Below are 144,179 nucleotides of genomic sequence, written 5' to 3' on the forward strand. Positions count from 1 at the left end.
GAACCGGCATTTCGGTTGCAATTCTTCGTCTGGCAGGTGAAGCAGCCTGTCGGATCAGATGCTTGGCTCGCATCTGCAAAAACTGTACTCGCATCCAAGCACGGTTTCTTCTTAATTCAAGAAACTGCAGGCAAGCACCGGTGTGCAATTATATCTCAAAGAACGCAGACCATAATTTGCTGCCTTGCGAGCGATGTATGCTCATGAATAGGTCAGCAGCTTGCATACAGAAATTTTTCAATCCAGCGCACAAACAAAGAAGTCTCTGTAGACGCCGACTTCAGCTGCATATGTTATAAATAGGACTTTGTTACAATGTGACAGTTATCTTGGCTCAGATGCACAGCAGCAATTCATCAAAGACACATCCCAAGTGTCCGTTATTCATCGCAATGATCACAGTTTTATTAGGAAAACTCAGCACAGCTGTGCAGTTTTCGTTCCTTTTTTTAATTTACAATAGAATATGTACCGAAGATTACATGGCACAATCCAGCAACCCAATTACCAGCAGTAAACACACAGAAAACTCCCAACGGTCTACCACACTTATGCGGTCATCTTTGTTAGCTTGCCAGATAACTAAATCTAGCAGACTGCTGGGCACTTTTCTCATTTTGGTCCGATACATTACAGTGAGTTTTACAAAGGGCCAGAAAGTATTCAACATTTTGTAATGGAAAGTGCAATATAATACTCACGTGCACTAAGCAATTTCATACAGTTGACCTAAATTATGAACTTTACAATGCACTACAAGATTACAATGCTTTTCGTTGGCACTAAACACAGTATTTTTTGTGTCAGCAGCCATGACATTTGCAGCTTGTTATCAAGAACACATTATATAAATAAATGCTTTTTCAAGTAACACCACCACAACAAAGAAGCTAGCACAATGTGAAATTGCAACAAACACTGATATTCTAACAACCAAAACAGATCAAAAATGCTGCTGACACAATGATCCACAAATACGTCATTTATATTCTGTGCAGACAGTGCAATAAGAAATGATAAATCAGATGTAGTGAACTCTTTTGTTAGTTCCTGTTCCAAACTACAGACAACTCTTCAAACTGACGCAACACATCTCCATTTGAGGCTGGACACTTACTCATTCCTACCACGAACACTGAAGAATAAACACAAAAATTTACACAAGGTCAAGTTTTCCTCTGTTGTCACACGAACATTTAGAGGTTGTGACATAAATGAGGGAATTTATATTGTTTGTCGCAAAAATTAGCCCCATCAGGCTAAAAGATTAAAAGAAATGTTGAGCACTTTTACTCCACGAAATTTCTTCACCGAGGCAGGCCAACAACTTGCACCAGCAAAAAATATTCGATATAAAGGGTTTGAAAGTCTCTCTCCCACAAGAAGTGATGCCATCCACGTATTACCATGACTTTATTTCCACTCACACAAGTTTACAAGCATAGCAGGCTCACTCTCTGTGTTCAGGAAAGACTGAGTGACTGTCTATGTGTTGCCTAAGGGAACAAATGTTGTTTTCTGAAAACTCCCTCAAAATCAAGAAAACTTAGAAACATAGTCAATGATGCAGGTCAGCTACCTACGCCTTTCATAGGGTTCACAGCTAGTATCTCATTAGCTTGCATACAAAATGGTAGCTAGCAAAACACATTGACTAAGGGCATCACAGACCACTACTATTTTTTGTGAAGAGCCTTCTTGTGGCGGTCCAAACTTTGCTTCTTAGCGAATGTCTTTTGGCATAACTCACATTGGTAGGGCTTTTCACCCTTATGGGATCTAACATGCCTTGCAAGATTTGAATGTACTACAAAGGCCATGGGGCACAGCTGGCACTGAAACGGCTTTTCACCCGTGTGGGTACGGATGTGTGCCACCAGGTGACTCCTCCGTGCAAAGCTGCTGCCACATTGGTCACAAAGGTAAGGACGTTCACCAGTGTGAGTGTGCTGGTGTCTCATTAAGGTGTTCTGTTGTGCAAAGGTGCTACCACAGTGGTCGCAATGGTAAGGACGTTCGCCTGTGTGAGTGCGCTGGTGTGCCTCCAGATGAGCCTTTTTTGCAAAGCTGTTTCCACAGTGGTCACAATGGTAAGGACGTTCACCAGTGTGAATGCGCTGGTGTAGCTCTAGGTTGAACTTTTGTGCAAAGCTCTTTCCGCAGTCATTACAATGGTATGGGCGGTCGCCGGTATGGACTCGGACATGCCGCACAAGCATGAATCTTCTTTTGAATCCTTTGTTGCAGTGGGTACATTCGTGCAGCTTATTTCTTGCAGCTTTACTCCGGTGGTTCCCCCTGCCAGAAGGAGTAGATTCCATGCAGTGGCTCACAAGGTGCCTTTCACTGGTTGAATCTTGCACAGGAGGTGCGCCGCGTCCGGCCTCCGTGAAGACTGAACCTGCATTTTAAGACAAAGTAAAGTAGACTCAACAAAATGCAAGAACCTTAAAGTCAGCAGTTCACTAGGAGTCAGGTATAAAAAAATGAAGACAGAGGATGCACTCATCAACAGGTGTAGAGGTTTATAAAATTTTTTTTTAACAAATTGGCCTTCAGGACAATTCAGGACTGAAACAAGATGTCCCTATAGTGAATTCTGCATGCAGTTGAATAAAACCATTAGACGGCAAGAAATATGATTAATGCCAGTCACCACAATTGACCCTTCCACTGGCTATGGGGCTTTCAATAAGGAGTGATAATACATTACCCCCGCTTAACTGTGGCTGACACAGTTGAAAACCGCTGGATCTCATCCCGTGATCGCGTACGCATACAAAGCATAGGCCGAACACAGCTGACCTTGCTCTAAAGGAACAAAGGAATGACACTGTGGCTCAAATAAAGAGGCATTTATTGCAACAACATTTATTGCCAGCTAGCAAGATACGCTAAGGAATCAAGGACGTCTGTTAAGCTAGCTTCTATCCCCCTCTCGCCGATTACTACCGTGTCCGTCGGAAGTATGGAGGGGTCGAGAATGTATACAGCGCGTCGCACGCTTCGGGCGCTCTCCAAGCCCGGGGAGCAGACCGTGAACAGCCTTGTCAGGGCTGCAGAGGATTGGCAACCGTTTCACATCGAAGAGAGATGAGCTGTCAAGTGGGGGTGGGGGACAATAAGGTCGGCGACTTCTCTAAACCCCCGACTGTCGCGTTAAGTGGTGGAGTCGACTTTGCTGGTGCCTCGGAAAGTGCGAATGTTTCAGGAAAAGTATGCGGTTAACACCTAGAGGGTGTTGGCGCGGTCCACCAGAGCCGGGCTCTGGCGAGCACTGGGCTCCGCCCACTTGTATGTACAGTGCCATCACGGCAGTATTGGTTGAAACTGGGCGAGAGCAGATTTGATAAAGCTCCACCCAATTATCCAAGGTGTTAAAACCCACTGCAAACAAAGAGCAGAGGAGCGCGCCGAGTCTCAGTCTCGGCCGCTTTTTTTCAGCCCTTCTTTTAAAAGCCCTTTTTTAACTCCGCCTTTTTCTCTAAGTTCTTGTATTTGGTCCCATCTTCAATGAATAAGTTTTGCTTCTCAAGAAGTTTGGAGTTGCTGCCCCAACCGGCAACGTGTCGCCGGACAAGCGTACGAAGACGTGAAGTGCTATACGATCATCGGCCAACGTGCTATCGGTATTCATCGCCACCGACGACGTTTACGGAGGAAACTTAACTGGTGCCGTGAGCAGGAGGACCAGAGTTTCAAGTTAACTGGTGCCGTGATCAGGATGACCAGTGTTGCAAGTTAACTACGTCCAACTGAGCAGCACAGTTACAAGCAAATGTTTGCTAATGCCGGGGCAAGGGGGAAACTCCGAAACAAGACGGAATGAGCGGGTGGGAGAATGTTCCCACCACAAGGCCTCCCTGCACTGGTAGAGAGTGGAGCGCCGCGTCGAAACAACCATACGCGACAAATTGCCTAGCCCAAGAGAGAGTGCTCTCCTGCGTGCACACAGCAGTCACACAACCTGTATGTTGCTGCGATGCAGGCACCCTCTTTTGTTAGTTCAGGTACTAACTAGGGAGGGTCACATGACTGACACTGTCTTAAGTCCACCCATGTGGGCTTAATCACTACACGAATGGCAGTGAGCTATGCTTAGCACACAGGACAACGCCATTTTTTTCCCTTTATTTATGTCCAAGAGAGGGCCAAGGCTAAAGGCTAATAGCCTGAGGAGGCATCAAACCCTGTACAAGTTTTTGCATCATAGAACAGAACTCACAAGGGTGATTGTTCGGTCAAAAGTTCGTATTTCAAAGAAAATAACTTTTTAGAATATTGAAGGCAAATATCATCACTCAGCAGAGTTCTGTAAACTGAAGCTACTGTATCCTTCATGCAGAAAAACTGCATATTCTAACCTGATGAGTTTTGTCCAGAAGGTCCCCCATGTTTGCGGTCCCTGGAGCTCAAGCCTGCATGTGAAAACCAGATAACATTCACTAAGACAAAAGATTACATGTGCAACAGCTAATGTGGATGACACAATGAATACACAATACACTCTCATAAAACAGCTTCACCAGGTTGTGCAAATTCAGTAGGACAAGACTGAGAAGAAGCGAGTTCCAAAGCAACATCATTGACTTTTAATTCTGCATGCAGGTTATTATACCTACGCCCATGAAAAACAGACAATTTTAAAGACCTATTAGAACCTAGCCAACAGACATTGCATTGACAAACTTGCATAGTTTCAGGTTTCATGGGAAGGTCAGTTCAAGGTTGGTAAAATGTTTAGGGGAATCCCCCAAGGTGGAGTAGATTTGTAATAAGGCAGTAATTGAAAGCTGTATAGCTTTCCTTTGTAGCCGTATGGCTGCGCTTGGGTGGATGTCAATGAGTAATTACTGCCTTGGTCAAATGTTTAGGGGAATCCCCCAAGGTGGAGTAAATTTGTAATAAGGGAGTAATTACTCATTGGCATCCACCCAAGCGCAGCCATACGGCTACAAAGGAAAGCTATACAGCTTTCTCAAAAACTGCCTTATTACAAATCTACTCCACCTTGTGGGATTCCCCTAAACATTTGACCAACACTGTTCCCACTTCGAGTTATTGATCAATTTGCTCTCGCCCTACCATAAGCTTGCCGTCCAGGTTAGCTCAATTGGTAGAGCGACTGCTCCGGTGTAGCGGTGGTCCCGGGTTCGAACCCCGGACCAGGACGAATTTTTCTTTAACTGCGAAGTTTCTGAGAAAGCTGGATAGCTTTCTTTTGTAGCCGTATGGCTGCGCTTGGGTGGATGTCAATGAGTAATTACTGCCTTATTACAAGGCCAGTTCAAGTATGCCAACACAGGCTTAAAAACTAATGAGTCTCAGTCATGCTTAATGACACAAAACATTGATACAGCCATTATTTTTCTATTAAACCTTTTATAGCCATTGCACCGTGCACAGGAAAAAAGATTCAGAGCATGGCTACTGGTAAAAACGCCCAGTTTACAGCTGCCCACGAATGTTGCTAATATGCCCAAGAGTGCAATTAATCGAGTAGAAGCACATCTGAAACTGCACACTACTCGGTCATAAGTGCAGTTAGAGCATACCACATTTACTTTTGCAACACCCGCATCCCCAATTTTGGGACAAGAAACCAGGGGGAAAAAAGGAAGAAACTATCGTGACCGAAATTCTCAATGCGTTGCATTGAAAGAGGTTTAAGGTGGCCAGCTTTTCTAACACGATGGATGGCACAGAAGTAGTCCATCCCTGGGAACATGGTGATGAGATCATCGAACAGCCACGAGCGTGAGAGCTGATGATGACAACAATGAAATGTATCACAGCAGGCTACACTCATTCAAAAATTAAGGACAATTTTTGATGCAAGGGAACCAGTCGGGAACCAGACGGGCGAAACTAAAAAAAGGACAGTGCGGATCAGTATGGTAAAACTTGTCTTGCACTAAGCACTACTGTATAGCATCACTAGAGCACACAGCTTAAAAAAAAAAGCATAGGCCAATTTTTCTAAATGGCTTCAGATAATCAAAAACAATTTCCAGCTCAAAGACAAATCAAAGCCCACACCACCATCATCAAATGAAATCCATACACAAACTCCAGATGTGTAGATCAACATTCAGTGTTGTTAGAAAACTAAAACAAACACTGTCGCAATATACACCATACAGATAAAAATAACCTGCTCTTAAAAAGGCCTCAAAATGAAATGGAAGATGCCAGAATGCATGCTAAATGAACACAACAATGAATATAGTTTCGACAGAGTCAAAAATGCTTCGTGCAATGACAAAATGAGGTCAGTCACTTATGACAAACCACAAGGAATCATAGTGTACTCTTCAGCAAAGCCAAAAGGACACCAAGAAACCAGTAAACAATGGCAAACACAATAGGGTATAAAATTCACCACACGATACAGGACAGGTTTAGCAGAGCTACAGTCTTCACACAGCGCCAACCAGGAGACAAAGGAAGAGTGTGAAGTGCTGGAGTTACATCGAATTACGTAAGCAAGCATTCGCAGATTCGAGGTCATACAGCACAAGAACCAGGATAAAGATTGATGTGCCCATCACAGATGCACAAAAGGCCAATAATTTCTATGCACGCTATTTTCACCCTTTATGTTTCACCTTTGATTGAAAAATGAGAGAATATTGCATAAATGAAAAAAATTAAGGTGTACACCAGATGCTTACTTTTATAATTTATTTTTTTCAGTTCTCCGTGTCACAAAGTTACTTGACGAAGGGACATGCGATGTCCTCCTGACACCAGCACAGACTTTCCTACAAAAATATGCAACATCTCCTGAATGTTGCAACTGCCCTAAAGCATGCGCCTATCTGACTCACTCTCTTCTAGAATGCCCCAAGGCCATTCAGCTGATGAGTGAACAAATAATGTGATTCTACTATAGTACTACTAATTGCCCACGTTGCTGGCCTCACTTGATTCCTCTATGTGGTCAGGTGTGCTGTTAGTGCCGTGACTGAAATGGGAATCCCACTGAGAGCTTAATTTAAACTGTTCCACCAATGCATGCCAGTGATTTCTGCTACACGATTTTTGAGCTAAGAAGAACTTGGTGCCATTTTTATTCCTGTTATTCCCTCCTTCCCTCTCCATCCTAAGCCTGATGTCATTCCTGTGAAAAGAATATTATTGTTTACAAAACAAGTTCCACACAAAAAAAAAAGTGGGGGCTGTCCACATTTTCCTTATTATTTAGATCCCTGTAATTCAAGCAATATCATTAAAAACGCTTCCATCTAATTTTGTACATAGACAGAGATCACTGCACATGGACTTTTCCAGGTTATGAGCATCAAGCAATGGAGTCATGGAAAGTTGTCAGGCGTGGTTTTCAAGATTTCTTCCTCAGGAACCTTGAACACATCGGCTTATCGATAATGGCCTGCAAAAGAATAAAGAACAAATGAGAGTCACTACAGAACAAACACAAATGCCAGAAGCAACACGGCAGGTGTGCTTTTGAGCAAATGGCAATGAACAAAGAAGCGAGCAGGCTCAGCAGATCTTAGTATGAGCGGGCAGGCTCATGTTATGATCTGTTTTTGCAATGATGGTGCACGCTTAATTTTTTTGCCTCTTTTCATACTACAATGATGATTTGCAAACAGTAAATCTTTCGTGAAATGTACATAATTTGTCTAATTTTGACAATAAAGGCAAAATAACACTCATCTGCATTAGGCTTAAAAATGCGGCCCACGCAACTTGAAAAATGAAATTGAAAACATCAGGGTACAAACCTAACCTAAAGAGCGTCAGAGCGAGAAGGTGCATTCATGAGCCTTAATTTGGATCTCTATAGCTAAACATACGCGTGCCCGAAAAGTCTGACCAGATTGCCAAGAAGGCAGCCGATAATAAACTCACAAACTGGTCATGCTTTCTGGCCACATATGAGACTGCAGGGACATGAGAGGATAATGCATCGTATCCAATATTGAGGTTCTTACCATGGCATCAACAGACTGCCAGCTTACAATGCAACCCTATGCCTTTCCACAGAAAAATTTTGACTTGTGGCGCTGCATGACTACATTTGTGGCTGTGGCCTAATGGCCACTGTTGTTGCATGTGACAATGCAGTACGTAGGTCAGGATGAGATGTCCTCCACTGACCCTTCGAAGGTATGATCAAACATAAAAATATGGCAATATTTAAGTATTACAACCAGCCAATACAAATTCAATAAAGTATTTTCAATTCGGGACATGAGAAATGCATGCACAACCAAGCAAAGATTTGCTCAATCAGGAAAAGAATGATTCAGTTGCGATTTCAAGCCGAACATACAAATGCGATGCAGAAATGACTCCTGCCTTACTTTTATGCAATTTTTTCACCGACACTTCCTAGCAAAAATATTATACCAAACAAAAAAAAAAGCAGATATGAAATAAATAAAATGATGGCTAGAAGAAGTGGCATTATCACAACTAAGAAAGGCAGGACAATTTGTGAGCCTGGAGGAGCTAGTGCGTAACTTGCAAGGAACTCTTACGAAAACACACAATGGCTAATGAGCCATCGACAAAAAGAAAATGCAGAACGAAAAAATTGCACAACACGTCATAGAAATCAAAGGAATATAATGTGGAATACAAAAAATAGCCTTGAATGGAAAAAAATAAATAGAAAAGAACCCAAAGCTTACAAATAACAGGATTAAAAGCTTACAAATAGAAGGGGCAGTAGAAAAATAAAACAATGAACCACTTTAACTCATTAGGCAAGACAGCACTCGCAACAGGCCTGATACAAAGGGGATGCCAACAGTTATCTATTTATCTAAGCGACATCCCTTGGTGCCTGGTATAAAGACACATCTCGCAATACATTGTTTTACAGGACAGGGGCATCATGCTATAGGTCGGCAAAGACTGGCTGCAGTTCTTCCACTGGAATGTTTATCCCCAGGCTACTGCTGCTCCTCCAATGCCTGCAAAATCGAGAACACACAAAAAAGGGACAGCACACACACACACAAAAAATGCACTGGAATTGTTCAATATGGCTATGGATTGTAGTCCTGTTTTTTAAAATAGACCATTTAGTGGAACTGAACGGTATAATGCATTTTTCATTCCTGTGAAGCGGCTATATTAGGATGCGGAAAAAAATTTTTATATTTGCATGCCAACAGGACTACTTCTGTCTACAAAAAACCAAAAAAACAGTGGTGACATGCCTTGAAGCTGTTTGTACCAGTTTTTCGCATAAACTACCGGTCACAGGTACCGCCATCGAGATATGGTTAACCAGCTTGCACAAGTCACCATAACGCACTATGAACGATTTTCACACATAATGGCACAGAATTAAAAAATCATCACCCTTTCTACCGCAAAGCTCTATACTGCAAAAGAACTAATTGTTGCGTTTGCTATGCAATTACAAACACAAAAGAACGTAGATATCCGAGAAGAAATGCGAACGGCGCGATCTCCACGAACGTGCTGTCTTTGCTAAAGCCTGCCACAAGAGAAATAAGGTGTGGAAAGTTCACTGGTGACCGAGTCAGTGAGATGGTCACGGCCAAAAACACACCCCATGTGAATTTTCATAAATTAACGCCAAATACAGCTTTGCAGCCTATTGTATCTACTTGCCCACTGATGTAAGTGTTGAAGTAGCAGGTTTAAAGGAATAATTCCAGCGAATTTCACAGAAGAATATTTGTCTGGTATTGCTGTTATACAGTTCTGCAGCTTTTATGTTACTGGAAAAAGCTTCACTAAGCCCAAATCTCTTTCGTGACTGCGCGATGACATTTGGGCACGAGCGTACAAAGACAGAGCATGTCTTCACAAGCGCACGCTGCAAAAGTGAAGTTCACCGGGTCGAATAACGTTATCCTTGCTTTGCATGCGCATAGATTTCTTCTTCTTTTTCTTCATCCTCTTAAGAATGGCGCATACCCACGTGGGGGGATTGGCCAAAGGTGTAGTGGCATAAACAAGGAAATTTCCATCAGCGATTACGACAAAGTACGACAGCCAAGCGTGAATTTAGAAAAATGTGTCAATGAAAAACTACAGAAGAATATTTAAAGTTAAATAACAAAGAACATTGTAGTGAAGTAAAAAATAAAAACTCCAAGAATTTTACAAGAGTTAGCGAATCAACCTACCAGTAGCAATTATGTAATCACGGAGAATCCCACAAATTGAACCCAATGCAAATCCTCTGGCGCTCGCACCGAAGGATAACAACACTGGCAGAGATAACGGGAGCCCTAACCTGGAGAGAGGGACCTCCAGGCAAATATTTCTCTGACGTGCGAGCTTTTGGACAGTAGAGAAGCAAATGGTCCACAGATGCAAACTCCCCAAATGAGTCACACAGCTTTGTCGGTGACCACCCACATCAGCATAGATATAAATTTAAACTGGGAATCCTGCACCGCAGCCGCCTCATTGATACCTCACACAGCCTGACATCGGTCATCGGGTCCAACGACCTGAATAAAGTTTGCACCGCGAGGACTTGAAAGCGGGAAAATAGATCAGGGATATTGGCTTTGAGATAAAGTAGGGCTTTTGAAACTGATTTTGGGAGACCAAGGCAGAGACGTAGAGCTCGTCTTTCCAGTAAGATTAAGGGTTGAATCTTGTAGTTTGCGCTACCAGAAAACAGAATCCAACCAAGTTCAAGTACAGGTCGTACATAGGCTTTGTATAGTAACAATAATGTGTCGCGGCGCATCCCAAACTTTTTACTGCCAATTCGTCTCAGCCGGCCTAGAGCGTGTTCTCCTTTAAACACGTTGTTCTCTATATAAAGGCTCCAATCTAATGCTGGGTGCTAAGTAATGCCTAGATATTTAACGGATTCCCTTTGTGGAATCTGGTTAGAGCGATGGACTAATGAAATGTGCAAAGGCATGTCTGGAGGAAATACCGGGATGCCACATTTGTTAGCATTCAGGGATGAATTAATACGGTGCAACCAAACTCCAACAGCATCAAAATATCCCCGCAGAATCTGGTAAAAGGAATGGATATCCCTGGCCGAAGCAAAAAAAACTGTTATATAAGGACAGAATGGGGATGTCACTGACCAAAATATTAAAAAGCAGCAGTGATAGCACCGAACCTTGCGGCACTCCTCTTGACTGATAACAATAATAAAAAAAAGTATCTGTCCTTCAAGAATTCAGATATCCACGGATAAATGTAGATTGGAATCTAACTGCGAAAGTCTGTTAAGTAAAATGGTATGTTCTACTCTATCACAGGCCTGTGCTACGTCAAGAGTCACCAAAGCTGAAACTTCCCTTCTGCATATCAGGAGCCAGACTGTACTCCCCAGATCCACATGTGAAAGACGATATAGAGCATCTGCAACGAAAGCCAACCTGTGCTGAGCTAACGCCATTAACATCTTGAACATGTTTTGTGAGATTACTATGCACTACTCTTTCTATTAATTTGGACAGATTTGAAGTTAGTGCAATCGGCCGAATATTATCTAAGACATATGCTTTGAAATGAACGGCGGCGCAACAAGGACGCTAACAAGAAAGGGACACCACATGTGCACACTACCAACTGTTCATTACATGGAAAAGTGGCATATTTAAACATACAGCTCAGGCATGACACTGATCGCATTATCACTCCGAACCTAACACATGGAAAAAAAGCAGCAACATCAGGATAACAAACAAGAAACCTTTAACCCCTGCAGAATTCTACCCGCCTCCGTTTTCTAACGATTCTTTATGCTTCCGTATCCTGTCATTAGAAAAATCGTTAGAAAACGAAGGTGCGTCGAATTTGCCCCTACATTGTAAAGATTGCAAGTGTGAGCCAGTGCTAAACGGAATAAGGATTCTGGGCAGGAGTTGCGATAAGGTGGCACGTGAAATTCTTCAGGCTTTTATGATCAATAAGAAGGGAAGTACTTGTGTTAGCGACTCTTCAGTACCCCTCTGTAGAAACGAGGTGTCCTTTCTTGATAGTTTTTTGCGACGTCATGTACTGTGCGTCTTTTCAGCCCTGCATTCCTAGCGGCCGTCTGTTGCTTGTTTAGGTGGGTTGTTAATTTTGTTATTGCTTTTATCTTTTCCTTTTTGTTGTTTTTTTTGGGTTCTGACTGCTTTTGCTTCATGTGTTTGACTCTGCCTTTGCTACGATTCTCATTTGTTTTTTACTCTTTTAAACTTTTTATTTTTAATTTCGATGTTTGGTTTCTGACCGCTTTTGCTTCTCATGTATGACACTGCTTTTGTTACGACTGTTTGACACTGCTTTTGCTACGAGATGGCCTCTTCCTCTAATTTCTGTTATCAGAATCTCTTTGTTTTTTCTGCGGGGGTTAAAGGTTTCTTGTCTGTTGTCCTGATGTTGCTGCTTTTTTTCCATGTGTTGGGTTCGGAGGGATAATGCGATGAGTGTCATGCCTGAGCTGTATGTTTGAATATGCCACCTTTCCATGTAATAAACGGTTACTTGTTAGTGTCCTTGTTGCGCCGTCATTCATTTCATCGAGCACCAGCTCTCCCCTCACGCCACTTTTCTGACATATCCTTTCCCTGCATCTTTCATCAATAAAACAATGTTCACTATCTTCCAAATGCTTGGAATCCATGCATTTTTCAATCAAGCACTGACAATACCTAAGAGGTTGCTTGTAAAATCCTGGGCTAAAATTTTAATCACACCAACAGTGACATCATCTTCTTTTCCTGGAGCTGCAGGATGCAACATTGCCAGGACTGAGAGGAGCTCTGATGCGTCAGCCTCGGTATAATCCGAAGAGGCTGAGGCTGTGCACAATGGGACGTTTCTCTGCGTCTGGAAATGTAACGCCAGTCCCTGAGCAATACCCTCCCCGGTTTCCTGAGCCTGATAACACTGTTGAAGAAGTGAGGTGAGCGACTGGAAAACTCTTGTTACGTTCCATGAATCTATACAGGGCCTTCAGAATACGGGGATTTGAAAGATAAGTGTTTAAATTTTCCTTATACTCCTCCTAGGCTTTTGCAATTGTTCTTTTGAAAGATGCAGAGAAAAATTTGTAATTTGACGAATTTGCTGGACACTGGTTGCAGGATGGCCTCTCTTCCAGGCCGCTTTTCTGCAAAGATATGCCATCTCACTTTCTGCAGTCCACCAGGGAGACGGCTCTTCATTACAGGCTGCTGCGTGCACAGTGAATATTGAGTGCCCTACTGCACTTTGCCAAAATGAAACCACCTGCTGAGCTCTGTCATCCCGGCTAGTACTGACTATAGAAGCAAGTGAGGCGGAAAACACTTTTATAAATACTGTGGTTGACAGACTTATGGGCTGCATAACTATATTTGAGCAGACATAACCGGATAGTGAAAGTTTTAGGAAAGTGGTCACTAGATGTACCCGAATCTTCTCTCGACCAACCAGTTATAGCCTGCCTGCTGATAAAGTTAAGTCAATAGCTGAGTGAGCAACACCTCGCATAAAAATTATTCCTCTTGAATTGCAGCAACCTACAGCAGTTGCAGACAGCCACGAACAGAGAAGTTGGCCACAGTAATCAGTACGACTTTCCCAATAACTATAGTGGTAATTAAAATCTGCAATGACTACACTGCTTTCATCAACCACCAAGCAGTCTAAACAGTCTGTCCCGTGTATACCTGAAGGAAAATAGACATTAGCAATTGTAATATCGGCACGCTGCGGTAATGAAATTTTGATTGCTAAAATCTCACAGACAGGAAGAAGAATTTTTGTAGAGATACATGCCTGATGACACATATGTTTAGATAGCATGGTTACCAATCCACCTCCCCTACCAGCATTTCGATCTGATCTGAAAACTCTAAAGTTTCTCATTGAAAATGATTTATAAGGTGATAACCACCTTTCTTGTAAAAGTACGATACCAGGGTTATGTTTGTGAATAAGTAGTTCTAGATCTGGAATAGACGAGAGTACGGAGCAGCAATTCCATTGTAACACTTTCGATACCAGCCATAATTCTTGACCAACTGAAGAGGTGAAAACCGTTTCTTTGATTGGTTTATTGGGGTTTAATGTCCCAAACCAACACAGGCTATGAGGGATGAGGGACGCCGTAGTGAAGGGCTCCGGAAATTTCGACCACTTGGGGTTCTTTAACGTGCACTGCCATCGCACAGTACACGGGCCTCTAGAATTTCGCCTCCACTGAAATCCAGCAGCCAAGTGCCGTAACCACTGAGCCACCGTGCCTCATTGAGGATATCAACATGGGGAAGAAAACTGGGTGGTCCTTTTTTAGTTTTAATCTGGGGAGAACTAGGTTTAGATGGTCACAAGGAAGCACAACGCTTCTGCGAAGGACAGGACATTTCGACATCTGATCTGTTGTGCAGATGTCGGGGCGACATGCACTACTAGGAACAGAGATGTTAGGTGGGACCTGAGAAGCATCAGCAGCTGATGTCGAGCAGCTAGCACTAGCTGCACAAGCTGAAACAGATGCAGATGTTGCTGCCAGAACGGATGTAGATGGTAAAACAGATTGAACTGCAACAAACTGAGCCAACGCCTCAGAAAATGTGTGTGGCATTCGGTCAACCATATTCCTAAGGGCTTTTTCTACAGTGGTGACAGTGGAGGCAGTCAAGTTGGACTCAGTGTCCCCAACAAAAGCACGCACACAACTAGCATATGAATCTTTCTTTCTGTTCAGAAGAGCGTAAGCATCAGCTCTGGAGCTCCACTTCTCTTTGTTGATGTTTAACAAGCTGCGCTCTTCACTGTGTTTTGTGCAATCGGCACCATCTGCTGGGTGGTTATGGCTGCAGAGGCAGCAATGAGGCTGCTCTGGGGTGCAGTTATCAGCAGCATGACCTTCTCCAATGAAATGGCAGCAGGTCTCAGACTTGCATGCTTTGCCGCTAAGCCCGAGCCACCAACAGTTGGTGCATTTCTGAGGGCGTGGTCGCAGAGTGTCCACACGGCATACAATCGGCCAGAATTTTAGTTCATCCGGGCAGGAAGAGCCGGCAAAAGTTGTTATTACAGATTCAGTAGCAACACGCGAGCCGTTGACCTTTCCACGGCAGTGATAGACTGAAAAGACTCCAACTCCTGCATTCTGAAATTATTGTATAATTTCTTGCGGGGAAGATACTGGGTCGATACTGCGCATGCAAGCTGTTCAGGAATGAATGCTCTCACTGGCAGTGAGCTGAAAATTTTGCACTGAAGCAAGTCTGCTACACAAGCGATGTCTGAGGACTTGCAGACAATGATCTTAGCTCCTGCTGAATTCATTTGGGGGGTTTTCATTTTGATCGCACCCTCACCGATTGGGACGAGAGCCACAGATATTGAATCAATGCCATTTTTTTTAGAAGGACTCAAACGGCAGGCTTTGGGCTGGCAAGCTGGCGAACCAAGCTACCAACCCTCCATCTGGGGAGGTCAAAGACATCTCTCAGCGAAACGCCCCCTCATGTTCACATGAACTGTGTCTTAACCTAAGCCTTGGCCAAAACCCCTCAACATAGAACAGCCTCAACAATGATGAACAAGCCGGAACCACCAGGAGAAGCACAGAAATAGCAGCAGCACAACTAAGAAAGGCAGGACAGTTTGTGAGCCTGGAGGAGCTAGTGCGTAACTTGCAAGGAACTCTTACAAAAACACAGAATGGCTAATGTGCCATCAGATTCCAAGAAACATCAAAATGAAAAAATTGCACGACACATCACAGAAATCGGAAATACAGCATAGAATAAAAAATAGCCTTGAATGGGAAAAAAAATAAACAGACCAGGATTAATCAAAGCTCAAAAAAAAAGAACAGCCAGGAGAAATAACTATGAACCACGATAACCTACTAGATGAGATGGGACTCCTAGTCGAAATCAAGAGGAAGAAATAGGCCTGGCCAGGGCAAGTTAAACGATGGTCCTTAACGGACCATCGTTAACTTGCCTTCGGACTGGAGTCAGACTGCATTGGATTTGCATCGGACTGGACTCCAACGGAGGGGAAGCACAGCAGGGGGTGGCAGAAAGTTAGGTGGGCAGATGAGATTAAGAAATTTGCGGGGATAGCGTGGCCGCAGATGGCAAAGGAGAGGGTTAATTGTAGAGATATGGGAGAGGCCTTTGCCCTGCAGTGGGTGTAGTCAGGCTGATGATGATGATGATGAAGAAATGTTTTAATTTTATGTATGCATTCCCTCTAATACATTCAACCCTTCATGGTTTGAAAGCACAAATTTTTTCTGTTGCAGCATCCAGTCTTTCTCACATCTTTTGAAGATGAACTGGGTGTTTCCCATACCTTCCCTATCAGTCTTTTCTCTATTTGATACCACTAAAGTGTTGAAAGCAACATTCGCAGGATGGATGCTCCTCCTGAAACAACACGTATTGCTGGCTTGGTAGTGGGAAGCGTCTTCCTCCCTTCTTTTCTTCCACTGTTCTTTTGTGACCGTTCTTCAGGCCCCAGCTGACAGCTGCATATAACTATGGGGCTGAAACACTAGAATAAGCTCACAGCATAGGCTGCATTCATACCCCTATTTCTCAACATTCTGCTTTTCCCATTCACTCTTCCATACAGTGATGCACCACAACCACTTTTTTTTTTCGAAGTGGAGCCTTCATCATCAGGAGGCTTGTAGGTTTAGCCTTGCTTAAAGGGGATGTGCGTAGACTGACAAACAAGTGCTCAGTGGTTCCTGGAGCCCAAGCGGAGGCAGACAGGCCCTTTCATTGTCCATTTACTCCAGCCAGTTTTAACTGTCCAATAGGGGCTGTTACGAGGTTCTTCTTTGTACTTTGCGCTTGGAAGAGAAGGTAAGAGAACAAATAAAGCGCACTGGATGGTTTGCTCCTATTCTGGAGTGCATAAGGTCATAGGTCTGCGAACAAAACGGCAGTATTTAGAGCCACTCTGCTGCAATGGCGGCTTCAGTGTGGCTTCATGGAAACAAGGCGACTAGTATAATTGCTGACAAACATTTTCTCTTCAATTTTGTGAACCGAACAACATTTACAGCACAACAAAAGTCTCTCCCGCTCACCTGAAATGCATCCTGTGTTTTGCCACACAGATCAAGCCACCTCATCCCAAAAACCTTCCTAATCTCATCTGCTGACTCCACTCATTACCATCCAATACTGTGTTTGGCTTCTTTCGCAGTATGACCCTTTTGTAGTAAGACACAAAAACTTGGAGAAACTACTGAAAAAACACTACTTGTGTTTATAATATCCTTTAGAGCTGTCATCTATAAGTTAGTGCTGTCAGTTAGTGCTGTCCTCTGTAACTGATAGCAGTTCTTTCCTGGTTGCAAGGCACAATGATGTCTAAGGATGCTCGAAGTATACCACTAAAAAGAAGCGAACAGCAGCTTTTTGCAGAACTGCACTAATATTGAGTTTTAATGCAAAATATGTCAAGCAAGCGAGCTTTACAAACAGCCAGAATGTATTCAAGATTTTTTAATGGGAACTGCAATAAAATAATAGTGCACAAAGCAATTTCACACAATCGACCCAAATTACAAACATCACAATACACTACAAGATTACACTGCTTTTTGTTGGCACTAATCAGAGTATTTTTGTTCCAGCAGCCGCGATCCATGCAGCTCGTTATCAAGAACACCTTATATAAATAAAGAAGGCTTTTTGAAGTAATACTAACACAACAAAGAAGCTAGCACAATGTGAAATGGTCACACGAAGCTGGTATTCTATCAACCAAAAAAGATTAAAAATGATGCAGACTCAATGATCCACAAATACACCATTGGTATTCCGCGCCGACAGCGCTCCGAGTAATGGTAAAGCAGATGTTAGTGAACTCTTTTGTTAGTCTTTCATTCCAAACAACAGAGAACTCTTCAAACCACCCAACTAATGCAAGACACATCACTTTGAGGCTGGACACCTGCTTGTCCTCATTCATTCTTGCCACTAACACTGCTGGAATAAACACACACAGATTTACACAAGAACCAGTTTTCCTCTATTATGATGCAAACATTTAGAGTTTCAGTGATATAAATGATCGAACTTATATTTATAGTCATAAAAATTACCTCACTCAGGCTTTACGATTAAAAATAATTGTTTTTTACACTTTTACTTTACAAAATTTCTTTACTGAGGCACGATGACAACTGCCAGCAGCGATAAACATTGGATATCAAGTTTTTGAAAGTCACTCTCCAACAAGAAGCGATGCCATACAGGTATGACAGTGATTTTATTTCCATTCATGCAAGTTTACGAGCATAGCAGGCTTATGTGTTCAGTAAATACCGAGCATGAAAGTGTAGTTAAGGGAGCAGCAAATGTTGTTTTCTGAAAACTCCCTCAAAGTGAACAAAATTTACAAACGTAGTTAATGATGCAGGCTACCTACCAACGCTTTTCATAGGGTACACATCTAGAATCTCGTTAGCTAGATACAAAATGGTAGCTAGCAAAACGTATAGACTAAGGGCATCACGGACCACTGCTATTTTTTGTGAATAGCCTTCTTGTGGCGATTCAAACATTGCCTCTCACTGAATGTCTTTTCACACAAGTCACATTGGAAGGGCTTTTCGCCCTTATGGGATCTAATATGCCTTGCAAGATCTGAACGTACTGCAAAGGCCATGGGGCACAGTTGGCACTGAAACGGCTTTTCACCCGTGTGGGTACGGATGTGTCTCACCAGGCTATTCCTCAGTGCAAAGGTGCTACCACAGTGGTCGCAACGGTAAGGACGTTCGCCTGTATGGGTGCGCTGGTGTACCTCTAGCTGGATCTTTTGTGCAAAGCTGCTACCACAGCTGTCACAATGGTAAGGACGCTCGCCTGTATGAGTGCGCTGGTGAGCCACCAGATGGTGCTTTTGTGCAAAGCTCTTTCCACAGTCATTACAATTGTATGGGCGATCGCCAGAGTGGACTCTGAGATGCACCACTAGATGGTGCCTTCTTTTGAATAACTTGCTGCAGTGGGTGAATTGTGAACCATATTTTCTGTGGGATTACTCCGGTGGTTACCCATGCCAGAAGGAGTAGATTCCATGCAGTGGCTCACAGGGTGCCTTTCACTAGTTGAATCTTCCACAGCAGGTGTGCCATGGTCGCTCTGCGTCATGACTGAACCTGCGTTGCACAGGCACAGAACTTCAAATAAACAGCATGAACCAACAATCCACAGCCCACTAGGAATTAGGAAGAAAAGTTGAATACAGAGCACGCACTCATCAAAAGCTGTGGATGTCTATCCAAAGTTTTATTCAACAGATCTGCAACAGAGAACTCAGGCCTGAAACCAGATGTCTTTACAGTCACAGGTGAGCTGCATAGAAAAACAAGTGGCAGTCAGCTATGCTTAGCCCAATGCCATCTTTTTGGTTTTAATCGCTCCTTAGATAGTGTCTAATAGGAGGAAAAGGCTAAAGGCTAAAAGCCATACAAGGCCTTGGTCTCCTGTACAATTTCTTGCAGCAAAGAATACAACTCACATCGTTCATAGTTCAGTGAGCATAGTTCACATATCACAGAAAACAACTTTCAAGAATATCAAAGGCACGTATCAGCATCCTTCACCACAGTTCAGTAAACTAAAGCTTCCGTATCCTACAAACTGCTCTTTGAAAGACAACCTTCAAGAAAGAATATATGGAGAAAAACTGCAGATTCTAACCTGATGAGTTCTGCCATGAAAGTACACCATGTTTGTGCTCCCCAGAGCTCGAACCTGCATGTGAAAGCCAGATTGTATCCATTAAGACAAAAGATTAAGAGTGCAAAAGTTCACATAGCATTATCTGCATGAGGCGGTGAATATGGAATACACACTCGTAAAACAGCCTTTTCAGGTTTTGTATATTCATAAAGCCGAGCCTGAAAAGAAGCGAGTTCTAAAGCAAAATTTCCTGCATGTAGATGACTACTATACTGATGCTCAAGAAAAACTGACAACTGCCTAGAAATTTATAGATCTATTGGAACCGAGCAAGCGGCCATTATTGCAGTGATAAACATGCACGATTTCTGGTTTCATGGGAAGGACAGTTCAAGTCTGACGACACAGGCTTAAGAACTAACAAGTCTAAGTAATGCTTAATGACACAAAACATTGATAGAGCCATTATTTTTCTATTAAATTTTTATAGCCACTCCACAGTGCACAGGAAAAAGGATTCAGAGCATGACTACCGGTAAAGAAGCCCAGGTTACAGCACCCACCCACGAATGTAGCCAATATGCCCAACATAATGTACCGCCTCCACCATCTCCAGGAGTTTCATTAACCAAGTGAGTAGAACCACATCTGAAACTGCACACTACTGTGTCTTGAGTGCAGTTAGAGCATACCATATTTACTCGTTTAGTACCCACAGCACCAATTTTGGGATGAGAAACCAGAAGGAAAAAACAGAAGAAACTATCAAGACCGAGTTTCTCAATGCACTGCTCTGAAAGAAGTTTAAAGGGACACTGAAGCACTTTTTTTGAAAATCAGGCTGGCAGCGGCGTCCAATAGTTTTTCATGCTGTATACTGGAACATCGCATACAAATAAGGCAAAAACAAAAACAAATTGCATTTTTTAGCAGAAATATGCGGCCTGTGCCGCGGGGCACACGGTGCGGTGCGCCGCCGCCCGTGATTGATCAAAGAGGCCGTGACGACACATTGAGGACCAGAGAAGCTACCGATATGGATTCGGCGCTGCATTGAGTGCAGATCTTAGCTTTCCATGGTGTTGTGAAAGTGAATATGGCGACTATTTTCTTCAAAAACCTTCAAAGAAAAAGATACAACAGTTTGTTCATTACATATGTTACCCGAAACCAAAAAAAATCCAGTAAAAATTTCTACGCCTAGCACAAGCATACGCCAGCACGAAAGACGCATATGCAGTCCATGCGTAAAAGGTGCCAGCACAACCTTGGCTCGTATCCTCGGAAAGAAAGGGGTGCGAACAATACTCAAGCCAATGACCACCACTGGACGCCTCCAGGCTCGGCCGAAAGAGCGTCATCCAAAAGAAAAGGCCCAAGGCGTGTACAAAAAATCCTGTTTTCAGTGCCCAACATTGTAGGTTGGGGCAACAACAAAGTATTTCAAAGAAACGATGAAGCAGCACAAAGCTGATGTCAGAATGAGCCAAGCGCAGTGGCCTAGCACTGCGAGGCATGTGACCACAGGATAGTGACGCAATAAATGTGCGCTGGAAACCAAGCCAAATACGCGCACAAGGCTGCTGCTTCAGTCGTCGCGCGTTCAGCAGATGCCGGGATATATTAATCGCTCCCTCCGAAACGTTAACCCTTGATAGAGCTGCAGTGTAGGTTCAGTGACCTGGTGGTCAACTATATGTGCGCTTAAAAGCCAGGCTAGCTGCTACTCGCCCGCTGCCACAACTTGATGAAGAAACCGAGCAAGGTTGTGAAACATCGTGTTTGTATGCAAAAACTTGGTTGGCGTTCATTTCTCTCTCAAATTTGCATCCCAAATCAGACAGACCTCTGCCGAACACTTTCACTTTAATCGCTTAGCTATGATTAAACCAGATGCCGCATATCAGTGGCTTCGATGCCTGCTTGCTTGCTTGGACGCGTTGAACTGAGCCTAAAGTCACTAACCGAGCCTTGTGAGCCCCGCCTCCGGTGGTCTGGCCGCGCCTAAGCTGAGGAGAGCGACACATGCTTGAGCCTCTATAAAGGCTTGGCAGGGGCTTTTCTAACTTCTCTAACTACCATGGATGGCACGGAAGAAGTCCATCCCTGGGAACATGGTGATGAGGTGAGCTCATTGGACAGCAACTAGAGTGACAACTGATGACAACAATGATGAATTATTATTATGCAAGGGCAGGTTTGGTCAGACAGCACCGTGGCACAAGGCACTTTCGTCAACACTAGGGGAAGTCTGATACCCATTTCCAGGCATTCCATTCAGCAGAAGCTAGGGGGAAAGCTTGCGTATTGTACCACTGGTGGGTACCCAGTGGCACAGGGAATCCAACCCAGCACATCGTACATGCGAGATGCATGCTCCAATGACTTGGCCCCCGTTGCAGGGAGAGTGAATGCGGCGAGAAAGAGCGAATTAAAGTTTGACTTGTCATCAGTTGCTGCAATATTCTGAGGAGAAATCATAGCAGCACTATACTTGTTTTACGGACATTTTGTGATGCAAGGGAACCAGTCGGGCAACGCTAAAAAACGAACACTGGGGATCAGTAAATCCGGTAAAACTGGTGCAGCTTTGAACAACAGTGTACAGCATCACCAGAGCACGCAGCTTAAAGAAAGCATAGGCCAATTTTTTTAGATGGCCTCGCATTATAATTAAACACTTTTCACCTTAAAGACAAATAAAAGCCTCTACTGCCATCATGAAATGAAATCGATACGCTATGAATTCCAGATGTGCAGATACACATGCAGTATTGTTAGAAAACTAAAATAAACATTGTCACAGCACACTCCATACAGCCAAATGTAACCTACTTTCAAAAACGCCTCAAAAGAAAATGGAAGATGCCGGAATACAGACTAAATGAACACAGCAATGAATATTGTTTGGACCGAGTCACTAATGCCATGTGCATAGACGAAATGAGGTCAGTCACTTGTGACCAACGACAAGGAAACAAAGTGCACTCTTCAGCAAAGACAAAAGGACGCCCAAAAACCAGTAAACATTGGCAAGTACAATAGAATATAAAATTCACCACACGATACAGCACACGCTTGGCATTGTTAGAGCCTTCACACGGCGTAAGCCAGGAGACAAAGGAAGAAGTGCCGAAGTCACACTGAATGATGTAAGCAAGCATTTGCAGATTCGAGGCCATACATCACAAGAATCAGGATAAAGATTGATGTGGTAGACACAGAGGCATGAAAGGCTAAAAGTTCCAATGCATACAATTTTAATCCTAGATGCTTCTGCTTTGATGGAAAAATGAAAGAATACTGAATATAATGAAAAAGTCAATTCATCCACATAACAGAACAATCACACAAGTACCAGCATAACTTCATTTTGTGCTTTCATGCGATGTCACACGTGTAGTTTTTCACAATGACCATCACCTCAGACGTGATCTTGCTTTGATCTCTGGATAACAGGATGGGGTCTGATTCACCCTATTGCATGTCACCCTTGACGAAGTGACATGCGATCTCCTACTGACACCGGCAGAGACCTTCTTACAAAATATGCAACATATCCTGAATGTTATAACTGCCCTAAAACATGCGCCAATTCGACCCATTGCATTCTGGAATGCCCCATGGCCATTCAGCCTCTGAGTGACCAACAACTAATGTGATTCTATGAGTACTAGTAAATGCCCACGACAAGAGTACACACGTTGCAGGCTTCACTTGATTGATGTATCCGGTCAGGAGTTCTGTTAGTACCACTACTGTAATGGGAATCCCATTGAGAGCTTAATTTAAACTGTTCAACCATTTCACGCCAGTTATTTCTGCTACACGACTCTTGAGCTAAGAAGATGAAAAGAACTTGGTGCCTATTTATGTTCCCGTTAGCCCCTCCTTCAGTCTCCATCCCAAGCCTAATGCCATTCCTGTGGAAAGAATTATACTATTTTCGAAACGAATTCACTAAAAAAACTTGTTTTCAGGGCAGTCCCCATTTTCCTTATTATTTAAAACTCTGTAATTCAAGCAAAATCATTAAAAGAAACTTCCAGCTCACTTTGTACACAGACACAATGCACTGAGATCATTTCACAAGCAATTTTCCAGGTTATGAGCCTCAAGCAATGGAGTCATGCAAGGTGGTCAGGTGTGGTATTGAAGGTTTCTTCCTCTGGAACCTTGAACACATTGGCTTATCAGTAACGGCCTGCAAAACAACGGAGAACAAATGAGCGTCACAATAAAACAAACACAAATGCCACAAGCAGCGGGGTCTCTGCGCTTTTAAGCAAATGGCAATGCACAAAGAAACGAAAATGCACAAAATCCACGTCTGACTAAATATTCTGTCATGTTCTTCCTCCTGCAGGCACAAAATGTGAAAGGATATGGACAGGGATAAAGAAGTGCAAGGGCAACCTGCTGTAAACTGGGAGTACAAATTTATGAAACTGGCTAGTTGGTTTATGGGGGTTTAACATCTCAAAGCAACTAAGGCTATGAGGGACGCCTTAGTGAAGGGCTCCGGAAATTTCGACCAACTGGGGTTCTTTAACGTGCACTGGCATCGCACATTACGCGGGCCTGTAGAATTTTGCCTCCATCGAAATTCGGCTGCTGCAGCCAGGATCAAACCCATGTCTTTTGGGTCAGCAGCCGAACGCTGTAACCACTGAGCCACCACGGCGGGTAAATTTTGGAAACTGATATTCTCTACCAGCTAAAGTTCAATGCCGCTTGTGATATTTGTAGCATAGTTGGTCTGGATAGTTCTCTTGGCACAGTTCTGCATATGTTCGTAGCAGTAGGTTGCATTCAAAGGTTCTTCCTCAAGTATGTACTCTACGTCCTCCTAATAATGCTCCTCATGCCTACAATTCGAAACAACATGCGATAGAGTAAGCAGAAGTCTCCAAGGCCACAACAGCGTTGTTTATATGCTTTGTTATTGAATACACATAAAGCAGTCCTAGATCAGCGGACGACCGAAGAGGGGGACTCCGTGGATGCTAGGAAGACGGCATTTTGTCCCAATCCCACTGCTAGCTTTAGGCGGGTCCAGTAATGAGCCGGTCGCTTTGTCCGAGTCTCTCCATGCTGTTGAGAGTTCATATCACCACGATGACTTGCAATCAATATATCATTCGAGACACGTACATAAGCTATCTAATTTTGGCATTAAGGTGAAATAGCACTTATCTGCATTAACCTTAAAAATGTGGCCTACGAAACTTGGAAAATCGAATTAACGATATCACGGTAGAAATCTAACCCAAAGAGTGTCAGACCAAGAAGGTGCATTCATACCAATACGGACGTGGTCCCTGGGGTTCCTAATCCCTCTCTCGGGAAGTGGAGAGTGTTCGTACTTTTATAAAGTACGAGCGCTGCTTGAAGGGGCTCTCACCTTATTTGAAAGCATTATGATTTTATATTTCTTACTGCTGTATGAAATCTCCGTGCAGTGTAAGTAAAGCTAGGTCCATAACAATGCGCTCAGAGTGCGTTAGGACGCTAAGCATCCCAGTGCTCTTATGATAGGAACAGGTTATGCTTGTGCTAAATCTGTTGTTTTTAGAAATTTTTCTCTCAGAAGTGTTTTTTCACGAGCCAAAAAAAAGGATGGCACGCCGCGATCTTTTAATAACCCGATTTTTCCGGTTGTGTCCAGCTTCAGTAGGCACTCGTCTGTGACACTGGTTCGTGCAGACCTCTAGCACAGAGTATAATGTTATGTTTTGTAGCTTTCCTCGAATCTAAAGCCTGCTTTGTGCCATTTAAGCATCCCAATACAATACAGCAGTTATGCTATTTCATCAACATTTAACCAGCATCGCTTTCTCACTCCATAATAACAGCCTCCATGCTCCTTTATTTTTTACTCATAGGGGGCGTGGGCCCGAGATGTTGGAAGGAACATTCCCATTTTTCTAATCAGACAAGCAGTTTTAAGAGACTGAAAGTGTTGGCGGCAGACGTTGCTCAGTGTTATACTTATTTCCATGTTTTGAATAAAAATGGCCAGCTGATATGTAGTAGTCTTACGTATGCTACCAAGGGGTATCTATTAGCGCCTGTCTTGCGCACTGTTAAAAAATTCTCCAAGTCCGAAGAAGAGAAAAACCGCTAAGAAACCTTCGAGGGTTTGCGTGGTGGTGAACACCAAACACAGATGCGGCTACAGTTCAACATCTATTTCAATCACAGGCTGACTCAATGCCAGAAAAGCAGAGGCTTGAAGTAAAAGTAAAAGCAATCACACACAGTGATGGCATGTCCTTTGATTGCTGGCAGACTGTAATTGATTGACTTTGCCACACCAAATATTTTTCCTCCACTGATTTAAAGAGCGGGTACTGGCAGACGGAGGTTGATGAACATGAACAGGAAAAAACTGCCTTCGTCACTCCCAATGCCCTCTATGAATTTAAGTTGTTCTCTTCGGTCTCCGTTCACCGTCAGTGACGTCTCAGCGAATTTTAGCAACATTTCAGCACTGATTCTTGAATATCTCATTCAGCTCAGCTATTCTGTGGAAGGGAAGAAGCCTTGTCGCTGCCACTGCTTTCCCGTGCTGTATGTACTGCTCGTATCATCCGATGCGGACCGAGTAGACCCAGGACGAATGGGGGATATTCGCAAGCGGTGTCCCCCATACTCAGCAAAAGGGGGGTCAGGAACCCCCTGTCCCCTCCTCCTGCGATTTACATCACTGCCTATTTTACAGGACAGGAGCATCAAGCTATAGGTCAGCATAGACTGGCAGCAGTTCTGCTGGCATCTTCTTCCCCTGGCTACTGGTGCACCTAGGACCAAAGCCTACAAAACCAAAAACAAACGAAAAAGGCACAGCAAACACACACAAAAAACGATAAAACACACCCCATATGAATTTTCATAAATTAACGCCAATTAAAGCTTTGCAGCCTATTGTGTCTACTTCCCCGCAGATGCAAGCGTTGAAGTAGCAGGTTTAAAGGAATCACTCCGGCAGATTTCACTGAAGCATATTTCTCTATATTGTTTTTATACACTTCTGCGGCTTTCATGTTACTGGTGAAGGCATTAATAAGCCCGAATCTTTCGTGACTACGCGGCAACATTAGGGCACGCGCACACGAAGACGGACCATGTCTTCACATGCACACGCTGCAAAAGTGACGTTCACGGGGTCGCACGAAGTTATCCTTGCTCTGTAGGCACATAGATTTCCTTCTCCAAAGCTGCTTCTTCTCACAGACTGACAACACACAAAAACGAATATGTAAAGCAACAGACTGAGTTACTAGGCACAACCGGCAACACAGGAAAAGCGTGCGACTGTTGATGCCACCCGCGATGAAGCTTGCGCCATCCTTGGAGTAGGCAAAGTTGGAGTGGGCAAGTTTATATACAAGAAAAAAAAAACATAATTGAACCATGTAGACAACTTCAATTAAGTATTAATGACGCAAAAAAGTCTGATCTGTGCACAAGGTATAGTTGATTGGTGCCCAACATGGAGGAAGGAGAGTTTTTTCCGTTCCCTCTTCCCTGCCTCCATGTTTTTTTCCCGTGGTTTTTTCCTTTCTCCAAGGTGCCCAAACTACATCAAAAGCTTTATGACGTGGATTGGACTTCCGGGTCATTCCTGTGGTTTCGTTTGTGAGGGCACTGCATGCAGACATGCGGTTTCGGTCTTTCTTTCATTAATACTATCGTTCACATCACTCGAAAAAGTCAGTTTTGCGCTGCCTCGACCTGCAGAGACTTCACTGCAATGGGATGCAACATGTTCCGAGTGCCATCAAGCATAGGGAACCCCACAAACAGTACGCCGTTGCGATCCGCTGGTAGACTGCCTGCGACGGTCAACCCTAGGCTTTGCTTCGAGAATTTTGTTGGCTGCACAGTTTGAGAGCGTTGTGGAAGTTGAAGAATTTGGTTAAGTAGGTTGTTTCTCTCCTTGAGGAGCACCAATTTCTCGCTCGGACAACTTCGGCTATGTGTCACAACCATTCTCGCATGACGGCGGTACCGTGTGCGCTATGTTTGCAAATACAGTCTAGCCCGGTTATAACGAAGTCGGCGGGAATCGGAAATCACTTCGCTATATCCGCTATTTCGTTATATGTGGACTACGAAAAAAAATGCAAACATCGGCATACCGATGTATTGCCGCTGAAAGAAGTCGACCAGGGTCCCCTGAACACGTTTCGCGAGTGCGGACTTCAGGATTGCGGCTTCCATACCATCCAACTGCGAACCAAAGATCTGGTCGAACTCCGCGATAACGATAAAAATGAGTCACGCTTCCAACATGCACAATGCTGCCGCGCTTTCTCCCTGCCTTGCGCGCCGCGGCACCTACATAAAACAAAGGGCGCGCTGCCACACCTCCTGCAGACTGCAATCCAGCCGTGGCGCCGACTGCCTGGGAGAAATAGAGAACCGAGATTGGCCAAGACAGCCGCTCTCTGCGACGTCATCGAAAAAAAAAATCGTCTCTTCCTTTTTACATTTTTCCCCTGCGCGGCGTGCTCTACCGCTCTACGCCGTGACGCCGTTCAAGGACGGCGCAACACGAGACCGGCGTGCCATGCAATGCAGTGAAGCAACCTTTCGCTCCGCAGGAGAGCAGACGACGCCACGAAAGGACGCCGTCAGCCGAATTTTGCTCTTATTTTCGCGGACAAAATCGCCTCAAGGACGCAAAAATGTGTTGATTGGCAGATTAATTTTCGGTTGGTATTAAATCTCTTCGTTATATCCGCTGACGCGCTCTTATTTACTTCGTTAAAACCGGACCCAAAATGTATTGAAGATGCAAAAATGGGAATGGGAAATTGAAATCCCTTCGTTATAACCGCTATTTCGCTATAAGTGGCTTCGTTATAAACGGGCTAGACTGTTCGGCCTCTGTTCGGCCTCCGTCAGTACATCGTGACAAGATGTTAAAGGACAGAACGATTTATTCCTCAGACATTTGTGCTGTATGCGAGAAACTCGAATCCATAGTTAACAAGACGTATGTGGTTACTGCCGTCCAGCTGCGGAAACGGAGACATGTTAGCAGCACAAAGAAGCAGATTGCCAGTTCGAAATCTTCACCTGGGGAGGGAGCTCGCACCCTGGGGTATCACCTCCTTTGCTCCACTACGAATGCGCCGATATCCATTACAACTGCTGAAGGAGAACGCTAGGACCTACAATAGCAACGAATTAGCGTACCTCCAAAGGATCTCATTGCAGAGCGCCATCTAATCGTGATTTCGTGATGAGACAGTGAACAGAGTGAAAATGCACAGAGCGCATTGTCGCATGTATTTTTGTCGCACAATTATGCACAGTGCGAGGTCTATTAAAAATTTTTAGAATATGAATAGATAAGTCAAACACTGCCTGAAATCATATATCTTTGTTAAGCACTGGAATTGCCATCATACCGCTTGTCGCATTGTGTGCACAGAGTTTTGTCTGAACCCATGAATTGCCTGGCACACCGACCCCTCCTGCTCACACACTTGCTGGTTGCCAAAGCTCTTCTTTTTCTCGTGTCAAAATCATTGTCAGTGCTTGGCAACTCACATCCTGGCACAGAGATTGCTCTTGTACAAAATTAATTATGCTGCTTAAAAATAAAATATCTGGGCCACTTGCATACATTATAACCTCTATTACCTTACAGAGCCCAAAATGCTAAGTTAGCACTTTTTAAACACCATTACACCAGTACACCACGTACACCATGTTGGCACAACCTAAACAGAAAACTACTCCTCTGGCTCAGCCCACCATGATGCAGAGAGTTTTGCGTTGTCACCAACTCTTCACACAAACATTTTTGCAGACATAGGTCCGCATAGGGGGCAGGAAAAAAAAAAAGACGGCGCTCCGGAAGAGGCTGTTGCACTACACACCGATGTTTTCACACGACGCAACCCGAGTATCCACCACCACAAAATGCACTGCATGGAGCACCAAGTCGCAGAAGCATGGCACCACTGCTGTAGTCGGGGAAGAAAACACTCCGACGGCCGTGTACCCAAGATCGTATCACGTCGCACACACGGCAGTTTTCAAGCACAGTGCCTACACGAAGCGCGATCAAAATCGGTGATGGACACACAGCAGAAGCATCGTCGTTTAACAACGCTCGCTTCGGTAGAGATCACTGTAACCACTGCAACCAATGCGGCTAGCTGCACAACGCCGCGTTCATTTCAGCATTCAGAAAAAAAAAAAACTGCGCGTAGTGAGCCTTCACACGTGCGCATTTCTCTGCCTTGACAAAGAAGCACTTGCTCCGATCGCAATCACTTTCACTACGCGCACATTTGTCACTGTGCTATGCAGCTTATGCACGCACAGGAAATTCGCCGTGAGCAACCTCTTTTTAAAGATGGATGGATGGACGATAATGGCTTTACCCTTTGTACCGGGCGGTAGCTTTCGCCACCTAGCCTATACTTCCCCCATTGTTGATTTATTTTTATTTTCCCTTTCTTTCCCTTTCGCTCTTACAATGTCTAATCTGTCTATCCCTTACCCCTCAAAATTCACCCCTCCCTTGATTTCCGCCACCAATCCTCCAGCCGCCCCTTCGTCAATGTCACGCTTTTCCCATCCACTCACCCGTTCTCCCCAGTAAATCCCAGCGCTATCTCTATGGACGTTGCTGCCCCCTCTGGGAGGGCTGGGCGGAGTTCTGCGCATCTCAGAACCAAGTGCTCTATGGTCTCCGTTTCCGTTTTACAAGCAGAGCACAAAATATCCACTTCTTCAAATTTGGAACTATACGTTTTTGTTCTCAGAGTCCCTGTCCTAGCCTCAAAAAGCAGTGAACTGCCCCGCGAATTATCGAATAATCGCTCTTTTTTGATGTCCTGTTTTCGTGTCCTATATATGCCTAGCGCCGATTTTTCCTGCATTCTTTCTTTCCACATCTTTCTTTCCGTCTCCTTTACCTCCGCTTTCACGTTAGTATTTTGTTGCGTCCCATCCCTCACCCGTAAATACTTCATTCTTAGCTTTCGGGTTCTATTTGTCCATTTTGTATTAATACTTTTCATGTACAGATACTTGTACACCTTTTTTGCCCACCTTGTCTCCTCCATTTGGGTTAGTCTCTGATCATATTTCAGTTTGCTGATGGCCTCCCGAACCTCGAACGACGCCCAACCCATATCTCCCTGGACTCCCTCATTCGGAGTGTTCCCATGGGCTCCCAAGGCTAGCCTTCCTACACTTCTTTGCCTGACCTCTAGCCCTGACTGTACTTCTGATTTCATGCACAGGACTGCATTTCCAAATGTGAGGCCCGGTACCATGATTCCCTTCCATACTCCTCTAACCACCTCATACCTATTATAGTTCCATAGTGCTCTATGCTTCATAATGTCTGAATTCCTTTTTCCTTTATTCTTCAGAATCCTCTCATGCTCTTCCAGATATTTTTTCCCTTCACTTAGCCATACACCTAGATACTTATAAGTTCTTACATGGTCTATCATAGTGTCTTGTATTTCTAGTGGGTCTCCCTTCTCATCATTATAGACCATTATCCCCGACTTCTCTCTACTGAACTGGAGTCCTAGCTTGTTGCCCTCCTCACCACAGATTTTAGCTAGTTCCTGCAGCCTATCTCGCTTGTCTGCTAGTAGAACAATATCATCCGCATATATTAGTCCAGCCAGCACTTGGTTTACCTTCTGACCATCCTGCATATAACTCACGTCAACTCCTACCCCACTCTCTTCCAACCTCTTTTCCATTTGGCTCACATATACCATGAAAAGTAGAGGTGATAGTGGGCAGCCCTGCCTTAGCCCTCTCTTAATTTTAGCTGGTTTTGTAGTTTCTCCCTCCCAGGTTACTACGACCTCATTGTCTGAATATACACGTTGTAGATATTCAACCAGATTTCTATCAGCGCCATATCCCTTCAATTGGTCCCAAAGTTTTTCCTGATTCACATTGTCATATACCCTCTTAATGTCTAAAAATGCCATCCATAGAGGCCTCCGACTTGCCTCAGCTAGCTCTATACACTGCATTATGACAAATAGATTGTCCTCCAACCGTCTGTCCCTTCGGAAACCGTTCTGCAACTCTCCCAAGATCTCCTCACGCTCTGCCCATTCTTCCATTCTCATTTTCACCATCTGCATTGCTAGCCTGTAAATAACTGATGTGACCGTAATTGGTCGGTAGGATTTAATGTTGTCCCTGCTTCCCTTGCCTTTGTATATTAGTCTCATCCTGCTCACTTTCCAGTCTTTTGGAACGTCTCCTCCCTCTACTACTTTTTCAATGATCTGTCGTAATTTCAGTTTGCTTTTTTTGCCTAGTATGGTAATTAATCTCATAGGTATGCCGTCTGGTCCTGTCGCTGTTTCGATGGGAACCTTGCCTTCTATTCTGTCCCAGTCCCCTGCTGTTCTCTCCCTAGGCTCTTCCTCCCCTGCCCCATTGCTGTCCCTGCTCTCCCCTAGACCATCCGCCACAAGCTCTGCAAATGCTGCTTCGATTGTTTGTCTGATAAGTTCTTGTGCTTCCTCTCCCTCTACCCTTTCTCCATCCTGTGTGGTCAGAGTGTGTTGGATGCCCTCTGTTCTCTTCCCTTGTAGCCTTATGTGCTCCCAAAACCTCTTTGCAGCATTCCTATCTTTCTTATTTACCTCCATCATCCACTGGACTCCTGCCTTTCCTATTTTGGCTTGGACCAATGACGCTGCCTCCCATTTTCTCTCAAGGTATTCATTCTATTTTGCATCCATTTCGTCTGGTGGGGCCCCCCTTTTCTTTGCAACTCTGTGTTCCCTGGATGCCTTCTGTCGTCTCGCTATGGCTGCCTTCACTTCCCTGTCCCACCAGCTTTTTGGCGTGTGTCTTCCCTTTCTTCTTCCCTTTTTTCTTTGGGCCTTCTCTAACTCCCCTTGGAAAACCCCCACGAGGGCATCATATGTCCACTCCCTATCCGGCTGCCTGGACACTATGCCTTCAATGTGTCCGGACACTTCCTGCAGTTGTGCATCAGTGAGGTTATGTTTGCTTTCCCTCCCTTGAGTTCCTACCGCTGGTATTGCGCTACCAAATGTAATTTTGATTCTTCTGTGGTCGCTTCCCAGGCTTTTCATACCTTCTTCATCAATTTTCATGTCCCCTAACCTGTCATACAGTTTGTGTGACATTAGGCAGTAGTCAATAGTTGAGTGCGAATTATTTCTTACCCATGTTACTTTCCCGTCGCATTTTATTTCCGTATTCACCATTACTAGATCATGGGCATCGCAGAATTCTCCTAACATCTTCCCCGTTGTATCTGTAGCTCCGTCAAAGTATTCCAAGTGAGCGTTCATATCTCCCAAGATGATTATTTCCTGATGCAAGCCTAAGTCCCTGATGTCTTTAGACATACATTCGAAATGCCCTTTATTCTCCTCACTCGACTCACTCCCTGTTTTAAGGTATACAAACCCTATTATTGTTCTTAGACTCCCCACTATGCCCTGGAGCCATAGATGCTCTCTGCAGTTTTCTCTTACTCTTTCCCAATCTTGCCCATTTACTAATGCCCCTTGGCCTCCACCTTTACAGTCTTTCTCTTTTCTGTTACACCCTATCCAAGTGTAACCTGCAATGTGTGGCGGTTCTTCCATGTCTCTCAGGTGAGTTTCCGTAACCCCATATACCCCAATGTTTTCAGAGTTTAGTTGTTCTTCGATTTCATCCCATTTATTTCGACTTCTTCCCCCTTGCATGTTAATGAACCCAACACTCAGAGGTTGCTTCCTTTTCGTTCGCCGTGCCCTTGTCCTGCCCCCCCTCCTTTCATGAATTTGCTGCCTACTCCGTGGTCTGCAGGGGTTTCCTGCGTGCCTGTAAAAAAGCAAGTGCCCTACGGCCTATCCTCTTCCCAACCTGCCATCCCGCTGGTTCGGCGTAATGGATGCCATCCGGGCAGAATGGGAGAAAGTTCCTGTCTCCATAAATCACCCGGTTTACATCCATCACGTCGCACCTGAGGGTCTTTCCCAGCTCTCTGATTGCTGCGTTGGCCCTCATAACCTGGTCTGCAATGTACGGGCCCAGTCCCCTGATCTCCGGGACTGTGCACAGAACAATGTGCACTGCCTCGGAGGTCGCCCTAAGTTTCTCTACCCCTGCCTGTATTTGTCTTCCAAGGTACTTCCCCTTCTCCTGCAATACGCCGTTGACCCCTGCGTGGAGAACCACGAGGTTCTCACCTTCCATGTTCTCCCACAGTTTAGCTTTGGCCCGCTCTGCCACCTCTCTAAAGCACCCACCCGAAATGCTCTCAACCTGCACCTGCTCACTGTAATTGACTGTTTTAAGTAGTGCTCGCTTTACCCTGTGTATGTTTGAGCTACCCACTACCCAAACCTTCCTACCACTGCCTGGCTTTTCTCGGTCTACACCTTGCTCTTTTTGTTTATCTGGTCTTGGAGCCTGGGACCCTTCCACAGTACTTCTGTTCTCTGCCTTCTCCGGCTGCTCGCCTCTCTTCGGCGTGCTCCACACTCACGCGGCTGCCCCCCAGTCTGTTATGCCGGCTGGCCGTCCTGCCTTCCTCTGCTCTGCCTCCAACCTTTCTGACTCTCTCGTTCTCAGCTCCTCAGCCTGCCTTGCCAATTGGGCTCTTTTCTCTCTTTCCTCGCTCAATTCTCGCTCTCCCTCCAATCTTTCTGCCTCTCTCGTTCTCAGCTCCTCAACCTGCCTTTCCAATTTCGCTCTTTTCTCTCTTTTCTCGCTCAATTCTCGCTCGAGGGACTCTACCCTGCTGCTCCATACCCTCTCGACTCTAGTCTCGGACAGGGTTGCCAGGTCTTAATCTCAAAAAATAGGCAAGAAAATGATAAAAGTAGCCAAAAAGTAGCCAATCTACGGCCACGGTCTAAAAAGTAGCCAGAATTGGCGCCAAGACACCAAGAAAACGTCACCAGAGGCAGGAAATTTACAGTTTAAAGACAGTGGGCAACCTATGGGGCAACAATGCTTGTAAATAACTTGGAAGCATGAGAGGTATTTATGACGTGACTTGAAAAGTGACCAGAATAAATCATTTTCTCTTCGGCAGAGCAAATACTTTGTGTTCTTTTGACGCAGTAATAGTTATTTATGCATGAGCATTAGAGGGGACATGTCGCGATTTCGTGATGGGTAAACAAAGTGAAGCCCTACGTGAAGCCCTTGTGAGTCCTACGTGAAGGCGTACGTGGAACTCTAGGAGTGAAGCACTGCATACCAGATTATGAGTACTCTCCCCACCATGGCTGGTGGAAGTTAAATTACTGGTTGGTTGAGACTGGTTGCTTGGGAAGAGCAACCTGGGCACAAGCCCCACCAATGGCAGCACCTGCCATCGCAGGGCAGTAGCGTATTGCTTAACCACTGCACCACGGCGCCAGGAGTGGTAGGACTCTCAGCGATCAGTAAATGTAGAGAATGACCAATTCCACATATCTGGACATTAGCCCATTAATGATATCTCGTCATGCCCTTAAGACGGAGCTCAAGTCTGATTAAGTCACCGATCTTTGTCTGAAGCCTGCTTGACGTGTAAAACCGAGCCTCGAACCGAAACCGAAGTGAAAACCGAAGTGCCTGCACAACTAATTCGCATTTGTCCTAACCCCGCTAAATTGTTCCCCATTTATCGACAACAAGGCAGGTACAACAGGATAATGTTGTTCATAAATAGCACTTCAAAAGTAGCCAAAAAGTAGCCAAGTAGCCAAGCTCAAATTTTTGTCGCCAAGACCTCTCAAAAGTAGCCAATTTGGCGCAAAGTAGCCAAACCTGGCAACCCTGGTCTCGGATTCCGCACGCCTCTCCCCATGGAGGAAGGAAAAAAGGAGGAGAGGCCGTCACGTGACATTTTGTGCAGCCGGAAACAAGCTCGGCGCCATCTTACTCTGGCGGGCTTCTGTTTACATTTCGCCGCCGCGCCGATTGCGCGCGTGTTTCAAAGCCAACGAAGGAGCGTGCTACCGCATGGGTGCAGGCCCCCGCGCGAGTGGCGCTTGGCTGCTTGCCGGTTTAGGGTGCCCTATGCTGGTGTTCGTCAGCGGAAAAGTTAATAAAGCGGAAATACCCGTGTCAGACAGGCGGCTACTTCCAGTTACTGCTTCGTACTGCGTCGTATTCGTGCCGTCTCCAACTGCTTGGCCCTGGTCACAAACGCCATAAGACCCTCCTCCCCCCCTGGCAACGCCTGTCCCCGGGAATCTGAAGGCTGCATTCGACGAAACTAGTATGCTTGCTTGTTTAGCTCAGCGCTAGAAATTTGCCTTCACCGGGAGAGGTGAAGGTCAATACGCTCAACTGTACGCTCCACTTTTCTCTACTTGGTGAAATACTAGCTTGTAATGTCACTGCATAGTAGCACACTTTACTTGTGATCAACAATACAGGCCATGAAAGTCGATCTGTTGTACGTAATGAATGCATCAAATTATTTTTCTTCAACATAACCACAGGCCCTTTTGCTGGGCTAGTTGGTGTGACATTATGTTCAGGAAAGTAAAAACAGCATAAATTTTACACAAACCACACAGAAAGATGGACAGGACGGGCGCTGTCCGTCTTTCTGTGTGGTTTGTGTAAAATTTAGCGCTGTTTTTACTTTCCTGAACACAATAACCACCACAAGCATCAATGAAATTCAGCGCACATGCGGATCCTCATTTCACCACATACTTTTTACGACAAATAACACTATCACAGGACATGGGCACAATAAACACATGTGAGAAAAGGCCTCCAAATTCAGTTAGACCTTCGCCTTTTTCGCACTTCTTGACCATGACATCAGCTAGAAAAGCAATTGCAAACCTGCTACAGGAAACCGGTCTATAGCCATAGCGCGTGACCAAAAGCACAGAATTGGCCACGATATTGATACGTGCATTCGAAGAGACAGTAGTGCATGCACTAGAAGAGGAAGAAGTTAGTTGGCTCTCGCTCGCGCGCTCGGACCACTGAGGGACCGCCGCAGTTTTTCGTACTCCGGTTTTCGATTTCGCGTTGCACGCTACAATATGAACGAATACATTTGAGCCCGGCACGTCCCAGAGGCAAATAGCTCGCTAGACGCTTCAACGCTTAATTCAAACGGGCATGTAACAAAGTTTCTGTATACTAAGAGCAAAGCGAGCGCAGCTGCTTCCTTTACAATATCGCTCTCCGCCCATGTCATGGCCCCCGCCGCTCAAACAAGCGCAATCGTCGAAAAACGAAAATGACAGTTATACCGACGTCAGTGACAATCGCTGGAGCGTTGCAAGAACACGCATAGGTAGCAACGATCGAGGTTTCACTGCCGATGTAAACGGGAGGGCACACACACACTGCACGTACAGGACGCGAAACGTCCGCACAATGCGCCGACGACCGCTCTAGCGCACGCCGTATTGAATCACTGGTGAACGAACAGCGCGAATGCAGCGGCGGTCTCCCGACGGCTCCGAGCAGTGACGCAGTAGACGAAATGCCCGTGCGATCGTGGTCGCCGAGCACGTTGAAATCAATGCACGCAACAACGAGAGTTTTGCAGCTAATTCCACCTGTGATATGAGTGAACGGCGCCAACGTCAGCCTGTGAGCACGATCAAAAACAAACTCGAGCAGTTGAGGAAAGCACGCCTACGCCGCACCTCAAATGCTACGCCGCGGCCGTCTGCTATCGCCCGGTTTGTAAACAGCAACTACAACGCCGTGAACCGTGAACCACGTGATTTCCTCCACACTTTTCTCCCAGGGTGCTGTGTGGAAAGGGCCTCTCCTCTTTTTTTCCTTCCTCCATGCCTCTCCCTTTCCTCCCTTAATTCCAGGCTTATCCAATTCGCTCGCCAGTTGTTTTTGCAACTTCGCGACTGTTCCACACAAGTTGCACACAAAGCTTGTCCCCTCCGCCTCCGTCACACTTTCGAACCGCGTTTCGTCCATGTAGCACCATCTTTTGCATGACTCGCATTGGACGACGTCTTCTCCTTCCTCCTTGGCTTTTTTTGCCGGACGCCCCATGCCCTGAACGAAGGGCCCTGCCCCGCCAATGTATGCTGTCTACATGCCACAGATCAAAACACACTAAAAAAAGAAGCTACATCAGTCAGAACTGTAACCTGCACATCCAAGACCAGATTACACACACAAAAAAGAAAAAAAGGCAGAAAAGATCGAAAAACTTTTTACATAAAGGCCTAGCACATGGTTCACGCTAACCCTACATGGGCCCAACGCTAACTTCAACTCCCTGATACCTACTTCCCTAGTCCTGCCACCTGTTGAAATCTGCCGCCGCTTTCTAGTCCATAATCAACCCAAACAAAACAAAACAAAACATAGATTGTACTTAGCTACAAATGGATCGATGCTGCGACGAACGATGACGATGCCGACCGTCGTGATGGTGATCGTTGATGCCGCCCGTTTTTCCTGCATGGTTGGCGGGGGCACGTTTAAGTAATAAAAAAAAAACAGATAACGAGGACAACGTAGACAGCCTTAATTAAGTACTAATCACGCAGCATAGTTTCAGCTCTGTGCAAGGTATAGTTGATTGAAAACTGGCTGTCAGTTGACCTTCCTGGCATACCGAAAGCAAAACCGAATTTTGACACTTTTGGTTTCGATATCGCACTTGATAGAGCACAACGTTTGAATTTTATATCCGAATCTTATATCGAGCGGTGGGAGACCGTGCTGGCTAGCTCTAACACCAGAACGCAAGTTTTGGCGGTGGAGTGGGCTGACAAAGTCGTCGAGGGCTGCGTACTCTCGACCACTTAACGCGGCCTCTTACCAAGCTCTTTCCGGCGAATAAAATGTTTTACAATCAATCAATCAATCCGGCTTAGCTTTTACGTGCGATCGTTTACTCTTCGCAACTGCTTACTGCCCGAATAGAAATCATATGCGTAGATATTTATCCACTGTATTGAAACAACACCCCGCCGACGCGCTGAATGCGCAGCACTAGAACGCGACCAGCTCGATGCCGCCACGCGCAACGCTTGTCAGCTGCTTCCGTGGAGGAATGCGAAAGCATGTTTTTTGAAGAAAGGAAAGGTCGCAGTAGCTCTCAAATCTAGGCATCTTGGTAGACACCTCAACCGCGCATTAGAGCATGCAGCTGAAGGTGCGTCATCGGTCCTAACCCCTGTCGCAAGATACAGAGCCTCCAACTTCGCATCGCGACATCTCCGTGGGCATCTCAACCGCATATGCCATTGGTCCGAACCCCTGTCGAAGTCAGCCTCTAACTTGAATAAAACATGTAAGCTAAGGAGAAATGCTACGACACCGCACAGAACGCTGTATGACGAACGGTTGCTCAAAATATTGAATGTTTTCAGGAACACTCCAGGGGGGTATCTGTTGCAGCCAGCGTCGTTACTTTGGCGGACGCCGTGGTTGCGACGTGCGTCTGTTCTTTCACTCCTCTATCCGCACGTGGCAGCGGTTGTGGTTCAGCTCGAGCCAGTAAGCAGGCCCGTGCAATTTCCTTTTCATCTTTCCTTCAGTCGCAGCAGCTGCAACCACCTCCTCTGTTGTTCAATCCAGCGTCGTCGCTTAGGCGAGCGCGGTTTTGCGCCGCGCGTCTCTATCATTCTTCCTCTCAGCTGTGTGCACGTGGCAGCGATTGTGAATCAGCTCGCGCTCTAAATTTTTCGTTATCCTGCCGCGTCATCTAATACGCGGGCGGCCTGGTACGATTAGACCCCAACTTTCTTTTCATTCTAATTATATGACGTCATATGTGACCGATGACGTCACAGCTAGAGACCAACAACCGGCGACACATTTTGCGGACATTTCCGGCGTCAATAAAGCCTTATAATGCTTTCGCATTAATATGCAAGCATGCCGTGCTTAAGAAACAGAGGCCACATCTGGATATTGTATTCTCCTACTCCTCACATATTCTGCGCATTCTCTACTTTTTCGTGTGGGTCCGGCTCCCTCTTTCCTACTCGTGCTTATTTCTTTATTTTTACTTGTATATTACTACTCTACATAGCTTTTTACTCTCTATCCGATTCTCGCTCACGTACCTGTTGTGTCCCACCCCTATAAAAGCGGGAACACCGGCGAAGAGAAATCACTCGAAAAACATAGGTCTTCCGATTGAAACGTCAAGTCAAATATGTTTCCTTTAACGAAGTGTATACTTCACTATATACTCTTTTAAGCAGTCAAGTAGTTCATGCTCTCGAAACATATACATATATTTCTTTTGTGAATTGTCTATCGAGTAACCATGACTTGCATTCTGCTATGTAGGTTTGACTAGGTGTATCTTATACTTCAATATTTCATTTATATATATTTTTTATTTATTTCTTACTATCTCAAAAGGCCCTTTGAACGGGTATCACATGACAGAGTGGGGTACAGAGCATAACATTGCTTCACGTGATGACTTGAATAGTGCAGGGTCAGTATAGAGCACGACGTGGCCGGGAAAGTCATTCGTCTTTCGCAGTGCTCACAAAAAAAGAAGACAGATGTGCAGATGTGACGGCAGGCAGAGGATAGGAGGTCTTTTCATGGTTCGTGCAGCTCTAGGTACAGTAGGCAGGGATGGTGACAGACTCGTGTGGAACATGATAATAGAATTTGTGCTGTAGATAGCCTTGCGATTTGACATCGGTTAGTTAAATTTCCGATATGAGCCTTGCATTTTAGTTTGGCGACACTTTCATGATACGAATAATCAGAGATGAACCCAGTGCCGCAGTTTTGTATTGCTTTTAGTGTATTTGAAACATTATTTTGATTAGGGTCCCAAATAGCACATGCATGCTCTAGTTTCGGCCACTCAAAGGTTACATAGGCTCATGATTTCAACGACGGTGGTTGAAACCTTATAGGGTACCTAGTTGAAATCAAGAGGAAGAAGTGGGCTTGGGCAGGGCATGTAATGGAAAGGCAAGATAACCGCTGGTCCTTAAGGGTAACGGAGTGGATTCCAAGAGAAGGCAAGCATAGCAGCGGGCGGCAGGAAATTATGTGGGCGGATGAGATTAACAAATTTGCGGGAATATGGTGGCCGCAGTGATGGAGCGGAATATGGTGGCTGATGATGATGATAATGTAGGAAATATTCACTCTTGATTTCTTTGTGCCAAGCATGTGCAGGTCATTGATCTACTTTCTCACTGCCACTGATTCCGATGTCGCTCGGAACACAGCAAAATTTTTTCGCGCCCATGTGTTGTGTATGATGTCTCCTAATAGAGGTGTAACTGCATGTCTATGGTGAAGCGAGGGAAGTACGCTCAGAGAATCAGTGGAAATGATGCTGTTCTCGATGTTATCATTCATTATTTTTTCTATAGCCAGAGACAGCGTAACACTGCAGTGAAGACGGATGCAGACAGAGATAGCTGTACCGTTTTTTCCCAACTGTTTTGTACTGTGACGCTAGCAACGTAATGTGCCAATTTTAAACCATCAGCATAAAATGCTGGGTATTCCTTGTATTTTTCTTTTCGTAAATTTTCTTGTAATAGGTTAACCTTTATAGGAGGCTGTGGACAGGTACTACACCAGGGTGGCCAAATTCTGTCTAGTGAGGGTGTACATTCTCGGTTCTAGCCACCGAGATCAATGCCTGGTTATACAATTCCACCAACACAATGAGTTTATTTATTGATTTTTTAAACCCAGCGGAGAATTGCGCGGCAGCAGGATTCGACCCTCGGTCCTCTTGCATGTGAGACTGACGCTCTATTTCTACACCATTGCTGCCCATTCTTCCTAGTCGAAACCAAGAGGAAGAAATAGGCCTGGCCAGTGCATGTAATTCAAAGGCAAGTTAGCCGATGGTCCTTAATGGACCATTGGTTATCTTGCCTTCGGACTGGGCTCGGACTGCATTGGATTTGCATCGGACTGGACTCCAACGGAAGGGAAGCACAGCAGGGGGTGGCAGAAAGTTAGGTGGGCAGATGAGATTAAGAAATTTGCGGGGATAGCGTGGCCGCAGATGGCAAAGGAGAGGGTTAATTGGAGACATGGGAGAGGCCTTTGCCCTGCAGTGGGTGTAGTCAGGCTGATGATGATGATGATGAAGAAATAGTTTTAATTTTATGTATGCATTCCCTCTAATGCATTCAACCCTTCATGGTTTGAAAGCACAAATTTTTTCTGTTGCAGCATCCAGTCTTTCCCACATCTTTTGAAGATGAACTGGGAGTTAACCATAGCTCCCCTATCAGTCTTTTCTCTCTATTTGATGCCACTAAAGTTTTGAAAGCAACATTCGCAGAATGAATGCTCCTCCTGAGACAACACGTATCGCTGGCTTGATAGCGGGGAGCGTCTTGGGTTCCTTCTTTTCTTCCACTGTTCTTTTATGATCGTTCTTCAGGCCCAAGCTGCCAGCTGCATATAACTATGGGGCTGAAACACTAGAATAAGCTCACATCATAGGTTGCATTCATACCCCTATTTCTCAACATTCTGCTTTTCCCATTCACTGTTGCATACAGTGATGCACCACAACCACTTTTTTTTTCGAAGTGGAGCCTTCATCATCAGGAGGCTTGTAGGTTTAGCTTTGCTTAAGGGGGATGTGCGTATACTGACAAACAAGTGCTCAGTGGTTCCTGGAGCCCAAGCGGAGGCAGACAGGCCCTTTCATTGTCCATTTACTCCAGCCAGTTTGAACTGTCCAATAGGGGCTGTTACGAGGTTCTTCTTTGTACTTTGCGCTTGGAAGAGAAGGTAAGAGAATAAATAAAGCGCACTGGATGGTTTGCTCCTATTCTGGAGTGCATAAGGTCATAGGTCTGCGAACAAAACGGCAGTGTTTAGAGCCCACTCTGCTGCAATGGCGGCTCTAGTGTGGCTTCAAGGAAATAAGGCGACTGGTACAATTACTGACAAACATTTTCTCTTCAATTTTGTGAACCGAACAACATTTACAGCACAGCAAAAGTCTCTCCCACTCACCTGAAATGCATCCTGTGTTTTGCCACACAGTTCGAGCCACCTCATCCAAAAAACCTTCCTAATCTCAACTGCTGACTCCACTCATTACCATCCACTGCTATGTTTGGCTTCTTTCGCAGTATGACCCTTGTGTAGTAGGACACAAAAACTTGGAGAAACTACTGAAAAAACACTACTTGTGTTTATAATATCCTTTACAGCTGTCATCTATAAGTTAGTGCTGTCACTAAGTGCTGTCATCTGTAACTGATAGCAATTCTTTCCTGGATGCAAGGCACAATGATGTCTAAGGATGCTCGAAGTATAACACTAATAAGAAGCGAACAGCAGCTTTTTGCAGAACTGCACTAATATTGAGTTTTAATGCAAAATATGTCAAGCAAGCGAGCTTTACAAACAGCCAGAATGCATTCAAGATCTTTTAATGGGAACTGCAATAAAATAATAGTGCACAAAGCAATTTCACACAATCGACCCAAATTACAAACATCAAAATACACTACAAAATTACAATGCTTTTTGTAGGCACTAATCACAGTATTTTTGTTCCAGCAGCCATGACTCATGCAGCTCGTTATCAAGAACACCTTATATAAATAAAGAAGGCTTTTTGAAGTAATACTAACACAACAAAGAAGCTAGCACAATGTGAAATGGTCAGAAGAAGCTGGTATTCTGTCGACCAAAAAAGATTAAAAATGATGCAGACACAATGATCCACAAATACACCATTTGTATTCCGCGCTGCCAGCGCTCTGAGTAATGGTAAAGCAGATGTTAGTGAACTCTTGTTAGTCCTCGTTGCAAACCACAGAGAACTCTTCAAACCACCAAACTTACGCAAGACACATCATTCTGAGGCTGGACACCCGCTTGTCCTCACTCATTCCTGCCACTAACACAGCTGGAATAAACACACAAAGATTTACAGAAGAACAAGTTTTCCTCTATTATGATGCAAACATTTAGAGTTTCAGTGATATAAATGATTGAACTTATATTTATAGCAATAAACATTAGCTCACTCAGGCTTAAGGATTAAAAATAATTGTTTTTTACACTGTTACTTTACAAAATTTCTTTACTGAGGCACGATGACAACTGCCAGCAGCGATAAACATTGGATATCAAGGTTTTGAAAGTCACTCTCCTATAACAAGCGATGCCATACAGGTATGAGAGCGATTTTATTTCCATTCATGCAAGTTTACGAGCATAGCAGGCTTCTGTGTTCAGTAAATACCGAGCATGAAAGTGTAGTTAAGAGAGCAGCAAATGTTGTTTTCTGAAAACTCCCACAAAGTGAACAAAATTTACAAACATAGTTAATGATGCAGGCTAGCTACCAACGCTTTTCATAGGGTACACATCTAGAATCTCGTTTGCTTGATACAAAATGGTAGCTAGCAAAACGTATAGACTAAGGGCATCACGGAACACTACTATTTTTTGTGAATAGCCTTCTTGTGGTAGCTCAAATTGCTCCTCACACTGAATGTCTTTTCGCACAAGTCACATTGGAAGGGCTTTTCGCCCTTATGGGATCTAATATGCCTTGCAAGATCTGAACGTGCCGCGAAAGCCATGGGGCACAGCTGACACTGAAACGGCTTTTCACCCGTGTGGGTACGGATGTGTCCCACCAGGTGACTCCTCTGTGCAAAGCTGCTACCACAGCTGTCACAACGGTAAGGACGCTCGCCTGTGTGAGTGCGCTGGTGAGCCTCCAGATGGTGCTTTTGTGCAAAGCTCTTTCCACAGTCATTACAATTGTATGGGCGGTCGCCAGAGTGTACTCTGAGATGTACCACTAGATGGTGCCTTCTTTTGAATAACTTGCTGCAGTGGGTACATTTGTGAACCTTATTTTCTGTGGGATTACCCCGGTGGCTACCCATGCCAGAAGGAGCAGATTTCATGCAGTGGCCCACAGGGTGCCTTTCACTGGTTGAATCTTGCACAGGAGGTGCGCCATGGTCGCTCTGTGTGACGACTGAACCTGTGTTGCACAGGCACAGTACTTCAAATAAAATGCATGAACCAACAATCCACAGCTCACTAGGAATTAGGAAGAAAAGTTGAATGCATAGGACACGCTCATCAAAAGCTGTAGATGTCTATCCAAAGTTTTATTCAACAGATCTGCAACAGAGAACTCAGGCCTGAAACCAGATGTCTTTACAGTCACAGGCGGGCTGCATATGAAAACAAGCGGCAGTCAGCTATGCTTAGCCCAATGCCATCTTTTTTGGTTTTAATCGCTCCTTTGATAGTGTCTAATAGGAGGAAAAGGCTAAAGGCTAAAAGCCATACGAGGCCTTGGTCTCTTGTACAATTTCTTGCAGCAATGAATAGAACTCACATCGGTCATAGTTCAGTGAGTATAGTTCACATATCAGAGAAAACAACTTTCCAGAATATCGAAGGCACATAACACCATCCTTCACCACAGTTCAGTAAACTAAAGCTTCCGTATCCTACAAACACCTCTTTGAAAGACCACCTTCAAGAAAGAACATATGGAGAAAAACTGCAGATTCTAACCTGATGAGTTCTGCCATGAAAGTACACCATTTTTGTGCTCCCCGGAGCTCAAACCTGCATGTGAAAGCCAGATTGTATCCATTAAGACAAAAGATTAAGAGTGCAAAAGTTCACATAGCATTATCTGCATGATGCGGTGAATATGGAATACACACTCATAAAACAGCCTTTTCAGGTTGTGTATATTCATAAAGACGAGTCTGAAAAGAAGCGAGTTCTAAAGCAAAATTTCCTGCATACAGATGACTACTATACTGACGCTCAAGAAAAAGGCAAAAACAAATTGCATTTCTTAGCAGAAATATGCGGCCTGTGCCGCGGGGCACACCGTGCAGTGCGCCGCCGCCTGTGATTGGTTAAAGGGGCCGTGATGACAAATTGAGGACCGGAGAAGCTACCGATATGGATTCGGCGCTGCGTTGAGTGCAGATCGCAGCTTTCCGTGGTGTTGTAAAAGCGAATATGGAGAATATTTTTTTCACTCAACTCCAAAAAAAAAGGATACTACAGTTTGTTCATTCCAAGTGTCACCTGAAACCAAAAAAGATCCAGTAAAAAATTCTACGCCTAGCACAAGCATACGCCAGCATGAAAGACGCGTATGCAGTCCCTGCGTAAAAGGTGCCAGCACAGCCTTGGCTTGTATCCTCGGAAAGGAAGGGGTGCGAACAATACTCAAGCCAATTACCACCACTGGACGCCTCCAGGCTCGCCCGAAAGAGCATCATACAAAAGAAAAGGCCCAAGGCGTTCTGTAAAAATAATCCTGTTCTCAGTGCCCAACAATGTAGGTTGGGGCAACAACAAAGTATTTCAAAGCAACGATGAAGCAGCACAAAGATGATGTCAAAATGAGCGAAGCGCAGTGGCCTAGCACTGCGAGGCATGTGACCACAGGATAGTGACGCAATAAATGTGCGCTGGAAACCAAGCCAAATATGCGGACAAGGCTGCTGTTTCAGTCGTCGCGCGTTCAGCAGATGCCGGGAAATATTAATCGCTTCCTCCGAAACGTTAACCCTTCATACAGCTGCAGTGTAGGTTCAGTGACCTGGTGGTTAACTATATGTGCGGTTAAAAGCCAGGCTAGCTGCTACTCGCCCGCTGCCACAACTTGATGAAGAAACCGAGCAAGGTTGTGAAACATCGTGTTTGTATGCAAAAACTTGGTTGGCGTTCATTTCTCTCAAATTTGCATCCCAAATCAGACAGACCTCTGCCGAACACTTTCATTTTAATCGCTTAGCTATGATTAAACCAGATGCCGCATATCAGTGGCTTTGATGCCTGCTTGCTTGCTTGGACGCGTTGAACTGAGCCTAAAGTCACTAACCGAGCCTTCTGAGCCCGCCTCCGGTGGTCTGGCCGCGCCTAAGCTGAGGAGAGCGACACATGCTTGAGCCTCTATAAAGGCTAGGCAGGGGCTTTTCTAACTTTTCTAACTACCATGGATGGCACGGAAGAAGTCCATCCCTGGGAACATGGTGATGAGGTGAGCTCATTGAACAGCAACAAGAGTGACAACTGATGACAACAATGATGAATTATTATTATGCAAGGGCAGGTTTGGTCAGACAGCACCGTGGCACAAGGCACTTTCGTCAACACTAGGGGAAGTCTGATACCCATCTCCAGGCATTCCATTCAGCAGAAGCTAGGGGGAAAGCTTGCGTATTGTACCACTGGTGGGTACCCAGTGGCACAGGGAATCCAACCCAGCACATTGTATATGCGAGATGCACGCTCCAATGACTAGGCCCCCGTTGCAGGGAGAGTGAATGCGGCGAGAAAGAGCGAATTAAAGTTTGACTTGTCATCAGTTGCTGCAATATTCTGAGGAAAAATCATAGCAGCACTATACTTGTTTTACGGACATTTTGTGATGCAAGGGAACCAGTCGGGCAACGCTAAAAAACGAACACTGGGGATCAGTAAATCCGGTAAAACTGGTGCGGCTTTGAACAACAGTGTACAGCATCACCAGAGCACGCAGCTTAAAGAAAGCATAGGCCAATTTTTTTAGATGGCCTCGCATTATAATTAAACACTTTTCACCTTAAAGACAAATAAAAGCCTCTACTGCCATCATGAAATGAAATCCATACGCTATGAATTCCAGATGTGCAGATACACATGCAGTATTGTTAGAAAACTAAAATAAACATTGTCACAGCACACTCCATACAGCCAAATGTAACCTACTTTCAAAAACGCCTCAAAACAAAATGGAAGATGCCAGAATACAGACTAAATGAACACAGCAATGGATATAGTTTGGACAGAGGCACTAATGCCATGTGCATAGACGAAATGAGGTCAGTCACTTGTGACCAACGACAAGGAAACAAAGTGTACTCTTCAGCAAAGACAAAAGGACGCCCAAAAACCAGTAAACATCAGCAAGTACAATAGAATATAAAATTCACCACACGATACAGCACAACGCTTGGCATTGTTAGAGCCTTCACACGGCGTAAGCCAGGAGACAAAGGAAGAAGTGCCGAAGTCACACTGAATGATGTAAGCAAGCATTTGCAGATTCGAGGCCATACATCACAAGAATCAGGATAAAGATTGATGTGGTAGACACAGAGGCATGAAAGGCTAAAAGTTCCAATGCATACAATTTTAATCCTAGATGCTTCTGCTTTGATGGAAAAATGAAAGAATACTGAATATAATGAAAAAGTCAATTCATCCACATAACAGAACAATCACACAAGTACCAGCATAACTTCATTTTGTGCTTTCATGCGATGTCACACGTGTAGTTTTTCACAATGACCATCACCTCAGACGTGATCTTGCTTTGATCTCTGGATAACAGGATGGGGTCTGATTCACCCTATTGCATGTCACCCTTGACAAAGTGACACGCAATGTCCTACTGACACTTGCACAGACTTTCTTACAAAACTATGCAACATCTCCTGAATGTTATAACTGCCCTAAAACATGCGCCAATTCGACCCATGGTATTCTGGAATGCCCCACGGCCATTCAGCCTCTCAGTGATGAAATGATGTGATTCTATGAGTACTACTAATTGCCCACCACAAAAGTACACACGTTGCAGGCTTCACTTGATTGATGTATCTGGTCAGGAGTTCTGTTAGTACCACTACTGTAATGGGAATCCCATTGAGAGCTTAATTTAAACTGTTCAACCATTTCACGCCAGTTATTTCTGCTACACGACTCTTGAGCTAAGAAGAAGAAAAGAACTTGGTGCCTATTTATGTTCCCGTTAGCCCCTCCTTCAGTCTCCATCTCAAGCCTAATGCCATTCCTGTGGAAAGAATTATACTATTTTCGAAACGAATTCACTAAAAAAACTTGTTTTCAGGGCAGTCCCCATTTTCCTTATTATTTAAAACTCTGTAATTCAAGCAAAATCATTAAAAGAAACTTCCAGCTCACTTTGTACACAGACACAATGCACTGAGATCATTTCACATGCAATTTTCCAGGTTATGAGCCTCAAGCAATGGAGTCATGCAAGGTGGTCAGGTGTGGTATTGAAGGTTTCTTCCTCTGGAACCTTGAACACATTGGCTTATCAGTAACGGCCTGCAAAGCAACGGAGAACAAATGAGCGTCACAATAAAACAAACACAAATGCCACAAGCAGCGGGGTCTCTGCGCTTTTAAGCAAATGGCAATGCACAAAGAAACGAAAATGCACAAAATCCACGTCTGACTAAATATTCTGTCATGTTCTTCCTCCTGCAGGCACAAAATGTGAAAGGATATGGACAGGGATAAAGAAGTGCAAGGGCAACCTGCTGTAAACTGGGAACACAAATTTATGAAACTGGCTAGTTGGTTTATGGGGGTTTACATCTCAAAGCAACTAAGGCTATGAGGGACGCCGACCACCTAGGGTTCTGTAACGTGCACTGACATCGCGCAGAACACGGGCCTGTAGAATTTTGCCTCCATCGAAATTCGGCTGCCGCAGCCGGGATCAAACCCATGTCTTTTGGGTCAGCAGCCGAACGCTGTAACCACTGAGCCACCACGGCGGGTAAATTTTGGAAACTGATATTCTCTACCAGCTAAAGTGCAATGCCGCTTGCGATATTTTTAGCACAGTTGGTCTGGATAGTTCTCTTGGCAAGGTTCTGCATATGTCTGTAGAAGTAGGTTGCATTCAAAGGTTCTTCCTCAAGCATGTACTCTACGTCCTCCTAATAATGCTCCTCATGCCTACAATTCGAAACAACACGCAATAGAGTAAGCAGAAGTCTCCAAGGCCACAACAGCGTTGTTTATATGCTTTGTTATTGAATACACATAAAGCAGTCCTAGATCAGCGGACGACCGAAGAGGGGGACTCCGTGGATGCTAGGAAGACGGCATTTTGTCCCAATCCCACTGCTAGCTTTAGGCGGGTCCAGTAATGAGCCGGTCGCTTTGTCCGAGTCTCTCCATGCTGTTGAGAGTTCATATCACCACGATGACTTGCAATCAATATATCATTCGAGACACGTACATAAGCTATCTAATTTTGGCATTAAGGTGAAATAGCACTTATCTGCATTAACCTTAAAAATGTGGCCTACGAAACTTGGAAAATCGAATTAACGATATCACGGTAGAAATCTAACCCAAAGAGTGTCAGACCAAGAAGGTGCATTCATAACCAATACGGATGTGGTCCCTGGGGTTCCTAATCCCTCTCTCGGGAAGTGGAGAGTGTTCGTACTTTTATAAAGTACGAGCGCTGCTTGAAGGGGCTCTCTCCTTATTTGAAAGCATTATGATTTTATATTTCTTACTGCTGTATGAAATCTCCGTGCAGTGTAAGTAAAGCTAGGTCCATAACAATGCGCTCAGAGTGCGTTAGGACGCTAAGCATCCCAGTGCTCTTATGATAGGAACAGGTTATGCTTGTGCTAAATCTGTTGTTTTTAGAAATTTTTCTCTCAGAAGTGTTTTTTCACGAGCCAAAAAAAAGGATGGCACGCAGCGATCTTTTAATAGCCCGATTTTTCCGGTTGTGTCCAGCTTCAGTAGGCACTCGTCTGTGACACTGGTTCGTGCAGACCTCTAGCACAGAGTATAATGTTATGTTTTGTAGCTTTCCTCGAATCTAAAGCCTGCTTTGTGCCATTTAAGCATCCCAATACAATACAGCAGTTATGCTATTTCATCAACATTTAACCAGCATCGCTTTCTCACTCCATAATAACAGCCTCCATGCTCCTTTATTTTTTACTCATAGGGGGCGTGGGCCCGAGATGTTGGAAGGAACATTCCCATTTTTCTAATCAGACAAGCAGTTTTAAGAGACTGAAAGTGTTGGCGGCAGACGTTGCTCAGTGTTATACTTATTTCCATGTTTTGAATAAAAATGGCCAGCTGATATGTAGTAGTCTTACGTATGCTACCAAGGGGTATCTATTAGCGCCTGTCTTGCGCACTGTTAAAAAATTCTCCAAGTCCGAAGAAGAGAAAAACCGCTAAGAAACCTTCGAGGGTTTGCGTGGTGGTGAACACCAAACACAGATGCGGCTACAGTTCAACATCTATTTCAATCACAGGCTGACTCAATGCCAGAAAAGCAGAGGCTTGAAGTAAAAGTAAAAGCAATCACACACAGTGATGGCATGTCCTTTGATTGCTGGCAGACTGTAATTGATTGACTTTGCCACACCAAATATTTTTCCTCCACTGATTTAAAGAGCGGGTACTGGCAGACAGAGGTTGATGAACATGAACAGGAAAAAACTGCCTTCGTCACTCCCAATGCCCTCTATGAATTTAAGTTGTTCTCTTCGGTCTCCGTTCACCGTCAGTGACGTCTCAGCGAATTTTAGCAACATTTCAGCACTGATTCTTGAATATCTCATTAAGCTCAGCTATTCTGTGGAAGGGAAGAAGCCTTGTCGCCGCCACTGCTTTCCCGTGCTGTATGTACTGCTCGTATCATCCGATGCGGACCGAGTAGGCCCAGGACGAATGGGGGATATTCGCAAGCGGTGTCCCCCATACTCAGCAAAAGGGGGGTCAGGAACCCCCTGTCCCCTCCTCCTGCGATTTACATCACTGCCTATTTTACAGGACAGGAGCATCAAGCTATAGGTCGGCATAGACTGGCAGCAGTTCTGCTGGCATCTTCTTCCCCTGGCTACTGGTGCACCTAGGACCAATGCCTACAAAACCAAAAACAAACGAAAAAGGCACAGCAAACACACACAAAAAACGATAAAACACACCCCATATGAATTTTCATAAATTAACGCCAATTAAAGCTTTGCAGCCTATTGTGTCTACTTCCCCGCAGATGCAAGCGTTGAAGTAGCAGGTTTAAAGGAATCACTCCGGCAGATTTCACTGAAGCATATTTCTCTATATTGTTTTTATACACTTCTGTGGCTTTCATGTTACTGGTGAAGGCATTAATAAGCCCGAATCTTTCGTGACTACGCGGCAACATTAGGGCACGCGCACACGAAGACGGACCATGTCTTCACATGCACACGCTGCAAAAGTGACGTTCACGGGGTCGCACGAAGTTATCCTTGCTCTGTAGGCACATAGATTTCCTTCTCCAAAGCTGCTTCTTCTCACAGACTGACAACACACAAAAACGAATATGTAAAGCAACAGACTGAGTTACTAGGCACAACCGGCAACACAGGAAAAGCGTGCGACTGTTGATGCCACCCGCGATGAAGCTTGCGCCATCCTTGGAGTAGGCAAAGTTGGAGTGGGCAAGTTTATATACAAGAAAAAAAAACATAATTGAACCATGTAGACAACTTCAATTAAGTATTAATGACGCAAAAAAGTCTGATCTGTGCACAAGGTATAGTTGATTGGTGCCCAACATGGAGGAAGGAGAGTTTTTTCCGTTCCCTCTTCCCTGCCTCCATGTTTTTTCCCGTGGTTTTTTCCTTTCTCCAAGGTGCCCAAACTACATCAAAAGCTGCATGACGTGGATTGTCGTTCGGGTCATTCCTGTGGTTTCGTTTGTGTGGGCATTGCATGCAGACGTGCGGTTTCGGTCTTTCTTTCCTTAATACTATCGTTCACATTGCTCGAAAAAGTCAGTCTTGCGCTGCCTCGACCTGCAGAGACTTCACTGCAATGGGATGCAACATGTTCCGAGTGCCATCAAGCACAGGGAACCCCACAAACAGTACGCCGTTGCGATCCGCTGGTAGACTGCCTGCGACGGTCAACCCTAGGCTTTGCTTCGAGAATTTTGTTGGCTGCACAGTTTGAGAGCGTTGTGGAAGTTGAAGAATTTGGTTAAGTAGGTTGTTTCTCTCCTTGAGGAGCACCAATTTCTCGCTCGGACAACTTCGGCTATGTGTCACAACCGTTCTCGCATGACGGTGGTACCGTGTGCGCTATGTTTACAAATATATGCTGTTCGGCCTCCGTCAGTACATCGTGACAAGATGTTAAAGGACAGAACGATTTATTCCTCAGACATTTGTGCTGTATGCGAGAAACTCGAATCCATAGTTAACAAGACGTATGTGGTTACTGCCGTCCAGCTGCGGAAACGGAGACATGTTAGCAGCACGAAGCAGCAGATTGCCAGTTCGAAATCTTCACCTGGGGAGGGAGCTCGCACCCTGTGGTATCACCTCCTTTGCTCCACTACGAATGCGCCGATATCCATTACAACTGCTGAAGGAGAACGTTAGGACCTACAATAGCAACGAATTAGCGTACCTCCAAAGGATCTTATTGCAGAGCGCCACCTAATCGTGATTTCGTGACGAGACAGTGAACAGAGTGAAAATGCACAGAGCCCATTGTCGCATGTATTTTTGTCGCACAATTATGCACAGTGCGAGGTCTGTTAAAAATTTTTAGAATATGAATAGATAAGTCAAACACTGCCTGAAATCATATATCTTTGTTAAGCACTGGAATTGCCATCATACCGCTTGTCGCATTGTGTGCACAGAGTTTTGTCTGAACCCATGAATTGCCTGGCACACCGACCCCTCCTGCTCACACACTTGTTGGTTGCCAAAGCTCTTCTTTTTCTCGTGTCAAAATCATTGTCAGTGCTTGGCGACTCACATCCTGGCACAGAGATTGCTCTTGTACAAAATTAATTATGCTGCTTAAAAATAAAATATCTGGGCCACTTGCATACATTATAATCTCTATTACCTTACAGAGCCCAAAATGCTAAGTTAGCACTTTTTAAACACCATTACACCAGTACACCACGTACACCATGTTGCCACAACCTAAACAGAAAACTACTCCTCTGGCTCAGCCCACCATGATGCAGAGAGTTTTGCGTTGTCACCAACTCTTCACACAAACATTTTTGCAGACATAGGTCCGCATAGGGGGCAGGAAAAAAAAAAGACGGCGCTCCGGAAGAGGCTGTTGCACTACACACCGATGTTTTCACACGACGCAACCCGAGTATCCGTCACCACAAAATGCACTGCATGGAGCACCAAGTCGCAGAAGCATGGCGCCACTGCTGTAGTCGGGGAAGAAAACACTCCGACGGCCGTGTACCCAAGATCGTATCACGTCGCACACACGGCAGTTTTCAAGCACAGTGCCTACACGAAGCGCGATCAAAATCGGTGATGGACACACAGCAGCAGAAACGTCGTCGTTTAACAACGCTCGCTTCGGTAGAGATCACTGCAACCACTGCAACCAATGCGGCTAGCTGTACAACGCCGCGTTCATTTCAGCATTCGGAAAAAAAAAAAACTGCGCGTAGTGAGCCTTCACACGTGCGCATTTCTCTGCCTTGACAAAGAAGCGCTTGCTCCGATCGCAATCACTTTCACTACGCGCACATTTGTCACTGTGCTATGCAGCTTATGCACGCACAGGAAATTCGCCGTGAACAACCTCTTTTTAAAGATGGATGGATGGATGGATGATAATGGCTTTACCCTTTGTACCGGGCGGTAGCTTTCGCCACCTAGCCTATACTTCCCCCATTGTTGATTTATTTTTATTTTCCCTTTCTTTCCCTTTCGCTCTTACAATGTCTAATCTGTCTATCCCTTACCCCTCAATATTCACCCCTCCCTTGATTTCGGCCACCAATCCTCCAGCCGCCCCTTCGTCAATGTCACGCTTTTCCCATCCACTCACCCGTCCTCCCCAGTAAATCCCAGCGCTATCTCTATGGACGTTGCTGGCCCCTCTGGGAGGGCTGGGCGGAGTTCTGCGCACCTCAGAACCAAGTGCTCTATGGTCTCCGTTTCCGTTTTACAAGCAGAGCACAAAATATCCACTTCTTCAAATTTGGACCTATACGTTTTTGTTCTCAGAGTCCCTGTCCTAGCCTCAAAAAGCAGTGAACTGCCCCGCGAATTATCGAATAATCGCTCTTTTTTGATGTCCTGTTTTCGTGTCCTATATATGCCTAGCGCCGATTTTTCCTGCATTCTTTCTTTCCACATCTTTCTTTCCGTCTCCTTTACCTCCGCTTTCACGTTAGTATTTTGTTGCGTCCCATCCCTCACCCGTAAATACTTCATTCTTAGCTTTCGGGTTCTATTTGTCCATTTTGTATTAATACTTTTCATGTACAGATACTTGTACACCTTTTTTGCCCACCTTGTTTCCTCCATTTGAGTTAGTCTCTGATCATCTTTTTAGTTTGCTGATGGTCTCCCGAACCTCGAACGACGCCCAACCCATATCTCCCTGGACTCCCTCATTCGGAGTGTTCCCATGGGCTCCCAAGGCTAGCCTTCCTACAATTCTTTGTCTGACCTCTAGCCCTGACTGTACTTCTGATTTCATGCACAGGACTGCATTTCCAAATGTGAGGCCCGGTACCATGATTCCCTTCCATACTCCTCTAACCACCTCATACCTATTATAGTTCCATAGTGCTCTATGCTTCATAATGTCTGAATTCCTTTTTCCTTTATTCTTCAGAATCCTCTCATGCTCTTCCAGATATTTTTTCCCTTCACTTAGCCATACACCTAGATACTTATAAGTTCTCACATGGTCTATCATAGTGTCTTGTATTTCTAGTGGGTCTCCCTTCTCATCATTATAGACCATTATCCCCGACTTCTCTCTACTGAACTGGAGTCCTAGCTTGTTGCCCTCCTCACCACAGATTTTAGCTAGTTTCTGCAGCCTATCTCGCTTGTCTGCTAGTAGAACAATATCATTCGCATATATTAGTCCAGCCAGCACTTGGTTTACTTTCTGACCATCCTGCATATAACTCACGTCAACTCCTACCCCACTCTATTCCAACCTCTTTTCCATTTGGCTCACATATACCATGAAAAGTAGAGGTGATAGTGGGCAGCCCTGCCTTAGCCCTCTCTTAATTTTAGCTGGTTTTGTAGTTTCTCCCTCCCAGGTTACTACGACCTCATTGTCTGAATATACACGTTGTAGATATTCAACCAGATTTCTATCAGCGCCATATCCCTTCAATTGGTCCCAAAGTTTTTCCTGATTCACATTGTCATATGCCCTCTTAATGTCTAAAAATGCCATCCATAGAGGCCTCCGACTTGCCTCAGCTAGCTCTATACACTGCATTATGACAAATAGATTGTCCTCCAACCGTCTGTCCCTTCGGAAACCGTTCTGCAACTCTCCCAAGATCTCCTCACGCTCTGCCCATACTTCCATTCTCATTTTCACCATCTGCATTGCTAGCCTGTAAATAACTGATGTGACCGTAATTGGTCGGTAGGATTTAATGTTGTCCCTGAATCCTTTGCCTTTGTATATTAGTCTCATCCTGCTCACTTTCCAGTCTTTTGGAACGTCTCCTCCCTCTACTACTTTTTCAATGATCTGTCGTAATTTCAGTTTGCTTTTTTTGCCTAGTATGGTAATTAATCTCATAGGTATGCCGTCTGGTCCTGTCGCTGTTCCGATGGGAACCTTGCCTTCTATTCTGTCCCAGTCCCCTGCTGTTCTCTCCCTAGGCTCTTCCTCCCCTGCCAAATTGCTGTCCCTGCTCTCCCCTAGTCCGTCCGCCACAGGCTCTGCAAATGCTGCTTCGATTGTTTGTCTGATAAGTTCCTGTGCTTCCTCTCCCCCTACCCTTCTTTCCATCCTGTGTGGTCAGAGTGTGTTGGATGCCCTCTGTTCTCTTCCCTTGTAGCCTTATGTGCTCCCAAAACCTCTTTGCAGCATTCCTATCTTTCTTATTTACCTCCATCATCCACTGGACTCCTGCCTTTCCTATTTTGGCTTGGACCAATGACGCTGCCTCCCATTTTCTCTCAAGGTATTCATTCTATTTTGCATCCATTTCGTCTGGTGGGGCCCCCCTTTTCTTTGCAACTCTGTGTTCCCTGGATGCCTTCTGTCGTCTCGCTATGGCTGCCTTCACTTCCCTGTCCCACCAGCTTTTTGGCGTGTGTCTTCCCTTTTTTCTTTGGGCCTTCTCTAACTCCCCTTGGAAAACCCCCACGAGGGCATCATATGTCCACTCCCTATCCGGTTGCCTGGACACTATGTCTTCAATGTGTCCAGACACTTCCTGCAGTTGTGCATCAGTGAGGTTATGTTTGCTTTCCCTCCCTTGAGTTCCTACCGCTGGTATTGCGCTACCAAATGTAATTTTGATTCTTCTGTGGTCGCTTCCCAGGCTTTTCATACCTTCTTCATCAATTTTCATGTCCCCTAACCTGTCATACAGTTTGTGCGACATTAGGCAGTAGTCAATAGTTGAGTGCGAATTATTTCTTACCCATGTTACTTTCCCGTCGCATTTTATTTCCGTATTCACCATTACTAGATCATGGGCATCGCAGAATTCTCCTAACATCTTCCCCGTTGTATCTGTAGCTCCGTCAAAGTATTCCAAGTGAGCGTTCATATCTCCCAAGATGATTATTTCCTGATGCAAGCCTAAGTCCCTGATGTCTTTAGACATACATTCGAAATGCCCTTTATTCTCCTCACTCGACTCACTCCCTGTTTTAAGGTATACTAACCCTATTATTGTTCTTAGACTCCCCACTATGCCCTGGAGCCATAGATGCTCTCTGCAGTTTTCTCTTACTCTTTCCCAATCTTGCCCATTTACTAATGCCCCTAGGCCTCCACCTTTACAGTCTTTCTCTTTTCTGTTACACCCTATCCAAGTGTAACCTGCAATGTGTGGCGGTTCTTCCATGTCTCTCAGGTGAGTTTCCGTAACCCCATATACCCCAATGTTTTCAGAGTTTAGTTGTTCTTCGATTTCATCCCATTTATTTCGACTTCTTCCCCCTTGCATGTTAATGAACCCAACACTGAGAGGTTGCTTCCTTTTCGTTCGCCGTGCCCTTGTCCTGCCCCCCCCCCCCTCCTTTCACGAATTTGCTGCCTACTCCGTGGTCTGCAGGGGTTTCCTGCGTGCCTGTAAAAAAGCAAGTGCCCTATGGCCTATCCTCTTCCCAACCTGCCATCCCGCTGGTTCGGCGTAATGGATGCCATCCAGGCAGAATGGGAGAAAGTTCCCGTCTCCATAAATCACCCGGTTTACATCCATCACGTCGCACCTGAGGGTCTTTCCCAGCTCTCTGATTGCTGCGTTGGCCCTCATAACCTGGTCTGCAATGTACGGGCCCAGTCCCCTGATCTCCGGGACTGTGCACAGAACAATGTGCACTGCCTCGGAGGTCGCCCTAAGTTTCTTTACCCCTGCCTGTATCTGTCGTCCCAGGTACTTCCCTTTCTCCTGTAATACGTCGTTGACCCCTGCGTAGAGAACCACGAGGTTCTCACCTTCCATGTTCTCCCACAGTTTAGCTTTGGCCCGCTCTGCCACCTCTCTAAAGCACCCACCCGAAATGCTCTCAACCTGCACCTGCTCACTGTAATTGACTGTTTTAAGTAGTGCTCGCTTTACCCTGTGTATGTTTGAGCTACCCACTACCCAAACCTTCCTACCACTGCCTGGCTTTTCTCGGTCTACACCTTGCTCTTTTTGTTTATCTGGTCTTGGAGCCTGGGACCCTTCCACAGTACTTCTGTTCTCTGCCTTCTCCGGCTGCTCGCCTCTCTTCGGCGTGCTCCACACTCACGCGGCTGCCCCCCAGTCTGTTATGCCGGCTGGCCGTCCTGCCTTCCTCTGCTCTGCCTCCAACCTTTCTGACTCTCTCGTTCTCAGCTCCTCAGCCTGCCTTGCCAATTGGGCTCTTTTCTCTCTTTCCTCGCTCAATTCTCGCTCTCCCTCCAATCTTTCTGCCTCTCTCGTTCTCAGCTCCTCAACCTGCCTTTCCAATTGCGCTCTTTTCTCTCTTTCCTCGCTCAATTCTCGCTCTCCCTCCAATCTTTCTGCCTCTCTCGTTCTCAGCTCCTCAACCTGCCTTTCCAATTGCGCTCTTTTCTCGCTCAATTCTCGCTCGAGGGACTCTACCCTGCTGCTCCATACCCTCTCGACTCTAGTCTCGGACAGGGTTGCCAGGTCTTAATCTCAAAAAATAGCCAAGAAAATGATAAAAGTAGCCAAAAAGTAGCCAATCTACGGCCACGGTCTAAAAAGTAGCCAGAATTGGCGCCAAGACACCAAGAAAACGTCACCAGAGGCAGGAAATTTAGTTTAAAGACAGTGGGCAACCTATGGGGCAACAATGCTTGTAAATAACTTGGAAGCATGAGAGGTATTTATGACGTGACTTGAAAAGTGACCAGAATAAATCATTTTCTCTTCGGCAGAGCAAATACTTTGTGTTCTTTTGACGCAGTCATAGTTATTTATGCATGAGCATTAGAGGGGACATGTCGCGATTTCGTGATGGGTAAACAAAGTGAAGCCCTACGTGAAGCCCTTGTGAGTCCTACGTGAAGGCGTACGTGGAACTCTAGGAGTGAAGCACTGCCTACCAGATTATGAGTACTCTCCCCACCATGGCTTGTGGAAGTTAAATTACTGGTTGGTTGAGACTGGTTGCTTGGGAAGAGCAACCTGGGCACAAGCCCCACCAATGGCAGCACCTGCCATCGCAGGGCAGTAGCGTATTGCTTAACCACTGCACCACGGCGCCAGGAGTGGTAGGACTCTCAGCGATCAGTAAATGTAGAGAATGACCAATTCCACATATCTGGACATTAGCCCATTAATGATATCTCGTCATGCCCTTAAGACGGAGCTCAAGTCTGATTAAGTCACCGATCTTTGTCTGAAGCCTGCTTGACGTGTAAAACCGAGCCTCGAACCGAAACCGAAGTGAAAACCGAAGTGCCTGCACAACTAATTCGCATTTGTCCTAACCCCGCTAAATTGTTCCCCATTTATCGACAACAAGGCAGGTACAACAGGATAATGTTGTTCATAAATAGCACTTCAAAAGTAGCCAAAAAGTAGCCAAGTAGCCAAGCTCAAATTTTTGTCGCCAAGACCTCTCAAAAGTAGCCAATTTGGCGCAAAGTAGCCAAACCTGGCAACCCTGGTCTCGGAGTCCGCACGCCTCTCCCCATGGAGGAAGGAAAAAAGGAGGAGAGGCCGTCACGTGACATTTTGTGCAGCCGGAAACAAGCTCGGCGCCATCTTACTCTGGCGGGCTTCTGTTTACATTTCGCCGCCGCGCCGATTGCGCGCGTGTTTCAAAGGCAACGAAGGAGCGTGCTACCGCATGGGCACAGGCCCCCGCGCGAGTGGCGCTTGGCTGCTTGCCGGTTTAGGGTGCCCTATGCTGGTGTTCGTCAGCGGAAAAGTTAATAAAGCGGAAATACCCGTGTCAGACAGGCGGCTACTTCCAGTTACTGCTTCGTACTGCGTCGTATTCGTGCCGTCTCCAACTGCTTGGCCCTGGTCACAAACGCCATAAGACCCTCCTCCCCCCCTGGCAACGCCTGTCCCCGGGAATCTGAAGGCTGCATTCGACGAAACTAGTATGCTTGCTTGTTTAGCTCAGCGCTAGAAATTTGCCTTCACCGGGAGAGGTGAAGGTCAATACGCTCAACTGTACGCTCCACTTTTCTCTACTTGGTGAAATACTAGCTTGTAATGTCACTGCATAGTAGCACACTTTACTTGTGATCAACAATACAGGCCATGAAAGTCGATCTGTTGTACGTAATGAATGCATCAAATTATTTTTCTTCAACATAACCACAGGCCCTTTTGCTGGGCTAGTTGGTGTGACATTATGTTCAGGAAAGTAAAAACAGCATAAATTTTACACAAACCACACAGAAAGATGGACAGGACGGGCGCTGTCCGTCTTTCTGTGTGGTTTGTGTAAAATTTAGCGCTGTTTTTACTTTCCTGAACACAATAACCACCACAAGCATCAATGAAATTCAGCGCACATGCGGATCCTCATTTCACCACATACTTTTTACGACAAATAACACTATCACAGGACATGGGCACAATAAACACATGTGAGAAAAGGCCTCCAAATTCAGTTAGAGCTTCGCCTTTTTCGCACTTCTTGACCATGACATCAGCTAGAAAAGCAATTGCAAACCTGCTACAGGAAACCGGTCTATAGCCATAGCGCGTGACCAAAAGCACAGAATTGGCCACGATATTGATACATGCATTCGAAGAGACAGAAGTAGTGCATGCACTAGAAGAGAAAGAAGTCTCTCGCTCGCGCGCTCGGACCACTGAGGGACCGCCGCAGTTTTTCGTACTCCGGTTTTCGATTTCGCGTTGCACGCTACAATATGAACGAATACATTTGAGCCCGGCACGTCCCAGAGGCAAATAGCTCGCTAGACGCTTCAACGCTTAATTCAAACGGGCATGTAACAAAGTTTCTGTATACTAAGAGCAAAGCGAGCGCAGCTGCTTCCTTTACAATATCGCTCTCCGCCCATGTCATGGCCCCCGCCGCTCAAACAAGCGCAATCGTCGAAAAACGAAAATGACAGTTATACCGACGTCAGTGACAATCGCTGGAGCGTTGCAAGAACACGCATAGGTAGCAACGATCGAGGTTTCACTGCCGATGTAAACGGGAGGGCACACACACACTGCACGTACAGGACGCGAAACGTCCGCACAATGCGCCGAAGCGCGAATGCAGCGGCGGTCTCCCGACGGCTCCGAGCAGTGACGCAGTAGACGAAATGCCCGTGCGATCGTGGTCGCCGAGCACGTTGAAATCAATGCACGCAACAACGAGAGTTTTGCAGCTAATTCCACCTGTGATATGAGTGAACGGCGCCAACGTCAGCCTGTGAGCACGATCAAAAACAAACTCGAGCAGTTGAGGAAAGCACGCCTACGCCGCACCTCAAATGCTACGCCGCGGCCGTCTGCTATCGCCCGGTTTGTAAACAGCAACTACAACGCCGTGAACCACGTGATTTCCTCCACACTTTTCTCCCAGGGTGCTGTGTGGAAAGGGCCTCTCCTCTTTTTTTCCTTCCTCCATGCCTCTCCCTTTCCTCCCTTAATTCCAGGCCAATTCGCTCGCCAGTTGTTTTTGCAACTTCGCGACTGTTCCACACAAGTTGCACACAAAGCTTGTCCCCTCCGCCTCCGTCACACTTTCGAACCGCGTTTCGTCCATGTAGCACCATCTTTTGCATGACTCGCATTGGACGACGTCTTCTCCTTCCTCCTTGGCTTTTTTTGCCGGACGCCCCATATGCCCCATGTTAGCCCTGAACGAAGGGCCCTGCCCCGCCAATGTATGCTGTCTACATGCCACAGATCAAAACACACTAAAAAAAGAAGCTACATCAGTCAGAACAGTAACCTGCACATCCAAGACCAGATTACACACACAAAAAAGAAAAAAAGGCAGAAAAGGTCGAAAAACTTTTTACATAAAGGCCTAGCACATGGTTCACGCTAACCCTACATGGGCCCAACGCTAACTTCAACTCCCTGATACCTACTTCCTATACTGCTTCCCTAGTCCTGCCACCTGTTGAAATCTGCCGCCGCTTTCTAGTCCATAATCAACCCAAACAAAACAAAACAAAACATAGATTGTACTTAGCTACAAATGGATCGATGCTGCGACGAACGATGATGATGCCGACCGTCGTGATGGTGATCGTTGATGCCGCCCGTGATGCCGCTTGCGGCATTGTACATTTTCCCTGCATGGTTGGCGGGGGCACGTTTAAGTAATAAAAAAAAACAGATAACGAGGACAACGTAGACAGCCTTAATTAAGTACTAATCACGCAGCATAGTTTCAGCTCTGTGCAAGGTATAGTTGATTGAAAACTGGCTGTCAGTTGACCTTCCTGGCATACCGAAAGCAAAACCGAATTTTGACACTTTTGGTTTCGATACCGCACTTGATAGAGCGCAACGTTTGAATTTTATATCCGAATCTTATATCGAGCGGTGGGAGACCGTGCTGGCTAGCTCTAACCCCAGAACGCAAGGTTTGGCGGTGGAGTGGGCTGACAAAGTCGTCGAGGGCTGCGTACTCTCGACCACTTAACGCGGCCTCTTACCAAGCTCTTTCCGGCGAATAAAATGTTTTACAATCAATCAATCAATCAATCCGGCTTAGCTTTTACGTGCGATCGTTTACTCTTCGCAACTGCTTACTGCCCGAATAGAAATCATATGCGTAGATATTTATCCACTGTATTGAAACAACACTCCGCCGACGCGCTGAATGCGCAGCACTAGAACGCGACCAGCTCGATGCCGCCACGCGCAACGCTTGTCAGCTGCTTCCGTGGAGGAATGCGAAAGCATGTTTTTTGAAGAAATGAAAGGTCGCAGTAGCTCTCAAATCTAGGCATCTTGGTAGACACCTCAACCGCGCATTAGAGCATGCAGCTGAAGGTGCGTCATCGGTCCTAACCCCTGTCGCAAGATACAGAGCCTCCAACTTCGCATCGCGACATCTCCGTGGGCATCTCAACCGCATATGCCATTGGTCCGAACCCCTGTCGAAGTCAGCCTCTAACTTGAATAAAACATGTAAGCTAAGGAGAAATGCTACGACACCGCACAGAACGCTGTATGACGAACGGTTGCTCAAAATTTTGAATGTTTTCAGGAACACTCCAGGGGGGTATCTGTTGCAGCCAGCGTCGTTACTTTGGCGGACGCCGTGGTTGCGACGTGCGTCTGTTCTTTCACTCCTCTATCCGCACGTGGCAGCGGTTGTGGTTCAGCTCGAGCCAGTAAGCAGGTCCGTGCAATTTCCTTTTCATCTTTCCTTCAGTCGCAGCAGCTGCAACCACCTCCTCTGTTGTTCAATCCAGCGTCCTCGCTTAGGCGAGCGCGGTTTTGCGCCGCGCGTCTCTATCATTCTTCCTCTCAGCTATGTGCACGTGGCAGCGATTGTGAATCAGCTCGCGCTCTAAATTTTTCGTTATCCTGCCGCGTCATCTAATACGCGGGCGGCCTGGTACGATTAGACCCCAACTTTCTTTTCATTCAATTTTCTTTTCATTCTAATTATATGACGTCATATGTGACCGATGACGTCACAGCTAGAGACCAACAACCGGCGACACATTTTGCGGACATTTCCGGCGTCAATAAAGCCTTGTAATGCTTTCGCATTAATAAGCAAGCATGCCGTGCTTAAAAAACACAGGCCACATCTGGATATTGTATTCTCCTACACCTCACATATTCTGTGCATTCTCCACTTTTCGTGTGGGTCCGGCTCCCTCTTTCCTACTCATGCTTATTTCTTTATTTTTACTTGTATATTACTACTCTACATAGTTTTTTACTCTCTATCCGTTTCTCGCTCACGTACCTGTTGTGTCCCATCCCTATAAAAGGGGAAACACCGGCGAAGACAAATCACTTGAAAAACATCGGTCTTCCGATTGAAACGTCAAGTCAAATATGTTTCCTTTAGCGAAGTGTATACTTCACTATATACTCTTTTAAGCAGTCAAGTACTTCATGCTCTCGAAACATATACATATATTTCTTTTGTGAATTGTCTATCGAGTAACCATGACTTGCATTCTGCTATGTAGGTTTGACTAGGTGTATCTTATACTTCAATATTTCATTTATATATATTTTTTTATTTATGTCTTACTATCTCAAAAGGCCCTTTGACTGGTATCACATGACGGAGTGGGTTCCAGAGCATAACATTGCTTCCCTTGATGACTTGAATAGTGCGGGGTCAGTATATGGAGCACGACGTGGCCGGGAAAGTCATTCGTCTTTCGCAGTGCTCACAAAAAAAGAAGACAGATGTGCCGATGTGACGGCAAGCGGAGGATAGGAGGTCTTTTCATGGTTCGTGCAGCAGGAGGTGCAGTAGGCAGGGATCATAACAGACTCGTGTGGAATATGATAAGAGAATTTGTGATGTAGACAGCCTTGCGATTTGACATCGGTTAGTTAAATTTCCGATATGAGCCTTGCATTTTAGTTTGGCGGCACTTTCATGATACAAATAAGCAGAGATGAACCCAGTGGCACGGTTTTCTATTGCTTCTAGTGTATTCGAAACAATATTTTGATTAGGGTCCCAAATAGCACATGCATACTCTAGTTTCGGCCACACATAGGTTACATAGGCTCATGATTTCAGCGACGGTGGTTGAAAACTTATAGGGTACCTAGTTGAAATCAAGAGGAAGAAGTGGGCTTGGCCAGGGCATGTAATGCGAAGGCAAGATAACTGCTGGTCCTTAAGGGTAACGGAGTGGATTCCAAGAGAAGGCAAGCGTAGCAGGGGGTGGCAGAAAATTAGGTGGGCGGATGAGATTAAGAAATTTGCGGGAATATGGTGGCTGATGATGATGCAGGAAATGTTCACTCTTGATTTCTTTGTGCCAAGCATGTGCAGGTCATTGATCTACTTTCTCATTGCCACCGATTCTGATGTCGCTCGGAACACAGCAAAGTTTTTTCGTGCCCATGTGTTGTGTATGATGTCTCCTAATAGTGGTGTAACTGCATGTCTATGGTGAAGTGAGGCGACCATGTTTAGAAAATCAGTGGAAATGATGCTGTTCTCGATGTTATCATTAATTATTTTTTCTATAGCCACAGAGACAGCATAACACTGCAGTGAAGACGGATGCACACAGAGAGATAGCCGTACTGTTTTTTTCCCCAATTGTTTTGTACTGTTGAGCTAGTAACGTAACGTGCCAATTTTAAACCATCAGCATAAAATGCTGGGTATTCCTTGTATTTTTCTTTTCGTAAATTTTCTTGTAATAGGTTAACCTTTATAGGAGGCTGTGGACAGGTACTACACCAGGGTGGCCAAATTCTGTCTAGTGAGGGTGTGCATTCTCGGTTCTAGCCACCGAAGTCAATGCCTGGTTATGCAATTCCACCAACACAATGAGTTTATTTTTTAAACCCGGTGGAGAATTGCGCGACAGCAGGATTCGACCCTCGGTCCTCTTGCATGCAAGACTGACGCTCTATTTCTACTGCATTGCTGCCCGTTCTTCCTAGTCGAAACCAAAAGGAAGAAATAGGCCTGGCCAGGGCAGGTAATTCAAAAGGCATGTTAACCGATGGTCCTTAACGGACCATTCATTATCATGCCTTTGGACTGGACTCGGACTGCATTGGATTTGCATCGGAATGGACTCCAACAGAAGGAGAGCACAGCAGGGGGTGGCAGAAAGTTAGGTGGGCAGATGAGATTAAGACATTTGTGGGGATAGCGTGGCCGCAGCTGGCAAAGGACAGGGTTAATTGGAGAGACATGGGAGAGGCCTTTGTCCGGAAGTGGTGGTAGTCAGGCTGATGATGATGAAATATTTTTAATTTTATGTATGCATTCTTTCTGATGCATTCAACCCTTCGTCGTTTCAAAGCACAAAATTTTTCTGCTGAAGCATCCAGTCCTTCTCATATCTTTTGAAGATGAACTGGGAGTTTCCCATACCTCCCCTATCAGTCTTCTTTCCATTTGATGCCACTAAAGTGTTGAAAGCAACATTCGCAGGATGGATGCTCCTCCTGAAACAACACGTATCGCTGGCTTGATAGTGGGAAGCGTCTTGGGTTCCTTCTTTTCTTCCACTGTTCTTTTACGAGCGTTCTTCAGGCCCCAGCTGACAGCTGCATATAACTATGAGGCTGAAACACTAGAATAAGCTCACATCATAGGCTGCATTCATACCCCTATTTCTCAACATTCTGCTTTTCCCATTCACTGTTGCATACAGTGATGCACCACAACCAATATTTTTTTTTCAAGTGGAGCCTTCGTCATCAGGAGGGTCGTAGATTTAGCCATGCGTAAGGGGGATGTGCGTAGACTGACAAACCAGTGCCCAGTGGTTCCTGGAGCCCAAGCGGAGGCAGACAGGTCCTTCCACTGTCCATTTCCTCCAGCCAGTTTGAAGTGTCTAGTAGGGGCTGTTATGAGGCTCTTCTTTGTACTTTGCGCTTGGAAGAGAAGGTAAGAGAATAAATAAAGCGCACTGGATGGTTTGCTCCTATTCTGGAGTGCATAAGGTCATAGGTCTGCGAACAAAACGGCAGTGTTTAGAGCCACTCTGCTGCAATGGCGGCTTTAGTGTGGCTTCATGGAAACAAGGTGACTAGTATAATTGCTGACAAACATTTTCTCTTCAATTTTGTGAACCGAACTACATTTACAGCACAACAAAAGTCTCTCCCGCTCACCTGAAATGCATCCTGTGTTTTGCCACACAGTTCGAGCCACCTCATCCCAAAAACCTTCCTAATCTCATCTGCTGACTCCACTCAATACCATCCACTGCTATGTTTGGCTTCTTTCGCAGTATGACCCTTGTGTAGTAGGCCACAAAAACTTCGAGAAACTACTGAAAAAACACTACTTGTGTTTATAATATCCTTTAGAGCTGTCATCTATAAGTTAGTGCTGTCAGTTAGTGCTGTCATCTGTAACTGATAGCAATTCTTTCCTGGATACAAGGCACAATGATGTCTAAGGATGCTCGAAGTATATCACTAAAAAGAAGCGAACAGCAGCTTTTTGAAGAACTGCACTACTATTGAATTTCAATGCAAAATATGTCAAGCAAGCGAGCTTTACAAACAGCCAGAATGTATTCAAGATTTTTTAATGGGAACTGCAATAAAATAATAGTGCACAAAGCAATTTCACACAATCGACCCAAATTACAAACATCACAATACACTACAAGATTACACTGCTTTTTGTTGGCACTAATCAGAGTATTTTTGTTCCAGCAGCCGCGATCCATGCAGCTCGTTATCAAGAACACCTTATATAAATAAAGAAGGCTTTTTGAAGTAATACTAACACAACAAAGAAGCTAGCACAATGTGAAATGGTCACACGAAGCTGGTATTCTGTCAACCAAAAAAGATTAAAAATGATGCAGACTCAATGATCCACAAATACACCATTGGTATTCCGCGCCGACAGCGCTCCGAGTAATGGTAAAGCAGATGTTAGTGAACTCTTTTGTTAGTCTTTCATTCCAAACAACAGAGAACTCTTCAAACCACCAAACTAATGCAAGACACATCACTTTGAGGCTGGACACCTGCTTGTCCTCATTCATTCTTGCCACTAACACTGCTGGAATAAACACACACAGATTTACACAAGAACCAGTTTTCCTCTATTATGATGCAAACATTTAGAGTTTCAGTGATATAAATGATTGAACTTATATTTATAGTCATAAAAATTAGCTCACTCAGGCTTTACGATTAAAAATAATTGTTTTTTACACTTTTACTTTACAAAATTTCTTTACTGAGGCACGATGACAACTGCCAGCAGCGATAAACATTGGATATCAAGTTTTTGAAAGTCACTCTCCTATAACAAGCGATGCCATACAGGTATGACAGCGATTTGATTTCCATTCATGCAAGTTTACGAGCATAGCAGGCTCAGTCTCCGTGTTCAGGAAATACCGGGCGTGAAAGTGCAATCTAAGGGAACAGCAAATGTTGTTTTCTGAAAACTCCCTCAAAGTGAACAAAATTTACAAACGTAGTTAATGATGCAGGCTACCTACCAACGCTTTTCATAGGGTACACATCTAGAATCTCGTTAGCTAGATACAAAATGGTAGCTAGCAAAACGTATAGACTAAGGGCATCACGGACCACTATTTTTTGTGAATAGCCTTCTTGTGGCGGTTCAAACATTGCCTCTCACTGAATGTCTTTTCACACAAGTCACATTGGAAGGGCTTTTCGCCCTTATGGGATCTAATATGCCTTGCAAGATCTGAACGTATTGCAAAGGCCATGGGGCACAGTTGGCACTGAAACGGCTTTTCACCCGTGTGGGTACGGATGTGTCTCACCAGGCTATTCCTCAGTGCAAAGCTGCTACCACAGTGGTCACAATGGTAAGGACGCTCGCCTGTATGAGTGCGCTGGTGTACCTCCAGATGGTGCTTTTGTGCAAAGCTCTTTCCACAGTCATTACAATTGTATGGGCGGTCGCCTGTATGGACTCGGAGATGCACCACTAGCTGGTACCTTCTTTTGAATCCCTTGCTGCAGTGGGTGCATTTGTGAACCTTATTTCCTGTGGGAACACCCCGGTGGTTACCCATGCCAGAAGGAGTAGATTCCATGCAGTGGTCCTCCGGGTGGCTTTCACTGGTTGAATCTTCCACAGCAGGTGTGCCATGGTCACTCTGCGTCATGACTGAACCTGTGTTGCACAGGCAGAGTACTTCAAATAAAATGCATGAACCAACAATCCACAGTTCACTAGGAATTAGGAAGAAAAGTTGAATGCAGAGCACGCACTCATCAAAAGCTGTGGATGTCTATATAAAGTTTTATTCAACAGATCTGCAACAGAGAACTCGGGCCTGAAACCAGATGTCTTTACAGTCACAGGTGAGCTGCATAGGAAAACAAGCGGCAGTCAGCTATGCTTAGCCCAATGCCATCTTTTTGGTTTTAATCGCTCCTTAGATAGTGTCTAATAGGAGGAAAAGGCTAAAGGCTAAAAGCCATACAAGGCCTTGGTCTCCTGTACAATTTCTTGCAGCAATGAATACAACTCACATCGTTCATAGTTCAGTGAGCATAGTTCACATATCACAGAAAACAACTTTCAAGAATATCAAAGGCACGTATCACCATCCTTCACCACAGTTCAGTAAACTAAAGCTTCCGTATCCTACAAACTGCTCTTTGAAAGACAACCTTCAAGAAAGAATATATGGAGAAAAACTGCAGATTCTAACCTGATGAGTCCTGCCATGAAAGTACACCATGTTTGTGGTCCCCGGAGCTCAAACCTGCATGTGAAAGCCAGATTGTATCCATTAAGACAAAAGATTAAGAGTGCAAAAGTTCACATAGCATTATCTGCATGAGGCGGTGAATATGGAATACACACTCGTAAAACAGCCTTTCCAGGTTTTGTATATTCATAAATCCGAGCCTGAAAAGAAGTGAGTTCTAAAGCAAAATTTCCTGCATGTAGATGACTACTATACTGATGCTCAAGAAAAACTGACAACTGCCTAGAAATTTATAGATCTATTGGAACCGAGCAAGCGGCCATTATTGCATTGATAAACTTGCACGATTTCTGGTTTCATGGGAAGGACAGTTCAAGTCTGACGACACAGGCTTAAGAACTAACAAGTCTAAGTAATGCTTAATGACACAAAACATTGATAGAGCCATTGTTTTTCTATTAAATTTTTATAGCCATTCCACAGTGCACAGGAAAAAGGATTCAGAGCATGACTACCGGTAAAGAAGCCCAGGTTACAGCACCCACCCACGAATGTAGCGAATATGCCCAACATAATGTACCGCCTCCACCATCTCCAGGAGTTCCATTAACCAAGTGAGTAGAACCACATCTGAAACTGCACACTACTGTGTCTTGAGTGCAGTTAGAGCATACCATATTTACTCGCTTACTACCCACACCACCAGTTGTGGGATGAGAAACCAGAAGGAAAAAACAGAAGAAACTATCAAGACCGAGTTTCTCAATGCACTGCTCTGAAAGAAGTTTAAAGGGACACTGAAGCACTTTTTTTGAATATCAGGCTGGCAGCGGCGTCCAATAGTTTTTCATGCTGTATACTGGAACATCGCATACAAATAAGGCAAAAACAAAAACAAATTGCATTTCTTAGCAGAAATATGCGGCCTGTGCCGCGGGGCACACGGTGCGGTGCGCCGCCGCCCGTGATTGATCAAAGGGGCCGTGACGACAAAACACATTGAGGACCGAAGAAGCTACCGATATGGATCCGGCGCTGCGTTGAGCGCAGATCGCAGCTTTCCGTGGTGTTGTAAAAGCGAATATGGAGAATATTTTTTTCACTCAACTCCAAAAAAAAAGGTTGGTTGGTTGGTTGGTTTATGGGGTTTAACGTCCCAAAGCGACTAAGGCTATGAGAGACGCCGTAGTGGAAGGCTCCGGAAATTTCGACCACCTGGGGTTCTTTAACGTGCACTGACATCACACAGTACACGGGCCTCGAATTTCTCCTCCAAAGAAATTCAGCCGCCGCGGCCGGGATCGAACCCACGTCTTTCGGGCCAGCAGCCGAGCACCATAGCCACTGAGCCACCGCGGCGGCCAAAAAAAAAAAAAAAGATACTACAGTTTGTTCATTCCAAGTGTCATCCGAAACCAGAAAAGATCCAGTAAAAATTTCTACACCTAGCACAAGCATACGCCAGCATGAAAGACGCGTATGCAGTTCATGCGTAAAAGGGGCCAGCACAGCCTTTGCTCGTACTCTCGAAAAGGAAGGGGTGCGAACAATACTCAAGCCAATTACAACCAGCAGACGCCTCCAGGCTCGTTTGAAAGAGCGTCATACAAAAGAAAAGGCCCAAGGCGTTGCGTAGAAAAAATCCTGTTTTCAGTGCCCAACATTGTAGGTTGGGGCAACAACAAAGTATTTCAAAGAAACGATGAAGCAGCACAAAGCTGATGTCAAAATGAGCGAAGCGCAGTGGCCTAGCACTGCGAGGCATGTGACCACAAGATAGTGACGCCATCAATGTGCACTGGAAACCAAGCCAAATACGCGCACAAGGCTGCTGCTTCTGTCGTCGCGCGTTCAGCAGATGCCGCGAAATATTAATCGCTCCCTTGGAAACGTTTGCCCTTCCTAGATCTGCAGTTTAGGTTCAGTGACCTGGTGGTTAACTGTATGTGCGCTTAAAAGCCAGGCTAGCCGCTATTCGCCCACTGCCACAACTTGATGAAGAAACCGAGCAAGGTTGTGAAACATCGTGTTTGCATGCAAAAAACTTGGTTGGCGTTCATTTCTCTCTCAAATTTGCATCCCAAATCAGACAGACCTCTGCCGAACACTTTCATTTTAATTGCTTAGCTATGATTAAACCAGATGCCGCATATCAGTCGCTTCGATGCCTGCTTGCTTGCTTGGACGCGTTGAACTGAGCCTAAAGTCACTAACCGAGCCTTCTGAGCCCGCCTCCGGTGGTCTGGCCACGCCTAAGCTGAGGAGAGCGACACATGCTTGAGCCTCTATAAAGGCTTGGCAGGGGCTTTTCTAACTTTTCTAACTACCATGGATGGCACGGAAGAAGTCCATCCCTGGGAACATGGTGATGAGGTGAGCTCATTGAACAGCAACAAGAGTGACAACTGATGACAACAATGATGAATTATTATTATGCAAGGGCAGGTTTGGTCAGACAGCACCGTGGCACAAGGCACTTTCGTCAACACTAGGGGAAGTCTGATACCCATCTCCAGGCATTCCATTCAGCAGAAGCTAGGGGGAAAGCTTGCGTATTGTACCACTGGTAGGTACCCAGTGGCACAGGGAATCCAACCCAGCACATTGTACATGCGAGATGCATGCTCCAATGACTTGGCCCCCGTTGCAGGGAGAGTGAATGCGGCGAGAAAGAGCGAATTAAAGTTTGACTTGTCATCAGTTGCTGCAATATTCTGAGGAGAAATCATAGCAGCACTATACTTGTTTTACGGACATTTTGTGATGCAAGGGAACTAGTCGGGCAACACTAAAAAACGAACACTGGGGGTCAGTAAATCTGGTAAAACTGGTGCGGCCTTGAACAACAGTGTACAGCACCACCAGAGCACGCAGCTTAAAGAAAGCATAGGCCAATTTTTTTAGATGGCCTCGCATTATAATTAAACACTTTTCACCTTAAAGACAAATAAAAGCCTGTACTGCCATCATGAAATGAAATCCATACGCTATGAATTCCAGATGTGCAGATACACATGCAGTATTGTTAGAAAACTAAAATAAACATTGTCACAGCACACTCCATACAGCCAAATGTAACCTACTTTTAAAAAGGCCTCAAAACGGAAAGGAAGATGCCAGAATACAGACTAAATGAACACAGCAATGGATATAGTTTGGACAGAGTCAGTAATGCTACGTGCATAGACGAAATGAGGTCAGTCACTTGTGACCGACAAGGAAACAAAGTGTACTCTTCAGCAAATACAAAAAGACGCCCAAAAACCAGTAAACATCGGCAAGCACATTAGAATATAAAATTCACCACACGACATAGCCCAGGTTTGCCAGAGCTACAATCATCACATGGCGTAAACCAGGAGACAAAGAAAGAAGTGCCGAAGTCGCACATAATGATGTAAGCAAGAATGCGCAGATTCGAGGCCATACATCACAAGAATCAGGATAAATATTGATGTGGTAGACACAGAGGCACGAAAGGCTAAAAGTTCCAAAGCATACAATTTTCATCCTAGATGCTTCTGCTTTGATGGAAAAATGAAAGAATACTGAATATAATGAAAAAGTCAATTCATCCACATAACAGAACAATCACACAAGTACCAGCATAACTTCATTTTGTGCTTTCATGCGATGTCACACGTGTAGTTTTTCACAATGACCATCACCTCAGACGTGACCATGCTTTGATCTCTGGATAACAGGATGGGGTCTGATTCACCCCATTTTGCACCAAATATAAAGGCATTATTCTCTGCCATTAGTATTTTCGATTGAGCATAATATTTTGGAACCAATGGGCCTCCTTCAATAAAGGTGCGGACCAGATTTTTTTTTTTCAATTCTCCGCGTCACAAAGTTACTTGACGAAGTGACATGCGATCTCCTGCCGACACCTGCACAGACTTTCTTACAAAACTATGCAACATCTCCTGAATGTTATAACTGCCCTAAAACATGCGCCAATTTGACCCATGGTATTCTGGAATGCCCCACGGCCATTCAGCCTCTGAGTGATGAAATGATGTGATTCTATGAGTACTACTAATTGCCCACCACAAGAGTACACACGTTGCAGGCTTCACTTGATTGATGTATCTGGTCAGGAGTTCTGTTAGTACCACTACTGTAATGGGAATCCCATTGAGAGCTTAATTTAAACTGTTCAACCATTTCACGCCAGTTATTTCTGCTACACGACTCTTGAGCTAAGAAGAAGAAAAGAACTTGGTGCCTATTTATGTTCCCGTTAGCCCCTCCTTCAGTCTCCATCCCAAGCCTAATGCCATTCCTGTGGAAAGAATTATACTATTTTCGAAACGAATTCACTAAAAAAACTTGTTTTCAGGGCAGTCCCCATTTTCCTTATTATTTAAAACTCTGCAATTCAAGCAAAATCATTAAAAGAAACTTCCAGCTCACTTTGTACACAGACACAATGCACTGAGATCATTTCACATGCAATTTTCCAGGTTATGAACATCAAGCAATGGAGTCATGCAAGGTGGTCAGGTGTGGTATTGAAGGTTTCTTCCTCTGGAACCTTGAATACATTGGCTTATCAGTAACGGCCTGCAAAATAATGGAGAACAAATGAGCATCACAATAAAACAAACACAAATGCCACAAGCAGCAGGGTCTGTGCTTTTGAGCAAATGGCAATGCACAAAGAAACGAAAATGCACAAAATCCACGTCTGACTAAATATTCTGTCATGTTCTTTGTTCTGCAGGCACAAAATGTGAAAGGATACACGTAGGGATAAAGAAGTGCAAGGGCAATCTACTGTAAACTGGGAACACAAATTTATGAAACTGGCTAGTTGGTTTATGGGGATTTAACATCTCAAAGCAACTAAGGCTATGAGGGACGCCGTAGTGAAGGGCTCCTGAAATTTCGACCACCTGGGGTTCTGTAACGTGCACTGACATCGCGCAGAACACGGGCCTGTAGAATTTTGCCTCCATCGAAATTCGGCTGCCGCAGCCAGGATCGAACCCATGTCTTTTGGGTCAGCAGCCGAACGCTGTAACCACTGAGCCACCACGGCGGGTAAATTTTGGAAACTGATATTCTCTACCAGCTAAAGTGCAATGCCGCTTGCGATATTTTTAGCACAGTTGGTCTGGATAGTTCTCTTGGCAAGGTTCTGCATATGTCTGTAGAAGTAGGTTGCATTCAAAGGTTCTTCCTCAAGCATGTACTCTACGTCCTCCTAATAATGCTCCTCATGCCTACAATTCGAAACAACACGCAATAGAGTAAGCAGAAGTCTCCAAGGCCACAACAGCGTTGTTTATATGCTTTGTTATTGAATACACATAAAGCAGTCCTAGATCAGCGCACGACCGAAGAGGGGGATTCCATGGATGCTAGGAAGACGGCATTTTGTCCCAATCCCACTGCTAGCTTTATGCGGGTGCAGTAATGAGCCGGTCGCTTTGTCCGAGTCTCTCCATGCTGTTGAGAGTTCATATTACCACGATGACTTGCAATCAATATATCATTCGAGACACGTACATAAGCTATCTAATTTTGGCATTAAGGTGAAATAGCACTTATCTGCATTAACCTTAAAAATGTGGCCTACGAAACTTGGAAAATCGAATTAACGATATCACGGTAGAAATCTAACCCAAAGAGTGTCAGACCAAGAACATGCATTCATAACCTATACGGACGTGGTCCTTGGGGTTCCTAATCCCTCTCTCGGGAAGTGGAGTGTGTTCGTACTTTTATAAAGTACGAGCGCTGCTTGAAGGGGCTCTCTCCTTATTTGAAAGCATTATGATTTTAAATTTCTTACTGCTGTACGAAATCTCCTCACAATGCAAGCAAAGCTAGGTCCGTAACAGTACGCTCGTAGTGCGTTCGGACGCTAAGCATCCTAGTGCTCTTATGATAGGAACAGGTTATGCTTGTGCTAAATCTGTTGTTTTTAGAAATTTTTCTCTCAGAAGTGTTTCTTCACGAGCCAAAAAAAAGGATGGCACGCAGCGATCTTTTAATAGCCCGACTTTTCCGGTTGTGCCCAGCTTCAGTAGGCACACGTCTGTGATACTGGTTCGTGCAGACCTCTAGCACAGAGTATAATTTTGTTTTGTAGCTTTCCTCGAATCTAAAGCCTGCTTTGTGGCATTTAAGCATCCCAATACAATACAGCAGTTATGCTGTTTCATCAGCATTTAAACAGCATTTAACCAGCATCGCTTTCTCACTCCATAATCACAGCCTCCATGCTCCTTTTTTACTCATAGGGGGCGTGTGCCCGAGATGTTGGAAGGAACATTCCCATTTTTCTAATCAGACAAGCAGTTTTAAGAGACTGAAAGTGTTGGCGGCAGACATTGCTCAGTGTTATACTTATTTCCATGTTTTGAATAAAGATGGCCAGCTGATACGAAGCAGTTTCACGTATGCTGCCAAGGGGTACCTATTGGCGCCTGTCTTGTGCACTGTTAAAACATTCGCCGAGTCCGAAGAGAAAAACCGCTAAGAAACCTTCGAGGGTTTGCGTGGTGGTGACCCCCAAACACACAGATGCGGCTACAGTTCAACATCTATCTCAATCACAGACTGACTCAGTGACAGAAAAGCAGAGGCTTGAAGGAAATGTAAGAGCAATGGCATGCAGTCATGACATGTCCTTTGACTGCTGGCAAACGGTAACTGATTGACATCACCACACAAAATTATTTTCCTCGACTGATTTAAAGAGCGGGTACTGGCAGATAGAGCTTGATGAACATGGACAGGAAAAAACTGCCTTCGTCACTCCCAATGCCCTATATGAATTTAAGTTGTTGCCTTCGGTCTCTGTTCAACATCGCTGACGTTTCAGTGACGTTTCAGAGCCTTCGTTCTCCGTCACTGGCGTTTCAGCGATGTTTCAGCACTGTTTCTTGAATATCTCATTCTGCTCAGCCATTCTGTGGAAGGGAACAAGCCTTGTCGCTGCCACTGCTTTCCCGTGCTGTATGTACTGCTCGCATCATTCAATGCGGACCGAGTAGACCCAGGACGAATGTCAGAGGGGGGATATTCGCAAGCGGTGTCCCCCCATCCTCAGCAAAAGGGGGGTCAGGAACCCCCTGTCCCCTACTGCGATTTACATCACTGCATATTTTACAGGACAGGAACACCAAGCTATAGGTCGGCATAGACTGGCAGCAGTTCTGCTGGAATCTTCTTCCCCTGGCTACTGGTGCTCCTAGGACCAAAGCCTGCAAAATCAAAAAAACACGAAAAAGGCACAGCAAACCCACACAAAAAACGATAAAACACACTCCATATGAATTTTCATAAATTAACGCCAATTACAGCTTTGCAGCCTATTGCGTCTACTTCCGCACATCTGCAAGCATTGAAGTAGCAGGTTTAAAGGAATCACTCCGGCAGATTTCACTGAAGCATATTTCTCTATATTGTTTTTATACACTTCTGCAGCTTTCATGTTACTGGTGAAAGCATTAATAAGCCTGAGTCTTTCGTGACTACGCGGGAACATTAGGGCACGTGCACACGAAGACGGACCATGCTTCACACGCGCACGCTGCAAAAGTAACGTTCACGGGGTCACACCAAGTTATCCTTGCTCTGTCCGTAGGCACATAGATTTCCTTCTGCAAAGCTTCGTCTACTCACAGACTGACAACACACAAAAACGAGTGTGTAAAGCAAGACTGAGTTACTAGGCACAACCGGCAACACAGGAAAAGCGAGCGACTGTTGATGCCACCCGCGATGAAGCTTGCGCCATCGTTAGAGCAAGCAAAGTTGGAGTGGGAAAGTTTAAATACAAGAAAAAAAAACATAACTGAACCATGTAGACAACTTTAATTAAGCATTAATGACACAAAAAAGTCTGATCTGTGCACAAGGTATAGTTGATTGGTGCCCAACATGGAGGAAGGAGAGTTTTTTCCGTTCCCTCTTCCCTGCCTCCATGTTTTTTTCCCGTGGTTTTTTCCTTTCTCCAAGGTGCCCAAACTACATCAAAAGCTGCATGACGTGGCTTGTTGTTCGGGTCGTTCCTGTGGTTTCGTTTGTGTGGGCATTGCATGCAGACGTGCGGTTTCGGTCTTTCTTTCCTTAATACTGTCATTTACATCGCTCGAAAAGGTCAGTTTCACGCTGCCTCGACCTGCAGAGACTTCACTGCAATGGGATGCAACATGTTCCGAGTGCCATCAAGCATAGGGAACCCCACAAACAGTACGCCGTTGCGATCCGCTGGCAGACTGCCTGCGACGGTCAACCCTAGGCTGTGCTTCGAGAATTTTGTTGGCGGCAGAGTTTGAGAGCGTTGTGGAAGTTGAAGAATTCGGTTAAGTAGGCTGTTTCTCTCCTTGAGGAGCACCAATTTCTCGCTCGGACAACTTCGGCTATGTGTCACAACCGTTCTCGCATGACGGCGGTACCGCGTTCGCTATGTTTGCAACTATATGCTGTTCGGCCTCCGTCAGTACATCGTGACAAGATGTTAAAGCACAGAACAATTTATTCCTCAGACATTTGTGCTGTATGCGAGAAACTCGAATCCATAGCTAACAAGACGTATGTGGTTACTGCATGCTGTCAGCTGCGGAAACGGCGACATGTTAGCAGCACAAAGCAGCAGATTCCCACTTTGAAATCTTCACCTGGGGAGGGAGCTCGCACCCTGGGTATCACCTCCTTTGCTCCACTACGAATGCGCCGATATCCGTTACAACTGCAGAAGGAGAACGTTAGGACCTACAATAGCAACGAATTAGCGTACCTCCAAAGGATCTCATTGCAGAGCGCCACCTAATCGTGATTTCGTGATGAGACAGCGAACAGAGTGAAAATGCACAGAGCCCATTGTCACATGTATTTTTGTCGCACAATTATGCACAGTGCAAAGTCTGTTAAAAATTTTTAGAATATGAATAGATAAGTCAAACACTGCCTGAATCATATATCTTTGTTAAGCACTGGAATTGCCATCATACCGCTTGTCGCATTGTGTGCACAGAGTTTTGTCTGAACCCATGAATTGCCTGGCACACCGACCCCTCCTGCTCACACACTTGCTGGTTGCCAAAGCTCTTCTTTTTCTAGTGTCAAACTCATTGTCAGTGCTTGGCGACTCACATCCTGGCACAGAGATTGCTCTTGTACAAAATTAATTAAGCTGCTTAAAAATAAAATATCTGGGCCACTTGCATACATTATAACCTCTATTACCTCACAGAGCCCAAAATGCTAAGTTAGCACTTTTTAAACAGAGGGGGGGTGGGGGGACACCCAACTGCGCGGGAACGGGGACGTGCTCTGCATGGGCTCCGTGAATCGTCAGTGTTCTTGACCGGAAAACCCCAGTTTAATGCAAAGTGTTCATTGGATGTGTTCCGTGAAGTTACGAGGACCATCTGGACACCAATTTTATCTCTGTGAGTAGAATATTTTTCCACTTACGGGACATTGAAATCTTGAGGCGGCGAGAGCCACGCTACACCTAACGCCAACGTAGCGTCGGCCGTGGCCGAAGCAGGAGACGCATGGGCTTCGCTGGCCCTACCGGGGTGAGCAGCCTCGACGGCGGCATGGCATCAGCATCGACTGCGGCACATATTACGGCCCCGGTTATTGAAAATAACCCGGGTACGGACCAGCCCCAAGCCATGGAGCTTGCAAGCACCAACAACGCTGGAGCTACGAGGGGACCGCAAGAACAACCAAGAGTCTACCCAGTCAACGAGACCCCGTGGCGAGTGATGAAGGAATTAGTGGAGCGCAGAGCCCAGAAGGATAGAAAAGCTACCGGTCAGACATGAACACCTTCGGAGGCAAACAAGACTCCAGTGGGAACGAGCGAGCCACAGCGGCAGAAACCTGGGACACCGGGACCGAACGCCATGGTCCCGAATGCGCCACCGGCGTCCGCTGCAAACAACCAACTGAAGACACTCCCTGGTAACAGGCGAGATTTCGTACAGCTCCCGAAAGGAGGATACAAAATCGTATTCCGACCGAAGAGCCACAACCTAAGAGTGGGAGATTTCAAGCCCAGCGTTTACATACAAGCCCTGGTGAAGGAATGCAACCTGGTATACATCGGCGACATGCTTGTCGCGGTGAAAGCCATCTCAAACATAATAATAGTCCGGACGCCAGATGGCGCGAAGGCAGACGCTCTGCAAAAGACGAGGAAGTTGTGCCTCGGAGACAAACAATTCGAGTTCAATGCCTACTGCTCCACGGCGGAGGGAACTGTCCGGGGTGTGGTGCATGGAGTGATGGCCGGCACCACGCAAGAAGTCCTAATGAACCACATCCAAGTAGCAACGCCGGGAATTCGTGCAGTCTACTCAAGAATGCTCGGGAAGTCAGAGTCAGCGCTCATCGCGTTCGACGGACCGAGGTTGCCCAAGACAGTCGCAGTGATGGGAGGACTGTACAGAGTTTACCCTTACCAACCTACGAAGCAGGTGTGCTTCAGATGCCACCTGCAGGGGCACCTACCAGACGTCTGCCCGGAACCAGAACCCATTCCGCAGTGTCCTAGATGCAAACGTGCCAACGTCGACGGACACGAGTGTGGGGAGCCCAGGTGTGAGTGGTGTGGCGGAGCTCACGCCACGGGCGATATAGGATGTAAGAGACGTCTCAAGCGGAAAGGCCAGCAGAACCAGCAAGGCAAGAAAAAAGAAAGCAGTTGCCACGGTGGCCACAGGCCGCGGTGGTTCGACAGCGAGGAAGCCGAAACGAAAGAAAAGAACGGATCTTCGAGATCGGCGTCTCGGAACAGGCGCGGCGGCAGCAGAAGCCGAACGCCGTTCTTCAAAGAGGGAGACTTTCCGGGGTTAGCAGACGCGAGAACCACCAACCACGGTGGCAACAACGCCTGGGTTCGAGGGAATGCTCATGGCGCTTCCGCATCTAAACAGAAGACCAAGCAGTCCAAGAAGGTGAGTCAGTCTAGGAGCGAGTCTCCAGTCTATCCCACTGCTCTAGACTATTCGATACAGGCTAGATTCGAAGCTCTAGAAAAAACAAACAGGGAACTTAGAGAGGAAAATGAACGACTAAAAAGAAGACTCTCGTTTATAGAACAGCGACAACAAAGAGAAGAAAATGATACAAACCGACGAAAAGTACACGGAGTACAATCGCCCACGACGAAAACAAGCACGCAGGGGGCAGCAGCCGTACAACCGCAAGTAAGGGAATAAATAGATGCTACTATACCACTACACCAAATACAGGAGCAACAGAAAACAGTTTTGACGACGCTGGAACAAATCATGAGCAGACTGAACGCGACCGATCAGAGATTGGCAGAACTGTTCAGGAGACAAAACAAGAGAGCACCGGAACAGGTCGACCTAAACGAAAGCGTGAAGATCTTCGCGGCGCAGCAGTAGTGTCACATCATGGCTAACGCAGAATAAAAATTTACAATATGGCAATGGAACTGTAGAGGATTTCGAAAAAAAAACCGATTTCAACATACATGTAATGCAGCATAAACACCCTCCCACTGTAATAGCGCTGCAAGAAACTAACACTTCGCCGAAGATAGTCGGCTACGACACCATAGTAGATGAAAGATTTAAAAAAGTGGCCATTTTATGTCAGAAGGGGTCACTGCGCACAAGCACACGACACCAGAAGAAGATATAGAACACCTTTTAATAGAGGTAATACCTAAGAAGCGCGGGGAGAAGAGCCTATTCGTACTTAACATATATTCACCACCGCGCAAGAAGAGACATGACTTCAGAGAAATCATTAGAGCGGTGATCGGCCTGGTAAAACAAAACCACCTTGTGATTGTAGGAGATTTCGATGCTCCGCACAAAGAGTGGGGCTACAAGATGAATACAAAGAAAGGAAAAACCATCCTAGATGGAGTGGACACGCACGGGCTGGAAATCGTTACCGATAGCAGATACCCTACTAGGGTCGGAAACAGCGTTTCAAGAGACACTAGCCCTGATTTGACCATCATAGGAAATATCCTAGACTACGAATGGTCTAACACCGGGGAGCAGTTCGGAAGTGACCACTACGTAATTCAAACGCAAATTAAACTTACAAGGTTCAGCACAATCCAGAGAAAGACAAAAATCACAGATTGGAAAAAATTCTGTGAACAGTTGGAGAATGAAGCCGGAAGAACTGCGATAACTGACATCGAAAAGTGGACCAAACGACTACGGGAGGTCCACAGAGACAATACTACGGAGCTAGAGGTCACCGATGAATTTCCACGTGCGGATAAACGATTGCTACATCTTTGGGAGGCTCGTAGGGGGCTGACGAAAAGATGGAAGAAACAAAAACATAACAGGAAATTGAGACTCAGAATAGCTCAAATCAATAAGGAGATAGAAGACCACACCGCAAACTTACTTAGAGATAATTGGCACCAAATTTGCAATGAACTAAACGGCAACTTGGGTAGTGCTAAAACATGGGAGCTGCTCAGGCACCTCATAGACCCGACAAAATCGAAAAGAGAAAACAGCAAAACGATAGAACGTATCACGCACAATTTCCAGGGAACGGACGCCCAGATTACAGATTTTCTTTGGTCCAGGTACGTCGGAAGCACGCAGGTGCCACCCTGCACCATGGTATATTCAGGGACAAGGAACTCGAAGCTGGATGAACCGATAAAAGACTACGAGGTATACGCGGCTGCCAGGTCATTCACAAGGAACACAACACCGGGAAAAGATCAAGTAACAAATGCAATGATCAGAAACCTCAGTGATGACCAAATCGAAAGCCTGACTGGACTAATCAACGAGCACTGGGAAAGGGGCACGGTCCCGGCGGAGTGGAAACACACTGAGATTATCGTGATACCTAAACCAGGGAAAACACCCAGTTTAGAGAACCTTAGGCCCATTTCACTAACTTCATGCCTCGGTAAACTATACGAGAAAGTGGTCAAGACTAGACTGAGCATTTACATGGAGGACAACGGTCTGTTTCCGGATACCATGTTCGGGTTCAGAACGGGGCTCTCCACGCAAGACGTGATGCTCCAGTTAAGAGACACGGTACTAAAACAAATATCGGGCACTCGAGAAGGCGTAATCTTGGCCGTAGACCTCAAGGGGGCCTTCGACAACATCGGCCACAATGCCATTCTCACAGAACTCTCGGCAACAAACTGTGGGGAGAGGATCTTCGCATACGTAAAGGCCTTCCTGTCTAACAGAACAGCAACGATCGGCATCAACAACATTAGGTCAGAAAAGAAGACGACGCCAAACAGAGGGACGCCACAAGGATCCATCATCTCACCTTTGCTCTTTAAAATAGCAATGATTGGATTAACTAGGAGACTGAAAAACATCAAAGATGTAGAACATTCAATTTACGCGGACGACATCACAGTGTGGACGACAACAGGATCAACGGGAAACAAGCAAGAAATATTGCAAAGAGCGGCGGATGAGATCGGTCAATTTGCTTTATTTAGCGGGATGCAGTGCTCCCCAGAAAAATCTGAATTTATTAGACTTCACAAAAATAAAGAGGACAGGGGAACGATAGAATTAGAGATAGATGGACAACCCGTAAGGAGGACAAATAAGCTTCGCATCTTGGGAATGTGGCTGCAGGAGAAAGGCAAACGGGACCATACCATCCAGCTCTTGGAACACTCCACGAAACAGATATGCAGGATGTTAAGCCGGATTACGAACAAGAGAAAAGGGGTGAAGGAGCGAGATGCGTTACGGATCACTTCTGCGCTCATCATACCGAGGATGACGTACGCGCTTCCGTACCTACAACCTAACAAAGGGGAAAAGAACAAAATGGAAACATGCATCAGAAGGGCGTATAAGCAAGCCTTAGGCGTCATGACCTGCGCCTCGACAGAGAAGCTGATGAACATGGGTGTGTATGGCACCTATGAGGAGCACAGCGAAACCATGCTCAGGGGCGCGATTACGAGTTGCTCAAAATCGTCTCAATCGGAAAGTGTCTCAAAAAGTGTCTCATTTGCCCCGTTCCTATTGGTCGGTCGTGACCAGCGGCCATATTGTTTTTTTACGTCACCGGCCGACGTCAGAAGTGCGCCAGAAGTGGTGACGTTGCTTGCCTAATTATGCGAGCCGATTGAGACGATTTTTTGAGACTAGAACGAGTGGTCTCAAACCGCTCGAGACAGAAAATGGCGGTTGTTTACATGGCCGGTGGCCGCGCGAGCAGCGGTGTAAGAGGGTGCATGAAGACGGTTTTGACGTGCCGGACGAGTTGTTTCGACGTTTTGACATAGGAAAGAGCATAATGGCTGTGCGACGAACTCGGCGTTGAACTTGGAGGTGTGCGGGTGAGTGCGCGGTCAGTGGAGCGGCAAGTGCCTGTGCGCGCCTTCGCCGCCGGTGGGTTTCAAGACACCGTAGGAAATGAAGTAAACGTCGGCGTAGCCCAACCGACTGTGCAAGTGTTTGCGGTGAGTTGCGGAGACCACTGTCAAAGTTAAGTCGCAGAAGGTGCGCGCTTTCCGGCGAGACCCCTCAAGACAAGGCGGCGGCGAAGGTGGACTTCCTTCGAATAAACTTTCGCCACCGCAGTATCCCCGGCGGCGTCATCCGAGCATCATCCGAACGGAACGGCACCACCAACACGAATATCAAGTGCTTAACCCGAAGCGGGCGGCATGAGTTGGTTACGAGGCGGAAGAGTGATTGTTGCCGCAGTGACCGGGCGTGCCGGCTCTTAATTCCCGCAGTGAGATTGCAAGCTCCCATCAGCTGCACCGGTCTGCTTCCGTATGTCGGCAGTTGCTGCAGTGTGATTATTCATGGTCGCCGGGTATTTTCTGAACAAAAATAAATATAATCACGCATCGCCCTTGGAGCACATTTGCCATCGATAGCAGCAAGGTGAGTTCACACTGGCGAGTCGCGGAGGTCGCGCGACAGGCTTAAATCGATTTATTACGCTCCCTCCCCGCTTTACATGTGCTTCGCAAACCGTAACTAATTGACCGAAATCGGTCGCCTAGAATACTAGCGCGACGATTGCAACTCGCCAGTGTGAACTTGCCTTGAAGCTGCCTTCGCCGGTTTTCGAGCCAAGCGCTCCTTCCAAATTGTTCTCGGCAGACTCGTAGCAATCACTGCCTTTAAACAGATTTTTCCGCGCACTTAAGACGTCTGCGCAGTACTTTGATTCTGCGTAATGTGTAAAAAAAGAGGACAGCCGTCGAATCAGCTGATTTTTTTTCTGGCTGCCATGTTTACGATGGCTGAGTATGTGCGTGGAGGGATAAGGCTGAATCGGTTGAATCAGGCGGCAGCTCACGCCGCCTAGCCGCCGCTACCGACGCTTTTCCAGCGTCAGCGCACCCTCGCGGCAGCAAAAGTGACTGAAGAGCAAACTTAATTGCAAAATTGAGGACGCTTCTTCTTTTGCTTCATGTCGTTGAGTTTGAAACATAGTTTGTTAGCGAAATAAAACATTCTTCAAATTATTAACGGCGTGTTTACAGCAAAACTTTAGTATACGGTCCCTTATTGCGCAACTAAATGCTTCCTGGGTGGAACCCTACTATTAGACACCACAACCTCGCTGCTAATTGGTTGATTCCGCGGTCAACAACTCGCGGTGTCGTCATTTTGACGTCAGAGTCTCAAAATTGAGACGATTTCTCGTAATCGCGCCCCAGATTTCAAATGGAAAGACTTAAAAGAACAGCCGCTGGCCGCGCACTACTGGTCAAGCTAGGATACCCGGCAGAAGACGAGGGCGAAGACAAGACAGACATTGACAGCCAAATTAGGAGCACTTTCTTGGTTAAACCAGTGCCCAGAAACATGGACCCCAAGAACCACGAAGGAAGACGGGCGGCGAGATCATTAGAGTTGGACAGGTTCCTAAAGAAGAAACAGATGGTTCTGTATGTTGACGCGTCCAAGTACAGAACGAAGGAAAACGCTAGGGCGGTAGCAGTAGTGAACGCCAATGGGAATATAGTTACTGGTGCATCAGTGCGCACAAGGACAACACAAGCAGCGGAAGAGATCGCCATAGCTCTAGCCCTGACTGAAGCCAATCGGCAGGGACTGAGTTACTGGATAGTGACGGATTCTCAGGCTGCAGCAAGGGCATACAGAGATGGAAGGATCGGCCGAAAAGCCGCGAGTATCCTCTTCGAACAAAAACAACACAGACATGGATCAAACAACACAAGCATTCAACACACCATCATTTGGATCCCTGACACTGGGGTTGAGGGAAATCTCATGGCAGACACCGTTGTCCGAGGGTTCACGAACCGGAGGGCGGGTTTGCCGGTCGAACCCTTCAGCACGCCAGAATCTTACGGGGAGGCAATGAAGGCGTTGTTGGGAGCGCGCAAGAAGTACTCGGCTCCGGCGGATATCCTCGACAGAGAGCAGGCCACCACGCTCAGACGACTACAAACAGACACCTACCCAAGCAGAGCCATGTATCACAAAATGTGGCCGAACAGATACGCGAAAGAGTGCGTGTGGTGTGGGGGCTACGCCACAACGTACCACGCCACCTGGGGCTGCGAAAAAAGCCCTTTACTACCAAAGGTAAATAGCCCTAGTCTAGAGCAGTGGGAGGCCCTCCTGGCTGACTCCGACCCGAGCACACAGCTTATGCTGGTGACGAGGGCCAAGGCAGCGGCGGAGGCCAACGGGATCCTGGACTAGGGAAGACCGACCACTGAAGCTCCACATCTATCTATCCCCATCTCCCTACTCCCTAACTCTTCCTTTTGAAAAAAAAAAAAATAAATGTTTTCACTACTACTACTACTTAAACAGAGTACACCATGTTGCCACAACCTACACTGAAGACTACTCCTCTGGCTCAGCCCACCATGATGCAGAGAGTTTTGCGTTGTCACCAACTCTTCACACAAACATTTTTGCAGACACAGGTCCGCGTAGGGGGCAGGAAAAAAAAGACGGCGCTACGGATGAGGCGGTTGCACTACACAGCGATGTTTTCACACGACGCAACCCGAGTATCCACCACCACAAAATGCACTGCATGGAGCACCAAGTCGCAGAAGCCTGGCGACGCTGCTGTAGTCGCGGAAGAAAACACTCCGACGGCCGTGTACCCAAGATCGTATCACGTCGCACACACGGCAGTTTTCAAGCACAGTGCCTACACGAAGCGCGATCAAAATCGGTGATGGACACACAGCAGCAGAAACGTCGTCGTTTAACAACGCTCGCTCGGTAGAGATCACTGCAACCATTGCAACCAAAGCGGCTAGCTGTACAACGCCGAGTTCATTTCAGCATACGGAAAAAAAAAAAAAAAAACTGCGCGCGTACTGAGCCTTCACACGCGCGCATTTCTCTGCCTCGACAGAGAAGCGCTTGCTCCGATCGCAATCACTTTCACTACGCGCACATTTGTGACCGTGCTATGCAGCCTATGGACGCACAGGAAATTCGCCGTGCGCCTCTTTTCTCCATGGTGAGCAGCTAGTACTCGCCGCTGCCATTCGTCGCAAGAATTAGGAAGACCGTTGGCACACGCATATCAAACATCCAACCGCACGGCTTGCATAGGCCCTTGGAATCGAAGCACTTGAAGCATTCAGAAGCAAGTATCCAGTATCCAACGAGGCGGCTTGCAGACTTTGAACCACTTGTTTACGACGGCGTGAGACCGCCGCGGCTACACGCCATTTTTTGCTGTCGACGGAAGTGGCGTCGTGTCACGTGATATTGCTCCTCGGCGTCGTCTGCTCGAGTGCGCCTACGGAATATGGTCTGGCAATAAGCGTCCGGGTGACTGCGTAGACATTAACTCAATTTAACGCACTGCATGCGTTATCTGCACAAGATAAAAGGCGCAGAGGCGCAGGAAGAAAACAAAAATAGGGCCAGTCACCCAATACTTATCCGATCAACGCCCGCTTCAGGGGAGATTCTTTATTCCGGATACGGCACCTGTTTCTCCCATTTTTTCGCTTCCATCCCATAACGGCGCGGTTCGGGTGTCCACCGAGATATGTGAGACAGATATTGCGCCATTTCCTTTACTCGGAAAACCAATTTAGCTTAAAGCGCGACCAGCGTAGTGAAGCTTTCGCTTCAAAACTTTGTGCATGATGCGAGTTCAGGATACGTGCGTCATGCGTTGTGCGTGGTGGCATCGAGCTGGACGCGTTCTAGTGCTGCGCATTCAACGCGTCGGCGGATTGTAGTTTCAATACAGTGGAGAAATATCTCCACATATGGTTTCTAATCGCGCAGTACGCAATGGCGTCGAGAAACCATAGCACGTAAAAGTTGCGCTCCATCGGGCGCGATATCGAAACCAACAGTGTCGAAATTAGGTTTTGCTTTCGGTCTTGCTGGAATGTCACACCTGACAGCCAGCTTTCAATGAACTATATCTTGTGTACAGATCAGAAATTTGTTTCGTCCCTAATACTTAATTGAAGCTGTTTACACGGTCCTGATAATGTTTCTTTTTATATATATATATTTAAACAGGCCCACACCAACCTTGATCAGAGACTAACTCAAATGGAGGAAACAAGGTGGGCAAAAAAGGTGTACAAGTATCTGTACATGAAAAGTATTAACACAAAATGGACTAATAGAACCCCAAAGCTAAGAACGAAGTATTTACGGGTGAGGGATGGGACGCAACAAAATACTAACGTGAAAGCGGAGGTAAAGGAGACGGAAAGAAAGATGTGAAAAGAAAGAATCCAGGAAAAATCGGCACTAGGCATATATGGGACACGAAAATAGGACATCAAAAAAGAGCGATTATTCGATAATTCGCGGGGCAGTACACTGATTTTTGAGGCTAGGACAGGGACTCTGAGAACAAAAACGTATAGGTCCAAATTTGAAGAAGTGGATATTTTGTGCTCTGCTTGTAAAACGGAAACGGAGATCATAGAGCACTTGGTTCTGAGGTGCGCAGAACTCCGCCCAGCTCTTCCAGACGGGACAGCAACGGCCATAGAGATAGCGCTGGGATTTACTGGGGAGGACGGGCGAGTGGATGGGAAAAGCGTGACATTGAGGAAGGGAAGGTTGGAGGATTGATGGCGGATATCTAGGGAGGGGTGAATTTTGAGGAGAAAAGGATCGACAGATTAGACATTGTAAGAGCAAAAGGGAAAGAAAGGGAAAATAAAAATAAATTAACAATGGGGAAGTATAGGCTAGGTGGCGAAAGCTACCGCCCGGTACAAAGGGTAAATCCATTATCATCCATCCATTCAACGGCGCAAGCTGCATCGCGGCGCGGGCCGCATCAACGATCGCCCGCACGATCGCCCGCTTTGCTTGTGTTGCCGGTTGTGACAGTCCCTCAGTATGTTGCTTTACATATTCGATTTTGTGTGTTGCCAGTCTGTGAGAAGGAGAAGCTTTGCAGAAGGAAATCTATGTGCCTACGGACAGAGCGAGGATAACTTCGTGCAACCCGGTGAACGTCACTTTTGCAGCGTGCGCGTGTGAAGACATGGTCCGTCTTTGTGCGCGCGTGGCCACATGTCACGTCGCAGTCAGCAAAGATTCGGGTTTGTTAACGCCTTTACCAGTAACATGAAAGCCGCAGAAAAGTATAACCGCAATACCAGGCAAATTTTCTTCAGAGAAACCCGTCAGAATTTAGACGCAATAGGCTGTAATTGGCGTTAAATTGTGAAAATTCGTTACGTGTATCTCTTCAGCCGTGACCATCTCACTGAATCTATCTCCAGGGAACTTTCGACTCCTTTCCGCGTCCCAGTAACGTTACAGACGAATGAACAATGCATCCTGCGCTTCGATTGCACTAAACGGTCTACTTTAAAATCGTTTTTTTTTTCTTGGAGGGGGGGGGGGGGGGGGGGGTGTTGTTTGTGTGTTCTCGATTTTGCAACCAGTTGCCAGAGGAAGAACTGCAGCCATTCTATGCCGACCCGTAGCTTGGTGCTCCTGTCCTGTAAAAATATGTATTGCCGGACGTGTCTTTGTACCACGCACCAAGAGATCTCCTCTAGATTAATAGATAGCTGTTGGCATCCTTTCTACATCAGCCGGTGGCGAGTGCCACCTTGCCTTGCAATCTAAAGTGGTGAATTGTTTTATTTTTATACTTTCCCTTCCTATTTGTAGGCTTTGGATCCTGTTTTGTTTATTTTTTTTTCCATTGAAGGCTATTTTTTGTATTCTACGCTATATTCCTTCGATTTTTGTGGTGTGTTGTGCAATTTATTCATTCTGTTGTTTCTTGGAGTCTGATGGCTCATTAGCCATTGTGTGTTTTGTAAGAGTTCCTCGCAAGTTATGCTCTAGCTCCTCCATGTTCACACAATGTCCTGCCTTTCTCAGTCCTGATTATGTCTTCTTCTAGCCATCATTTTATTTATTTCATGTCTGCTTTTTTGGCTGTTTTCTGGCAACATATTTGTGATTAGAAGTTCCAGGTGAAAAGACTGCATAAAAGTAAGGCAGGAGTGATTTTTGCATTGGAGTTGTATATCCAGTTTCAAATCACAATTGAAGCATTCTTTTCTTGCTTGAGAAAATTCGATGTTTGGTAGTGCACGTATTTCTCATGTCCCGAATTGAAAGCACTTGATTGAATTTGTATTGGCTGGTTGTAGTGCATGAATATTGCGATATATTTATGTTTAATTGTACCTTCAAAGGGCCAAAGTAGAACATCTCATCCTGACCTACGTACTGTGTTGGCACATGTCACGACAGCGGCCATTATTCAACAGCCACAAACGTAGTTGTGTAGTGTCAAAAGTCGCAATTTTTCTGTCGCAAAGCAAAGCAGTCGATCAGTGTCATGGTGAACAAAACCTCAATATTGGATGCGCTGCATTATCCCCTGACGTCCCTGCAGCCACTTATTTTGCCAGAAAGCATGACCAGTTTCTCATCTTCTATCTGCTGCCTGCTTGGTAATCTGGCCACACTTTTTGGCCACGCATATGTGTCGCTACAGAGATCCAAATTAAGGCTCACGAATGCATCTTCTTGGTCTGACGCTCTTTGGTTTAGGCTTGTACCCTGATGTTTTCAATTCCATTTGTAAAGTTGCACGGGCCCCATTTTTAAGCCTAATGCAGATGAGTGCTATATTGCCATTATGCCAGAATTAGACAGCTTGTCTACGTGTCGCCAATGATTCACTGATTGCACGTCATCGTGGTAATATAAACTCTCAACAGCAAAGAGGGACTCGGACAGAAGTACCGGCCCATTACTGCACCCATGTAAAACTGGCAACGGGGATGGGAAAAAATGTCTTCCTTGCTTCTACGGTATCCCCTTCTTCGGTCGGCCACAGACATCGCCAGCCTGCCTTGCCCTCAAGCATCCTTGGTCGCGGCAGTAAATCATTCCTTCTCTCCGCTGTCGGTAACAAAGGAGGCAAAAAAGTCTGAGCGGGCCCCGTCATTGCAAAAACACAGGTCATAATATGAGCCTGAGCCCGGACTCGCACACGATTTGTGTCGGAAGCCGAATTTGAGTCCGGATCCAACTGGATTACCACTCAGATAATCATCTGACTATGAGCCTGAGTGAGTCTACTCATAACTCAGTCCGCTGATCTAGGACTGCATTATACGTATTCAATACACAAAGCATGTAAACAATGCTGTTGGGGCTTTGGAGACTTCTCCTTAATCTACTACGTGTTGTTTCAAATTGCAGGCATGTGGAGCAGTGTTAAGAGGGCACAGAGTACATGCTTGAGGAAGAACCTTTGAATGCAGCCTACTGCTACGAACATATGCAGAACCTTACCTTCACTTATGTGCATGTGCAAAGTTAGGTGCATGAGAATCCATCTGTCTGTGCTAGGAGAACTATCCAGACCAGCTATGCTAAAAAATACTGCAAGTGATATTGCATTTTGGCTGGTAGAGAACATCAATTTCAAAAATTTGTACTCGCAGTTTACAGTGCATTGCACTTCTTTTTTTCTATCCATATCCTTTCACATTTTGTGCCTGCAGAACATGAAAAAAAGTGTATTCAGATGTGGATTTTGTGCATTGCCATTTATACAAAAGCATAGACCCTGCTGCTTTTGGCATTTCTGTTCCTTTTATAGTGACGCTCATTTGTTTTCCATTATTTTGCAGGCCGTTACTGATAAGCCAATGTGTTCAAGGTTCCAGAGGAAGAAACCTTCAATGCCACGGCTGTCAGCCTTGCATGACTCCATTGCATGATGCTCATAAGCTACAAAATTGCATATGCAATGGTCTTAGTGTACTGTGTTTATGTACAAAGTGAGGTATTAGTGTTTTTAATGATTTTGCTTGAATAACGATTTAAATAATGAGGCAAATGGGGAGCGCACTCAAAGCAAAATTTTTTAGTGAACTCGTTTCGAAAATGATATAATTCTTTCCATAGGAATAGCATTAGGCTTGGGACGTAGAGGGAAGGAGGGAATGACTGGAATAAAAATAGGCACGAAGTTTTTTCTTCTGAGCTCAAGAAACATGTTACAGAAATCACTGGCATGCATGGGTTGAGCAGCTTAAATTAAGCTCTCGGTGGCATTCCCATATCAGTCAGGGTGCTAACAAAATGCCTGACCACTTAAAGAAATCCAGTGAAGCCTGCAATTATTTGGTCACTCAGAGGCTGAATGGCCACGGGGCATTCCAAAAGAGAATGGGTCAGATTGGCATGTGTTTTAGGGCAGTTATAGCATTCAGGAGATGTTGCAAAGTCGGTGTCGGAAGGACATCCCCTGTCCCTTTGTTGAGTAACTTTGTGACTTGGAGAAATGAAAAAGAAATCATCTGGTGCTCACCTTTAACAAAGGAGGCCCATTGGTTTCAAAATATTATGCTCAATCAAAAATACAAAAGCAGAAAGTCACACCTCTAGTTTTGGTGCAAAATTTGGTGAATCGACTGCAGCCTGTTTTTCACAGATCAAAGCAAGATCACCTTTGATATGATGGTCATTGTGAAAAACTTTGTGACATCGCATGAAAGCACGAAATGCACTTGTGTGACTGATTATGTGGACAAATTGATTTTTTCATTTATACAATATTCTTTCATTTTTCAATCAAAGCAGGAACATCAAGGATGAGAATAGCACGTGTTGGAACTCTTAGCACTTCGTGGCTCTGTGTTTGGTGCCTCATTCTTTATCCTGATTCTTGGGCCGTATGACCTTGAATCTGCGAATGCTTGCTAACATAATTGGATGTAACTCCACTACTTTGCGCTCATGGTTGGGGCTTTGGGAAGTTTGAAGCTCTGCAATACCTGTGGTGTATTGTGGGGTGCATTCTACATGGTATTGTTTTTGTCTCTGTTCTCTGGTTTTTTTGGCGTCCATTTAGCTTTGGTGAACAGTACACTGTGATTCTTTGGGGTTGTTCACAAGTGACTGACCTCATTTTGTCAATGTACATAGCATTAGTGACTTTCAAAACTATATTCATTGCTGTGTTCACTTAGTCTGCATCCTGACGCCTTCCTTTTCGTTCTGTGGCTATTTTAAGAGAAAGTTACATTTGGCTGTGTAGAGTGTACTGTGACAATGTTTTATTTTTCTAACAGTACTGAATGTATATCTGCTCATCCAGAATTCATTGTGTAAGAGTTTCATTTCATGGTAGTGGTATAGGCTTTGATTTTTTTTGAGCTGGAATTTGTTTTATTATAGTGAGAAGCAATGTAAAAAAATTGGCCTATGTCTTTTTAAGCTGCGTGCTCTATTGATGCTATACACTATTGTACAGTTCAGTGCCAGTTTTACCAGATTTACTGACTAGCAGTGTTCGTTTTGTAGTTTTCCCCAGCTGGTTCCCTTGCATCACAAGACGTCCGTAAAACGAGTGTAGGGCTGCTTTGATTTCTGCTCTGAATAATGCAAGAGTTGATGACAGGTCGCACCTTTACTCGCTGTTTCTCGCCACATTCACTCTCCCTGCAACGGTGGCCTAGTCATGGAGCGTGCATCTCGCATGTCGGATGTGCAGGGTTGGATTCCCGGTGCCACTGGGTGCCCACCTGTGGTACGCTATGCAAGCTTTGTCCCTGGCTTTTGCTGAATGGAATGCCTGGAAAGTGTAATGACGAAAGTGCCTTATAACACAATGCTCTTTGGCCAAAGCTAACCTTCCATCATAAAAATTCATCACTGTCATCATGACCTCTCACTCTTATTAGTTCCAGTGAGCTCGCCTCATCATCATATTCACAGAAATGTGCTTCAGTGCCATCCATGGTGTTAGAAAAGCTGGGCACCTTAAACCTTTTTCAGAGCAATGCATTGCGAAAATCGGTCACCATAGTTTCATCTTTCTTCCCCCCCCCCCCCCCCCCCCCACTAGTTTCTTTTCCCAAAATTGAAGGTGTGGGTGTTGCACAAGTAAATATGGTATGCTCTAACTTAACTTAAGACAGAGTAGTGTAAACTTTCAGATGTACTTCTACTTGATTAATTGCACTCTTGGAGACTGTGGAGGTGGAACATCATGATGGGCAATTGCAACATTCGTGGGCAGCTGTAACCTGGGCGGTTCTGCCAGGAGTCAGCAACTCTGCCAGCAACTTCGGATGGATTGCAAAGGCTGCCCTATTTTTTTGGCAGTGATGACATCTCATGCAACCCAAATGTGTTATTTTTTGCCTGCATGCAGAAAGGACTGTAGGGACATCTTGTTTCAGGCCTGATTTCTCTATAAGGCAGATCTGTTGAGTAAAACTTTTGATAGACATCCACCTTTTTTGATAAGAGTGTCCTCCGCATTTAACTTTTCTTCCTAGCTCCAAGTGAACTGTGGATTGTTGGTTCTTGCATTTTATTTAAATTACAAATGCCTGTATAACGCAGGTTCATTCGTCACACAGAGCGACCATGGCACACCTCATCTGCAAGGATCAACCAGTGAAAGCCACCCTGCGAGCCACCGCATGGAATCTGCTCCTTCTGGCATGGGTAACCACCGGGATAATCCCACAGGAGATAAGGTTCACAAATGCACCCACTGCAGCAAGGCATTCAAAAGAAGGCACCATTTAGTGCAGCATCTCAGAGCCCATACAGGCGACCGCCCATACCATTGCAATGACTGTGGAAAGAGCTTTGCACTAAAGCCCACCCTAGAGCAACACCAGCGCACACACACAGGTGAGCGTCCTTACCGCTGTGAATGCTGCGGTAGCAGCTTTTCACAAAGAGCAAATCTGTGGGCACACCAGCGCACTCACACAGGGGAACGTCCTTACCGTTGCGACCACTGTGGTAGCAGCTTTGCAGAGAAGTGCAACCTGGTGGCACACATCCGTACCCACACGGGTGAAAAGCCGTTTCAGTGCCAGCTGTGCCCCATGGCTTTTGCGGTACGTTCAAATCTTGTGACTCACGTTAGATGCCATAAGGGTGAAAAGCCCTTCCAATGTGAGGTATGCCAAAAGACATTCAGTAAGAAGCAAAATTTGAACCGCCACAAGGAGGCTATTCACCAAACATAGCAGTGGTCCGTGAGGCCCTTAGTCGATATGTTTTGCTATCTATCTTTTTGTATGCAAGCTAACGATAATCTAGCTGTGTACCCTATGAAAGGTGTTGGTAGCTAACCTGCATCATTAAATACATTTCTAACTTTTGTTCACTTTGAGGGAGCTTTCAGAAAACAACATTTGCTGTTCCTTTTTGACTACATTTTCACGCTAAGTATTTTCTGAACACGGAGAGTGAGCCTGCTATGCTCATAAACTTTCATGAATGGAAATAAAATCACTTTCATACCTGTATGGCATCACTTCTTGTTGGAGAGTGCCTTTCAAGAACTGATATCCAATTTTTATCGCTGCTCGCAGTTGTCAGCCTGCTTCAGTGAAGAAATTTTGCGTAGTAAAAGTGCACAAAACAATTACTTTTAATCCTTAAGCCTGAGTGAGCTAATTTTTGTGACAATCAATATAAATTCAGTCATTTATGTCACTGAACGCATAAATGTTTGTATGACAACCGAGGAAAGCTTGTTCTTGTGTAAATCTTTGTGTGTTTATTCCAGCAGTGTTAGTGGCAGGAATGAGTGAGGACAAGCAGGTGTCCAGCCTCAGAGTGATGTGTCTTGCGTTAGTTTGGTTGTTTTAGGAGTTCTCTCTTGTTTGAAGCGAGAACTAACAAAAGAGTTCACTAACATCTGCTTTACCATTACTCAGAGCACTGTCTCTGCTGGATATAAATGACATAATATTTGTGGATCATTGTGTCGGCACCATTTTTATTTTTTTTTTTGGTTGTCAGAATATCAGCTGTTTGGGACCATTTCACACTGTGCTAGTGTCTGTGTTGTTTTGGTGTTACTTGAAAAAGCCTTGTCGATTTACATGAGGTGTTCATGATAACACGCTGCAAGGGTCGTGGCTGCTGAAACAAAGAATACTGTGATTTGTGCCTACAAAAAACACTGTAATCTTGTAGTGTATTGTAAAGCTTGTTATTTGGGTCCATTGTGTGAAATTCCTTAGTGCACATAAGTAGTATTTTGTAGCAGTTTCTATTTGAAAATGTTGAATTCATTCTGGCTGTTTGTAAAACTCACTTGCTGTTCGTTTTTTTTTTTATTGTTATACTTCGAGCATCCTTAGACATCATATTGCCTTGCATCCAGGAAAGAACTGCTATCAGTTACAGATGAGAGCACTAGTAGGAGCACTAACTGACAGCACTAACTTATAGATTGCAGCAGTAAAGAATACCGCAAACACAGGTAGTGTTTTTTCAGTAGTTTCTCCAAGTTTTTGTTTCATCCTGCAAACGGGTCATACCTTGAAAGAAGCCAAACACAGTATTGGATGGTAATGAGTTGGATTAGCAGATGAGATTAGGATGTTTTTTGGGATGAGGTTGCTCGGTCTGTCCAGCAAAGCACAGGCTGTATTTGGGGTGAGCGAGAGAGACTTTTATTGTGCTGTGGATGTAGTTCGGTTCACAGAATTGAAGAGAAAATGTTTGTCAGTACTTATACCAGCCGCATTGTTTCCATGAAGCCACACTGAAGCCGCCATTGCAGCAGAGTGGCTCTAAACACTGTCGTTTTCTTCGTAGACCTATGGCCGTACAAGCTCCAGGCTAAGAGTGTTCCTTCCGATACCCTTAATTTATTCTTTTTACCCTCTCTTCCGAACGCAAAGTACAGAGAAGAGCCTCGTAACAGCCCCTATTGGACAGTTCAAACTGGCTGGAGTAAATGGACAGTGAAAGGGCCTGTCTGCCTCCGCTTGGGCTCCAGGAACCACTGGGCACTGGTTTGTCAGTCTACGCACATCCCCCTTCTGCATGGCTAAATCTATGAGCCTCCTGATGACGAAGGCTCCACTTAAAAAAAAAAAATGTGGCTGTGGTGCATCACTGTCTGCACCAGTGAATGAGAAAAGCAGAATGTTGAGAAGTAGGGGTATGAATGCAGCCTACGCTCTGAGCTTAGGTCAGTGTTACAGCCGAAGAGTTGCTGCTGTTAGCTTGTGTTAGCTTCAAAAGACGTGCGAAACAACTCTGCTATGCTATGCTTACAGCTCTGCCACTGACACGGTGATTGAATGTACCGCTCGTGTTCCCAACCCCGATGGTAGCGAATGACGCGCAGCGCATCATGCTCCCAACAAGCGTCCTTCATCATACCTCGACATCCAAATCGCCTTCACCAACATAAGAAGCCTTATTCCAAAGCGTGACCAACTTGTTAGCTTCATCGATGACATTGACGCCCACATTATCATTCTAAGTGAAACTTAGTTGACTGCAGAAATCCTCGATAATGAATTTCTTCCCACTAATCTGAAATTCACCATCTATTGCTGAGATCGCAGCGGCCGTAGAGGGGGTGGCGTTCTAATAGCTGGAAGAAACCCATTGGTATGATCCTTAGTGTGCCACGACGACGTACTCAAACTATCATGGATTTGCGTTCATACCTCAAATGGGAAAGCTGTATTTGGTATTTGTTATAGACCACCCGATTATGGTCCATCGTTCAGCAACTTACTCTGTCATAGTCTAACATATATTAGGGGCAACTTCCCCAACTCACCTATTTTTCTATTTGGCGATTTCAACTTCCCACATATTAACTGGCCTCTACTTAGCACACGTGGTAATTCACAATCCAGTGAGCCCGAACAATTCCTTGATCTCACTCTTGATTTCAATCTGCATCAAGCCATATCACTTCCGACAAGAGGGAATAACATTCTTGATCTATTGCTCACGAGCAGTCCTGATGACATTAAAAGCGTAACAATTCACCCCGGAATCAGCGACCACGCTCTTCTTGACATTTCCATATCACTACTGCTAAAAGTTAGGTCAGCAACTGAGAAGATAATCTTCGACTACAAAAGAGGCAACTTTGATTCAATCAATGTTGAACTTGCACGGTTTCAAGAGTGCTTTCGCGAGTCATATGCGTCATGAACGATCAACCATAACTGGGAACTATATAAAACAACAATGATAAACCTAAGAAACAAATACATACCAAAAATAAATATTACATCCGATCATAGCAATGAGTGGTTTACTGTGACGTTGAAACGCCTCTATCGGTCAGCAAAGTCTTCTAACTGCCCTGCTAGGTGGAACCAATACTATCAGTGCGCAAAAGCCTATATCGAAAGCGTTTGTGCGGCAAAACACAAATTCTTTTCAGTTGACCTACTAAGAATCCTACAGTCCAACCCCAACAAATTTTGGCGTATTCTCTCTCCTAGGTCTCGGCCGAACCAAATAGAGCTCATGGGAACTGATGGTGACCCAGTGGACCTAGATCAGTGCGCTACCGTTCTGAACCAATATTTCACATCGGTTTTCACTCCCACACACAACTCTACCACCTCACTTCCACCAGAACCTTCACCGGTTACGATGCGTGAGATGGTGATTAATGCCGACGGTATCAGCAACCTCATTGATTCTCTTAAATTGTCTTCCTTGGCTGGCTGTGACCACATCAACAGTAAGTTATTAAAAAATCCAACCTCGTCCCAGATATTAGAATTAATCTTCACCCAGTCATTGCAATTGGAGGAAGTCCCGGATGATTGGAAAGTTGCCCAAATCGTTCCAGTCTTAAAGCAGGTGACCGCAAATCAGCCTCTAACTACCGTCCTATATCATTAACCAGTATCCCATCCAAACTTCTCGAGCACATTATAGCCACGAACCTAATGGCACATCTAGAATCTAACGACTTCTTTTATCCTCACCCGCACAGTTTTGGGAAACACCTTTCATGCGAAACACAGCTTGCTGAGTTCATACGACTTACTCAAATCCGTGGAACCTTTAAGTAGATGCTATATCCCTCGATTACTCGAAAGCACTTGATTGCGTCTCCCATAACCACTTACTTAAAAAGCTTTCATTGCTAGGAATTCCCGCCAACCTAATCCGCTGGATTGAAAGTTTTCTTTCAGGACGCAAGCAGTTCACTTCCGCAAACGATTGCCGCTCACCCTTCACCAGCGTAACATCAGGGGTCCCTCAAGGTGCCGGACTGTCACCGCTTCTATTCCTCATCTACATTTAAGATCTCCCTTGTAACGTAAGCTCTAATATACGGCTTTTTGCAGATGATTGCATCATATACAGAGTTATTGAGGCAAATCTTTACTTCAAACCGATCTTAACACACTCGCCTCATGGTGTAATAAGTCCCTCCTGTCCTTAAACATTAGCAAGTGCAAATCTATGTCTTTCACGAGAAAACGCACTGTGAATCCGCATCAGTACAGCATTGGCTCACTTCTTGTCGACCCCACATTATCCTACAAATATTCAGCCTCCACCTAACACCATCACTCTCACGGGTAACCCACATTCATACCATTTGCGCAGAAGCCTCACGCACACTCGGTTACTTACGACGTAACTTGGAGTCCGCATCCCCCCAAACTAAAGAAACTAGCATACATGACATTCATTCGCCCAAAATTAGAATATGTGTCATCCATTTGGCATCCATCTCAAGCTTATCTCGCCGCCGACCTCGAAGCCGTACAGAACCGCGCCATCCGCTATATAACATTTTCCTATTCAAGGAAAACCAGCATCACAGCACTGAAATAGTCCGTCTCCATCCCATCGCTCGTGTCACGCCGCATCACATCTCGCCTCTGTCTTCTGCATCATTTCTATTATCATCCGCGCTCACGCCACGCAAAACTAGAACCCCCCCCCCCGTAGGACGTCCAGCCGCTTGGACCATAATCATAGCATCGCTCGCATCAACTGTCGCATGTTAGCACTTGATTCTTCTTTTTTTTCGCACGCAATAGCTCTATGGCATGCCCTGCCAAACACCATTGTATCATGCACTAATCGCAAATCATTCCGTGAAATACTAAAGGACCATTTTTCGTGAGAGCAATCTTTTCAGTTATATGTTGTGCTTGATACAGACAAGTGTCCTTGCTTTTTTTCATTCCTTAGACTTTGTTTACTCATGTGTTCAATTTTTTTTACTTGTTACATATTGTATAACCTTTTCGACGCCCCTTACCTGTTGTACATTTTTATTCCTTTTCGCTGATATTTTTTTCTTTCTTTGTATATATAGTGTTCTTGTCTTCTTGGTACAAATATTGAGTTTGCTCCCCCCTTATGTAATGCCCTCGGGCCTTTAAGGGAAAAATAAATGAAATGAAATAGATGCTGCAGCAGAAAAAATTTGTGCTTTGAAACAACGAAGGGTTAAATGCATCAGAGGGAGTGCATACTCATGACTATGCACTTCATACGCACCTGCTAGTGATGTGATGGCTCAACAGGAGTGGTGGCTCTTTGGCTTTAATTTTAACAAGAAAACTAAACTGCATCTTTGAGGATCCACACACCTTGTCCACCTACCGAGTGAAGCAGTCGCTTGCTTCACCAACTGGCAATGGGGCGCAGCCCATTGTCTTGGCTGCTCGGACAGCCTTTCTGGGAAGTGTACGTGCGAGCGTAACCAGTTTTTCGTCAGTTATAGAAAATCCAGGCTCGTGCCGATGTTCTGAATTGCTTCTTAAAGAACACAGACCATAATGCCATCTTCTACATACTTCACTTTACCATACATTAACACATTTTCCGAAAATATAAACGGCTAATGGACATGTATTACAAGAATGTTTAGAAAACTAAAAATACGATGAGTATGCACTATTTTATGGCAATGGTTCAAAATCAGAATGCTACCTTGGCAGTGCCGTAGTGCAAAACAATTGAGAAAGAACATTACTACTATTTCAGAGTGCAGCCATCTTGATCGCAGAGTGTTACGCCCTCTCTGAGACTGGTAAAAATAATAAATGATAACATTGTAAATGGCATCATTTCGACTAACTCTCTAAGCACACTCACGTGCCTGACTTCACCATACAAATGCAGTTACACCACAAATCGGCGACATCATACACAATGTAACAAGAGCCATTTGCAGAGTTCCGAGCAACTTCGGAATCGGTGGTAATTAGAAAGCAGATGAAGTTGCTGCACAAGCTCGGCACGAAGAAATCAAGAGTGAACATTCCCTACAAATGGTAATCTACAAGGTCTGTACTTTATGAGCTTTCAACCACCATCGTTGAAGTCATTAGCCTATGTAACATTTGTACTGCCCAAACTAGAGTGTGCGTGAGTAATTGGGACCCTAATCAAAATAATCGAATACACTAGAAGCAGTACAAAACCGCGCTGCTATAGGTCCATCTTCTCTGCTTGTGCTTATTGTGAAAGTGTCACCAAAATAAAACGCAATGCTCACCTCACAGATTTAACTAACCAACGTCACATCACAGGAATATGTCTATGTCATAAATATTATTATGATATAGCGCACAAGTCTTATCATCCCTGGCTGCGGCACCTCCAGGCACACGAGCCATGAAAAGACCACCTATCCTCCGCCCGCCCGCACATCTGTCTACAGTTTTTGTACGCACTGCGAAAGACATGAAATGACTTTCCTGCCCACGTTGTGCTCCACACTGACCCCATCACTACTCAAATCATGAGCCGCAGCACTGTTATGCTCTGTAATGCACTCATGTGATTTGATACCCCTTGAAAGGGCCTTTGAAGTAGTAAGAAATAAATAAGTAAATGAAGGCATCTAAATGAAATATTGAATTAAATCTTAAGATACACCTAGTAAAACCTATTATAGCTGAATGGAATTCATGGTGACTCCAAAAACGATTCATTGAAATCATTCTCTGTATACATGTTTATATTTATATAGAAAAAAATACATTTAAAGATCCCTCAAGTAATTGGTCAGGTAAAATAAGGCCCACTTCATTCTTACTTGAATGTAAGGCATTTTGATGAAACAGAGAGAGAGAGAGAGCAAGGATCAATACTTTAATGCGAGGCTTCATTACTTAATTGGGCATTTCAAAGCTGAACTTTTCTTATTAAATATAAGTAGAAATAATTTGCTTATTGTTAAGCTTTCAGGTGGAAAGCTCTTGATGTTAGTTGTTATCAAAGTTACATAATCAAACAAGGAAACTGTGTAAAGCATATATCAAATCCTATAAAAAGTGAAGCCTGGAGGAATATACTATCAGATGAATCTGTGCTCACAGCAGAAATGGTGCAGACAAATAACTTGTATAAAAGAATTTAAATGCCAGATGACAGTAAAAATCAATCAAATCAATAATGTGTACAGAACAATAATGCTTGCACATGTAGTTGCAAATCAATTTATGTACTGAGCGGAAGAAGATAAAAGGTATGAATGCCCAACAGTGTAGCAGCTGTCTTTCGTATTGAAGGCATTCATTGAAGTCATATGCTGCCTTCGCATATGGTATGTATACACTTGTACACACAGCTTATTCTTGCGAAAGAGGAGACCTTGACACGTGAGCTATACGGAGAAGTGGTCACTATAAATCTTATTTGATGCTAATGCGCAAAGGTAGACAAAGTGATCAGGAAAAAACATCTTCCGTTGCTTTATTCCGAATGTCTACAGGTCTTTTCACCCTTGTTTGCTCGTTGTAGAAAGTGGGCTTGTGGACACATGTCTCGTGTTTTTATATTTTAAAAAGAAGAATGCTTATCCAACTGAAAATTTAAGCATCAACGAGGTTTCTTAAAAGCAAACATGTTCTATCCTTTGGTTGGCGCATGGTAGTCGTAGTCGCTCACGCGCCACTTACGCTATCTTGTCAACTGTGTTTGCTTTTGATTACAGGACATCAGATTGCGCCCAGAGATTGTTTGTTTGTTTGTTTTTTTTTACTCCAGAAGATAAATACGGAAGTCCCTGTATGTTGGGGAAAACGGATGAGGGAGATCGCACCCTAGGGTACGGCCTCCTCTACTCCACTACGAATGCGCCGATATTCATTACAACTACTGAAGGAAAACGTTAGCGCCTGCAATCGCAACGAAACGTAAAACGATCTCATTGCATAGCGTCACCTAATCGGCTTTTCTGAACACAAACCCGGACAGGAGCTGTATTTTAAAATACTACGCATGATCGGGTCCTTGCAACAATTAAATGCCCTAGCCATGCACTGAAGTCAGCTAGGTACGCGTGACATGCATTGCCCGCGGCGGCATCGAGCTTTCAACGCGTCGGCAGAGTGTAGTTTCAGTACAGTGAACGCTGGTTTGATGGTTTCTATTTGCTCAGTACGCAGTTGCGACGAGTAAACCATCGCACGCACAAGCTAAGCCGGATATAAAATTCGGATATTAAATTCAAGCGTTGCGCTTCATCGGGTGCGATATCGAAACCAGAAGTGTCAAAATTCGGTTTTGCTTTCGATCTTCCTGGAAGGTCACAACAGGCAGCCAGTTCTCACTCATCTATACCTTGCGCACAGATCGAATTTTGTTGCGTAATTAGTACTTAATTGAGGCTGTATACGTGGTCTTTGTTATATTTTTTTTGTATTTAAACGTGCCCCGCCAATCATGCAGGGAAAATGTGTGATGGCGCAAGCTGCATCGCGGGCGGCATCAACAATTGCACACTTTTCGTGTGTTGCCGTTTGTGCCAGTTCCATAATCTGTTGCTTTACACATTCGTTTATGTGTGTTGCCATTCTGTGAGAAGAACAAAGAAGCTTTGCAGAAGGAAATCTATGCGCATACAGAGCAAGGATAAGATACCCCCTGGCAGCATACGTAAAACTACTTCATATGAGCTGGCCATCTTTATTCAAAAAAATGGAAATAAGTATACCACTGAGCAATGTCTTCCGTCGTCACTTTCAGTCTCTTAAAACTGCTTGTCTGATTAGAAAAGTGGGGTTGTCCCTTCCAACGTCTCGGTCCCACGCCCCCTATGACTAAAAAATGAAGCAGCATGGAGGCCGTGATTGTTGAGTGAGAAAGCGATGCTGGTTAAATGCTGATGAAATAGCATAACTGCTGTACTGGGATGCTTAAATGGCACAATCCAGGCTTTAGATGGCTGGTGAGAGACTTGCCTTTGCTCGGTGCTCTTTCCTGCAAAGAAGCGCAAGACATCGCCGAAAATGCGGGCATACAGCAATGAAGTGAAGGCCATGGCCGTGATTTGGCTATGTGAGTCGAACTCTCTTCGCTTCGTGCGGAAGCCTCCCCATCGCTCGTGCTTGCAAAGGTGGCTGAAAAAGTTTCAAAGTACGGGAAGCGTAGCAAGGGCACAAAGATTCGATGCCGGGAGCTCCCGCGGGGGCATTGGAGATGCCATCGAAGGCGCATTTGAATCTGATCCAAAGCTGTCATGCAGCGCGAATGTTCGTAACAGCCGCCTCGACAGTGAGCCGCGCCCTGAGGAGAAGAGGAATGCGGCCATATAAAGTTCGTGTGCTGCACGAGCTTACCGACGACGACCTGACGCGGCGGCTGCAGTTCTGCAGAGAAGAACAACAGCGAATTGCTGCCGACCCTGGCCATCTGCAGTTTCTGCTGTTCACTGATGAGGCCGTGTTCCACCTTGACGGCGCGGTGAACCGGCAGAACACACGGATGTGGTCTCGACAGAACCCTGGGTTCATCATGACACGTCCCGTGCACTCCCCCGGTATAGCAGTGTGGTGCGGCATTTGGAGGGAAGGGGTTATTGGGCCGTTTTTCTTTGATGATACTGTCAATGCGGACAGTTACTTGTAAATGCTGGAAAATGAGTTCCTGCCGGAACTCGGCGCGAACCATATGCAGAAAGAAGTCTGCATTTATCAGCATGACGGCGCACCAGCCCAGCCCATTATTCGGCGAAGGTTCGCAAGTGGCTGGATCAGAATTTTCCTCAAAGATGGATGGGTCGCGGATCCCCAAATATGCCCTGGCCTCCACGCTCACCTGACCTCACGCCATGCGATTTCTTCGTATGGTATGGGGTTTCGTGAAGTCGATCGTATACAGCTAGCGCAGGGACATTGAGCACTGTTGACGATCTGAAAGTGCGCATTGAGGATGCGTTCACTAAAATTGATGACTCTATGCGGAAGAACGCCTTCAAAGCATACGTAAAGCGCATTGAGAAATGCATTGAAGCAAACGGCGGCCACATCGAGTGCTGAGCTCAACACTGCCTGAAGCACTGCTCCATAAACGGCCCTCTTCAGGGCCACCCAAATCCTGTCTGGCGAAAGATCGCGCAGCTCCGCTGCTCCGCACCCTAGGCCTCCTCTCTAAAAATAAACCAGAACAAAACATTAACTCAGACGGCGTGGCACAGCAGCTGCTCGCTGTTTCACCTTAAAATACCATTAACGTTAACTGCATTTAAAGTTCGACATCGACAAACAGTAGCCGGTGACAGAAAAACGAAAGCAGACGACGCGAAGCGAACATGACAACACTTTATTGCGATAGACAGAAACCGAGCTCGTTGAAATTGCGGCAATTTTTGTGCAAACAATGTTTTCTATGTCCAACATTGATAACGTGGTGAAGTAAGCTCTTTTAAAATAAACCGCGCACCCGCGCAGCCGTCCTCGATAGAGGGCTCGTTTCTCCGGTGGCTACGAGATGGCGCCACGCGTACCATCGCTGCGAAGTCTTTCGATTTTGGTTCTCCGTCGCCACAGACGATGGGGATTTCCAAATAATTCTGACCGAATCAGGCAAGTACCCCACCTAAATGTAGTATAAAACAAAACTGACCGCCAAATGCAACCTCTGTGCGAAATTTCAGCCCCAACAAACGTGCGGTTAGACCGAGAGAATTTTTTTTCGATTTTCTCTGATTTACGCAACAGTGTGTACAAAATTCAAGCATTGCTTTTTCGATTTTCTCTGATTTACGCAACAGTCGGTACAAAATTCAAGCATTGCTCTCCATCGGGTGCGATACCGAAACCAACAGTGTCGAAATGCGGTTTTGCTTTCGATCGCGTTTTCAATCAACACAGATGCACAGATGAAACTTTGCTTCGTCGTTAATACTTAATTTGGGTTGTTCACATGGTCCTGACAATGTTTTTTTTATACATGACAATGTTTTTTTTTTATACATATGCTGGCGCAAGCTGCATCGCGGGTGGCATCAATAATCGCACACACTTCGTTCCTCGGGGCCCTACTTTTCGTGTGTTGCAACTTGCCAGTTGTGACAGTTCCTCCAGGTTGCTTTAGCTGTTGCTTCACATATTCGAATTTGTGTGTTGTCGGTCTGTAAGAAGAATAAGACGGCCGGAGTGTGCTGACGTATCCTTGCGGGATTCTGCTGTTTCTGTGCTTCTCCTGGTGGTTCCGGCTTGTTGATCATTGGTGAGGCCGTTCTGCGTTCGGGGGTTTTGGCCCAGGCATCGGTTTAAGACTCAGTTTATATGAACCTGAGGTGGCGTTTCGTTGAGAGATGTCTGACCTCCCCAGGTGGAGGGTTGGCAGCTTGGTTTGCCAGCTTGCCAGCCCAAAGCCTGCCGCTTGAGTCCTTCGAAAAAAAAAAAAATGGCATTGATGCAATTCCTGTGGCTCACGCCCCAATCGGTGAGGGTGCGATCAAAATGAAAATCCCCCAAACGAATTCAGCAAGAGCTAAGATCATTGTCTGCAAGTCCTCAGACATCGCATGTGTAGCAGACTTGCTTCAGTGCAAAATTTTCAGCTCATTGCCAGTGAGAGCATTCATTCCCGAACAGCTTGCATGCGCGGTATCGACCCAGTATCTTCCCCGCAAGAAATTATAGAATAATTTCAAAATGCAGGAGTTGGAGTCCGCCGGCGCGGTCTCTCAGTGGTTATGGTGCTCGGCTGCTGACCCAAAAGACGCGGGTTCGATCCCGGCCGCGGCGGCGGAATTTCTTTGGAGGAGAAATTCTAGAGGCCCGTGTACTGTGCGATGTCAGTGCACGTTAAAGAACCCCAGGTGGTCGAAATTTCCGGAGCCCTTCACTACGGCGTCTCTCATAGCTTCTTCACTTCACTTTATTACCTTAAAGACTTCACTTTGAGGGTATTACATAAGGGGTGGGAGTACAAATATAGATTGAATATGATTGCTTGCATGATGTTTATGACATGCATATTTAAATTGTTAACAAAACTTGATTGGCAGGTGATGGCATCAACGTCGTGGGGAAGGCCATTCCAGTCTTTAGCAGTGCGAAGAAAAAAGGATGCGGAAAAGCTGACGGTGCGGGCGCGTTGGCATGAAACTTGCAGTGGATGGCCGGTGCAATGAGGTATGCGAGCTGGCGGTGTGATGTAGGGTGGTTGTCCGAGGGAACTGTAAAAAAACTTATGGAACAGACTAAGAGAAGCAATGCGACGACGATGGGCAAGAGTTTCATTTCATTTATTGATCCCTTAAAGGCCCGAAGGCATTACATAAGGGGGGGCATATTGGTTTACAACGGCGATGATGGGAACATGCATAACAATAAAAAGAACAAACATACAAACAAACATAAAAGGGGTTGTAGTCATATCAGGGTTTCCCAGCAGGTGATACATCATTTATTAAAGATATGTCAAGCAATACTCGCTACAAAGAGCGCAGAAGTGATCAAGATTTATGTGAGGTGAATTTTTATTTTCTCGCGGAATGTTTTGTGATCAGTGCATGCAGCGATGTCGTTAGGCAGTGAATTCCGTAGTGCTATTGCGTTGGGGAAAAATGAGTTGTTGTAAGCAGGCGTGTGGCCACTGATGCGTGCTATCGGGTTACCGTGACTAAGCCGGGAGGACGTTTGTAGTGGGGTGGTTAATAGAGCGTGCCGTGATCTTGTGTTGTGATAAAATGTATGAAGTAAGCATAGGCGGGAAACGACGCGGCGTGATTCTAGTGTTGAGAGACGGAGGGACTGCTTGAGGGCAGTGACACTGGCTTCTCTTGAGTAACATGAAGTGATGAACCGAGCTGCTCGATTTTGGATCGATTCCAATTCGATGGTGAGATACGATTGCCATGGGTGCCAGATGGATGATGCATACTCTAATTTTGGCCGCACAAATGTTTCATACGCGAGTTGTTTTATGTTAGGTGATGCAGATTTCAGATTTCTTCTCAGGTAGCCAAGTGTGCGTGAAGTGTCGGAGCAAATGGTTCTAATGTGGGTGACCCAAGAAAGTGATGATGTGAGATGTATACCTAGATATTTATAAGATTTTGCAACGGTTATAGGGACTGATGAAATGCTGTAAGGGTGATTCGTCAAGGTGTGTTTGTGAGTGAAGAACAACGATTTGCACTCAGTAAGATTTAAAGGCATCTGCCACTTTTCACACCATGATGCAATAACGTCAAGGTCCTGTTGCAAAGTGAGGTTATCGGTTGGGCTACTTATTGCATTATAGATGACACAATCGTCCGCAAAGAGTCGCAATTTGCATTGAATATTAGAGGGCAGGTCGTTGATGTGTATTAAGAAGAGTAAAGGTGATAACCCGGCCCCTTGAGGGACACCAGATGTTACATCTGTTAAGGGTGACTGGATGTTATTGGCGGATGTGAACTGCGAGCGTCCTTTTAGAAAATGATCGAGCCAGCATATGAGATTAGCAGGAATTCCCAGGAACAAAAGTTTCGCAAGCAGATGGTTGTGAGGTACGCGATCAAATGCCTTCGAGAAGTCTAAGATTGCATCTATTTGGAGGTTATCGTCTATGGCCTTAAGGATATCTTGGGTGAACTCTGCCAGCTGGGTTTTGCATGAAAATGATTTCCTGAAGCCATGCTGAGGAGGATAAAAGAAATTAATTGAATCAAGGTGGGACATTAAGCTTGATAATATAATGTGCTCTAGATGTTTAGAAGATATGCTAGTAAGGGATATTGGACGATAGTTAGCTGGGCATGCCCGATCACCTGTTTTGAAAATGGGAACAATTTGGGCTATCTTCCAATCGTCAGGAATGATTCCGGTGTCTAAAGATTGGGTAAATATTAGGTGTAGTATCTGGCTTGATAATGATAGCGTTTTTAAGTAGTTTACTGTTTATTTGGTCACATCCTGCAGATGATGAGAGCTTGAGTGAACTGATTAATTTGGAGATTCCTTCGGGGCTAATTTGAATTTCCGGCATTTCTTTTTGACTATTGGTTTGCAAAACTGTGGGTGTAGAATTGCTGACAGGCGAAAACACAGATGAGAAGTAGTCATTTAAAAGTTTTGTGCATTGATTAGTATCAGCTGGTTCGCCATCAGGTCCTACAAGATCGAACCGATTAGATTTATGTTTAGGGGAGAGGATACGCCAGAATTTGGTGGGATTTGTTCTGAGAATGGATAGCAAGTCAACAGAGAAAAATTTATCTTTCGGAGCACTCAATTCATTTAAATATTTACTCGCGCAGGCGTGGTATCTGTCCCATGCTTCTTGTTTTTGGCTTAGTTTAGCGGAACGATAAAGCCGTTTTTTCCTACTAAGAAGGTGCTTCAAGTTTTTGTTAAACCAAATATTGTTGGAATCCGATTTTACGACAATGGTTGGGATGTACTTATTTTTTAGTCGCATCATTGTTGACTTGTAACTTGCCCAGTTTTCGTGAACTGTGTTGATTAGATAAGAGCCTTGGAAGTCGGTGAAAAAGAATGAAAGTTCCTTATTTATGGAATCGAAGTTACCTCGCTTATAGTCAGTGATTAATTTTTTCGTAGGTGATCGCCTATTTGAATGTAATGACGTGCAAATGTGCAGAAACATGTGATCGCTGAGGCCCGGAAGCAGAGTTACACTGTGAATGTTGTCTGGGCAAGATGTTAGTAACAGGTCAAGAGTGTGAGCACCTCTTGTGGGGTGTGTGATGGCTTGATGCAGGTTGAAGTCCAGTGTTAAGCCAAGAAATTGTTTCGATTCTTTGTTTCGATAAACATTGTTGTTTAAGTGACGGTACACAGATGTCGTATGAATAGACAGTATGAATGAACCTCGTGGCGCGATTTTGGACAGATTCTAGTGAACTGATGAGATATGCTTGTTGCGGGCTCCAGATTTGAGGCTGGACACCTACTCCTCCTTAATCATTCCTGCCACAAACACTGAAGAATAAACACACAAAAATTTACACAAGATCAAGTTTTCCTCTGTTTTGATGCAAACATTTAGAGGTTGTGACATAAATGAGTGAATTTGTATTGTTTGTCACAAAAATTAGCCCCCACAGGCTAAAATATTAACAGAAATTTTGAGCACTTTTATTCCACGAAATTTCTTCACCGAGGCAGGCTGACAACTGGCACCAGCAATAAACATTCAATATAAAGTATTCGAAAGTCTCTCTCCAACAAGAGGTAATGCCATCCATGCATTATCATGATTTTATTTCCATTCATGCAGGTTTACGAGCATAGCAGGCTCACGCTCCATGTTCAGGAAAAACTGAGTGAGTGTCTGTGTGTTGCCCAAGGCTCCAGCGGGCTTGTTGCGGGCTCCAGTTTTGGTCGAATAAGTGATTGGTAGGCGAGAAGTTTAATACTTTGAGGGGCGTGCCGTAGATGACGTGCCTTAGCCTGAGCCGCTTTTGGACGTTAAATCCCCCAAACCAAACCAAACCAGGAGTTGGAGTGCTTTCAGTCAATCGCTGCAGTAGAGAGGTAAACGGCTCGCATGTTGCTGGTGAATCTGTAATAACAACTTTCGCCGGCTCTTCCTGCCCTCATGAGCTAAAAGTCTGGCTGATTGTGTACCGTGTGGACACTCAGCAACCGCGCGCTCTGCAATGCACCAACTGTTGGCGGTTCGGGCATAGCGGCAAAGCATTCAAGTCAGAGACCTGCTGCCGTTTCGTTGGAGAAGTTCATGCTGCTGATAACAGCACCTCAGTTCAGCCTCATTGCTGCCTCTGCAGCCATAACTGCTCAGCAGATGATGCCGATTGCGCAAAACGCAGTGAAGAGCGCAGCTTGTTAAACATCTCCAAAGAGTAAGCGGTGCTCCAGAGCTGATGCTTACGCTCTTCTCAACAGAAAGAAAGATTCATACGCTAGTCATGTGCGTGCTTCTGTTAGGGACACTGAGTCCAACTTGGCTGCCTCCACTGTCACCACTGTAGAAAAACCCCGTAACATTGTGGTTGAGCGAATGCTAAACACATTTTCTGAGGCGCTGGCTCAGTTTGTTGCAGTTCAATCTGTGTCACCATCTACATCCGTTCTGGCAGCAACGTCTGCATCTGTGTCAGCTTGTGCAGCTAGTGCTAGCCGCTCGACATCACCTGCTGATGCTTCCCAGGTCCCACCTAACATCTCTGTTCCTGGCAGTGCATGTCGCCCCGACATCTGCACAACAGATGTCGAAATGTCCTGTCCTACGCAGAAGCGTTGTGCTTCCTTGTCAGCATCTAAACCTAGTTCACCCAGATTAAAATTAAAAAAGGACCACCCAGTTTTCTTCCCCATGTTTATATCCTCAAAGAGGCACGGTGGCTCAGTGGTTACGGCACTCGGCTGCTGGCCCGAAAAATGCGGGTTCGATCCCGGCCGCGGCGGCTGCATTTTGATGGAGGCGAAATTCTAGAGGCCCGTGTACTGTGCGATGTCAGTGCACGTTAAAGAACCCCAGGGGGTCAAACTTTCCGGAGCCCTTCACTACGGCGTCCCTCATAGCCTGAGTTGCTTTGTGACGTTAAACCCCAATAAACCAATCAAATAGGCGGTTTCTGCCTCTTCAATTGGTCAATAATCAGGGCAGGTATCAGTGTTACAATGGAACTGCCGCTCCATACTCTTGTCTATTCCAGATCTAGAACTACTTATTCACAAACATAACCCTGATATGATACTTTTACAAGAAAGGTGGTTATCATCTTGTAAATCATTTTCAGTCAGAACATTTTCAGTCAGATCATATCGAAATGCTGGTAGGGGAGATGGATTGGTAACCATGCTATCTAAACATATGTGTCATCAGGCATGTATCTCTATGAAAATTCTTCTCCCTGTCTATGAGCTTTTAGCAATCAAAATTTCATTTCCGCAGCGTGCCGATATTACAATTGCTAATGTCTATTTTCCTTCAGGTGTACACAGGACAGACAGTTTAGACAGCTTGGTGGGTGGCTAAAGCACTGTAGTCATTGCAGGAGATTTTAATTACCACCATAGTGATTGGGAAAGTCGTACTGATTCCTGCGGCCAACTTCTCTGTTCGTGGCTGTCTGCAAATGCTGTACGCTGCTGCAATTCAAGAGGAATAACTTTTATGCGAGGTGTTGCTTGCTCAGCCATTGACTTAACATTATTACCAGGCAGGCTATAACTGATTGGTCGACAGAAGATTCGGGTACATCTAGTGACCACTTTCCTAAAACTTTCACTGTCCGGTTATGTCTGCTCAAAAATAGTTGTGTAACCCATAAGTCTGTCAACCAGGATATTTATAAAAGTTTGATGTCCGCCTCACTTGCCTCTATAGTCAGCACTAGCCGAGATGACAGAGCTCAGCAGACGGTTTCATTTTTGCAAAGTGACCACTCAATATTCGCTGTGTACGCAGCAGCCTCTAATAAACAGCCGTCTCCCTGGTGGACAGAAGAAAGTGAGATGGCCTATTGTCGCAGAAAAGCGGCCTGAAAGAGGCTATCCTGCAACCAGAGTCCAGCAAATTGGTTAAATTACAAATTTTTCTCAGCATCTTTCAAAAGAACAATTGCAAAAGCCTAGGAGGAGTATAAGCAAAATTTAAACACTTATCTTTCAAATCCTCGTATTCTGAAGGCCCTGTATAGATTCATGGAACGTAACAAGAGTTCTCCAGTCGCTCACCTCACTTCTTCAACAGTGTTGTCAGGCTCAGGAAACCATGGAGGGTATTGCCCAGGGACTGGCGTTACATTTCCAGACGCAGAGAAATGTCCCATTGTGCGCAGTCTCACCCTGTTCGGATTATACCGAAGCTGACGCATCAGAGCTCCTCTCAGTCCTGGCAATGTTGCATCCTGCAGCTCCAGGAGAAGATGGTGTCACTGTTGGTGTGATTAAAATGTTAGCCCAGGATTTTACAATCAGACTCTTAGATATTGTCAGTGCTTGATTGAAAAATGCATGGATTCCAAGCATTTGGAAGATAGCGAACATTGTTTTATTGATGAAAGATGCAGGGAAAGGATATGTCAGAAGAATGGCGTGAGATGAGAGATGGTGCATGATGAAATGAATGACGGCGTAACAAGGACACTAACAAGTAACTGTTTGTTACATGGCAAGGTGGCATGTTTAAACATACCGCCCAGGCATGACACTCATCGCATTATCCCTCCGAACCCAACACGTGGAAAAAAAGCAGCAACATCAGGACAACAGACAAGAAACCTTTAACCCCTGCAGAAAAAAAACTAAGAGATTGTGATAACAGAAATTATAGGAAGAGGCCATCTCGTAGCAAAAGCACAATCGTAGCAAAAGCAGTGTCATACATGAGAAGCAAAAGCAGTCGGAAACCAAGCATTGAAATTAAAAATAAAAAGTAAAAAACAAATGACAATTGTAGCAAAGGCAGAGTCAAACACATGAAGCAAAAGCAGTCAGAACCTGAAAAAACATCAAAAAGGAAAAGATAAAAACAATAACAAAATTAACAACCCGCCTAAACAAACAACAGATGGCCGCTGGAAATGCAGGGTTGAAAAGACGCACAGTACATGACGTCACAAAAATTTATCAAGAAAGGACACTTCGTTTCTACGGAGGGATACTGAAGAGTCGCTAACACAAGTGCTTTCCTTCTTATTGATCATAAAAGCCTCAAGAATTTCACGTGCCACCTTATCGCAACTCCTGCCCAGAATCCTTATTCCGTTTAGCACTGGCTCACACTTGCAATCTTTACAATGTAGGGGCAAATTCGAACCGCATCCATTTGCTAACGATTTTTGTAATGACAGGATACGGAAGCATAAAAAATCTTTAGAAGACGGAGGTTGGTCGAATTCTCCAGGGGTTAAAGGTTTCTTGTCTGTTATCCTGATGTTGCTGCTTCTTTTTTTTCCATGTGTTAGGTTCGGAGCGATAATGTGATCAGTGTCATGCCTGAGCTGTATGTTTAAATATGCCACCTTTTCATGTAATCAACAGTTGGTAGTGTGCGCATGTGGTGTCCCTTTCTTGTTAGCGTCCTTGTTGCGCCGCCGTTCATTTCAAAGCATACGTCTTAGATAATATTCGGCCAATTGCACTAACTTCAAATCTCTCCAAATTAATAGAAAGAGTAGTGCATAGTAATCTCACAAAACATGTTCAAGATGTTAATGGCCTTAGCTCAGCACAGGTTGGCTTTCATTGCGGATGCTCTATATCGTCTTTCACATGTGGATCTGGGGAGTAGAGTCTGGCTCTCGATATGCAGAAGGGAAGTTTCAGCTTTGGTGACTCTTGATGTAGCACAGGCCTGTGATAGAGTAGAACATACCATTTTACTTAACAGACTTTTGCAGTTAGATCCTCCAACCTACATTTATCCGTGGATCTCTGAATTCCTGAAGGACAGATACTTTTTTTTATTATTATCATCAGTCAAGAGGAGTGCCGCAAGGTTCGGTGCTATCACTGCTGCTTTTTAATATTTTGGTCAGTGGCATCCCCATTCGTCCTGATATAACAGTTTTTTTTGCTTCGGCCAGGGACATCCATTCCCTTTACCAGATTCTGCAGGGGTAATTTTGATGCTGTTGGAGTTTGGTTGCACTGTATTAATTCATCCCTGAATGTTAACAAATGTGGCATACCGGTATTTCCTCCAGACACGCCTTTGCACATTTCATTAGTCCACCGCGCTAACCAGCTTCCACAAGGGGATTCCATTCAATTTCTGATTGTTACTTATCACCCAGCATTAGATGGGAGCCTTCATATAAAGAACAAGGCTGGCTGAGACAAATCAGCAATAAAAAGTTTGGGATGCGCTGTAACACATTATTGTTACTATACAAAGCCTATGTAAGACCTGTACTTGAACTTGTTTGCATTCTGTTTTCTGGTAGCGCAAACTACAAGATTCAACGCTTAATCTTACTGGAAAGACGAGCTCTGCGTTACTGCCTTGGTCTCCCAAAATCAGTTTCAAACACCCTGCTTTATCTCGAAGCCAGTATCCCTGATCTAATTTCCCGCTTGACGGTGCAAACTTTCCTCAGGTCGTTGGACCCGATGACCGATGTCAGGCTGGGTGAGGTATCAATGAGGCGGCTGCGGTGCAGGCTTCCCAGTTTAAATTTATATCTATGCGGATGTGGGTGGTCACCGACAAACCTATCTGACTCATGCGGGGACATTGAATCTGTGGACCATTTCCTTCTCTACTCTCCAAAAGTTCGCACTTCAGAGAAAGATTTACCTGGAGGTCCCTCTCTCCAGGTTAGGGCTCCCATTATCTCTGCCAGTGTTGCTATTGTTCGGTGCGAGCGCCAGAGGATTTGCATTGGGTTCAATTTGTGGGATTCTCCGTGATTACATAATTGCAACTGGTAGGTTGATTCGCTAACTCTTGTAAAATTCTTGGAGTTTTTCTTTTTTACTTCACTGCAATGTTCTTTGTTATTTAACTTCAAATATTCTTCTGTAGTTTTTCATTGACACATTTTCGAAAATTCATGCTTGGCTGCAGTACTTTGTCGTAATCGCTGATGGAAATTTCCTTGTTTATGTCACTACACCTTGGCCAAATCCCCCCACGTGGGTATGCGCCATTCTTAAGATGATGAAGAAGAAGAAATCTATGTGCATACAGAGCGAGGATAACTTTATTCGAATCGGTGAACTTCACTTTTGCAGCGTGTGCTTGTGAAGACATGCTCCGTCTTTGTACGTGCGTGCCCAAATGTCATCGCGCAGTCACGAAAGAGATTTCTGCTTAGTGAAGCTTTTTCCAGTAACATGAAAGCCGCAGAACTGTATGACCGCAATACCAGACAAATTTTCTTCTGTGAAATCTGCTGGAACTATTCCTTTGAACCTGCTACTTCAACACTTGCATCAGTGGGCAAGTAGATACAATAGGCTGCAAAAGCTGTATTTGCCGTTAATTTATGAAAATTCATATGGGGTGTATTTTTGGTTGTGACCATCTCACTGACTTGGTCACCAGTGAACTTTCCACACTTTATTTCTCTTGTAGCATGCTTTAGCAAAGACAGCACGTTCGTGTAGATCGTGCCGTTCGCATTTCTTCTCAGATGTTTGCGTTCTTTTGTGTTTGTAATTGCATAGCAAATGCAACAATTAGTTCTTTTACAGTATAGAGCTTTGCGGTACAAAGGGTGACGATTTATGAATTCTGTGCCATTATGTGTGAAAATCGTTCATAGTGCGTTATGGTGACTTGTGCAAGCTGGTTAACCATATCTCGATGGCGGTACCTGTGACCGGCAGTTTATGCGAAAAACTGGTACAAACAGCTTCACGGCATGTCACCAGTGTTTTTTTGGTTTTTTGTATGCGGAAGTAGTCCCGTTGGCATGCAAGTATAAAATCCTTTTTCCACATCCTAATATAGCCGCTTCACAGGAATGAAAAATGCATTATACCCTTCAGTTCCACTAAATGGTCTATTTTAAAAAACAGGACTACAATCCATAGCCATATTGAACAATTCCAGTGTATTTTTTGTGTGTGTGTGTGCTGTGCCTTTTTTGTGTGTTCTCGATTTTGCAGGCATTGGAGGCCAGGGGAAGAACATTCCAGTGGAAGAACTGCAGCCAGTCTTTGCCGACCCGTAGCTTGATGCTTCTGTCCTGTAAAACAATGTATTGCGGGACGTGTCTTTGTACCAGGCACCAAGAGATGTCGCTTAGATAAATAGCTAACTGTTGGCATCCCATTTTATCAGGCCTGTGGCGAGTGCCATCTTGCCTAATTAGTTAAACTGGTTCATTGTTTTATTTTTCTACTGCCCCTTCTTATTTGTAAGCTTTTAATCCTGTTATTTGTAAGCTTTGGATCCTGTTCTGTTTATTTTTTTCCATTCAAGGCTATTTTTTGTATTCCACACTATATTCCTTTGATTTCTATGACGTGTTGTGCAATTTTTTCGTTCTGCATTTTCTTTTTGTCGGATGGGTCATTAGCCATTGTGTGTTTTTGTAAGAGTTCCTTGCAAGTTACGCACTAGCTCCTCCAGGTTCACAAATTGTCGTGCCTTTCTTAGTTGTGATAATGCCACTTCTTCTAGCCATCATTTTATTTATTTCGTATCTGCTTTTTTTGTCCGTTATTCGGAATATTTTTGCTAGGAAGTGTCAGGTGAAAAAATTGCATAAAAGTAAGGCAGGAGTCATTTCTGCATTATGGTTGGATGTTCAGCTTGAAATCGCATCTGAAGTATTCTTTTTCTGATTGAGCAAATCTTTGGTTGGTTGTGCATGCATTTCTCATGTGCCGAATTGAAAACACTTTATTGAATTTGTATTGGTTGGTTGTAATGCTTAAATATTGCCATATTTTTATGTTTGATCATACCTTCAACGGGGCAGTGGAGGACATCTCATCCTGACCTACGTACTGCATTGTCACATGCAACAACAGTGGCCATTAGGCCACAGCCACAAATGTAGTCATGCAGCGTCACAAGTCAGAATTTTTCTGTGGAAAGGCATAGGGTTGCATTGTAAGCTGGCAGTCTGTCGATGCCATGGTGGACGCCTCAATATTGGATACACTGCATTATCCCCTGACATACCTGCAGCCTCATATGTGGCCAGAAAGCATGACCAGTTTGTGAGCTTCTTATCGGTTGCCTCCTTGGTAATCTGGTCAGACTTTTCGGACACGCGTATGTTTGGCTGTAGAGATCCAAATTAAGGCTCATGAATGCACCTTCTCGCTCTGATGCTCTTTAGGTTAGGTTTGTACCCTGATGTTTTCAATTACATTTTTCAAGTTGCATGGGCTGCATTTTTAAGCCTAATGCAGATGAGTTATTTTGCCTTTATTGTCAAAATTAGACAGATTATGTACATGTCACGAATGATTTACTGTTTGCAAATCATCGTTGTAGTATGAAAAGAGGCAAAAAAATTAAGCATGCACCGTCGTTGCAAAAACAGATCATAATATGAGCCTACCCGCTCATACTATGATCTGCTGAGCCTGCTCGCTTCTTTGTGCATTGCCAGTTGCTCAAAAGCACACCGGCCGTGTTGTTTGTGGCATTTGTGTTTGTTTTGTAGTGACTCTCATTTGTTCTTCATTATTTTGCAGGCCATTATCGACAAGCCAATGTGTAAAGGTTCCTGAGGAAGAAATCTTGAAAACCACGCCTGACAACCTTCCATGACTCCATTGCTTGATGCTCATAACCTGGAAAAGTTCATGTGCAGTGATCTCTGTCTGTGTACAAAATTAGATGGGAGCGTTTTTAATGATATTGCTTGAATTACAGGGATCTAAATAATAAGGAAAATGTGGACTGCCTTCACTACAAATTTTTTTTGTGGAACTCGTTCTGTAAACAATAATATTCTTTCCACAGGAATGACATCGGACTTAGGGTGGAGAGTGAAGGAGGGAGTAACAGGAATAAAAATGGCACCAAGTTCTTCTTAGCTCAAGAGCCGTGTAGCAGGACCCACTGGCATGCATTGGTGGAACAGTTTAAATTAAGCTCTCAGCAGGATTCCCATTTCAGTCGCGGCACTAACAGAACACCTGACCACATAGAGGAATCAAGTGAATCCTGCAACGTGTGTACTCTTGTGGTGGGCAATTAGTAGTAATCATAGAATCATATTATTTGGACACTCGGAGGCTGAATGGCCATGGGGCATTCCAGAATACAATGGGTCAGATTGGCACACGTCTTATGGTAGTTACGACATTCAGGAGATGTTGCATATTTTTGTAAAAGTTTTTGCTGGTGTCAGTAGGACATTGCATATCCCTTCGTCAGTAACTTTGTGACACGGAGAACTGAAAAAAAAATAATAAAAGTAAGCATCTGGTGTGCACCTTTATTAAAGGAGACCCATTGATTCCAAAATATCATCCTCAATCAAAAATACAAATTGCAGGAAATTACTTTATTTTTGGTGAAAATTGGGGTGAATCCGATCCCATCCTGTTATTCAGACATCCAAGCAAGATCACTTATGAGTTGATAGCCATTGTGAAAAACTTCATTTGGAACACCGCATGAAAGCATGGAATGCAGTTATGCTGGTGCTTGTGTGAACTTTCTGTTATGTGGACAAATTGATTTTTTTCATTTATGCAATATTCTTTCATTTTTCAATCAACGAAGAAACAAAGGGCGAAACTTGCGTGCATTGAAATTATTGGCCTTTTGTGCATCTGTGATGGACACACCAATCATTATCCTGAGTCTTGTTCTGTATGACATCGAATCTGCGAATGCTTGCTTACGTAATTCGATGTAACTCCAGCACTTCACACTCTTCCTTTGTCTCCTGGTTGGCGCTGTGTGAAGACTGTAGCTCTGTAAAACCTGTCCTGTATTGTGTGGTGAATTTTATTATCAATTGTATTTCATGCTGTTTACTGGTTTATTGGTGTCCTTTTGGCTTTGCTGAAGAGTACACTATGATTCCTCGCAGTTGGTAACAAGTGAGTGACCTCATTTTGTCATTGCTCAAAGCATTTTTGACTCTGTCGAAACTATATTCATTGTTGTGTTCATTTAGCCTGCATTCTGACATCTTCCATTTCATTTCGAGGCCTTTTTAAGAGCAGGTTATTTTTATCTGTATGGTGTATATTGCGACAATGTTTGTTTTAGTTTTCTAACAATACTGAATGTTGATCTGGAGTTTGTGTATGGATTTCATTTGATGATGGTGGTGTGGGCTTTGATTTGTCTTTGAGCTGGAAATTGTTTTTGATTATCTGAAGCCATTTAGAAAAATTGGCCTATGCTTTTTTTTTTTAAGCTGTGTGCTCTAGTGATGCTATACAGTAGTGCTTAGTGCAAGACAAGTTTTACCATACTGATCCGCACTGTCAGTTTTTTTAGTTTCGCCCGTCTGGTTCCCGACTGGTTCCCTTGCATCAAAAAATGTCCTTAATTTTAGAATGAGTGTAGCCTGCTGTGATACATTTCATTGTTGTCATCATCAGCTCTCACACTCGTTGCTGTTCGATAATCTCTTCACCATGTTCCCAGGGATGGACTTCTTCTGTGCCATCCATGGTGTTAGAAAAGCTAGTCACCTTAAACCTCTTTCAAATCAGTGCATTGAGAATTTCGGTCACGATAGTTTCTTCCCTTCCCCCCCCCCCCCCCCTTGTTTCTTGTCCCAAAATTGGGGATGCGGGTGTTGCAAAAGTAAATGAGATATGCTCTAACTGCACTTAAAACCGAGTAGTGTGCAGTTTTATATGTTCTTCTACTCGATTAATTGCACTCTTGGGCATATTAGCAACATTCGTGGGCAGCTGTAGACTGGGCGTTTTTACCAGTAGCCATGCTCTGAATCTTTTTTCCTGTGCACAGTGCAATGGCTATAAAAGGTTTAATAGATATATAATGGCTCTGTCAATGTTTTGTGTCATTAAGCATGACTGAGACTCATTAGTTTTTAAGCCTCTGTTGGCAGACTTGAACTGACTTTCCCATGAAACCTGAAAGTATGCAAGTTTGTCAATGCAATGGCTGTTGGCTAGGTTCTAATAGGTATAAATTTGTAGGCAATTGTCTGTTTTTCATGGGCGTAGGTATAGTAATCTTCATGCAGAATTAAAAGCCAATGGTGTTGCTTTGGAACTCGCTTCTTCTCAGTCTCGTCCTACTGAATTTGCACAACCTGGTAAAGCTGTTTTACGAGAGTGTATTCTGTATTCATTGTGTCATCTACATGACACCACGTGAACTGTTGCACTTGTAATCTTTTGTCTTAGTGAATGTTATCTGGTTTTCACATGCAGGCTTGAGCTCCGAGGATCAAAAACATGATATACCTTCTGGACAGAACTCATCAGGTTGGTGTCTACAGTTTTTCTCCATATATGCTTTCGTGAAGGTTGTCTTTTGACATTCAGCGTGAAGGATACGGAAGATTCAGTTTGCAGAACTCTGCTGAGTGACAATATTGGCCTTCGATATCCTGGAAAGTTTTGTTCTTTGAAATACCAACTTTTTACCGAACTGTCACCCCTGTGAGTTCTGTGAAATGATGTTAAAACTTCACAGGGTTTGACGCCTCCTCAGGCTGTTAGCCTTTATCCTTGGCCCTCTCTTCAACACTCTCTGAGAGGCAAATAAAACGAAAGAAATGGCGTTGTCCTATGTGCTAAGCATCACTAATTGCCATTCGTATCGTTATTAAGCGCACCTGGGTGGATTTTGGACAGTGTCTGTCGTGTGTCGGGACTTTGCCCCACGTCTTCCCCTGTGGTTTGCGTTCCTGCCATGCACCCTCCCACGGCCAGTCTCAAGGAGGAGAGTGCAGTGTGACTCTCCCTAGTTAGTTACCTTAACTAGCAAGAGAGGGCGCCTGCGTTGCACCAACGAGTGCCACAGATTGGGTGGTTGCTGCGCACACGCGGGAGAGCACTCTCTCTTGGGCTGGGCAGTTTGTCGCGAATGTTCGTTTCGACGCGGTGCTCCACTCTCCACCAGTGCAGGGAGGCCTTGTGGTGGAAACATTCTCCCGCCAGCTCGTTCCGTCTTGTTTCGGAGTTTCCCCGTTTCCCTGGCGTTAGCAAACGTTTGCTTGTAACTGTGCTGCTCAGTTGGACGTCCTTGATTCCTTAGTGCATCTTGCTAGCTGGCATTATTGTTGTAGCAATAAATGCCTGTTTATTTCAGCCACAGTGTCGTTCCTTTGTTCCCTTAGAGCAAGGCCCGTCGTTCGCGATCGCGGAATGGGGTCTGGTGGTTTTGAACTTTGTCAGCTGCGGTTAAGTGGGGAGCAGGTATTATCTCCCCTTATTAAAAACCCCATATGGGATGCCAGTAATGCCATTGCGAGGGCCAATGTCAGGGACTGGCATTGATGATATTTCTTGCAGGCTAAGTGTTTTCTTCAACTGCGTGCAGAATGCACTACAGGGACATCTTGTTTCAGTCCTGAATTGTCCCTAAGGTCAATGTGTTGAATAAAACATTTTATAAACGTCTACACCTGTTGATGAGTGTATCCTCTGCATTCATTTTGTATCCCTAACTCCTAAGGAACTGTTGATTGTAGGTTCTTGCATTTTGTTGAAAGTGTATTGTCCTAAAATGCAGGTTCCGTGTTCACGGAGACCGGACGTGGCGCACCTCATGAGCAAGATTCAACCAGTCAAAGGCGCGCAGTCGGCCGCTGCATGGAACCTACTCAACCTGGCATGGGTAACCACCGTGGTAAACCCACTAAAAGTAAGATGCACAAATGCACCCAATGCAGCAAGAAATTCAAAACGAGATCCGAACTGGTGGTGCATCTCAGAGTCCATACCGGCGACCGCCCATACCATTGTGACGACTGTGGTAAGAGCTTTGCACTAAAGTACACCCTAGAGCAACACCAGCGCACTCACACTGGCGACCGCCCTTACCGTTGTGACGATTGTGGAAAAAGCTTTGCACGAAAGGACAGTCTAGAGCAACACCAGCGCATTCACACTGGTGAACGCCCTTACCATTGTGACCAGTGCGGTGAGGGCTTTGCACTTGCGATCACCCTAAAAACACACCAGCGCACTCACACCGGCGAGCGTCCTTACCAATGTGACCATTGTGATAACAGCTTTGCACAAGTGTCCACTCTAAAAAGACACCAGCGCACTCACACTGGTGAGCGTCCGTACCGTTGTGACCATTGTGGTGACAGCTTTGCACAATTGGGCACCTTAAAGACACACCAGCGCACCCACACTGGCGAGCGTCCTTACTGTTGTGACCACTGTGATAGCAGGTTTGCAGCGAGAACTCACCTGGTGGAACACATCCGTACCCACACAGGTGAAAGGCCGTATCAGTGCCAGTTGTGCCCCATGAGTTTTGCGGTACGTTCAAGCCTTGTGAGTCATGTTAGATCCCATAAGGGCGAAAAAACTTACCAATGTGACTTATGCCAAAAGAGATACACTCAGAAGCGAAATTTGAACCAACACAAGAAGGCTTTTCACAAAAAATAGCAGTGGTTAGTGATGGCCTTAGTAAATAAGTTTTACTAGTTGCCATTTTGTGTGCAAGCTAACGAGATTCTGGCTCAGTATTTATGAATGGTTTTGGTTGCTAAGCTGCATCATTAACTTCATTTTTAAGTTTTGTTCACTGTAACACAGTTTTCAGAAAACAACATTTGTTCCCTTAGGCAACACACTGACAGTCACTCAGTATTTCCTGAACACGAGCGTGAGCCTGCTATGCTCGTTAACCTGCATGAATGGAAATAAAATTGTGGTCATACGTGGATGGCATCACTTCTTGTTGGAGAGTGACTTTCAAACACTTTGTATTAATTGTTTACTGCTGGTGCCAGTAGTCAGCCTGCCTCGGTGAAGAAATTTTGTGGAATGAAAGTGCTCAAAATTGCTTTTAATATTTTAGCCTGTAGGGGCTAATTTTTGTGACAAACAATATAAATTCACTCATTTATGTCACAACCTCTAAATGTTTGTATCAAAACAGGAAAAGTTGATTTTGTGTAAATTTTCGTGTGTTTATTCTTCAGTGTTTGTGGCAGGAATGATTAAGGACGAGTAGGTGTCCAGCTTCAAATGGATGTGTCTTGCGTTAGTTTGAAGAGTTCTCTAGTTTCGAATGGGAACTAACAAAAGAGTTCACAAATATCTGCTTTATCATTTCTTAGCGCATTGTCTGCACTTAATGTATATGGTGTATTGGTGGATCATTGTGTAGGCACCTTTTCTAATCTCTTTTGGTTGTCAGAATATCAGTGTTTGTTGCCATTTCACATTGTGCTAGCTTCTTTGTTCTGGTGGTGTTACTTGAAAAAGCCTTGTTTGTTTATATAAGGTGTTCTTGATCACAAGCTGCAAAGGTCATGGCTGCTGAAACAAAACTTACTGTGTTTAGTGCCTATGAAAAACACTGTAATCTTGTAGTGCATTGTAGAGTTCATAACTTACGTTAACTGGGTGAAATCGCTTAGTGCATGTGAGTATTATATATCAATTTTTATTGCAAAATGTTGAATACATTCTGGCTCTTTGTAAAGCTCACTGTAATGTAGCTGACTAAAATGAGGAAAGTGCCCTGCAGTCTGCTAGATTTGGCTATCTGGCAAGCTAACAAAGCTGAGTGCCTAAGTGTGGTTGACCGTTGGGAGTTTTTTGTGTGTTTACTGCTGGTAATTGGGTTGCTGGATTGTGCCATGTGATCTTTGGAACATATCCTGTTGTAAATTAAAAAGAACGAAAACTGCACAGCAGTGCTGTGTTTTCCTAATAGCACCGTGATCATTGCGATGAGTAACGGACACTTGGAATGTGTCTTTGACGTATTACTGCAATGCATCAGAGCCAAGATAAGTGGTACATTGTAACAGACTCCTATTTATAAGTTATGCAGCTGAAGTCTGCATCTATGGAGACTTTTTGTGCTGGACTGAAAAATTTCTGTATGCAAGCTGCTGACCTAATCATGAGCAAACATTGCTCACATGGTAGCAGGTTATGGTCTATGTTCTTTGAGATATAATTAGACATTGGTACTTGCCTGCAGTTTTTGTAATTAAGGGGAAACGCTTGTTGGTTGTGAGTACAGTTTTTGCATATGCGAGGCACGCGTCTGATTCGACAGGCTACTACACTGGCCAGATGAAGAGTTCCATCCGAAATTCTGGTTCGGTGGCTTGGCGAGTTGCGCGTCTGTTTTGAAGGTTGCTGTTGCATTTTGTCGTGTTTTAGTTAGACGAGCATGGCTCTCCTTTTGGCTTTAGGGGGGAAGTGGTCTTTAAAAAAAATTTCTGCTAATGAAGCCATAATTATGGAATCTTGATGGAAGATGTATTTTTGTGTGCTGATTCCAAATATGTAATTTAATTTTATGTAAAACATCCTTATGAACTTTATGTAACTTTTATGTCGAGGGGTTTGAAGAAATTTTTCTGTAGAGAATTTGCTAGAATGTGTGCTGTTGGCTTTTTTTTTGACATCATGCATTGCAAAAAGGGTAAAATTATTATTCTGCCCTGTGGAGGAGTTGAGTTACAATGTTTCGAATTGGCCACTTACTTCATAAATGGGAAGAGAAATATGTGTTCCTGTTTCTGAAGTGTGAACTTCAAAACCCTGTAACTCAACTTCTATGACAGGCAGAGCAATAATTGTACCCTTACTGCATAACTTGATGTCAAGAGAAACCAACGGCTTGTGTTCTCCCAGTTTCTATAAAACACACGGCAAAATATTGCATAACTTCAGAAGGACTTATTGTACACAAAATTAAATGAACGCTTGGCGTCAGCATGCAAAAGTATGTGTTCCCTGAAGTTTTCATAATTGTGACTTCATTTATAAAATTTTTTTTCTAACACCCCACTTATCTTCATTTTAGCAAGAAAATTAAGCGGCAACTTCGAGGAACCGCGCACCTTGTTCACCTACCAAGCCAATTAAGCGATCACTTGCTTCTTCAACTTTGCAGTGGGGTGCGGCCCATTGTCTTGGCTGCTCGGACAGCCTTTCTGGAAAGAGTACGTGCGAGCGGCACCAGTTTTTCATCAGTTACAATATATCCAGGCTAGTGCCATTGTTTCAAATTGCTTCCTAAAGAACACAGACCATAATGCTATCTTGTGCATACTTCACATTAGAACACATTTTTAGAAAAAATGAACAGCAAAGGAACATATATTACATGAATATTTAGGAAACCTAAATATGAGGAATACGCAGCATTTTATGCTAATATGGTTCAAAATCATCACACTACGTTGGAAGTGCCGTCGTGCAAAACAATTGGGAAAGAACAGTACGGCTATCTCGGAGTGCATCAGCCTTTTCTGTTGTGTGTTACGCTGTGGCTGTAGAAAAAATAGTAAATGATAACATCGATAACAGCATCATTTCCACTGATTCTCTGAGCATACTCGCCTCACTTCACTATGCGAATGCAGTTTCGTCACTAGTCAGAGGCATCATACACACTGTAACAAGAGCCACAATAAATAGAGATGAGAAAATTTTTCTGTGTTCTACTGTGTTGGAATCACTGGCAATGAGAGAGTAGATCCATGTGCTACACAGGCTCGGCACAAAGAAATCAAGAGTGAGCATTCCGTACAAATGGTACCCCATAAGCTTTCAATCACCATCGTTGAAATCATTAGCCTATGTAACATTTGTATGGTCCAAACTGGAGTGTGCATGCGTTATTTGAGACCCTAATCAAAATAATCTAATGCACTAGAAGCAATACAAAGCCACGCCACTCGGTTCATCTTCTCTGCTCATTAGTATCATAAAAGTGTCATCAAACTAAAATGCAGTGCTCACCTCGCCGATTTAACTAACCGACGTCACATCGTGAGACTATGTCTATATCACCAATTCGATTATGTTCCGTACGAGTCTTTTATCATGCTATCATTCCTCCCTACTGCACCTCCAACTGCACGAACCATGAAAAGACCACCTTTCCTCCACCTGCCCGCGCATCTGCACATCTGTCTTCATTTTTTTGTATGCACTGCGAAAGACAGGAATGACTTTCCATGTCATGCTCCATGCTGACCGATTGATCACTACTCAAGTCATCAATTGAAGCAATGTTAAGCTCTATAACCAACTCCCGCATGTAATACCCATTCAAAGGACCTTTGAGGTAGTAAGAAACGAATAAATAAAAATTCTGAAATGAAATATTGAAGGAAATCTTAAGGTACACCTAGTAAAACCTATTACAGCAGAATGGAGGTCATAATCACTTCAAAAATGATTGACGTCATTTATATGGATATACATAGAAAAAAATAGGTTTAAAGATCCTTTCAGCAAGTACGCAAATAAAGTGGGACCAACTGCGTTTTGACTGAAAAGGGTGGCGTTTTGATCAAGCAGAGAGAGAGAGCAAGGATTAGAACTGCAATGAGGGACTTGGGTCATATGATTACTTGGGCATCATAAAGAAATAAAAGCTGAAATAATTTGCTTATTATTAAGTTTTCAGGTTGAAAGCTCTTCAAGTTCAATTTATCAAACTTACGGAATTAAGCAAGTAAACTGTGTAAAAAGCATATATCGAATGCCATTAAATGTGAAGCCTGGAGGAATATGCTACCCGATGAGCCTGTGCTCACTGCAAAAATGATGCAGACCTCACAATAAGTGCCAATAGCCGTCTCTAAAAGAATTTAAATGCCAAAATTACAAAATAAATCTCATAAATCAGTGCAGTTTCAAATCAGGCCATTTATTAAGCAGAACAGAATGAAAGGTATCGCACTAATTCTGTCGATACCTTGATGAAAAGGCATGAGTGACATGACTGTACCATCGCCCCTGTATCATTTTCCTTATATCTTGTGAGTGATACATCTACTTTGATATATTTGCGCCCAGGATTTTTTTTTGTTAAAATACGGCAGATAAATGCGGAAGTTCGCACACTAGGGTAGTACCTCCTCTACTCCACGGTGAATGCGCCGAAATGCATTACAACTGCTGGAGTAGAACGTTACCATCTACAGTCGCAATTAACGAAGTGTCGCTCAAAGGATCTTGTTGCATAGCATCACCTTAATGCGTTTTCTGAAAATGAGGCTAGACAAGACCTGTATTTTAAAAATCTACTAATGATCAGGTCGTTGTAACAAAGGCCCTGGCCATGCATAGAGTTTAGGATAGGCGTGACATGCGTTGCGCGTGGCGGCACCGAGCTGGATGCGTTCTAGTGCTACGCATTCAACGCATCGGTGGAGTGTAGTAAAGTGGAGAAGTATCTCCACATATGGTTTCTATTCGCGCCGTTCGCAGTGGCTCCAATTAAACCATCAGACGCACAAGTTAAGCTGCGGATATATATATATATATATATATATATATATAACATATCAGGACCATGTAGAAAACCTTAATTAGGTACTATTGACGAAGCAAAGTTTGATTTGTGCACAAAGTATAGTGGATCGAAAGCTTGCTGTCAGTATATATATATACACACACACACACACACACTTAAACGTGCCCACTCAACCTTGAGAGAGAGAAGATGTATAAAGGGGCAAGCAGCATTGCGGGTGGCATCAATAATCGCACACTTTTGGTGTGTTGCCGGCTGTGCTAGTTCCTCAATCTGTTGCTTTTCGTATTCGTTTTTGTGTGTTGTCAGTCGAGAAGAATCTTTGCAGAAAGAAGTCTATGCGCTTACAGAGCAAAGATTACTTCGTGTGACCCGGTGAACGTCACTTTTGCAGAGTGCACTTGTGAAGACATGGTCCGTATTTGTGCACGTGTGCCCAAATGTCATCGGGAAGTCACGAAAGATTCGGGCTTGTTAACGACTTTACCAGTAACGTGAAATCCGCAGAAGTGTACAACCACAGTAACAGACAAATTTGCTTCAGTGAAACCTGCCGGAATTATTCCATTAAACCTGCTACTGCAGCAATTGCATCAGCAGGCAAGTAGATGCAATAGGCTGCAAAGCTGTAATAGGCGTTAATTTATGGAAATAGATATGGGGTGTGTTTTCAGCCGTGACCATCTCACTGACTTGGTCTCCAGTGGGCTTTTCATGCCTTATTTCTCTTGTAGCAGGCTTGAGCAAAAAGAACATGTTCGTGAAGATCGCGCCGTTCACATTCCTTTTCGGATGTCTGCATTCTTCAGTGTTCGTAATCGCATAGCAAATGCAACAGTCAGTTAATTTTCAGTCTAGCACTTTTCTGTAAAAAGGGTGATGATTTATGAATTCTGTGGCGTTATGTGTAATAACCGTTCATGGTGCGCTATGGTGACCTGTGGAAGCTTGTGAACCCTATCGCGATGGCGGTACGTGTAACCAGCAGGTTACGCTGAAAACTGGTATAAACAGCTTTATGGCATATCACCTGTCTTTTTTTGTGTGTGTGAGTATGGAAGTAGTCTCCTTGCCATGAAAGTATAAAATCCTTCTTCCGCGTCCTAATATCGCCGCTTCACAGGAATGAAAAGTGTATGATATCCATCAGTTCCACTAAATGGTCGATTTTAAAAAGCAGGACTACATCCCATGCCAGTGTATTTTCTGTGTGTGTACTGTGCCTTTTTGTGTGTTCTCAGTTTTGCAGGCTTTGGAGGAGCACCAGTAGCCAGGCGAAGATTCCATAGGAAGAACTGTAGCCAGCCTATGCCGACCCTTAGCTTGATGCTCCTGTCCTGTAAAAATGTGTATTGCGGGACGTGTCTTTATACCACGCACCAAGAGATGTCGCCTAGATAAATAGATAACTATTGGCATCCCCTTTGGATCAGGCCTGTGTTGAGTGCCATCTTGCCTAATGAGTTAAAGTGGTTCATTGTTCTATTTTTGTACTGGCCCTTCGTATTTGTAAGCTTTGTATCCTGTTCTGTTTTTTTCAGTTTCCATCCAAGGCTATTATTTTATTCTATGCTGTATTTCTTCGATTTCTATGATGTGTAGTGCAAATTTTTCATTCTGCTTTTTCTTGGAGTTTGATGGCTCTGTAGCCAATGCGTGCTTTTGTAAGAGTTCCTTGCAAATTACGCACTAGCTCCCCCAGGCTCATAAATTGTCTTGCCTTTCTTAGTTGTGATAATGCCTCTACTTCTAGCCATCATTTTATTTATTTCATACCTGCTTTTTTGCCTGTTATTTGGCATAATATTCGTGCTTGGCAGTTTCAGTTGAAAAGATTGCATAAAAGTAAGGCAGGAGTCATTTTTGCATTGCAGTTGGATATCCAGCTGGAAATTACAACTAAAGCATTCTTTTTCTGGTTGAGCAAATCCTATGTTCGGAAGTGCACGTATTTCTCATGTCCCAAATTGAAAATACTTGATTGAATTTGTATTGGCTGGTTGTAATGCTTAAATATTGCCATATTTTTATGTTTGATCATACCTGCAAGGAGTCTGTGGAGGACATCTCATCCTGGCCTACATCTCATCCTGGCCTAAAAACAGCGGAGAGGAGGAATGATTTACTGCCGTGACCAAAGACGCTTGAGGGCGAGGCAAGCTGGAGACGTCTGCGGGGTAACAGAAGAAGGGGATTCCGCGGAAGCAAGGAAGATGGTATTACGTCCCATCCCCATTGCTAGTTTGTGCAGGTGCAGTAATGAACCGGTAGCTTTGTTCCAGTCCCTCCATGCTGCTGAGAGTTCATATTACTACAATGATTTGCAATCAGCATAACATTTGTGACACGTACATAAGCTGTCCACTTTTGGCATAAACTTAGCCCAAACAGCGTCAGACCAAGAATATGTGTTCGTGAGCCTTAATTCAGACCTCTATATGCAAACATATCCGCGGCCAAAAAGTTTGACAGCATCACCAAGCAGGCAGCAGATAAGAGGATGAGATACTGGTTATGGTTTCTGGCCACATAGGCGGCTAATTATTAGCCGCCTATGTGGCCAGAAACCATAACCAGTATCTCATCCTCTTATCTGCTGCCTGCTTGGTGATGCTGTCAAACTTTTTGGCCGCGGATATGTTTGCATATAGAGGTCCGAATTAAGGCTCACGAACGCATGTTCTTGGTCTGACGCTGTTTGGGCTAAGTTTATGCCAAAAGTCGAGAGCTTATCTACGTGTCACAAATGTTATGCTGATTGCAAATCATTGTAGTAATATGAACTCTCAGCAGCATGGAGGGACTGGAACAAAGCTACCGGTTCATTACTGCACCTGCACAAACTAGCAATGGGGATGGGACGTAATACCATCTTCCTTGCTTCCGCGGAATCCCCTTCTGTTACCCCGCAGACGTCTCCAGCTTGCCTCGCCCTCAAGCGTCTTTGGTCACGGCAGTAAATCATTCCTCCTCTCCGCTGTTTTTAAATAAGGAGGCATAGAAATCTAGCATGCACCGTCGTTGCAAAAACACAGATCGTAATATGAGCGTGAGCTCGGACTCTCTCACGGCTGGGATCATAATCTGAACGTTAGTTCGGATCCAACTCGATCACCGTTCAGATGATCATCTGAATATGAGCCTCAGTCAGGCTCATGAATGAGTCCGCTGATCTAGGACTGCATTATACGTATTCAATACACAAAGCATATAAACAATACCGTTGTGGCCTTGGAGACTTCTCCTTAATCGACTATGCTCTGGTTTGAATTGCAGGCATAAGGAGTAGTACTAGGAGGACACAGAGTACATGCTTGAGAAAGAACCTTCGAATGCAACCTACTACTACGAACATACGTAGAACTTTACCTTAACTTATGTGCGTGTGCAAAGTTAGATGCACGAGAATCCATCTGGCTGTGCTAAGAGAACTATCCAGACCAGCTGTGCTAAAGATATCACATGTGACATTGCATTTTAGCTGGTATAAAACATTGCTTTCAAAAAGGTTTACTTGCAGCTTACAGTACATTGCCATTGCACTTCTTTTATTCTATCCATATCCGTTCTCATTTTGTGCATGCAGAAGAAGGAAAACAACAGAATGTTTAGTCAGACATGGATATTGTGCATTCTTACTTCTTTGTGCTTTGCCATTTGCACAAAAGCAGACTGGCCCTACTGCTTGCGGCATTTGTGTTTGTTTTGTAGTGACGCTCATTTGTTTTCTATTATTTTGCAGGCCATTATCGATAAGCCAATGTGTACAAGGTTCCAGAGGAAGAAACCTTCAATACCACACCTGTCAACCTTCCATGGCTCCATTGCTTGATGCTTATTTGCGTGTGAAAATTGCATGTGAAATGATCTCAGTGCACTGTGTCTATGTACAAAATTAGAAGTGTTTTTAATGATTTTGCTTGAATTACAGGGATTTAAATAATTATGAAAATGGGGACCATCCCGAAAACAAATTTTTTTAGTGAACTCATTTTGAAAATAATATAATTCTTTCCCCAGGAATGACATTAGGCTTGGATGGAGAGACAGGGAGAGAATAATGGGAATGAAAATAGGCACCAAGTTTTTTCTTCTTCTTAGCTCGAGGGTCATGTAGCAGAACTCACTGGCGTGCAGTGTTCAAACAGTTTTAATTAAGCTCTCAATAGGATTCCCAATTCAGCCGTGGTACTAACAGAACACCTGACCAAATACAGCAATGAGGTGAAGCCTGCATCGTGTGTACTCTCGTGGTGGGCAATTAGTAGCAGTAGTAGAATCACACTAATTGGTCTCTCAGAGGCTGAATGGCCATGGGGCATTCCAGAATACAATGGGTCGAATTGGCATATGTTTTAGGGCAGTTGCAACATTCAGGAGATGTTGCATATTTTTTCAGGAAAGTCTGTGCCGGTGTCAGTAGGACATCGCATGTCCCTTAGCAACTTTGTGACACGAAGAATTAAAAAAAAAATCATCCTGTGCACACCTTTAGTAAAAGAGGACCATTGGTTCCAAAATATTATCCTCAGTGAAAAATACAAATGGCAGAAAAGGATGCCTTTCTTTTTGGTGCAAAAAAGGGTGAATCCGATCCCATCCTGTTATTCAGAGACCAAAGCAAGATCACCACTGAGATGATGGTCATTGTGAAAAACTTCATGTGTGACATTGCATGAAAGCACGAAATGCAGTTATGCCGGTACTTGTGTGATCATTCTGTTACGTGGATGAATTAATTTTTTCATTTATATAATAATCTTGTTTTTTGATCGAAGCAGAAACATCAATGATGAAAACTGCATGTATTGGAACTGTTAGCCTTTCATGCCTCTGTGTCTGACACATCAATCTTTATCCTGATTTTTGTGCTGTATGAACTCGAATCTTTGAATGCCTGCTTACGTAATTCGATGTAACTCCACCACTTTGTACTCCTCCTTTGTGTCCTGGTTGGGGCTTTGTGATGACTGTAGCTCTGAAAACCTGTGCTGTATTCCGTGGTAAATTTTATATTCTATTGTATTCGCTGTTTACTGGTTTATGGGCATCCTTTTGGCTTTGCTGAAGAGTACACTGTGATTAGTGTACTCTTAGCATTAGTGACTTTCCAAACTATAATCAATGCTGTGTTCATTTATCCTGCATTCTGACATCGTCCATTTCATTTTGAGGCCTTTTTAAGAGCAGGTTACATTTATTTGTATGGAGTACACTGTGACAGTGTTTTAATTTTCTAACAATACTGAATGCATATCCGCACATCTGGAATTCATCGTGTATGGATTTGATGTCATGGTGTTAGTGTGGGCTTTGATTTGTTTTTGAGCTGGAAATTGTGTTATTATAATGCAAAGCAATTTAAAAAAATTGGCCTATGTTTTTGTTATGCTTTTTGCTCTTGTGATGTTATACACTTGCACAATGCAGTGCCAGTTTTACCAAATTTACTGATCCCCAGTGTTCGTTCTTTAGTTGTGCCCGTCCAGTTCCCTTGCATCACAAAATGTCCGTAAAACGAGTGTAGTGCTAGCTGTGATTTCTGCTCATGATAATGCAACAACTGATGACAATTGTCGCACCTTTACTTGCTGTTTCTCGCCACATTCAGTCTCCCTGCAACTGTGGCGAAGTCATCGGAGCGTGCATCTTGCATGTAGGAGTCCCCGTTGTGGTGACGAAATTGCCTTGTGCCGCGGTGCTCTTTGACCAAAGCCGCCCTTGCGTCATAAAATTTCATCACTGTCATCATCAGCTCTCACTCTCGTTGCTGTCCAGTGAGCTCACCTCATCATCATGTTTGCAGGGATGGACTTCTTCACTGCCTTCCATGGTGTTAGAAAAGCTGGTCACCATAAACCTCATTTAGAGCAGCGCATTGAGAAACTCATTCACAATGGTTTCTTTCTCTTTACCCCCCTGGTTTGTTGTCCCAAAATTGGAGATGTGGGTGTTGCACGAGTAAATGTGGTATGCTCTAACTGCACTTAAGACAGAGTAGTGTACAGTGTCAGATGTGCTTCTGCTCTATTAATTGCACTCTTATAGACAGTGGAGGCGGAACATCATGTTGGGCATATTTTCAACACTCATTGGCAGCTTTAAACTGGGCGTTTTTACCAGTAGCCATTTTCTGGAAGTTGTTTCCTGTGCGCAATACGGCTACCACGATTGGTTTAATAAAAAAAAAGTGGCTCTATCAGTGATTTTTGTCATTAACAATGAATGAGACTCGTTATTTCTTAAGCCTGTGTAGGCGGACCTTTACTGTCCACCCCATGAAGCCAGAAATGATGCAAATTCATTCTTCAATGCAATAGCTGTTTGCCCGGTTCCAGTAGGCCTATAAATTTGTAGGCAATTATCAGTTTTTTGTGAGCATAAGTATTGCAGTTATCTTCATGCAGAACTAACACAAATGTTTGCTGCTGAACACACTTCTGTTCCAGCTCGACCTACACAACCCGGAAAAGCTGTTTTACGCGATTGTATTCCATATTCATCATGTCATGCACATAACACCACATGAGCTTAGTGCCTTCATGGATGCAATCTGGTCTTCACATGCAGGATTGCGCTCCAGGGACCACAAACATGCTGTACCTTCTGGACATGACTCACCAGGTTAGAATCTGCACTTTTTCTCCATATATGCTTTCCTGAAGGTTGTCTTTCAAAGAGCAGTTTGTAGGATACGGAAGGTTAAGCTTACGTAACTGTGGTGAATGATGGTGATATATGCCTTCGATTTTCTGGAAAGTGTTTTTCTGTGATACATTAACTGTAATCACTGAACTGTCACTGCTGTGAGTTCTGTTCATTGATGCAAGAAATTGCACAGGGGACCAAGGCTTCCTTAGGCTTTTGGCTTCTAGCCTTGGCCTACCTACACAGATCAAATGAAAGAAAAAAATGCCAGTGGGCTAAGCTTAGGCGACAGCTACTTGTTTAGCTATTGACCCTTTCTGGTCTAGTGTATTTTTTCCTGTGACTACTACACTGGTCAGCATTCTTTTGGGCCTTCTAGTGCACCGCAAAGAAAGTGACTGCCACATCAAGATTTGGTTATAGACAAGTATTTAAAGCATTTTTGTTCAGCTTTGGTAGGGTCTCACCCGTACTTGTTTAGAATGTGGTACCTCGCAGGTGGAGGCCAGGCTTCCTCTCGCCAATCTTTAAAAAAAAAGCACCGTCTCCCGTCTGCCTCCTTTTACCATTGTCTCACTGCATACTGCTCGCAATCCTTGTCGCAGGGCGCAAATAGTTTTCTTTGTCATTGAAGTCATCTTCTTTTCCTCAAACTCATTTCACAACTTTCAATAACATTCGCCTACTGGAATGGAAGTCATGCCGTGATTTTTTGGCGTCATTTGTTGCCTTTAAAACCATGTCATCAATGAAATAATTTTGTATCAGTGTGGGGAGCTATCCTCGGAAGGAAAGCCAAATAGTGAATTTGCGGGCTACAATAATTCTAACCAAATGGTGCGAAATTTTCTCTGCATAAATAGCAGGCAAAACTGTGTGTCAAGCCATGCCCTGAACTGACTGGACGTGCAATTTTCCGCTGTCTGGCACAGTGCGGCAAATGACTGGAAAGGGTTAAGCCCACTTGGGTGGGCTTTGGGCAGTGTTTGTCATGATGACAGTTTATGTAAGCATAAGGGTCAAATGCACCAACTTTGGATGGATTACAATGGCTGCCGTATTTTTTTTTACCACTGATGACATTTCTTGTAGCCTAAATGTTTTTTGCCTGCATGCAGAATTGACTGTAGAGACATGTTGTTTCAGGCATGAGTTAACTCTTTAAGGCTGATCTGTTGAATAAAACTTTTGGTAGATATCCATAGGTATGAGGAGTGTTTCCTCCGCATTCAACTTTTGTTCCTAATTCCAAGTGAACTGTGCATTGTTGGTTCTCGCAGTTTATTGAACTTACTCTGCCTGTGCAACACAGGTTCAGGCGTCACGCAGGGCGACCATGACGCACCTGCTGTGGAATATTCAACCAGTGAAAAGCACCCTGTGGGCCACTGCATGGAATCTACTCCTGGTATGGGTAACCGCCAGGGTAATCCCACAGGAAATAAGGTTCACAAATGCACCCACTGCAGCAAGAGATTCAAAAGAAGATACCATCTAGTGCGGCATCTCATAGTCCATACAGGCGACCGTCCATACCATTGTAACAACTGTGGAAAGAACTTTGCACTAAAGCCCAACCTAAAGATACACGAGCGCACTCACACAGGTGACCGCCCATACCACTGTGACCACTGCGGTAGCAGCTTTGCACATAGTTCGAATCTGGAGAGACACCAGCGCACTCACACAGGCGATCGCCCATACCATTGTGATGACTGTGGGAACAGCTTTGCATTGAAAAGTCACCTGGTGCTACACGAGCGCACTCACACAGGTGAACGTCCTTACCGTTGTGACCACTGTGGTAGTAGCTTTGCACAGAGGAGTCACCTGGTGGGACACATCCGTACCCACACGGGTGAAAAGCCGTTTCAGTGCCAGCTGTGCCCCATGGCTTTTGCGGTACGTTCAGGCCTTGTGAGCCACGTTAGATCCCACAAGGGCATAAAGCCCTTCCAATGTGACTTGTGTCAAAAGAAATTCAGTCAGAAGAGCAATTTGATCTACCATAAGAAGGCTATTCACAAAATATAGCAGTGGTCCGTGATGCCCCTGGTACAAATGTTTTGCTAACTGCCAATTTGTGTACAACGTAACAAGATTCTAGCTGACCAGCCTATGAAAGGTGCTGGTAGCTTACGTGCATCATTACATTTGTAAGCTTTGTTCATTTTGACAAACTTGTCAGGAAATGACAGTTTTTATGCCTTCAGACTACGCACACACACGGGCTCTGAGTCATCCCTGAAGACAGAGAGGGAGCATGCTATGCTGGGAAACTCACATGAACAGAAATCAAATCACTGTCACACATGAATGCCATCACTTCTTGTTGGACCGAGACTTTCAAAAACATTGTACCCAGTATTATTCTCTGGCGCTAGTTGTCACCCTGCCTCAATAAAGAGATTTGGGGGGGGTGAAAGGTTGCGCAACAATTCATTTTATTTGTGCAGTCTGAGTAGGACAATTTTTGTTGCACTAATTATAAATTCACTTATTAATATCACTGAACCTGTAAATGTTTGTCTGCCAATAAAGGAAAACTTGTTCTTGTGTAAATCTTTGTGTTTATTCCAGCAGTGTTAGTGGCAGGAATGAATAGTGACAAATAGGGGTTCAACATCAAAATGATGTGTCTTGTGTTATGTTGCAGGCTTTGAGAGTTCTTTGTTCCTTGCAACGAAAGCTAACAAAAGAATTCACTAACATGTGCATCACCATTTCCCACAGCGCTCGCTCTGCTGAATATAAATGGCGTAATATTTGTGGAGCATTGTTTCCACATCATGTATAATCTATTTCTTCTGTATGAATAGTAACTGTTTGTGACCATTTCACTTCTGCATATGAGAATAAGATGGCCTACTGCCCTTATCGAACAATAACGGCACGAAAGCCTGAAGTTTTTGTTTTATCCATATTGTGATAGATGCTTAACGTCCACAGCCACAGCACATCTTCTCGTCGCCGTTGCACCTCTTCTAACATGAGCTCCGCTATCTCTTGCTAAACTAAGGTATGTGGGAAACCCTACTTGTTGACTTTTGCATGGGGTTCCCGACTAAAAGGGTTGGGGGGGGGGGTGAGTCGAGAAGTCACTGGTAGTGCGATAGTGCAAAAACCCCGCCTATTGCATAGCGCATTGTAATCCATGCACCTCTGGTGTGCCTACAGCAGAAGTAGTGCCGACGATGCAAAGAGGGTCCTTGTTGCATGTAGATTCAATTTCTGAGCTTAACTGCTTACCCGTGGCAACGTCAGCTGGCTTGTCAAGGTTCACATCTTTACGAGTGTATGTATGTGTATATATATATTAGCAGTCTTACCGTTTTCGGTGTAAACTTGTGTTCCCCTCATTTACGTGCACTTTTTCATCCGGCATGCCAAAGCTGCTCGTCACATGCTGTTTGTTGTTTGGGGAATGGAGGCTCCTTGGAATCTGTTTTATTTTTATTTCTTGGGGTGGGGGTGGTGGCATTTCATGTGTCGACCTTCACATGAATCGGGCATTTCTTCTGTTCTCTTGAAATATGAGTTATGAAGATTTTACTACCCGTCATGCTATTAATTAGTGGCCAATTATATGTGAGTTCATGGAATTCAGTTGGTCACTCGTTTTGCATGACCCACCGCAGCGGTGGCCTTGTCGTTTGAGCATCTGCCTCACATGCGGTAGGTGCGGGGTTTGATCCCCAGTGCCGCCGGGTACACACCAGCGTTATCATGGGTACAAGCTTTCCCCTGCCTGGTGCTCGGCTTCTCTAGGGTGAAATGCTTGGGAAATGGGTCTTCGACCCCACCTTGAGTAGAAGAGGGAACATTGTGCCATGGGGCTGTTTGACCACAGATGCCCTTGTGCCATGAAAATTCATTATCATTTTGCATGATGTTGCACATTTCACGTTGTATACTGTTTATGCTGCCTAATCAAGAAGTACACACTTCTGTGCATATCTTGTTTTTTTTTTGCTTGGTGCTGTGTCTGTATAGCTTTATTTACTTGCGTTCTAAGGTCCATACACTGTTCTGAAAGTAATACAGATATGTGATATTCGGTGGGATATTCAAAATCATTTTTTCTTCACACTTGTGTTCAATTTGTGTTCTAAATTTTCAATATTTGTTGCTGTGGTGGCTCAGTGGTTAGGGTGCTCAGCTGCTGACCCGAAAGATGCGGGTTTGATCCCGGCCGCGGCGGTTGAATTTCTTTGGAGGAGAAATTCTAGAGGCCCTTGTACTGTGCGATGTCAGTGCACGTTAAAAAACCCTAGGTGGTCGAAATTTCCGGAGCTCTCATAGCCTTAGTCGCTTTGGGACGTTAAACGCCGTAAACCAACCAACCAACCAACCAACCAATATTTGCATGTCCCAAATTGTTTTGCATTTTATGACCTGATGACTCTTCGTAAGGGAGCCAAAACTAAAAGCTTGTTGTTAAATTTTAGAACCTATGGATGACAGTACAAAAAATTATTACAGAAGCAAGTAGTTTTTTTTCCAGAAGTTTCTTCAGGCTACTGGTCAATACTACAAAAGGGTCATTATGAAGGGAACCAAACATAGCAGTGTACGGCAATCAGTTAGCAGGTGAGATTAGGAAGCTTGTGGGGATGAGGTGGCTTGGCTGACAAAGCAGTGGGTGTGTTTGAGGTGAGTGAGATAGAATTTTGTGGTGCTGTGGATGTAGTTGGGGTCACAAAAATGAAAAGAAAAGGTTTGTTAGTAATTATACTAGTCACCACTTTTCCACGAGGCCATACTGAAGCTGCCATATTGTCACTCGCTACCTATGGACTCTGAAAGAACAACAAAGAAGTGCATACTCAAAAGGAGCTCGGTATCTTCCCACTGATGCATGGGGCCCTTCTTTCTGTGTGTCCACTCCCCATGCTACGTGCCAGCTTTTGGTGTGCTTCGTTGTGAATTCCACATGCCAAGCAAGACGCTACGCCTTTTGCCTTCGGAAAGGAAATATTCCTCACTATATAATTCTACTATTTACAGTTGGAAGTTGGCGCCTGTTCGTTGTCTCCTCGTCTCTTTTTGTTCTTGTGAAATTACTTGCGCCCAGGTGGTTTCTACCGAGTTTCAAGTTGCTGACATCATTAATTAAATTGTCCATGACGAATTCTCCTGGCATCAAGATCTTGGCCGCCGCAGTGAAGGTCCATACGAGAGCTGTTGTCTGCGGGCAGCTGCAGCCCATCGCTCCTTCTGTTGGGGTTTGTCGAGTCACTACCCTCTCTGTGAAACTCGCATTGATTACTGTTCTATCGTAGAAGGGTTAATTAGAAATTAAGAAGCAATAGACGCAGCATACGGTCGAGCCGATCTGTGGTGTGTACTTCTGCGAGGCAGCGCAGGAAGTGAAGCCGCAGTTACCGCTGTTGATGTACATGAGGGTTGAGGAGTGGCTGCCGGTTCTGCAGCAGGCGAAGCCAGGTGCGATGACGGGCGCGGGCTAACATCAGCTGGGCTGAAGGCGCATCCTAAGATGAACCCTGGACCACGGTACCGGAATTTGGACTGGTCAGCGGCACTCTGGTGCAGTCGATAGGTGGCCAAATGTCAGCAAAAAGGGCTGCTGGAGCTGGGGAGGGAAGTTGCTGCTGATCCACTTCTGGACGAACCGCAGAAAACTAGGACAAGTGCCACACTCTCCCATCATCCATCAGATATGATGGTCCACGTTGCTCCACAACCTTCCGAGGCTCCGAAAACCGAGCTGACAGTTTGCCTCGTACAGGTGGCTGGTGAACACGCACGTACTGGCCAATCTGTAAGTCACGACAATTGGCGCCACACCGCTGGCCCGCATAAACCTTGCACTGCGCTTGCTTCTCCTCAAGCCTCTGCCGCTTTTGTTGGATGGCGTTGAGTCTTGTGCGGGGCAACCGGTCATGAAGCAGGACGGCTGGTGCAATTTGTCGTCGCATGTGGCGTACAGCGGTAGACACCGAGGTACTCCACAATAGCTGTATGTAGGTTGCGTCGCTCACACAGAGCCAGCTGAATATAAGACTTGAGCACTCGATTCAACCGTTCAACCAGTCCGTTGGCTTGGGGGTGATACACCAACGAGTTGCAATGGCGTATCCCCTGTTCGCGGGGGAAAAGTTGCATGGCCACCGATGAGGATTGTGGTCTGTGATCAGACACAATCTCTTGAGGGTAATCCGCTGCGGTGGCTCAGTGGTTATGGTGCTCGGCTGCTGACCTGAAAGACGTGGGTTCGATCCCGGCTGCGGCGGTTGAATTTTTTTGGAGGAGAAATTCTAGAGGCCCGTGTACTGTGTTAAAGAACCCCAGGTGGTCGAAATTTCCGGAGCCCTCCACTACAGCGTCCCTCATAGCCTGAGTCGCTTTGGGACGTTAAACCCCATAAACCAATCAACCAACCTCATGAGCAAAAAGGCCTAGCAGAAATTGTTGAACTGTTTCAGTTGTGATGGTATCAGCAAAGAAAAGCTCTGGCCACTTACTATAATAAACCATGAGAGTGATCGCAAAACGGCAGCCACCAGGAGCTTGGTCGAAATGCCACACAACATCAATGCCAACTTTATCCCAAGGTTTCTCTGGGAAGGCGACAGGTGGCAGGGGAGCTGCTACCGGACGAGCCGACTTGTCACAGGACTGGCACACGACGCATGTCTGTACCAATTCTTCGAAGTACTCGTCCATTCGCTGCCATTAGTAGAGCTCTTGCAGCCGACTCTTCGTGTGGCTGATTCTGGGGTGTGACTCATGCGCAATGTCCATGAGGCGTCATCGCAAACTTTCGGGAACGACGAGTCTGCCTCCTCGATACAAGACGCCCTGCCTGATGGACAACTCCGAGCGGAGGAGATAGTATGACCTGAGGTTCTCCGGGAGAGATTTCTTGTCCGGCCATGTCGTAGATGTAAAGTGAATGGCTTGAGCAACTACCACGTCGCTGATGGTTGCCGCTTGTAGCTCTTCTAAACTCACAGCTGGGGATAGTAGGCAGACGAAATCGTCGTCACTTGCATCGAACTCACTTGGCTCACTGCATGATGTGGTCGGTATGGGAAGGCGAGACAGAGCATCCGCAAAAGAGATGTCATTGCCTTTACGGTACTCTATAGTATAGTTGTAGCACCACAGGTCAGCCGACCAACGTGAAATTCGCAGCGACCGATGTCCCGTCCCTTCAGTGACAGCAAAGTGACAAGTGCACTGTGGTCGGTGCGTAGAACAAAAGGCCGACCCCAAAAGTACACATGCCAGCGTTCACACGCCTAAACTCAAGCTAGGGCCTCGCGTTCGCCAACAGAGTACTTTCTTTCTTGGGGTGTCAAGGTACGGGAGGCAAACGCAACACTTTGCAGGGAATGGGCGGTGTCTTGCTGAAGCGCCGCCTCAAGGCCATATCCTGAAGCATCAGTCGTTATGACCACAGGAAGGGCAGGGTCAAAAAAGTGCGACCATTATGGTCGCACGAAAAAAGAGGCCATTATGGGTGATGAATGTGGTCAATTCTCGACTCAAGCCTGAGCGGTACTTGATGGTAAGCTGAGGTGAGGGCCAACATCGAAAAATACTATGACCCAGCCAGGCTATGTATAAGTTCTTCCGTTTGAGGCAAGGGAAAGCTGTCAACCACAATAGCCTTGTTTGGCTCACGCAAAACCATGCACATTCGGATGGAGCCATCCTTTTTCTGAGCAACGACGATCCGAGAAATCCATTTGGAAGCGTTGACCTGTTCAATGATGTCCTGAGCTTCAAGCCTCTGGAGTTCCTCGGGCACTTGCTGTCGAATGGCAAACGGCAACCGTTGGAGCTTGCAAGCAACAGGAGAAACGGAATCCTGCACTCTGACTTAGTGCACGGAGCCAAGGGCAACTCCGAGTTCCTTGGAGAAGAGATGTTCTAAGTGTGGACATAGCTCAGGAGGTAACAGAGGCGTAACAGGTGTCATGGAACGACATTCCAGCGATGCACCTTTGATCTTCATTTGTAGGGCCGCAATAGAATCCAGACCCAGCAGTGTTGTTCCTCCTGAGACAACGTACAAACGGTCGTGGAACTTTGCTGTGGCAACAAAACACCCTTGTACTATAATCGGAGAGTTAGAATAGTCCAAAGTCAACTCTTGGACTGCGGTTGATTTAAGCGGGAAAGTAGCAGTGAAGAATCGGTGGTACGGGTCTTCAGAAAGAATAGACATGGATTAAGCGGTGTTAGACAGGAAGCGGATGGACTTGCCTTCAATCAAGACCGAGCAAAAATTTCGTTTTTTTTTACCTTCAAAATTGAGAAGGGACGCACTACTGGAGTCATCCGGCATCGACGGTGTGTCAGCACTATCTGCGACTTCCTGAACTTGAACTGGATGCTCGGACGACTTGCAAGAGAGTCTAAATGGCCCATCTTGCCTCACCGACGACACTTGCAGTTGTGGGCTCGGCATGGGGGTTGTTCGCCAGGTGGGCCGTGGAACCGCAACGGTAGCACATTCGCTCTGGTATTGCAGAAGAAGGTTGCGATGGGTGACTTTGGCACTTGCAGCAATGGGCCTGAGGTGGTGCTTGTCCCGATCCGCACTCGCATCGAACACGCTGACCTCCTCAGCCAATTCCCTGGCTTCTTGCTCGCACTGTCGAGCGAGGAGCACGTACGGCGCGCGACAGCGCCAAGTGCATTCAATGAGTAGGCACTGAGGCAAATGGCGACTCGTTGTCTTCTCCACCAGCTGGTCCCTTATAATATCGTCTGCCGTGTTCCCAATTAAACCCGCAGTTGCTGACAAGGCTACGAAGGACAGCGGTCGACGTACTCATCGGTTGTCTCTCGGAGCCTGGACTCGACGGCGAAAGCGATGATGTGCGGCGATTACATTCATGGACGATTTGTAATGCTGCGCCAAGATGAACATCGCCTCATCAAATTCGTCACGGCGGGGCGCCATCGTCACCGCGGAGTGCGATCGATGCAGTAGCTGTAGGCGCTGCAGTGGACGATGACGGCGAGTGTATAAAATTCAGGGGGGCACTTTGCTGACCGAAAGTGTGGTGAGGCTGATGAGTGGTTAAGATGTTCAGCTCCGCCTAAGTGGAAGGCGACAGCGTCTTGCAACGCTGCCAGGGAGTTCATTGAAATCAGCTTAGCAGCACAAACCAGCAGATTCCCAGTTTGAAATCTTCACCTGGGGAAGGAGTTCGCACCCTGGGGTATCACCTCCTTTGCTCCAATACGAATGCGCCGATATTTACAACTACAAAAGTAGAACGTTAGGACCTAAAACAGCTACGAATTCGCGTAGTCTCCAAAGGATCTCATTGCATAGCGTCACCTAACTGTTTTTTCTGAAAACAAGCCCATGCAGCAGCTGTATTTTAAAACTCTGCGCATGATCAGGTCTTTGTAAACAAAGGCCGTGGCCATGCAAAAAGTTCAGGGTACGCGTGACATGCGTTGCGATGCGTTGCGTGCGGCATCGAGCTGGACGCGTGCATTCAGCGCGTCGGCGGAGTGTGATGTCAATGAAGTGGACATCTTCACTGATGGTTTCTATTCGGGCAGTACGCAATGGCGAAGAGCAATCCATCGCACGTATAATTCAAGCCGGATATAAAATTCGGATATAAAATTCAAGCATTGCGCTTCATCGGTGCGATATCGAAAGCAACACTGTCGAAATTCGGTTTTGCTTTCGATCGTCCTGGAAGGTCACAACTGATAGCCAGTTTTCAATCAACTATACCTTGTGCACAAATCAAACTTTTGTGCGTCATTAGTACTTCACTAAGGCTGCGTATGTGGTCCTCATTATATATATATTTTTTATTTAAATGTGCCCACGCAAACCATGCAGTTGGCGCAAGCTGCATCGCGGGCGGCATCAACAATGCACACTTTTCCTGTGTTGCCGGTCGTGCCAGTTCCACAGTCTGTTGCTTTAAATATTCGTTTTTGTGTGTTGTCAGTGTGTGAGAAGAAGAAGCTTTTGCAGAAGGAAATCTATGCGCACTGCATGACCTGTGGCAGACGACACGACGAGAGGAAGAAGCGAGCTCCTGGC

At 44.9% G+C, this 144,179-nt stretch overlaps 4 protein-coding genes and 1 long non-coding RNA gene across 10 annotated transcripts; 2 read left to right on the forward strand and 3 right to left on the reverse strand.

Moving 5' to 3' along the window:
• Positions 1-429: 429 nt before the first annotated feature.
• LOC149329365 (uncharacterized) lies at positions 430-4,801 on the reverse strand. The gene is made up of 2 exons (XM_089560208.1): positions 4,365-4,801; positions 430-2,401 (listed from the first exon to the last, which is right to left on the reverse strand). Exon 2 carries the CDS (start codon positions 2,319-2,321, stop codon positions 1,677-1,679), a length of 645 nt encoding a protein of 214 aa, XP_089416334.1. The 5' UTR covers positions 2,322-2,401; positions 4,365-4,801; the 3' UTR covers positions 430-1,676.
• Positions 4,802-5,043: 242 nt separating this feature from the next.
• Positions 5,044-86,918, reverse strand: LOC149329366 (uncharacterized). Of its 5 annotated transcripts, none has more exons than XM_089560213.1 (3): positions 69,180-86,918; positions 19,041-19,108; positions 5,044-8,948 (listed from the first exon to the last, which is right to left on the reverse strand). In XM_089560213.1, exons 1-3 carry the CDS (start codon positions 69,259-69,261, stop codon positions 8,928-8,930), a joined length of 171 nt encoding a protein of 56 aa, XP_089416339.1. In that variant the 5' UTR covers positions 69,262-86,918; the 3' UTR covers positions 5,044-8,927. The 5 variants fall into 5 exon arrangements, with proteins under 5 accessions (XP_089416339.1, XP_089416337.1, XP_089416338.1 ...); XM_089560210.1 differs by lacking the exons at positions 5,044-8,948; positions 19,041-19,108 and adding an exon at positions 43,000-68,635 and having other exon boundaries at positions 69,180-78,764; positions 85,995-86,915; XM_089560211.1 differs by lacking the exon at positions 5,044-8,948 and having other exon boundaries at positions 18,851-19,108.
• LOC149329367 (uncharacterized) lies at positions 43,000-66,386 on the reverse strand. Its single transcript, XR_016285562.1, has 2 exons — positions 66,270-66,386; positions 43,000-62,129 (listed from the first exon to the last, which is right to left on the reverse strand). It is a non-coding gene; the product is annotated as an uncharacterized LOC149329367 (long non-coding RNA).
• A 1,520-nt stretch (positions 86,919-88,438) lies between the features above and the next one.
• LOC149329368 (uncharacterized) lies at positions 88,439-99,979 on the forward strand. Of its 2 annotated transcripts, none has more exons than XM_089560215.1 (3): positions 88,439-88,710; positions 91,279-93,182; positions 94,004-99,979. In XM_089560215.1, exons 2-3 carry the CDS (start codon positions 93,035-93,037, stop codon positions 94,642-94,644), a joined length of 789 nt encoding a protein of 262 aa, XP_089416341.1. In that variant the 5' UTR covers positions 88,439-88,710; positions 91,279-93,034; the 3' UTR covers positions 94,645-99,979. The 2 variants fall into 2 exon arrangements, with proteins under 2 accessions (XP_089416341.1, XP_089416342.1); XM_089560216.1 differs by lacking the exon at positions 88,439-88,710 and having other exon boundaries at positions 89,036-93,182; positions 94,004-94,300; positions 96,316-99,978.
• A 30,402-nt stretch (positions 99,980-130,381) lies between these two features.
• Positions 130,382-136,690, forward strand: LOC149329369 (uncharacterized). Its single transcript, XM_089560218.1, has 2 exons — positions 130,382-134,104; positions 135,441-136,690. Exons 1-2 carry the CDS (start codon positions 133,990-133,992, stop codon positions 136,160-136,162), a joined length of 837 nt encoding a protein of 278 aa, XP_089416344.1. The 5' UTR covers positions 130,382-133,989; the 3' UTR covers positions 136,163-136,690.
• Positions 136,691-144,179: the final 7,489 nt, after the last annotated feature.

This window comes from Amblyomma mixtum, chromosome 9 (assembly GCF_055824585.1).
Source record: "Amblyomma mixtum isolate Tamu chromosome 9, ASM5582458v1, whole genome shotgun sequence".
NCBI classification, from domain to species: domain Eukaryota; kingdom Metazoa; phylum Arthropoda; class Arachnida; order Ixodida; family Ixodidae; genus Amblyomma; species Amblyomma mixtum.

Coding starts and splice junctions, on each gene's coding strand:
- LOC149329369 (XM_089560218.1), top strand. CDS start 133,990: ATGCACATAACACCACATGAGCTTAGTGCCTTCATGGATGCAATCTGG. Junction 134,105..135,440: donor TTCTGGACATGACTCACCAG/GTTAGAATCTGC, acceptor TGTGCAACACAG/GTTCAGGCGTCACGCAGGGC.
- LOC149329368 (XM_089560215.1), top strand. CDS start 93,035: ATGCAAGAGTTGATGACAGGTCGCACCTTTACTCGCTGTTTCTCGCCA. Junction 93,183..94,003: donor CCACTGGGTGCCCACCTGTG/GTACGCTATGCA, acceptor TGTATAACGCAG/GTTCATTCGTCACACAGAGC.
- LOC149329366 (XM_089560210.1), bottom strand. CDS start 69,261: ATGGATACAATCTGGCTTTCACATGCAGGTTTGAGCTCCGGGGACCAC. Junction 68,636..69,179: donor TTCATGGCAGGACTCATCAG/GTTAGAATCTGC, acceptor TGTGCAACACAG/GTTCAGTCATGACGCAGAGT.
- LOC149329365 (XM_089560208.1), bottom strand. CDS start 2,321: ATGGAATCTACTCCTTCTGGCAGGGGGAACCACCGGAGTAAAGCTGCA.